The following is a 144,179-nucleotide window of genomic DNA, read 5'->3' on the forward strand; positions in this document are numbered from 1 at the left end:
CAATCTAAATCCCCCATTAAATATTCAATAACCTTAAGTTCTTCTAAATCAAAAAGAGATTTAACTCTAGACAAAAATGAGAAAAGATTTTAGCATGTTTCCTACAATTTCTATGAATATAATGAATACATAAGAAATACTACTTTCTACATACTCCAATCTTGGGGTTATCATTTGACACTTGAGTCAAAAACTAAAATGCCTATGTCTGACGGTGTTTTATTGTGGTATACTAGAAGTTAAGACCCATAGATTAAAAACTTTAATGTTTCTAACAATAAGGGAGTATTGTCTAAAATATCAGGTCATTAAAAAAAATATCCAACTGCTTGCTAAAATACAAATTTCCTGGGCTTCGCCTTGACATACTAATCATTAAGTCTGTTACCGATCTCAGAACTCTAAAATATTAAAAGAAATCCAGGATACTCTTACTTAGACATCCAAGTCTAAGGGGAAAAGATGAATGAATTCAATAAAGATTCAAGTTTGAAGGAATAAATTTGAAGCAGAAGGAGAAATACAGTAATAAAAGTTATAAAGACTATGAAAACTGACAAATTCTTAGTGTATATTTAAGCTTGTAATTAAAACTTCAAAAAAAGAAGGCAGAAGTAAACATTTATAAATATAATTTCTTTCTACTTCTCAGCTTTACTGAGGTATAACTGAAAATTGTAATATATCTAAAATGTGCAACATGACAATTTGTATGCATATACATTGTATGAGGATTCCCACCATTCCATTAATAACATAACCATCACCTCATATATCTACTTTTTTGTTTTGTTTTGTTTTTTGGTGTATTTGAAAGCAAAAAGTTCTAGTGTCTTAAAAAATTTTAATTATACAGTGCAGTATTATCACTACAATCACCATATTAAATATTAAACCCTCAGATATATTTATCTTATAACCAAAAGTCTGTACCATCTATCAATGCTCTCTATACCCCTCTGCCCTGGTACAACCCCTGAAAACCACCTTTTTTTTTTTTTTTAAGATTTTATTTATGTGACAGAGATTACAAGTAGGCAGAGAGGCAGGCAGAGAGAGAGGGAGGAAGCAGGCTCCCTGCTGAGCAGAGAGCCCAATGCAGGGCTTGATCCCAGGACCCTGAGATCATGACCTGAGCTGAAGGCAGAGGCTTTAAACCACTGAGCCGCCCAGGTGCCCCTGGAAAGCACTTTTCTACTGTTTCTGTGCGTTGTTGTTGTTGTTGTTGTTGTTTTTTCCTTTTAATCTCTTTCTTTTCTTTTTTTCCTCCTAAGATTGCACATGTAAATATTTGTCTTTTTCTATCTGGTTTATTTTAAATAATGCCCTCCAGATTCATCCATGTTGTCACAAATGCTTTCTTAAGGCAAGATAATATTCTCCTGTAGATTTTTTTTATCACATTTTCTTTATTCATTTATCCATTGGTGGACACTTAGATTTTTTTCATGTGTTGGCTATTGTGAATAATGCTGCAGTAAATATGGGAGTACAATATTTTTTTGAGTTTCAGCTTCCTATGGATATATATTCCAGAAGTGGGTCATATGGTAGTTTCTGGATCCATATTTCTGGATCATATGGTAGTTCAAGTTTTAATTTTTTGAGAAATTTCTATAATTTTTTTCATAGTGGCTATACCAGTTTGCATTCTCACCAACGGTGTTTAAGAGTTGTGTCTTCTCCGTATCCTTGCCAGAGTTTGTTATCTCTTGCATTTTTGGTAAGACCTTCTGTTAGGTGTGAGGTGATATCTTGTGGTTTTGATTTGCATTTCCCTGATGATTTAGTAATGTTGAGTACCTTTCTATGTACCTGTTGGTGATTTATACATCCTCTTTGAAAAAAATGACAACTCATGTCCTATGCACATTTGTTAATCAAGTTACCTACTTTTTTTTGAAAAAAAAATACTGAGTTGTAGGAGTTTTTTGTATATGTTGTTTATTAACCTCTTATCATATAGGTATTTTGAAATTTTTCCTCTATTCCATAAATTTTCATTTTGTTGGCTGTTTCCTCAGGTGGGAACCTTAAAGACTGAGGGGCTAGACATGCAGTCCAAACCCTTGACTCCTCAGGAATAAAATGGGAATTAGGGTTTGCCTCCTGATTGTATGGCTCTGTGCTAGGGTTAGGGTTTATGGTGAGATTGTGTCTTGCCTTTCTTATACAATCTTATGTGGTATTTTCTCTGTGGTCCCATGTGTAGAAGTCCCCCTTTTAGTTTCTGGACTTCTTTCATAGAAGGTTTTTCTGTGTATGAGTATACTTTTGCCATGTCCGGGGAAAAGGGAAATTCAGGAGCCTCCAATGTCATCATCTTAGCCTTCATCTCTGTCATAAGTACATTTTTTTTTTAATCTCAGTAATGAAAACCTCTAAAATACCTCTCAAATGATAGTTGATTTATCTAGCACTAGAGTCAGTAGACTAGATCAATGCTGATTTTTATTTTTCATATAGGTTTTGATATTTCAACTTCAATCATTTTTTTCTAGCATTTTTTGAGAAATTTGATTTCACTCTACTTATGAGACAAACAGCTATCCTCTCGTTTCATGCCTGGCAAAAGGTATGAGGCTCCCGGGACAAAGACAGAGCACTTTATTAACTTTATAAACACTGGCAAAGCAAGTAGCAGGCACAGCGTATATAGCCACCCCCCTGTATCCCCAATCCTACAAAGGCAACATAACTTGGGCCCAAACAGATGCCTGCATATCCAGTGGTTTATGTTGTAGGAGAGAAATACTAAACTTCAGGACTCTGCTGTTTTATAAAAAGTCTGCTTTTTGTTCTAGAGGTAACTTGACTGATGGAAATAAAACACTGACAGAAGTCCCACAGAATGAACTGTCAGGGGTTTACCATCTTGACATACTAACAAAACATGTGGGGAGTGTGAGAGTCCCATGGAGGACTTATGTCTTCCAAAAGTGTTTACCAGGTTCTATAACAGTGCTACGTAAAGGGGCGCCTGGGTGGCTCAGTTGGTTGAGTGAATGCCTTCAGCTCAGGTCATGGTCCTGGAGTCCTAGATCGAGTCCCACATCCGGCTCCCTGCTCGGCAGGGAGTCTACTTCTCCCACTAACCTCTCTCCTCTCATGCTTGCTCTCTCTCCTTTCTCTCAAATAAATAAATAAAATCTTTAAAAAAATAAATAAACAATGCTAGGTATACCTCTATGTCTTTAGTCTCACACGTTAAAGCAGGTGTAATAACCTAACATCCATCACACAGACACATTTCCACATCCCTGCTCTTTCCACCACCTTATTATTTTAATGACTAGATTAAGAAACTGAGACAGTTGTTCAAACTCAGGCATGCTTAGGGATCATATTCAAACAGGCATATCTGATTCCCAATCCAAACTGCTTTCTAGCATCTTATTCTGTCTTTCTAATACAACATATTACTTATTTTTGGTAATAAAGACATAAAATCAACCAGCGATATTCTCCCGGTTTCAAGTGCTACTAATCAAAGTTTAGAAGGAAGAGAGCTTCACTGAGGATAAATAGTCACTGATGGGAATAAAACAGCCACCAACAACTAAATAAGTGAAAAAAGTGGCATAATGGAGAATAAGGGTTAGAATCTAAAAGTTAATACAGGGAAATTTCATTTGTGATAGAATATAAGAATACAGAAAATAGAATTCGGAAAATGCAAAAAACAAGAAATCATATTACATGCATAAAACATTTTGATTAATTTTACATGTCTCCTTTTGTATAGGGTATCATGTTTGCCCTTTCTGAGTTGCAAGAGACAGCACCTTTCCAAGCACAGGGCCAGAAATGGGAAGGCATTATGACTCCTACTCATCCTGCACACCAGCATATCATTTTTGTAGCCAGTTTACAAAGACCTGCTGGCAAAGTGTTGGCATGCTACTGTGTTACAGAAAAATATCAACAGAGGTTGATATTACTAGTAGCTGTGAATTTCCTAATATTTTATCATATGTTTTCTTTATTTGACATGTTTTCCTCCCCAGACTCTTATAGGTGGACATCATGTAAAGTATGACCATTTGCATTTCTCCTGGAAGGGATATGACACAAAGACCAACTATAATTATCCACATGCAAACTTCTTTTTACATCTATGATGATATATTTTGCATTCCATGATTTATGTGTCAAGTGGGAGGGTGCTTTTGGATGAGATTAACATTTAAACAAGTGAACTCTGAATAAAACAGATTGCTCTCCATTATGTGAGTGGGCCTTATTCAATCAGGTGAAGTTCTGAACAGAACAAAAATATCTTCTGCCCAGAACAAAAGGGAATTCTCTCACAGAATGTCTTCAAACTTCAACTCTGAATATTTACTTTCCTAAATCTCCAGCTGGCTGGTCCATACTGCAGATTTTGGACTTGCCACCATCCATAATCTCTCTATATATATTTATCCAGGCATAGATATATAGATATACAAATATAGATATAGATCTCAGATTGGTTCTGTTTCTCTGGAGAACTTTGACTAATCTAATTCTTCTTTCCAGACCTCTATATGTTTTAGTGAGGAACCATAACTATCTTGCATTGTCAGAGTTCTCACTAATGAGGTTAGAATGAAGATAAACCAGACTGTGACCATTCTGCTCCAAAGAATATGACTCTTTTATGGTAAACGTTTATTATTAAAAACTCTACATTCTTCCATGTAGAGATTATGAATTATAAATACTTTGATTTGGTCCTGGCTAGGAAAACTGTAGATAAGCCTAGAAACTTCATCCTATAATAACAATTTTTAGTGACTAAATATAATCAGATAAAAGAATCTGGACAAAAATGCAGTGGGAAAAGAAAATTGTTTTTTGCATCCATAAAATGGACCTCATAGGGACGCCTGGGTGGCTCAGTTGGTTAAGCGGCTGCCTTCGGCTCAGGTCGTGATCCTAGCATCCTGGGATCGAGTCCCACATCGGGCTCCTTGCTCAGCGGGGAGCCTGCTTCTCCCTCTGCCTCTGCCTCTGCCTACCACTCTGTCTGCCTGTGCTGGCATGCTCTCTTTCTCTCTCTCTCTCTCTGATAAATAAATAAAATATTAAAAAAAAAAAGAAGAAGAAAAGAAAATGGACCTCATAATATATAATTCACAGAGCTGTTGAGTGTATTAATTTACATAAGGAATAGAAATGCACACTGAAACTTCATATATATATTCAAATAGGGCACATGACTTTTATTTTGAATTTTTGGATTTTCTATTATCTGTCTTATTTTATTCTGGAAGTTAAGCAGTGAACAAAACAAAATCCCCATACTAGTTTGCATATATTTACAATGATATCTTTAAAATAATATATAAATATATATAATAAACATATATACAAATACACACGTGTGTGTGTGTGTGCACGTGTATAAATAATTTGTTTTGCATATTATCTGGCACCAAAGAGCGACTCAATAAAAGTTCCTTTTATTTGTATGTAGGGGAGAAAGCAGAATATAAAACCAGCCACATGTATGAAAGATAGATTAACTTTTACAAATTTCCATAAATAATGAAAGATTCTGGTTTAATTTAATTATATTCTACATCCCAGTCATAGGGAAACAAGATATAGTCACCCTCTTTAAAGTATGGATGAAATAAAATAGTCATACATCTTCATCACCAATCTTGATTTTTCTTTAAAAGTTAGGTTTGGGTAACTGCAGAATTAAATTCAAAAGTTATATTTATAGGCTATTAGTTTTGGCATGTAGTATCACCAATGCTGTGATGGTAAATGCTCAACAGCTGTGCTCTGAAGCTGATTAAAGCTGTTTGCCAATTTCTATGGTGTAAATACTCAAATCATGGCCAATTTCAAGTAATAAATGTGACATTGTTGAATGTGGAGTTGTGAAGAGATGCATAAAATTGACTCATGAGAGGCTACATGATCTGGCTCCAGAATACTACTCACTTCTATCTCAAGGACAGCATAAGAATACACACAAACAAAATCACACAAATTTATGTTAAAGTAAGCTGAATCTATTCTTTGCAGTGGATGTATTGTAAGGTTCCTTTTGAGAACTCATTGTTCATCATTATTCTAATCAATTCTCAAACTCCCTACATTCCACATATAAAAATTACTTTTCTCTTATACCAAGAATAGGCATAATCTCAGAATTGGAATGTAAGGGATATTAGAAAAAAAAATACAAATGAGAGATAAGGCCACAGACAAGTATATTTGTCTTTGCAGAATGGAGTCTAAAAATGCTAAGTCTGAAACAAAATGTGTGAACAGATCTGAGCCTGGATATCTTTGGGAAAAATGTCTAAATCCTGTCATTTTTCATTTAATATAAAATACTGCTATGGAAAAAATATATATACATGTATATCTCCAAATCAATAATTTTTCCTAGGAAATACCATCAGTCATATATGCTTTTTTCAGGAAATAATTAGATTATCTTATGAAAGTGGGTAGGAAAGTCATATTTCTGCTACAGTCAGTATTTGCCAATCCCCACATATTATACATGATTATACTGAACTTGGGAGATTTTAAGACAACAGATTATAATTAAGATCTGTAGTTTCAAAGGAGTGAAGAAATAATCACTAATTTGCTAGTTTTATTAGAAGTTCACTTTATAATTCTAAGTTTATTTAAATCTGAAAATCTTCATGCCCTTGAATCAAATTCAGAGGCAAGAAATCTTGCAATCTACAGAGTACAATCTCTCTGGATATAATCCCAGAGGACACACTGTATTCTAATTACCTCTTTTCTGTTGAAATTTAATTTTACTCTGCCTTAGATGACAGCTATAAATGAAAGAACAATTACATTTTTTAAAAGAAGTCATAGAGGCTGACATTTGATTTAGAGTCACTGAAAATTAATAAAACTCACTTTGTGATAATATACCTCCTTTGAAAACTGGAAAATTGACCAATAGCAGGTCCCCAGGGTAATTTGGAGATTCAATTTTATTGACACTCCAGGGGAAACGTTAATAGGCATACAGACATTATAATTGTTAGCTCATAGTATTTTATAACTACAATTTTAATAGAAATAATATAAAGGGAGGCAATATTACTTACAATAACCTTATGGCCTCTCTATTTCCATTTTTTTTCCTCAATGTTTGAATTGTCACAGGATGTCTGGGAATTTGGTATTTTCAAAGACCTGAAGTAGAACTATGCTATCATTAATTTTCACAGTCAAGTTAAGGTAAATGTTTTGTGGGTACTGAAGCTGTTTTAAGAATGGGTAGAAAGAAGGGCGCCTAGGTTGCTCAGTGGGTTAAAACCTCTGCCTTCGTCTCAGGTCATGATCCCAGAGTCCTGGGATCGAGCCCCACATTACGCTTTCTGCTCAGCAGGGAGCCTGCTTCCGCCTCTCTCTCTCTGCCTGCCTCTCTGCCTACTTGTGATCTCTGTCTGTCAAATAAATAAATAAAATATTTAAAAAAAAAAAAAAGAATGGGTAGAAAGAGATTTTGGTGTCTGAAGCTGTACATAAATCAGCCCTGATACCAATAAACTCTCTCTATATGTAGAATCAGTATCTGACTTCTGGACTTCTATCTTTACTTTAACAACTCTTCCATTTACTTTGATCAATTAAATTTGGTTCAATAAAACTTCATTGATCACAATTTTTGTGCTAGGATGCTCAGTAGACACCATATTTGAAGGAGAATAATACAGATGTACATACAGTGGTAAATTTCTTTACACTCAGTAATAATATGAAAGATGCAGAGTAAAGAGAACACAGAAGGTGGGATGATTAAGTGTACGTGTGTGTGGAAGTGTATGTGTGCACACATGTGTTCAGATTCAGAGGTGAAAACTCCACATAAGATTTTGAGTGGGAAAATAATTGCACCAGACAAACTTTGGTAAGGAGGGGTGGAGGAGAGTGCATACATTATTCTATAAAATAACTCATAGAGCCCTTTGCTCTTTTATATATTTCAGGCTTCCCTGTTCTGCAAGATTACCTTGATGTTATTTTACATCTGTTAATTGGGAGTTTGGTGGCTAAAATCATTCCAGCTGCATAATCTCATCAAAAGATTTGGGGCGTGCTTGGGCGGCTCTGTCAGTTAAGCATCAGACTCTTGACTTTGGCTCAGGTCATGATCTCAGGGTCATGAGACTGTGTCCCAAGCCAGGCTATGCACTGGGCATGGAGCCTCCTTAAGATTCTCTCTCTTCCTTTCCCAAGTTTTGAGGATCTCTGGCCCAAATACAAAAACAAATTCATAAATAAAACCTGGCAATCCTCCTCCCCTCAAAACAAAATAAGTAACAACATTTTTTTTTCAGACATATCTGTGCAGGTATTTTTTTTAAATAAAGAATTAGGAGTTTGAGAGATCAAGTCATATGCTATATAAGAGTAGTAGTAGAGATTATAAGTGGACATTTTATTGGTAGGGCATCCATATTTTTCTCCATGAATTAAATATCAAATTATGTGGTGAGAGTTTAGAATGCTTTCATTAGTGACAAATAATCCTACAGAGGAGAATAATAATAGCTAACATTTATCATGAGCTTACCATGTGCTAGGCATTGTTCCAAGCTATTCACATACATTGACTTATTGAAGTCTCATGGCAGCGCTTTGGATATGTATCACAACTATTTTATTTCCCTATTTGTAGAGAAGAAAATAAAACATAGAGAGAGGGTAAGCGATTTGCCCCAGGCTGTACAGGTAATACATAGCAGAGTCCCAAACCCAAACTCACAAGTTACCACTCAGCTATTATATGTTTCATGATCATCTCCACAAGTGTCCTTGCCTTTTCTGCTGCAATTCTGAGAGTGAAAAATTGACTCTAGGAACACAGTTAATGGCTCCACTTCCATACATTTACAAAAATAAAAAGTTGGTTGACCTTTAAATTGTAATCCATACCACATTTTTGGCAAATAGAAATTAAAGCACAACCAGTACAGATGTGTCTCCTTTCTTAACACTTGCATAACCAGGCTTTGCCTGCCATGGAGAAGGTGCTTAGTAAGTATTTTCTGAATAAATGAATGAAACATAGGTCATTCTAGTCAGACATCGATTCATTCATTTACTGGTTATTTTTTTGCAGTGTTTTTGCTGCAGTCAGCTATGTATTGTATTATACGCCAAGGATGCAAAAACTAATGTACTGAGTGACACTTGAGGAATTCAAAATCAAATGCAAGGAGAGACAGATGTTATAAAAGGGGGATAAATAATAAATAATACAGTGGAGTTTAAATACATTCTTACAATACTTCTCAGAGAAGTATGCATCTTCTGTACAAAAATATTGAGGGTTTTGAGTCAATCTTTCGATGTTATGAAGTGTTTTAAATAAGCAAGTGCTTTAAATTGGGAGAAGAGATATACTCCCAGTCAATGGTGGAATTTTGCTAAGACCAAGACTGCATAAAGCAACTGGGTTTTACAGAGAATTATGAATAGTTGAGTCATCTGACTGAATCCTAAACAGCATACCAGAAGTATGAAAAGTTAAACCAACTGCCATAGGTAATAATTTAAATGCAACACTTTGGATTGATATTGACATAATATGGAAAATTTTGTAGTATTGCATTCCCAATTGCCGATCCTTTTGTTTTGAAATAAAGTACAATTTCCCATAAAGGTAAATTAAATTATGAGAATCATTAAAAGCAAAATTGAACAACCTGACCTGCTCAGAAGAAATGTGAACGCATAGGCGGTCCCAGGAAATTTCAAATATGGCATAAAGGAAAGATCCCTTTGCATGTAAGAATACTGACTAAACCTTTTGATCTGGCCTCTGACAGGTAAATAATAAAACACTCGATAACAAACAGGGTGATATTTCTGCAAGAAATAGGATTTTTTTTCCCCCTCAGATCATCTTGTATAAAACCTCCACCCAATATGTATTAATGATACCTCATAAATATGATATACCAGGAGAGAAATGAAAGCACAGCTCCTTGTAGAACAAGTTTGCCTCATCTCTCCTAGCTAGTTAGCTTTTTTCCTCACCATTCATCTTCTCCTGCGATTCTAAAGAGAATAATAAAACGCTGTTCTCTAATTAGGGAAGGATTTGAAAATTTGTTTTGAAATGTGTGAACTGCTGACATTTTCCATTTATATTTAAAGTCTATGGTGGCAATTACTAGGGCTTTGAGTGAGCTCAAAGGTGAACAAATACACCAGAACAAAGCCAGGCAAGTTTTAAAAGTCACAGCCCCCATTTCTCAGTAATAGATCAATTTATATTTTTTCATAAAAACATTTTCTGAAAGTCTGTCACCCTAGTTATTATGCTGGTTTAATTCTATAAAAGCCTATGGGAACTCCTTCAGGCTGTTCACTAGGAGAGAATGACACAAATGCACTTCTACAGTAGGAAGGAGGGGGTTTTGTAGTCAAGGAAAAGGTGGGGTTATTTTCAATCTGTCAGGGCATTTGAGAGTGGACAGAGGTTGGCAGAGAAGGACAGGTTCACCATTTCAACTAAAATTTACTTTAATTCAAGTGAAATCAGAGGTCACATTTCTCAAGCTTAGATAGCACAAGAGAGTAAAATTAACCTCATGGAGATATTAGTCTTGTGTTATGGAAGGTATACTCCTCAGTTCTAGGGGGCCCTAGAAGCTGTTTGATATATGAGACAATTAGGATGACATGAAAACAGATGTTAGAATACATCTGCCAACCCCAGAAGTAGCTGGTATCAGGAGAAGCTCAAAGCGATTGTAAGTTGTTACCTCTTGGGCTAGATGCAACTGTTTATGACTAAAAGGTACTCCAGAAATCACAAACAGGAATTTCCCCTGATACTTGCTGCTAAAATTATGCATCTTTGGGGGCTGAAGACAGACAGGGTGCGGATGTGGAGCACATACTGTCTGACCTAAGGTTCATGGGTATCTTATTCAGTGTTGGGGACAAACTCAGCTTGATTTTTCATTCACTATGTGGTGGGAACACGCACACCAATATAAAAGTGTAATAAATTTAAGGCTCAGGAGGAGAGGGAAGCCTTGGTCTTGAGGGATGTTAGCCCTGCTTATGGCCCTTTTAAAACTACATCTTAAAGCCTAGAAACTTTTTGTCACTCACACTATTAAGAGTCAGATGCTCCGACCTTGGCATCATTCCCAGGAGGAAGAGAAAATGATTTGCCTCTGGGAAAGCTCGTGAGACACAAGGTCAGAGGACAAGATGGGTCCTTAAGCCCGCTGGAGCCTCGGTGCAGAAACTAAAGTCCAAAGAACAAAATTGTGGTGATTGTTATTATGAGGTTATTGATGTTAGCTAAAGAGTAATTTCTGTCTAGCTTATTTTCTCAGAAGTTAGAGGAAAAACACGTTCAGAATCTTGAGCTACATCTTACCTGATCTAATAATGCATTTATTCCAATAACCAATATTAGCAATAGTTTCAAATTTATTCTCAGAATAACATTTTTAGGAAACTGAACTAATTCCTAAAATGTTAAGATCAAGTTGTTCATTAAATTATGTTACAGAGTCTAGTTAAACAAATGTTGTTTTTGTTTTATTATTGAATTGCCAAAAGAATTGCCAAAAGAATTAGCTTTTCAGATTCAATGACCAGTATACGGACTACACTTAAAGGCATTTTTTTACATTTTAAAAATTTTAAATGAAATTTCCTAGAGTTGATCAACACACGCCAACAGATATTCCCCAAACTGAACAGATTTTCAACAGATTCATTCTTTTTTACATATTCTCCTCATCCATGTTTCAAGTTCTCATGGACAATTTTTTTTCACGATCATTGTTGATTTGCCTTTGTGAAACCCTACTAAAAAGATAAATAGGGAAATATTACTATCTATTATCTATCTAAACAGGGCTGTAGTATTTTGTCATTGTTGTTGAGACAACACTATGAAACTCCCAAAATACAATTAAATATTATAATACTTAACAGGACAAAAGAGGACCCATCTACAGAAATCTGCCTAAGAATAGTTGATGATATATGCCAAAATTAGGAAGAGCTGATGGTATGGCTTCAGAACACCATCACACCATGTTGCCCATTGTCTGAAAATCCTTTTGATATCACTGCAGTTAGACCATGTTCTATATGACTTCATTTTTTTCTTCAGCTTGTTGAGATTTATTTTATGACTAAGAATACAGTCCACCTTGGTATATATACCATGCATGGATACTTGTAAAAAATGGTTAGTGGTGTTATTGATTTATTCTATGTGCTTCCTGATTTTTCTTTAGTTATTCTACTTTAAATCCCATCTATCCCACAGTCCTGTGATTTAGGAAAAAAATAGATCTACTCTTTGCAACTCAATTTCTTCATCTCTAAAATGGGTGACAGAATATCTACTTTTCCCGACTCTTCAGAAAAAGCAAATTATTATAAAATATTTGGCATATGACAGACACTTCAGAAAACCATAGCCTTTACTGTTTTAGTCACTGTTCTCTGGTAGAGAAAGCAACTGACTATCTCGCCTGCAAATGGAATTAGTCTGTAACAACTTCTCCCACCTGATATTTGTACACAATTAAGTGTAACCTTGTCCATTTCTTTTAGGAGTTATTTCAAATTCTATAAATGATAACATAATACTGTCTTGGGCAATCTCAGTTTTGTATAGAAACAGAAAATATTAAAAATATCCATAAGCAAGGACCACTCATGATCAAATTGGAACAAATAGTGTGGTAAGAAAACCATAAAAAAGGTAAACTAATTTTTAAGAGTGGAATATTCTTCAAGAAAAATGAGGAGGAATTGCTTTCAGCCTTGATTCAAATAAAAATGGTATCCCACAGAAGCTGGTAATCCAGTTGTCTTTTGAATAGTTGATAAAATGATGAAAAGAAGATACAGGGCTAGAGAGGTATTGCAAATGAAGAGAGTGTAAAGTATGTAAAGAAAATGATCATTTATTTTGGCTGCAAATATGGTAAAATAAAAAGGTAAAATGACTTAAGTTTGAAGAAGTAGTTAGTAAAGCACAGTAATTTTTTCATTTAAGATACTGTGCTAAGAAATCTGGTCCAAATTGTAAAGGAAAAGAAGTTCATAGAAAGCTTGACAGCACGTGACTTACATTGTTAGGATTGTAATGTACTTGCTTGAAAAGTCATGAAAAATGAGACTTAACACTACAAATGTGCATATTTAAAAGAAAAACATATAAAAATAAAATAATTTATGGAGAAATTACTCCAACCTAATGGTATATAAAATTGATTGTATCTTCTTAAAATGTTCTTATTTAGTAATTGTACTTTGAAATCACTAATTAGCTTACCCACTTATACCGTATAAGGTAATCTAATACCATTTTCTTAATTGCACACTTCAACAAAATGAAGAGTTAAGCAAGTCACCTGAAATCATGACTGTTTTGCAGATAAGGAAATGTAAATGAGAATGATTATTTTCACTTTGTGTTTGAATTTCTAAACTCTTCTGCCTAACATAACACAATATATTTTAAGATATTTTATTCTAATGTGACTTTACTTAATGTAGCTAATATTGGCTTGAGTATGAGCATGGTAGGAAAAAAAAAAAACAATCAATGACAGGCCTTCAGGTGCTTCGTGTATGTATAGAAAACTATTTTTTCTTTTTTACATAGTGTAGTAATAGAAGAAAGAAGATAAGAGTTAGGAAAATAAGACTAGAGATAGCAGTTTTGAATCCTGGCAACTTTTAACTCTATTTGGCTTTGGGGAAAGCAAATATTCTCTTTGACCTCATTTTCTTACATTTAAAGTGGTAGAAATTAATAACTGCTCTCAAGGTAACTGGATATCAATAAAGAATGAGTTATAGAGCATACAGTAATATGTATTCATATGCTATATGTATTCATATAGTTATCACTAGTTAATTCTCTAGATTATTTTTGCAAACATTTTCACTATAAATGAATTTCTTCTCTACTACATTCTTAATACAAGTTCTATTTAGGAAAATACATTTTTGTCGTGCCTGCTTCTCAAAGCCTTGTCTAATTGTTGCTTTTGTTACCTTCTAATTTATAATTTTGACATTTCTCATACTTCATTTGACCATCTTTTTTTCTAAAAAATATAACCCATTTTTTATTTTTCTATTTTTTTTAACTTAAATGAGGATCTTTTAAAAACTGACCAACTTGCTCTGACCAATAAATTGATGATCCTCGCCAGCCATTTAAATTATTCTTATTGGAAAACAAGGCATATGATCAGGTGTAAACAACTTCTCTAAGTTTAAGCCAGGAATCAGATTCTCTATAGAGCATTTAAAAATCCAAACTAGAAACCCCTCTTCATCACATGTTGGGAACTATGTAAGAGGAACACTTGGGCAAAACCTCAGTTCTGAAATTAATTTCTCAATTCACCACTCCCATCTGCTATAATCTTTTTTTAATCCTCTTTGCTTTTCTTATGGCTATTTTGATTTTCTATTCTTTCTTTATCCTTTATTCTTGGCTGCATTTCCCAGCAATGAAACTAGCTCAGGTCTACAATGATCTGGATTTCCTTTCCTGCTATTCTTTCTTTTCTTCTTGTCTGCAGCAGACCGCTTTGGATCGCTGTGGTCAGAGAAAATTCATGTCCCAGCAATGCAACTTACACAAAACACTAGTAATGGGCTTATCTTAGCCACATGACCAGTAACTATACAAATACAAAACGATGGTCTCATATACTTTCTCTTTGGTCCATGCATTCAATGTCATGGGCCCAGCACTCTTCCGCTGCGCTACTCTGCTCATGCATTCAATGTCATGATGGTGCTCTCTTGTTTGCTACAATACAAGATACAATTTTTCTTACTTGTTCTTTGGAGACTTAACCTGCCTTACATTTAGAAATCAGGTTCTTTTTCTTTGTAATATACTAGAATATCTCTGATATACGTTCTTAAGTTTGAAGTAATGTAAAATGTACTTGCATCAAAGTCCAATTTTATTATATGGAAGTGGTAAATCTGTTTTACCAGGTTACTGCTTCAATATGATGTGGGTTTGATATTTTATACTTGAGAAACAATGAAGCTCTATGTTTTTGCCTAATATAATAATTCTAAAAAGGCATTGGAGAAAATATGAATTGCATAATAAATTTAGTACTCTTCATTATATTTATTCATTTATCATGATTATCATTTATTACTCTTTCACTTATTGCTGTGCTTTGAAAATCTCAGTAGGATCTTTGAGTGATCTGAGTTATCGGTTAAATAATAACGGTACCTTACATTTATACTGCTTTACAGTCCATAAAACATTTTTAGATACATTATCTCATTTTATTTGATGCTCAGAACAACACTGCCAGAAGAAAGGGCCAATGTATCTATGTTAAATAGAAGAAAACTGAAACTCACAGATAGTAATTTCACCAAACTTACTCAGTTAAATATCATATGCCCCTATTTACTTCATAATATAAGGCAGTTACAGTGAAGCTTCATTTTGATCTCAGTGCCTGGTAAAACAGACATAAGAACATCAGGACTACCAGCATGGGTTTATGCCTCGTATTTCTCAGCATCTGTAAAATCTTCTGGGGCATCAGGGTGGCTGAGATGGTTAAGCATATGCCTTCAGCTCAGGTAATGATATCTGAGTTCTGGGATCAAGCCCCATACAGGACTCCCAGCTCAGCAGAATGTCTGCTTCTTCCTTTCCCTCAGCCTCTACCCCTGCTTGTGCTCTCTCTTTCTCTCTCAAATGAATGAATAAAATCTTTTATAAATAAATAAATAAACCCTAATTCTTCAAGACTTAAAACAAATTCTTTCTCTATGATCACCCTTATTATTTCAGTTTTAATAAATTACCTCTCCGTTGTCTTATTTCCAACCTTAAAATTTTTTTTAAGATTTTATTTATCTATTTATTTATTTGAGCGAGAGAGCCTGAGAAAGCACCAGCAGGGGGAAGGGGAAGGGTTAGGGAAGGGCAGAGGGAGAAGAGGAAGCAGGCTCCCTGCTGAGATGGGAGCCCTCTGTGCAACTTGATCTCAGGACCCCAGGATCATGACCTGACCTTTAGGGAGATGCTTAATCAGCTGAGACATCCAGGAGCCCCAAGTTATAGTACCATTTTAAACTAACTTGTATTACTTATTCCACAGCCTACTTCTTTATTTCTCAATCTCATTCTTTTTTTTTTTAAGTTCTTATTTAAATTCCAGTTCATTAATGTACAACATAGGATTAGTCTCATGTGTATAATATAGTGATTCAACAGTTTCCTACATCACCAGGTGCTCATCACAGCAAGCACCCTCCTTAATCCCCATCACCTGTTTCACCCATTTCCCCCCCCACCTCCCCTCTGGAAACCATCAGTTTGTTCTCAACAGTTAAGAGTCTTTTCCTTGGTTTGCCTCCCCCTCTCTTTTTTCCCCTTTTCTCAATTGCTTTGTTTCTTAAATGCTACATGAGTGAAATCATATGGTATTTGTCTGACTCTGACTGACTTATTTCACTTGGCATAATATTCTTTAGCTCCATCTACGTCCTTGCAAATGGCAAGACTTCATTCTTCTTTTTATTTATTTACCACTTCTTCTTTATCCATTCATAAGTTGATGGACATATGGGCTCTTTCCATAATTTGGTTATTGCTGATGGTGCTGCTATAAACATTGGGGTGCATGTGCCCCCCTGAATTAGCATTTTTGTATCCTTTGAAAAATACCTAGTAGTGCAATTTATGGGTCATAGGATAGTTCTAATTTTAACTTTTCAAGGAACATCCATACTGTTTTCCACAGTGGCTGTACCGGTTTGCATTGCCACCAACCATAGAGTTAAGGGTTCCCTTTACACCATATCCTCACCAACACCTGTAGTTTCTTGTGTCATTAATTTTAGCCATTTGACTGGTGTGAGATGACATCTGAGTGTAGTTCTGATTTGTATTTCCCTGATGATGACTGATGTCAAGCATTTTTTCATGTGTCTGAGATGGGAAAAAGTGGGGAAGAAGAAAAAGATATAAGGTATAGAGGATATCTTGCTAAACTGACACTTATCAAGTGGGCTTGTGTTATCGTAGATTCCAAATGTAAATATTATTTTCCTTATAAAGTATTTTAATGGGTTTCTCAGATATATTTTCTAGGATTCAGTCTTCTGCGTCAATTTACCCCTCCATGGTGCACTTGCCCATACCTGTCCAAATGGAAACATATCTTTGCTCCACTTCTGGTGTAAATACAAGAGCAGCTAAAATATCCCTCTTGCTCTATTCAGCCACCTCAACCACATTTAGCTTCAGATTCTTAATCACAGACTTTTACCAATAAAAATTGGTTACCAGTGCTGGAATCAAGAGCATAGATCCACTTAAGATTTGAGGTGGCTCTGGTGGAGCTTCAGAGGTATGGGGGTGATTGTGTGATGGCAATGGTCCCAGCAGCAGTGTCCTGGGAACACCTCTCTGGCTTAGAAACTTGACTCTAATTCCCACCCTTGGTTTTAGACCAAGACGAGTTTTATGAGCTACTGAATATCTTTTCATAAAAATACTTTTTACTTTAAGCTGACAGTTACTGGTTTTGTTTTCCTTCCTTTCCCACCAAGAAATACAATAAAAATTATTCATGAATACAACAAGAAAACTATATAAACTTCTAATTGCTCTTCATTATTTCTTTTACTTCTCTTACTATTGCAAGGTTACTTGATGACACGTTTGCTGAGCCACCACCATGACTTTATTATTTCTTATCATGAAGATAAGAAAACATAAGAAACTAATATGGTACAATTCAGTTACTCCAATTCAGTAACTGCCCATTTTTTTCTTTCAATTACCACTATTTATGCAAAGAGCGTTGGCCTGTATCTTAATTTTTAAACATAGCAAGAAGTTAAAATAAGCAGTGTAATATTGAACTAAACATTTAGAAACTGAAACCATGTAGAAATTTAGACAGTAAGACACTGTTGCTTAATAAATATAGCATAAAATATATATATAGAATTTATGACTTCATACTCTAACTACATGCTACATAGAAAATGGTCACATGCCATTGTCACAAAAATTGAAATAACTGTATTGCTGGTGAGAACTTGTAAGAGAAAAAAATATTCAGTTTTACAACTGACCTTTATGGCATGTTCATAGCTTAGAAACAAAAGACCTAATTTTACTAAGTTCTAATCCCATGATAGTCATCCTTGCCTAGACAAGTTTGAAAGTGCTATAGCTTATATAATGTCAAGCCATTTGTAGTTTAATCTCATCACAGATAACAAGTTATAATGGACCAAATTATAATGAAAAGGATTTTAAATCTCTACAGAAGAAATTCTAAATGCCAAAAATGTGTTTTAACCACAAAAAGAACTTCTAAAATTCTCCTTTGTATTATATATACCACACACATTAGAATGTCCCCAAATTTCTCCTTCCTTCACAATCTCCTTTTAATTTTCCATCTATATCAGCCTGGGCTGAATTTTAAATTTTCAATCTATTCACCTAAGACTTCTGAATCTCTTCATTTGTTCTCATGCCTATAAATATCCCCTACTTAAATAAATCCATCAAGTGAGCCTTAGAGACTCTCAATTCATGTCTTCAAACATTAAGTTGATTTTGCACATCAAAGGCTCACAAATACAGAAGGCAAAAAATAATTCTCCTTAATCAGCCCAGGAATGAAGAAATGGTGAAAATCCTGCAGTAATACTGGTCTCGCCATATTAGGGACAATACATACTAAGATGAGATAAGGATGTGTATTGTTTTGCCAATAATATAGGGTTTGAACAATGTAGAATAATGTATGTGTACGTTTGTGTGCTATTGTGTGTGGTTGTGAGTGTGCGTGTGTATGTATGTGTGAGAGGCAGAGTTTGCCCTCTGCTCCTGTAATGCCCAAGAGTTATTACAGTGGAGTGGGCAGTACAGCAGTGTCAACCATGCACACTATGCACAGATCTCTACAACTTACTCATCTTGCATCACCGAAACTTCACATTGTCACACAACTTTCCATTTCCTCACCTTCCAGTCCTCCCTGGCAACCAAGTTTGACTATGTTAGAAACCTCATGTAAGTGGGATCATGCAAGATCTGTCCTTCTATAACTGGTTTATTTCACTTAGCATAAGGCCCTACTGGTTCATTCCTGTGGTCAAATATGACGGGCTTTCCTTCCTTTTTTTAAGGCTTTTGTTATTAAAAGAACTAGAGTATTGAAAAGAACACAAATTTTAACACGAAATAATTAAAACATCCTGATATGAATGTATATGGTCCTAAGAATTAAATCCTCACTGAGATTAAATAAAAGTTTATTTTAAAACGTGAAGAATTTACCAACTTGAAGAGGTTTCCACAGAGCTGAAGAAAAGATAGACCTGGAAGAACAGAGAAGTGGACATAAAGAAAGGAGTCAATAAACTGGGAGAACAGAATTAAAGGGCTTGAGATACACGTCTGATAAAATACCCCGAAGAAGGCGACAGAATGAAGTAATATTTGTGAGGATAAGGACTGTGAGTTTTCAGGAATGAAAGTCCTAAGGATCCCAGATTTTAAAAACAATCAACCAAAGTCAAAGAACATATAAAATATACAAATTGATTCACCTGAAAGCAGACTATTAAAGGTAGGAAGGGTATAGTAAGTGTTAATAAAATGAAAAGATAAGAAAGCCCATTATTATAAATGCAGACTTGCCATGTGTAAATCAAATATTCTAGAAGAAAATGAAATTAAAGCTTTGGGTGAAAATAATAACTGAGAATATTAACTTTTGGGGAATAACAGTATTATTTGAATTACATTTACAAAGTCTTATTTGTTTGCCATCAAAATTGAGTGTTTATGGTGAAATGATGTGAATGCTTGTAGCGTCTTTCAAATATTGCAACAAAATGCTTATGTGAAGAACAAATTTTTAAAAAATGCTGTATAGGGCGCCTGGGTGGCTCAGTGGGTTAAACCACTGCCTTCAGCTCAGGTCATGATCTCTTGGGATCTAGTCCCGCATCGGGCTCTCTGCTCAGTAGGGAGCCTGCTTCCCTCTATCTCTTTCTCTCTCTTCCTGCCTCTCCATCTACTTGTGATCTCTCTCTGTCAAATAAATAAAATCTTTAAAAAAAATGCTGTATAGCATCTGGAGGTCACTAATGCTTGGCAACAGTTACCTGGGTGCTCATGTTACTCTTCCTTTGCTTTAGTACATGCTTGAAATTTTCTATAAAGTCGATCAAACTAAAATTGCATACATATTGATTATAAATTCATAACAACAAGGTTCATTTGTGGATCTTTAATAACAAGACTGGACTAAAATAATAACGAGGGTGCAATGGGGGATGGGGACAAACAGATTAATGTTTTTGAGAGATAATATCATTGGACTATGATGAATCATGCATGTCTATTAAAATCCTAAAGGTTTAACTATATAAATAATAGAAAGATAAATTTCAAAACATTGGAGCCATCCGAAGGTAATGAAAAAACCTTGATTAAATTATATAGGAGAAAGGAAAAGAGAAAAGCAAACCATATTATATAGAAAACACAAAATAAGATGAGAGAAATGGATTCAATTATATCTGCTGATGAAATAGTAGAAATATCAAATAACCTCTTCAACACTGAGATTGTAATGCATATGTTTAAAAAATTATGTTATATAATCTAAAAATGATATATAGAAAACCTGATCATGCAGAAAACCTGATATGCACAGAAAAATTGTGCATAAGGGTATAGATTGTATATCAGAAAAACACTAACAAAAAAGCTGCTGATGTAATATTCATAAAAAAATAGATTGTAAAGACAAAAACCAGTAAAATGATTTTTTTAATGATGAAAATGTCTAGATATCTTAATGTCTAGAAAGAAATTATAATGTCAAATTTTTCTGCACCCAAAAATATATACACACAAAATGCTCCAAAGAAGTGCACAAGTAAAGTATTTAAAATGTATTGGCTCAGAATCTTATAGGTCAAAAATGAAACCAAGTATTTAAGATAGAAAGATTTTATACAATAAACATACTACTTAATAAACATTCATAGAATACTGCACAAAAGAAAGGAAGAATACATCTTTTTAAAGTACAGGTGATATATATATGTAGATATATGTATATCTATATAAATATATGAGGGGGAGAATGATTATATTGCCATTTTATATATATATATATATATACAGAGAGAAAGAGAGACAGAGACACCAAGTATTTTGTGTGTGCATGTGTGTATAGACCATAGACCATGTATTAAACCACAAAGGGAATATCAATAATGCAAAATTATCAATAACTTGGTGTCCATGCTCTCTGAACAAAATGCAATGCAATCTGTAACAACTGTATGTCGAAGGCCCCTGAAATGACACAGTAAGGAGCAGAGACAAAAACTCCCCATACCTCTCCCTCCACTCTTTGCCACTAAATTATCTAGATTTTGGAGAGTCATTTAACTTCCTTGTGGTTTATTCTTCTCTGCAAAATAAAAATGTTGCCAAATAAATGAAACACTAAGCCACAAAAATACGTGGGACTTTATGGCTTAACTCAAAGAAAAATCCTATCAGACTGGTGGATATTTATACAACAAAGATGGGTCAAGAAGTAGTCAGCAAATAATGCAAGCTTTAATCACAGCTTTCATGGAAAGTCTTACGTTTATTGTAGTCAAATACAGAACAGGAAATAATGCATCTTGAAAATCACTGTGTTCTCCATTCTTAAAATTGCTTTAATAATTTATAGAGATAGCATGTAAGGTGACAGGAAATTGATACTCAGACAAATATGTCTCCCCAAACTACTGTCAAATGAACTGCCCTCTGGATGTGTCCTGAATGGCATGGCAGCTGACGCAGTCCCTAAAGAAATCAGAGAGATTTAGCAATTTGACAAAATGACTCTGCAGAGCACGCAACCTTTACAAATTATTCTTTGTTTGAATACTAAAGTGAATAATATCATTTTCAAAGAGCATATGGGGATAATGCTGTATATCTTCTACTCCCTCTGGATCAGTGTATCTATTTTATCCATTATTGTGGAGTAAATTCTAATTTACTCAGTTCTTAGAGAAATGTTCCAATAAAAAAGAAAAGTGCTGCTCAGCAACTTTTGGTTCACAAAATGTTACTCTTGCTGCAACTTTTTTAAAAAGCAGTTGTTATTAAGCTCACAGCAAAACTCATCCAAGAAACAAATAGAGGAAAATTTCCAACTGGATTTTTGATTACTCACAGCAAACATTTTCAGTCATTATGAAATTATTTAATTATAGAAATATCTATACTCAAAAAATTCTTTTCTTTTCTTTCTTTTATTTTCATTGTTCTTCCTCTCTGTTCTAATTTTCTTCTGCTCCCGTTTTTCCCTTTCTAATTATAACATCTAAATGTCACACAATGGTACATGGTACAAATTTACAAACCTAAGGTACAAGTTTTCATGGTAGATGGTGGAGAAAAGAGGGTTATATAACAGTGGGATACATTTGCTTTTAAACACACAGTGATGACTTTGGGGGAGCATTTATTAATATTTTCTGTCTTGATTTCTTCATTGTAAAGTTTCTATTAAACTTTTTTGCCACCTTTAGACCAGGTATGATTACTAAGCAAGTTGTGAAAGCATCTAGAAAATTCCAAATTGCTATTCAAATACAGTGTCATATTTTTATAAAATAGCGTTTAAAAAAGGAAAAGAGAAAAAAAATCGTATTATATAGAAAACACAAAATAAGATGAGAGAAATGGGAGGAAAGGAAAGCAAACACTCTACTTTTATGGTCATTCCTGTTCTTAATATGCAGCAGACCATGTGTACTCCATGAATCTGAATTCAAAGACCTAATAAACTTTTTGCTGCATATCTAGATGCAGAGTCATTAAGAAATAACAATTTGTTAAACACCTCTTCATCTGATAAGTAATGCCATGGTAATCAGTTCTTGGATCAGGAAGGTATTTTAAAAGAAGTATTTATTTTAATAATTGCTAATTATAAAGATCCAAAAATTATTGCATGGAAAAACCATACTTCAGTGTGAACAATCAAATTATGTTCAACTTCGTGATGGAAGAGCCTAATAGACTAAAACTAATTATCTCTAATCAAATGACTAGAAGTTTCCTAATAATCAGCATGCCAACCCAGAATCTAAATATATCTAGATACCAAACAACCCTAATGATTAAACTTTTAGCTCTGTAAACTTTGGATGAAATAGATTATTCTAAGTATAGTCATTTTTTTCTATTTTCTTATTAAATTGTGTTTTCTCTTACAAGTATATTTAGACAGAAATCAAAGTGCTAAGACAGGGCGTGTTTTGTATGATTCACTTATCCTGAGCTCCTACAACCCAAAGGTTAGCAAAAATAAGAAAGAAGCAAACACTTGGTTTTTAAACTAATGCCATTTAATCTTTCTGCCAGTTTTAGCCTAAACTTATGTGAATCTATACTTGAACTACTCCTCAGACCAGAGCTTTCCTTCTGGTTAGCAATAACTTGTCAAGAGTGCAACACCTCTGTTTTTAGCAGTCTGCTTGAGCTCTTGACATTTCTTTGTGTCTTGTGCACATTTTGCAGGGGAAGAAAATTTCTACCAATATTCAGGACATTTTAATGACATGATCATAATCTTCCTCTGATAATTATGATGCAACATACTGGCTTTATTTTTTTAATGACAAAAACCAAATTCTTCTTTCTCCAGTCAAGCAACTCTTCTTCCTCCTATCTACACCACCCCCCCCAAAAAAAACCTAGGAAAACAGAAGCAAGAAACAAAAAACAAAACAAAAAAAACACAGACTTGTCCAGACATCTACATCCTAAAGCAAGGCCCTTTCATGATATGATTTTCACAAGTCCTCTCCTTATTCATCACAGCACAACACAAACGATCTTTTGGCGTCCTGCAGAGTATACACAGAGAACCCGACATACTCTGTGACCCTACTTTCATTGTCTCTTTTCTGATCATAACCTAGTGGGCTTTACTGTATCTATAGATATGCTGGTCAATGTTCCAAAAAATGACCCTTACATGTCACATTTGTAGATTTCTATGGTTTCAACATCCCCACCACAGATGAATTCAAGTTGCCAACATAAAGTAGAAAACTTCTGAAAATTTAATATTGCACTCTTGAGAATCATTACAAATTTGCTTTTTCATTTTACTAAAAAGTAGGATACCTAGGACATAAAAATACTGGTTTTAGGTTATTTCGAACCTTGTTCAGAATCCTGCCTCTGGCACTGTGAGAATTTGGGAAAGATTTTTAACCATTCTATACATCAGAACCCTCATTTTATTATGGGGATATAACAAAAATCCATCAGATTTCTCTGAAGAAAGTCAATACTTCAGCTAAAGTCTTTTCCACAATGCTTGGCACATCAGAAAACCTACTATTATTAACTGCTAACATTAGTACTGTAATATGTAACTTGGGTAACATGCTTTCATCGCTATGTAATTATTATAATCATTATGCCACCCCTTTGTGATTCCATCTAAGTCATATATCTAGGATACATCAGAAGCTGCATTACTCTGTTTTTGTTTCACCCATACATACGATACCTATTATCCTAACAGTATAGATTTTTTAAAAATTATTATACTTTGATTATAACACCATGAAATAAGACTGAATTCAAATCTGTTCTCATGACATTTCTTTAACTTTCTTTCTTTCTTTTTTAAGATTTTATTTATTTATTTGACACACAGAGAGAGAGATCACAAGTAGGTACAGAGGCAGGCAGAGAGAGAGGGGGAAGCAGGATCCCTGCTGAGCAGAGAGCCTGATGTGGGGCTCAATCCCAGGACCCTGAGATCATGACCTGAGCTGAAGGCAGAGGTTTAATCCACTGAGCTACCCAGGCGCCCCTTCTTTAACTTTCTTGATTATTATTCTGATTCATAAACTAGATGGTTCCATTGAAACTTCTATATTATGGCCCCAGGTTAATTTTAACGGATACTGAGGATCACTCTGACTCTTCAGCATGACATTCATGGATTTTCACAATAGGACCACACAAATGACATTCATGCCACTTTCGGGGGTCTTCTTATGCTATTTATACTCAATTCCTCTTCACTCTGCTCTTGAACAAGGCCTTCACTTAACCTATTCAGTAGCAGGGCTCAGCTGGGATATCTGACTTGAATGACTCAAGTGCGGTTCCTCTGAACTTCATACACTGTGTCTTTCACCTGGATAACCTTCTCCTTCTCCATATTCACCCAGATTTGCAAACTTGACTTGCTATCTACTATTCCTTCCTCAAGTGTCAGTTCAGAATCAGTTAAAGTTTCTTTGATCCTTTCTCATTGGGGTTTGCCTTGTCATACCTTTCACTTGCCTAGACAGCACACCTACCTCACATTACACTATTTTTTTTTATTAAATCTTTTGCTTTTCCCACAAGTCTCCTAGGCCTTTGTGATGGAAAACTTGCTTGTATCATTCTCTTTTATACTTTCAGCAAATAGTGTGCCAACATTACTGACTGTAAGCATCTACTTATTGAATAATTAAGTGACTAAATATCCTCTTACATGTGCTAATAGTCTCTATTAGAAGGTCATTTATTTTTCAAGTTTAGATGTAAACTAGAACTATATACAGATTATAATCCTGAAAGAAGAAAGAAAACCACCACTTTGTCATCTTATGTCACGCCAGAGAGACTAGTGCAAACTGGGACTGTGGCGCCTACCGCGCATAACTCATTAATTTGGAATAGGATGTCACTTCTTTCATTATAAGATTGCCAAGTTACAAGATATGTGGGATGCAATATCAGCAAACAAAAGTCCTTCACTGGGGGGTTATAACATTGGGGAGAAGATAGTCACAGAGTGAGCAAGAGTTTTATGAATCTGTCAATTGACTGATTGGCAGGTCTCTGTAAAATGAGACTTGCGGGATTTGATACTTGAATTTTAATTAAACCAAAATTATTCATTGTTCAGTTCTGAATCCCTAAAGAGAAATTGAAAATCTTGCAGAGGGACTCCCAACAGTAATTACATGTTCTGCTGAAATTTAATTGACTTGCATTACCCAGATAGACCCGATGAATGGAGAGCTATTCATGGCAAAGATTTTTTACAGGAATTAGGTCAAAGGCAAAAAATCTAAAAAAAAATAAAAAACAATGGCAAAGACTCTGCATTGGATGCTTTAGTACAAGAGAAGAAAAAGAAGGGCCACCTAAATAGGTTTAACAATAACAGAATATTTTGTTTGGCATTCCTCTTTTTCTTCTTCTTTTTCGTCTACTAAACGATATGACTTTTAGCCCAAAACCATCTTGAAAAATATATTAGTATGGACTAATAATAATAATACTAAAAGTACTATATTAACCTTCAAAGTAAGATCTAAAATATCTCTTTTTTTACAAAGTAACAATGGCTTTCAGTTGAATTTCTCTACCAATTTTCATGTATTTATGGATTTATCAACCTTAATAGTATTCTCCAAGTAGAAAGATAACACTGTTGATTAACTATCTGTTTAAATGTTGCTTTAAGTGTTTTCTTCTTGTGGTTGTAGTTAACTGAACACATTAATTCCCTCTCTTGCTTAAGCTTCTCTTGGACCTCTTACTTCTCAGGCCATGTATAAAGTGAAGCTTACTAGTCCCACAGGCACAGAATCTACCCAAGAGTAAAGAGTGGAAGATGGTAGAATTACGGACAATCCTATTTTACTAACTCCACTACCCAGTCCTTCAATAAAGCATCATATCTTCTCTTGTGAATTTTCATACTCCCCATGCCCCTATCCCTATCCATGTCCTGAGAGAGGCCCTTATCTGAGATACAAAAGTGCAAAAGCAGACAAAGTCACATTCTTTGGAGGCAGTTGCAGACAAGTGTATACAAGGACAGCAGGCAAGAGGTTCTCAACAGCTTTCAGGTGAGCTTCTGGAACCCCTTGCGTTGCCGGGGCAGGGGCTGAGATTGTCATTGCTGGCTTCCATGTCCTTCACCCTCAGAGTCTTTTCTTCTAGAGGATGCATGTATTTCAAATACATTTGAGATGGATACAGTGTCTCCATTTTTTCTTATTAAATTCTAATAAAATACAAATTTCTAAAATTTATTTAATAAGGTAAGTAAAACCTGAATAGATTATAGCCATGTGGTAAGCTGAAAAGGTTATCTATGAATGATCCTAAAACAATGGTACATGTCCTGATTTCAATTTTCCCAATGAGATCCTTCAAAGTACAGGCAATTCCCATACAGTTGATTAGAAGCAGGTCTATAGAATAATGAGAAGTTATTCCTTTTCTTATAAATATTGCAAAATGTTTAATAAAAAGAAAAATAACATAAAGTTTTGGTGAAGCATGTGGGGTCCTGCTCCTGACAAAAAACATGTGTGATTTTTCAGGCCCAATCACAGAGATGATTATAAAGGCTCAACTTGGCATGCCCCTCTTCTCCCCTCTGCCCCCAATACCAGACTGGGCGTTCAGCTGGTGCACTGCAGTCTATGAAGGGAGGTGTTGAAGGACTCAGGCCATCTGGTTGGCCATGTTCTTATATATATCGTTATTTCTAGCCCTGGTGCCTCCCACTGGAGGTCTCTTTATGGGGATGAAGAGGTACATCTGGAGAGACCTCCTAAATCAAAAGTGACATCTGAAGACACTTATCTCCATTCTGACTCAGTGGTCAAGGCTTTTCCTCTCCTAATCAATTGTGAAGCCAAATCTATATTTCCAAATAATAGTAATATCCTCAATTATAACTACTTGCTATTATAATGAATTTGACCAATGAACAATTTTCTCATATTTTCTCAGGTGTCTATAACTCATCCTTTCCAATATTTAACAGTATTAATAAAATTAGTTCAATTTGAGAAAATTTCATATGAAGTAAAAGAATTAAGAGAATTGAAATTTAATTTTCCCAGAAAGTAAAAAGAAAAAAGAAAAGTGGATGTATTACTGGAATTTTGAATAAAAATCGATTAAACTTAATACTATGCTTTAGTGAGTGTATACTATAACAGATTCAGTTATAGTCTACGGGGAGATTATAGTCCCTGGTCTCAAAGTGAACATAGGTTTGAAAGTAGAAAATCAACATGTAAATAGATACATGTCATTCTGAAAGCTTGATACTTACAATAAAATGATGACCCAGGTTCAAGTTGAGGAACAGGTGAATAGAAGGGAAATTTCGCCAGAGGCCAGAGCGCAGTTTTTCTTCTTCTTTTTTTATATAGTTATATGCAGACCATTTTACCCTTCATGTCATTACATATTAGCACTGAAGCAATGTCATAAAAATATTCCCAATAAATATGTGCTGGAGGAAAGAGTTCTACAGAAATATTCTGGGAATGTAGTAATTCCTGACTATCGACGAACTACACTACACTTCCCAGATGGTCTGAGTTAGTGCACGGGGTCAGGTGAAAAGCTCTGACCAATAAGATGAACTGTGATGCTCAGTGTAACTCCGGGCTCCCTCTGTTCTTCCTGTAATCATCTCAGAGAACACAGATTGAAACTGCTGCATCAAAAGATGGAAGAAACCAGCCGAATCTTTAATCACCATATGCCGAGAAGAGCTACCATGCAAAATCTCAGAACTTTCACTGTCTTTAGGTGAGTGAGAAACTAAGTTTTGATGTGCTAAGCCACCACGATTGTGTGATAGGGATGGCAGAGTTCACATTCCTTTCTCTAAAGCTCCCTCGCTTGTCCTGTTGACAGGTATAATGCAATTCATTTGCCATATTTATGAATGATTATAAATCCTTTCCTTAGTGTGTAATAACTAAGGGCTTTGTGAGACTCAGTGAAGGCTGATGTGACTATCAAAGGAACATCACTCAGCCTTTAAAAGTTTAGTACTGTAAAGAATATAAAACGCAGCCTTGCTAATGGTTTGCTCCTTCTGTAGCAGCAAACAAAATAGATCATGTCTCTCTTTTTGATGCTATCTTATTTACTCATTTGCTTACCAGGGACTTTTTTCAGACATTCCAAAATTATTACCTTTGCAGAACAGTCTGAAGAAGTTTCTCTTGTTCTTATGAATTTTAATTAAACTTACATGTGTCCCATTTTTATGTTCCTAAAACACACCTTTCCCACATTTGCACATCTGTGAAACTCAGGTGCATGTAACAATCAGTATGTGATCCATAAAACTCTTTTAATCCATAAAATATTGGTGTGTCTTAAAGTTTAAATTCTATTAAATACAAAATACCACAATACCTTTTATGCTGCAGGACCACTAATTCTTAATTTTCTTTTTTTAAGTCATTGTAAATTAACTATTCTAAAATATTTAGGGGAAAACAACCAGTTTAATCGTGGATCAAAGAGTAAATAATTCAATTCTCAAAGGGGTCCCTACATAATTATTGAAAGGCACCACCAAATGAAGGTCACAAGACCCAGAGACAATGCCGAGTTTCATATTAACTAAGAAAGTCCAATCATAATTCCAGCTTCTTTAACATCATTTATATGGCCACATGCCCCTCCCTTCAAAAGCACCAGTGTTATTTCTGTGGGCTGCTTTCCTATTTGATTCACTCATCTGTAAATCATCTAGATTACTCTGTATTCTGTGTACCGGTGTGTCTATGAATTTAGTATCTCTCTTTGAAGTGTAATTTTTATATTTTATATAGTGAATAACCACATAGGCCTATTAGACTTTCCATTTCAAACATTAAATTAGCAAAACTAGTTCTACCAAAATGAAATATACCAAAAGTAGTGAGCACCATTATATAAAAATTAAATAAAATAAATAGGCATTGGAAACAAATCACACTATAGTTAAAGACAAGACCAAAACATCCATTTGTTCTCACTCCAAAGCTGAGTGTGTCAGACTAAACTAAACTAGACTAATGGCTGTTGCCAGCAGTTCATTAGAAGCAAGATTCTGAGCTAATCTGCTCTACTTTGACAGTGTAGGAAATTTTAGGTGGCAAGTATGTTTACTGAAAATAAATGCACTGATCTTAATTCTACACTAAATCATTGTCTTATAGACATATTTCAGATGTAGTCTGTTCACGCGACTCTTTGAATTTCACAAATGTATGTCGACAAAAGGGATGAATTCTTATATTTTTCAACGAGGTATGTGTATCTCAGGAAGGTATTAGTAAGTTTAATACTTTAATCCTTATTTACTATCATTACAACTTAAAATACTAACTATAGTAAACCTTATGACTTATTTCAATTTCCCACATCTGTTTTCCTCTTGTTATACACAGAAAAAGAAACTTGATAGCTATTATCCTTTCATAAATTATCTGGCTACTGGGAAACACAGACTATAATAGAAGGAACACTGTACTGAAATTTGGGAGATCTGGGTTCTGGGGCTGGCTCTTTCCTATAAGTAGGAGTAGATGTTGACCAAATAGCATATTCATTTTACAAATGAGAAGGCTGTTTCAGAACCATATAGCACTCATAGGCCAAACGTATTTTTAATCATAAGATGGCTTATGCTTTGGTGCTCTTCAAATATTAATGCATTTCTGTCCTAACAACTCTACGTGAGATAGAACGGAATTAAGTGGGTTAGACTTGTGAAAAATACGTCAGCTAGTACATGGAAGTGCCCTGAACTACATCAGGAGGCCCTTTGTAGAAATAACCTTCATTTATCATATACATAGGGTGCAGAAAATTCAGGCTTGTTTTCCATAATACTGAAGAAATATACCCAAAGTCTTCCCTGTCCTTTATATACATCAGATCCCAGGATCCAGGGATATCCTAGTTTTCCTTTGCAAAGCTAGTAACATGTATGTATACTTGTGAGAAATAGGATGAGAAATCCAGCTTTCTTTCCCATGATGTGGTCTTTAAAACGAATGATTAGATCTCAAAGACTCGAGTCAACATTTATTTTTCTAGTATTTCCATACAATTTTATTAGATAACAATAAAAGACACTCTAAACTTACGTCTTCTGTGATAGGTCACTTCATGTATGGGACCTGTCATGATTAGACACTAGCCTACCTCTCCAGCTCATCCTTGGCTGGTCAGTCCTGTGCACGCTCATCAAGCTATACTCAACTGGTAAATTCCTTAAACATGCCCTGATGTTAGTTGCCTCTAAGTTTATGCAAATGTCCTTTCCTCCTCCTGGAAAGTTCTTCTTGGTTATTACCAGATAAATCCTTTCACATTTCTGGTTCCCTGAAGTTTTTCCTGACCCTACCTCTGATGCTCTCACGGCACCCTGTACTCTCCTCACACAGTACTTATTACCTTCTTGGGAAATTATCTGTTTCTGTTAGCTTCTCATTTCTTCTCCCCAAAAACCATGTGTTTTCATATCTGCATATCTACATTGCAGACACTGAGAACAGTGAGGTCAAGTCAGTTCTTTGCGTAGAGTAAGACTTGGATAAATATTATTATAAAATAACTGTATAAATGAATATTGTTTATGTCCTGGAAGGTACCACTAATTCCTAATGTCTCTCATAGAATGACACAGTGTTTTGACAGAATGTATCTAGGCTCTAAGAGGCCAAATTTTATTCATTTATATATAAATGAATAAAATTATATATATAATGAATAAATCTATATATAGATAGATATAGATATATAGATAAATAAATATATGTATAATGCATTATAGATCTATATATATATGCATTATAGATCTATAATGCAGATATAGATGCCTTACAGATCTATAGATAAAGTGGATTTTCTAATAGATTCTAATAGATAAAGTGGATTTTAAAAAGTGCAGGTAAACTGTAGTACTATCAGTGAAATGAATAATACTCTGAAAGATAATAATTAAGGGAGGAAAGCAGTTAGAGAAGGCTTTTTGGGGGATTGTGACATTTAATCTGAGAAATAAAGAATGAAAAGTAAATATGAAAAGAGTCAATGGAAGGAAATAAAACACATATAAAGGCTCCAAGATGATGTAGAGAACCAAACACTATACTCTCCAAACTAGAATATTGCAGAATGCTTTAAATTGCTCTTAAAAACAAAATAAAACAAAACACATGTCTTATTATTTCAAAAATAGAGATTAAATGAGTAGAAATTTATGCAGAGTGGAGACATATATTCTAGAACCTAACATTTCAGTTTCAGAATTATAATTTGGCTATTTAAATAAGAATTGAAATTATAGTTTCTAAGGCTAAAATAATCACTTTTCACAAATTAAAAAGCAAAAAGCTTATCAGACAACACAAGTCCTGCATTTATGATACATATTTTCTTAGATAAGAAGATTATATTTGCTTCTGTTGGGCGAAACATAGCTTTCTAAATTAAAGAATTTTGGAAGAGTCTTTGTTTTACTGTCATAAAATGCAATTTGTAGATTTCACTGTTAGGGGATGAATGTAATTCTATGAAATGCACAGAGAATGATGAGAATAAAATTAAAAAAACCCACATAGTTGACTTTATAGATTTTTCTTTATGTGTAGTTGTTACACACTAAGAAGATGGTAAGAGAAGGCTTGAGAAGAATACAGGTCAGGTTTAAAACAAACCCATGACATTGACAAATGATTGCAACAAATAGGTTTTTTCCACAATAAAAATACAGACAGGTATTATTTGATAGCATGGACTTTGTTGAAAATTAGTGGCAGACCATGGTTTTGATGTGAGGTAAGGAAACAATGAGTAGGAGAAGAATGGTGTTTATAGCTGATGATTTCAGAAAATTTCTGATCACATAAGACGGTATAGGGACCCTCAGCAGGAAGATTAGAGAACACTTATTACTCACGCAGTTTATGAATCTGCTGGGCATTTTCTGATATGGGAAGCAAATATATTAGGAGGGTAATGTATTTTGTTAAATTTCTTTTCAATAGGCATCTTTAAAATGGTTCACATGCACTGCTGAAAAGGGGCATCATAAAATTTGTTATAAAACCTGACATCTATACTTAAAATAAAATGAAGAATAAGTGCAAAGTTGCTGCAATTTTCTTGTCACTTGTTCTTTATACATCTCTACAATTGATTGATTTGTTTTTATTTTCCTGATGTTTTATATTCCTACTCGGCACTGAGACTCAGATCATTGTAAACTTTACTGAAACTGGCTCCTAAGGCCGAAGTTATTAACATTACAGAGACTGACAGTCTGACTGATAGCCTAATAGTAATAATTGTTATTTAACTTTTATTTGCTACCTAGACTGTGAGAGCACTAGGTAGTTTTATAATTCTTGTTTCCATGGGAAACCAGGCTAAGCGCAATGATAAGACTGTTATTTATGTGTAGTCCATTAAATTATAGTCCTTTTCATTTTATATTTTTACACATGATTGGTGTCCTCATTGATAGAGTATAATGCTATGCTTCATTATCTGCATTAAATTTTCATAAATATCCATTTTGAGTACAAAATAAGATAATGCAAGTGGTTTTAGAGAGCTGTCAGGATTATTTTCAGGACCTTTTTTATCATTTCAGAGAAAATAATATTAAAATGCAACTGTATAAAAAGCTACCCTGCTTATCTTTAGAAATAAATAAATCTTTAGAATAAAACTCATACAAACGATGATGTATTTTATTATTTGTGATTTCATATATATATATATTTCTCTCCAAATGTGTGTATGTGCATAAAGTATGTATACACATATTTGGGAGGTATGTACACACACACACACATACACACACATTTATATATATAAATATACACACATATATATATAAATGTGTGTGTATATATTTATATATATTTATAAATGTATATATGTATACACATATAAATATATGTAAATATATATATGTATACACACATATATATAAATGTGTGTGTATATATTTTTATATATTTACAAAAGAGAAAGAATGCAAGAATTCTCATTTTATAACATGTGAACAGGACTGGAGGATATGCAAAAATAATTTGATAAAATGAGAGCTAAAAACCCAAAGGCAAAATCTGTAATATCCCAAGAAGAAAGAGACTTTACACATAGAAAACACACACATATGCACAAATATTTAATCTAATTTGTCACACTATACTGTCCCAGACTCCCAGAACATCTTCAAAAGTCAAAAGTAATGATGTAATGAAGTTACATAGAATATATTTAGAACAGATGGAATAGGGAGTATGTGAATTTAACTGAATTAACTATAAACAATAACAATGTGAACTTCCTTCTTAAAGCAGATTACAATATTAGAACAAACAATAATCAATCACCACATTTAAATATGAATTGTGGAATAAACTAATATCTTATTGCCTGAGATAAACACATATTGAGAGTTTTAGAGAAGCATCAATAAGTCCAACTTTTGGAAGGATTAAATCTTTTAAAATGAATTTTTACAAATAGTTCTTTATATGTTACTATGTCAATATGTCAATGGTGAATAGATATAACGAACAGTTATATTTTAATTTTTTTGGCTTTTCCCGTATCTAGTATGTTTTTAGGTGACTTTCTTTTGTTTTGTCTTGTTTTGTTTAGTGAAATGAACTTACTCTAAAGTTTTATATTCTTAACGGTAGCATAATTTATGGTAGCTGTCTCTCAGTTTGGAAGTCAAGGACAGTTTTGTACTTCTTTGTACTTGTATAACTAGATTTCAGACAATGGAATTGAATTTACCCAAGCTAGCAATCTCTAACAGAACTCTGGATCTTTAGCCAAAAATGTAAGGACTGACATGAGGTTAGACATTAACCACTGCAGCTTTAGGGCAACTGAAGCAGTGGTCTCTGCCAAGTACACTGTCCTTACTTTGAGACAGATGCAGTATTTATGCATCCTTTTTCTTGCCCTCAAAAGCTTCTTTGCTTCCTGTCTTTTTCCAGATTGATTACCTGAAGGCCATCTATGCAAACATCTCAATAAAAATTGAACGATTCTTGCTTAATTAAATGTGGTTACCATTTGGAATCATCCATTCATTCAGCTATTCCTCAAATATTTGTTGAATATGTGTGCATATGTGTGTGTATTCAAGACGTATCAATGAAAAAATAAAATATCCTCACCTTTGCAGAGTTTGAAATCTGATATATTTTAGACATATATTGGTGAAACAATTTGGGAAAGCAGTTTGATGATATGCAACAATAGCTTTAAGTGATGTGTGTTTAACAATTTCACTTCCTGAGACTCCATCTTGAGATAATTGGTATAAAAAGTATATGAAAATTTTTTCACGTTTAGTTTAAACATAATGAAGAATTAGATGGCATCAAAAGATTACAGTAGGGGAATCATACAGTAGATTATGGTGAACTCATGTAAAATATATTCTGAAACACTAAAAATAAGGCTTGTAAAACATATCTATGGAAATTTGGATGAGAGTTTTTATAAGGTATATTACATGAGAAAGCAAAATTTAAAAATTGTAGTAAGACTAATGTGTAAAATATGCTGAGAAAAAGACTTAACAATACAAAACAATTAAAACGTATTTATCCTTTAGATGATTGCTTTTTTTACATTTTTCTCTACTTTGCTCATTTTACAAAATGAGAAACTTTACATACACACACACACACACACACATATATATGTATAAAATTTGTCTTGATTGTTGTTTCTGCATCATTTTGTTTGGATGTTCAAATGTCAGGGTATCAGGAATTAAAAGAATTTTGAATGAAGTTTGTTTCACTTTTTTTTTTAAGATGTAGAGTAATTGATCACTCTCTTTTTGGATTGTGTGTGTATATATATATACACACACACACATACATGTATTTACACACATAAACATACACACACGCACATACACCTAGACCAAACTAAGCTACTGTTAATAATAGAAACTATAATCTAGTGGCTTAAAAGTAGTAAGAAAGAAAATCTATTTCTCTGTCATGGTGCAGTGTAAATGAATGCAGTATCCCAAACATGGAGTTTAAACCCAGTACTTAAGTTCTTGATCACTGAATGGCTATTGAAGTTCACAAATCACCGATCATCTAGAACAGACTGATAGCCTCTCTAGGCTGGGTTTTTTTAGCTTGCTATGGATAAAGCAAATAGCCCTCCACTGGAACCCTTTAAGATCTTGAAGTAAGTGAGAAAGAGATGGGGCTTGGAAGCAAGAGATAGGTAGGGGTCCTGGGAATCGGGCTCATAAAATTCAAAAATGCAGGAGATGAAAGGAAACCAGAGATAAGGGAACATAGGAGATCATCCTGTCCTAGGTGTCAGATGTGAGGTCTTATAACAGTTACTTGTGGCCAACAAAGAATTACTGAACCTTAAAAAAGAAGTAAGCCATTGAAGGTATTAGCATTAGTCCTAGCTCAGTGGGGATATTAATAGAAATGTTAAAAAGATTTAAGTTCCCTCATTAGCTTTCTATAAAAGACCATCCCTAAAAGCCCTCAGTGGCAACCCTGTGGGACCCCTCTCACTCTAGAGAGCTCTTTCCTTATCTTCACTTAAACTTCTATCACTTACTCTCCTTTGTCTGTGAGATTCATTCTTAGCCTCCATGAGACATGACCATGAGACATTACCTAGACATCAGTCTAGGTAAAGCAGGAGAGCTAGGTTCCTTTGTCACGGAGTCCAAAGGTTCCTTTGTCACGGAGTCCAAGAATGAATCTCTGGGACAAAGGTGAGTACAGAGATAGAAGTTCATTAAGTGAAGATACACACACACACACACACACACACACACACAAACCCTCAGATGAGGGACTTTAGGGTTGGTCTTTTATAGAAAGCTAACTAGGGACCTTAACATTTCTATTGTTAATCACCATTGACCAAGGACTAATGATAATACCTTCTCTGGCTTACTTCCTTTTTAGGGTCTCCTTATTCCTTGTTGGTCACAGGGGATTACCATAAAGACACCCACCCCCACAAGCCTAGGGCAGGGTGGTCCTCATCCAAGCCTAGGGTAGGGTGGTTCTTTTTGTCCCTTACCTCTGGTTTTCCCACACCTCCACATTTTTGGGATTTCTGTGAGCCTGATCACAGAGCCCCCTTTGCATCTCTCCCTACCCTAGCCCTGCCTGTCCCTTACTTGTGGGGGCGCACAGTTGAGATAGGGCCTCGGTCTGGTCCAGATCGGCTCTCGGCACTTACTGCCTCTTACGTTCAGGCAGTAAAGGATCTCGGTTCTTTTCGGAGATCAACTGGGCAGAGCCTTTGGCAGCAGTTGCCTTTTTGAAGTGGCCAGACATAGAGGGGTCAGGTCTGAAGAGTTTGAGTTTGCTGCCAAAATCCTCCCCTTTTTAAAGGGATTTAATCAGTTTTGGGTATCTGATGACGTCCTATGTCCTATGGTTCAGCTCCTTTTCAGTTCTGGGGTTTCAGCTGACACTGGTCCCGCCATGTCTCCTAGCTGCAGTACCTTAAACTGCTTCCATCATTGCTTGACACAGGTTCCTGCTTGACATTAGAGACTCCATTTTGCTCTCTACGTGATTATTTTGAGCTAGAGGCACTCAAAAAATAGCAAATGCAGGGAGTGGCTTTCTCTGAACTCCCCTTATCTGCCCAAAGAGAGATCCTCCAAAAGGAATTCAATAATTATAAATCCCCTGCCCTAGAGTTTCATCATGGGAAAAGGAAGCTGACCAGGACAGGACAGGACAGGGCAGAAGACAAAGTCTGCACCACAGCCTGACAAATTTTGTCACAAATGTTCATACCTCCCATCTATTCTTCTGTAGGCCCATTTCGTTTTTCCCAAAACTCATTTACTCTCCCCTGAGAAGTCTATTTCCCCCGTGCCTTTCCCTATTAAATAGTATTTAAATCTGTATTATAAGCCATATCAGGGAGTGACTTATTTTTCTTTAGGAATCTCCCATGTATGCACAATGATACCTGTTAATAAACTACTGTTTGTTTTTCTTTTGTTAATCTGTCTTTTATTACAGGACAACTCAGAAGAGTAGAGGGAAACATTATTTTTCCTCCCCTCCTCCTAATGAAGGAGCAGAGGGCAAGCTGAAGACAAAGCACAAGCTGACACCCACAACCCCCTCCTCCCCTGCCCCTCACGTGTGATATGTGCGACATTCCTCAGACATTCCTGCCTCCCTGAAAACTAAGGGAAGGAAAAATAAATGGTTAATTTATAGAGATTATAGCCCCGCAAGACATGAGTCTTCCTCAGTTTACAAATATCTCACAGATTATAAAGAAGAAGCATTCTTATTAATAACCTAACTTCCAGAAGGAAATGTAGATCAAATTAAATGACTTTATAACCTGCAGCCCACGGACAAACACTTGAGGCAAGCTGAGTATATGTTCCTCCAGGAAGCTCCCAAATGTCCTAATACCCTACCAGAGGGGGAAGCAACCTTGACAATGCAAGTCCTCAAGGGTCTTGTAGGTCCTTTTTAACATATGAAAGTTCTTTTGAAAACCTCCCTTTTCATTACGTCCCCCAACTCCAAGTATCTAATCAATTGCTCCTCCTGACCCCAGTGTGGCTCTTTCTGCCCCTGGGTCCTTTCCCCAGGCTTTAATAAAACACAAATTTTCACCAAAGAGGTCTCAAGGTTTCTTTCTTGGCCAGCGGCTCCAAACCCCACCCCATCAAACCTCACCTATATTCCAAAACTACATCACTACAACTGTTATAAGGCAAGGACAATATCAGATTAGGAAAATCCTGACAGCCATTTACCCTTAAACTTTGAATTAGAACCAAGTAGATACTAGATGACTCTTCTTCCTTGACATTGCAAAATTACTGAAGAGCTAGATATTTTAGATCCCTTTGTTCCATATTGGGAATATCTTTATACTACTTTTAGAAGGAAAAAATCTTAAATATTATTAAAATACTGAAACTATGAGGTACTTTATGCATGTTCCTATATTTATAAATATGCTTTATATAACACACAAGATAAAATATATCTGTATTGGTGTATTTATATAATTATTTTTTAAGAACAGTACGACAATTAAAAAATCCATAATGTATGTGTGTATATTAATTTTATGCTTTGTATTCTTTCTCTTCTAAGTATTGAATTTTTGAAGCAATTTAAGGGTTCTGACAAATTTATGCCCACGACTTTGGGGAAAAAAAAAAAAAGATGATACAGGAAATGCCTTGCCATATTATCTCAAAGAGTGGACTTTTTTTCTTCTGATTGTTGTTTTTCTAATACCAAAGAAATGAGCTCCTGGAGAAGAAGAGAGTGTTTTTTTATGAAAACCTTAAATTATTGATCGGCAAGATAAACTCAACTGCTCAAAAGACCTTAAGGCAAAATTTGAGGAGAAAACAAACCAAAAAAGTACCGAGATAAAGCAGCTTTATAAAATACAATGGAGTATAAAATACGGTGTTAATGTAGAAGAAAGAAAAATGATGGAGCTACAGGATAGCTCACAAAAGGAAGTATAGGGATTAGGTAAGATACTTTTAGTATATATAAAAAAATTTAAAATAGAGAGTAATGTGCAATACTGCAATGAATTTATATAATTTATACAACATACATACAAACTATTTCCAACAATACATGGCTGGGTTTAATGAATATACTGTGACTTAGATAGATGAACACTGAAATTACTCTCATTAAAAGAGGCTACTATTGGGCACCTGGGTGGCACAGTCAGTTAAGCATCTACCTTTGGTTCAGATCATGATCCCAGGGGTCCAGGGATCAAGTTCACATGGGCTCCCTGTTCAGCAAGAAGTCTGCTTCTCCCTCTCCTACTACCCCTACTCATGCTTGCTCCTCCTCTCTCTCTCTCTCTAAATAAATGAAAAATCTTTAAAAAAAAAAAAGGTGTTAATTACTTTTATCTTAATTTTAAATTATTTTGTAAATAAATGTAGATGAGCAATGCTATTTGGCAAGGATACATACAATTCTATGGAAATCTATGTACTACTAATACAAACATTCTTGGTAAATCAACTGGTCAGATAGTATTAAGATTATTTTCTAACACTATTTAAAAAATGTGTGCCAAGAAAACATATGTCTATAATTAAATATTCAGCTAAATGGATATATTATTATAAAATCACATCAAAACAAATGTTTAAATTTACTTCCTAACTTACTAGAAGTTAAATGGTACTGAAATGGAGGAAGGCAATACTTCCTCTTTCTCTGGGGGTCAGAAATGACTAGTATTGTTTGCAAATGTATGAGCTTTGGAGGTTACCATGACTGCGAAAGATGAAGGGTGAATGGCAAGTAATGCCCAAAGGCCACAAGTGAAACTGTTCTAGGTACCAAGAAAGTTCTGCACAGTGAGGATGAATCACCAAAACAAAATGCCAATAGTGATCTTATTGATAACAAGTAAAATTAGCAAACAGAACTGCTGATTCTGTAGTCAGTTGGGATCAATGAGAAAATGTTGACAAAATCATATATTTTTAAATCAGGAATATGTGATTATAAATAATAATAATAAACATAAATCATAAAAATAAAAAACAAAAATATATAATATACTAGATTTTAGAAAAAAACATACATTTCAAAAAGTCAGAGAAATACAAGGAATGAAACTCTTTTAGAGGATCTATTGAGTCATAAGATATGTTGGTGAAAACACTAGTAATTCATCAGTATTCCTCAAAAGGAAGACTGTACTTGTATTTTCTCTTCATTGTTTTACCTATTCATATGTTATTCATTTCAGGGCAAATTCCACTTTGTTCTATTTTTCTTTATCTCTCTAGTTCTAACTTAAATGCACTTTTCCCATTAAAAATCACCTTTGATATTTCAAGTGCATTTAGCTCATCTGTCCTAAAATACCTAATAATTTTCATCTATTATCCATTCTACTAAATAAATGTTTATTCATGCAATGAATGGTTTGCTTTTTTGTTTTTTGCCTAAAATGTTCCAGGTGTTTTGCTAGGCACTCAGCATACAGCAGACATGGTCATCATATGGTCCATGTTTTTGCCACATAAAATATCTACTATGCTGTCATGGGGCTTACCCTTTGCTTGGGAAAGGAGACCCTAAACCTATAACTAAAATCAACATTTAGTGAGAATTACAAGAGAGGGCTTACTTACAGGAATTTACAAAGAACTCATCAAAATCAACACCCCCAAAACAAATAAATTCAGTTAAGAAATGAGCAGAAGACATGATCAGACATTTCTCCAAAGAAGACACACAAAGGGCTAACAGACACATGAAAAAATGCTCAATGCCACTCATCATCAAGGAACTAGAAATCAAAACCACAACAAGATACCACCTCACATCTGTCAGAATGCTAAAATTAACAACAGATGTTGGCGAGGATGTAGAGAAAGGGGCATCCTCTTACCCTCTTGGTAGGAAGGCAAACTAGTGCAGCCACTATGGAAAACAGTATGTAGGTTCCTCAAAAAGTTAAAAATAGAATGACTTATGAGCCAGCAATTGCAATACTGGTATTTATCCATAGGTTACAACAATGCTGTTTCAAAGGGGCACCTGCACCCGAATGTTTATAGCAGTATTATCAACAATAGCCAAATTATGGAAAGAGCACAAATGCCCATGAACTGATGAACTGGTCAGAAAGAGGTCTATATACACACAATGGAATATTACTAATGAAATCTTGCCATTTGCAGTGACATGGATGGAACTAGAATATACTATGCTAAGCGGAATAAGTCAGTCAGAGAGAGACAGATATCATGATTTCACTCACATGTGGAATTTAAGAAATAAAACAGATGAACATAGGGGAAGGGAAGGAAAAATAAAATAAGACAGAAACAGAGAGGGAGGCAAACCATAAGACTCTTAACTATAGAGAACAAAAGGAGTTGTTGGAGAGGAGGTGGGTGGGGAGATGGGTAAATGGGGTAATGGGCATTGGCATTACGGAAGGCACTTGTTGGGATGAGCACTGGGTATTATATGTAAGTGATGAATCACTAAATTCTACTCCTGAAACCAATAGTATACCATATGTTAACTAACTTGAATTTAAATTTAAAAAAAAAGAGAGAAGTCCTTGGGAACCTAAAGAAATTCCACTTTATCTATGCAAGGAAGCAAAAAGAATAAGCTGACATTGAAGTGAAAAGTAAAGGATGATGTAGTGATGCAGTGTTAGACAACCAAAGAACAAGGGTGAGTGTGCATGGCCGAGCTGGTCAGCAGAGTGAGGAGGCCCAGAGAGAAGAACATCATGCCCTCTAAAAACCTAAAGAAGCCCCAGTGGTTGGGGTAGAGCAGAGTACGTACGAGATGAAGACTAGAAAGTATTGAGACTGGAACTGAGCTGAGCTGAGGACACGAAGTCCTCTTAATGACCCAAGGAAACTGAATTTTATCCAAGGCCAATGGGAAGACATTAAAGGATTTTATGAAGAAGAATATCATTTTCATATCTGTATTTTATAAATATCATTTTCTTATGGATGAATTTTTTTTGTGGCTTACTCATGAGATTTTGTAGAGTTTTCAACTATCTCAAATGATTCTCTAGAGGAAGAACAGCATCATCCCTATCTTTCTATCCCCAACTCAAACACTTGAGTTCCTGACATTTGGTACATTTTTGCCAGATTGTCTAGCTCCAGATACTTTCATTACCCAAAAAGAAAGACAAAAATTGAACAAATACTCCTCAAGAGGTAGACAAGTGGAAGGAGGGTGATCAGAAATTTCTAATATTATAAAACACAAATTTATTTTCAGGTAAGTGGATCAGATTTATTTTTTAATCAATAAGCTAGAATGTTTCTATTGAAGCAATCTAAAATACTTCGAGCTATGAAAGGAACTAGATTAAGGTTTTAGATAATAGCTGTGTTCAAACATTTTACCAGGTGCTTGTCATCTGTTTATGCTTCAGCTATGCAAATCCAGTGGGCAGAAAAAGAAATAATGATTAGAAACTTCAAAAAGAGATAAATAAGCAGAATATGAGAATTAACAAAACAACTTCTGAAATTTTGATTTTTTAATAATAGGAATTGAACCTTTCAATCAGAATTATACAAGACATGTTAAACTTGGTGGAAACTTGAACAAGATGAACTGATTTTCATTTTCATTGTTAAGCTATTGTTACAGAGTTAATTTACCTATCAAAATAGAAAACTCTAGAGTTAAACATTAAAAACAAAGTCACTAAGACCAAAACTATTGTAGCATATTCCAAATTATCTTCAGCTCAATTTTTTTAATCTGTTACATTCATCTGTAGCTCAGTTAGTCTGTGTCCTGCCAGGAAACATAAACAACATCAAATAGAGGGAATTCGATACCATGGGTTGGTTAAATAGATGATGATGTTGGAAAGCTGAAATAGCAAAAAGGGAAATGGTAGAATAATCCATTATTACCAATGGTAATAATCCATTACCATTCTGATAGCTGAGGAAATAATAAAGGGAGAGATGATTTTACTAGAACAAAAGGGCTCAGCTTTTGCTAATTTTTATTGTGGCAGCCTGCAGAATAGGCGTGGGTATACATTCTAAGGATGTATTTTGAAAGAATACAGACTGTATCATTGGATGGGGCCAGACTTTTATATGGCTACACTTCTCAGAGCTTCTGGATTTAACACATTAAATCTGCTTTAATAATTTGTTTGCTTTGTTGACTGAAATCTAGGCCTAATGATCCCCAACACTCAGTGAGGCTGAAATACCAGTAATTTTCTAACATAATATAAAGGGAAAAAAATCCAAAAGCTTCAGGAAATAGGAATATAGAACTATATGCATCCTGTGCCATCTGCTTTCTGATTATATAGCAAGAGAGGCCTGAGAGGACATTCTTCTCTAAGGCACTGGTAATACATGACTGAATGGAAAGGGAGGGCAGTATCACTGAAATGCACATCTGTATTCCTTTCTATACAGATGAGGAAGATGGCAGAAAAGTCTTCATTGAGATAGGCTTTCTTTTTATGGTAAGGATGAGGGATCCCAGAATGGTAGATGCTTGACAAAACACTTAGACATTAAAGGATGGGCACACACATTCAAAAATGTGCATTAGAAACAAAGAAGTAATAATGTTTTGAACCTCACAGATCTTCAGCAGATTCCAATTAATTGCAGGATTCAGAGATTTCAATAGATCAGCAATCTATTAAAGTATCACTTGATCTATGTGACACAAATTCTGGATAAGGTGGAAACTACTTGAATCATCACAATGGATAGTCGCAGCCTCTCACTCAGTTTTTAGTTTATTTGAAAGGGATGTCAGAGTTTCTTCCGATATATAAATTATAAATCTTCCTTTAAGCTTTCTCCAAAGGGTCTTGTAATCTTTTCTATGTTGTTACTGTATACCACGGAAAAGGATTTGGTAGATTTCTAGACATTGATTCTGATTTTGGCACTAGTACCTATAACTTATAAATGGCATTATGGCCCATTGATTACACTGGGGGTTATGGAAGTCTGTTCAAAAAGGTAGTTTTGACCCCAGTTCATCTCATACTGTGTTTAGTGGGTCTGCATAAATATCTTAGTTATGTAGACAGTTTCTGATAATATAGTTATATTTAGGAACTGAAAAAATACCCAAATTTGGTTCTCATTCTAATGGGGTAAATTATTATGGCAGGAAAAAAAACAAAACAAAACACCCACTACATGAAGCCTCTGAAAATGTCTAGAGAAAGCAATGTCACATCCCAGTGCTGTGGTCAAAGACTTCAGAAATGCAGGGCTAAGGGTTCCTATCACAACTTTATTTAAACTGCTCTTTTGAAAACAACAACAACAACAACAATAAAACAATAAATAAATAGCTCTTTTGCCCATGCTGTAGGTGAACAGATCTTGAGGAATGATCGTGGAGTAGTGTAAACTTTAAATAGAAGTGACATAAATAGTAGCTGCTTTTCCAGCTGAGGCAAGTTTTAGAAACAGGTCAATATAGCCCCTGGAATATACATGTGGTTATTGATCGAGCCTATATTTTTCTGATGAGGAATGTTATGGGTTGAATTGTGACCCCAATTTCATGTGTTGAACTCCTACCCCCCAGTACCTCGGGATGTGACTTTATTTGGAAGTAGGGTTGTTGTGCGTTTTGAGTAGAATGTGAGTAGAGTGCGCCCCTAATCTGAGTGAGATATTTATGAAAAGAGGAAATTTTGGCAAATGCAAGCATACAGGAAGAACAACATATGGGAATTGGAGTTTTGTGGCCACAAACCAAATAAGAATCAGAAACTCAGAGACAGCCTTGATCAGATGCTTCCCTAGCACCTTCAGAAGAGGCACAGCCCATCAGACAAGTGATCTCAAGTTCGAGGCTCCATAATTGTGAGATGATAATTTTCTGTTGTTTAAGTTGCCAAATTTGTGGTCCTTTGTTATAGCAGCCCTAGGAATTTAACACAAGGTATCTTCCTCTTTCTCTCTCTCCATATATATACATATTTATGTGTATATACATACACATGTATATGTATAATAATATTTGTGTGTGTGTGTGTGTGTGTGTGTGTGTGTGTGTGTGTGTGTGAAGGGCCATAAAGTAAATATTTTGGGATTTTATAGGATATTTGGTCTGTAACAAAACTGCTCAATTTTATTATTATAGCACAAAAGCAGTCACAGACAATACATAAATGAATAAGTATGGCAGTGTTCCAATAAAACTTAAGGGGAAAAAAAAAGTAGCTGAGTTGTGGATTTAGTCTGATAGCTCTAATTTGTAGCCTTGTTCTAGACCACTAGACAAGAGCTAGCAAAACATTTGTTCTCACTGGTAGCAGTAAGTATCTGCATAGACTTGCCTCAGGGCTATGTCAACCCTTTACTATATTCTAGTGTCCTTAGATCTTAGGCACCTTGTTATCCCACAGATAGTACTGGTTCACTACATTTCTGATATCATGCTCATTGAATCTAATGAGCAGAGGTAGTAACTGCCTAGATCTCTTAGTACGCTAAAGAGGAAAGGATAAAGCCTATTTCCTCATCCGCACTCCTATAATGATGATGTGTTAGTTAACCTGATGTGGGGAGTTCTTTCACAAGGTATATATACATCAAATCATTACATTGCACTTTAAATATCTTACAGTTTTATCAGTAAAGCTTAAAAAATCCCACATAACAAATTTAAATAAGAAATTTAAATAAGAAAATTCTAAAGAGGGAATCAGTTGTACCATATAGCAAAGCTGGAAAACAAAAATGGAGATGTTTATATAAAACTTATTTTTGAATAAACTTTTTAAAAAAATCTGTATTTATTTATTTTAGAGAGGGGATGGGGAAAGGGGGAGAGAAACTTGAGCATACTCTGAACTGAGCATGGAGCCCAATGTAGGGCTCGATTTCACAACCCTGAGATCATAACCTGGGCAGAAACCAAAAGTCAGACGCTTAACTGACTGCATAATCATGTGTCCTAATAACACAGATATTAATTTTTTTTCATTTTTTTATTTTTAAAAATATTTTATTTATTTGACACAGAGAGAGAAAACACAAGTAGGCCGAGTGGCAGAGGGAGAAGCAGGCTCCCCACTGATCAGGGAGCCCATTCAGGACTCGATCCCAGGACTCTGGGATCACCACCTGAGCCAAAGGCAGATGCTGAACCAACTGAACCAACCAGGTGTCCTGAACACAGATATTATTAATGGAAGAAGCAGTTATTACTTCTAGGCTGACAGAACAACAAAAAAAGGAGGTTAGAGACCATATTGTAGAAACTGACCACAGGAACTGATCATCATGTTATAGACACTGATCATCACAGCTGAGGAACACATCACACAGCCAGCGCTCAGATCTCCAAGAAAATCACAGCACTACTACTGGTTCTTAGACCAAAGCTCTCATACAACAACAGCAAAAGGATATGGTTGGCAGGTGTTAGAACCTCTGAGAGCCATAACCATGACTGTTGCTAACAATGATCAAAGAAATGGAACTTGTGTTCTACAGCTAATATGATGCTTAAACTAGAGATAGGAAGTTTCTTCTCTTCCCATAAATTTTAATACCCAAGTGTCTCCATTGTCAGAATCATAAAATAAGGCATCAGGCAATGTGCAAATTCAACCAGAGAATCACAGAGCAGAGTCTAAAAGAGAGGCCTTAGGGCTCACCAAAAATAGATAAAGGATAAGCATGCTAAATGTAATTGTTCTTTCAAATCTTTTAACTCTCGATTATGATGTATATGGGAGCTTATATGGCATGTCTAAAGAAAATATACCTCTAGATTACTTTTTTGAGTATGCATAAATTCCATGGGAAAGAATAAAACTGTGAAGAACAAATACTAACTTTTTTTGGTTTTGTAGCTGGACAAAACATAAGAAAACAGAAGATATGCACTGTGACTTTTAGCTATAAGTTTGCTTGGTGGACCAGCAAGAAAACATATTGACAGTGCAAAGGCATGGGAACAGTTTCTAATTTATCAGTTTGGAACAGGCACAGGAAAGATATTTTCCATTAAATATGTCATTATTTTTGAGAAAATACAAAAATAAGTTTTGTAGAGTAACAATTCACTATGTTATCTGACATCAAATCAGTTGTATAACTAAAACATCAAAGTATAACTAAAACAACCAAATTGATATTCAGTAAGGAAATAAGAATTTATCTATGTTGAGGGAAACTATCCACAAACTTATAGGTTCTACAGGATTATATAGAACTGTAGTTCAGGATAACTACAAAATAACATCCTACAATTTTATTGTAAATTATAAGTAACACTAACAATAACAAAAACAAAAAAACAGAATGGATAACATGCTGTTTAAAAGGCCATTTTAGAATGGTGTGTAGAAATAAAAGAAAAAAGTTTATTATCAACAATTATATATATTATACACAAACATATATATATATATATATCTTGTACCATCAAATTATATATATATGTACTCATATTAACATAATTCACATAACTGAGAATTACTATATTAGTAAAACAGCCAAAAGAAATAAATATGTGTGAAGGCAGTATTTTGTCAAAAATGCTACTTGCCTAACTCTTTTTATCATACGTATGAGAATCTTGATTTTAAACATGAAGTATATTTTGTCAGTTCATGCATCTATATTTGATATTTGGGGCATAGTTTCTTCAACACAGGATACCCCCAAAAATTATATTGATGAGAACTGAATTCTTGGTGAGGCATGATAACTATATACATCCTATCATATACTTAACTAAATGACAAATATATACATTATGACATACATATAGTTAGAGATACAACTTTTAGTTTCTTACTGATAAGTACCTTGAAATTTTCTGGGCCAGTTGAAACTAGCAATCAATGTTACATTTATCCCAGGCTACTTCTCCTTTTGTGTATCATGTAAGTTCTTTGGATTCTTTCCAATGTGCCCAAAGTTTTTGTTCCACCATATCCTCTTTATTGTGATAGCACCTTCTGTTCTTTGGGCTCTTATTACTTATTCTAAAGAAATGCTATGTGCTTTCTTTGGCACTTGCTCAGTGTTTGACTTTAATAGTGTTTTATTAGCACTTTTAGTTTCCTATATGACAGCCAGCAAAATGCTGGTTCTTGGTTTTATTTGTGATAACTGCACCTTGTGTCCCTGCTATACAACCTTGCTGATCCCTTGGTGCTGTGTCCTCTGCAATCTCTCAAGTTGGAGGTGGGGAACATCTCAGAATCTTTCTTTTTGGAAGTCACATTTGATTAAAATAAGAACTGAACCCCAATTTCATAGAGGACACAGAGCAATTAAATAAATAGGAACATCAAAGAAAAGACAATGGACAACATCCAAGGGCACTGGGCAAACATGAAGAATATACTTATATAGATGTGAAAAATCTTACCTATAAAATAAATCCTTTATTCAATAAGGATAAAAGTATACAAATAGAATTCTTCAGAATAAATTTAGTTCTTTACAAACAGCTACTCTGAATGCAAAACATTCATTCAGAACGGGAAATTCTGGCTCATTTGCCAAAATGAATCAATATGTAGAGGTCACAGTTTTGTGATCTATGGTCAGGATCTGGCCTGCTGACATATTTCGTCTGTCAAAAACAGTATTAAAATATGACTAACATTTAAAATAATTCACACCCCAATCTAGATTTCTGCTATATCATTTAGAATATATTTGGCTTCAACTGATGGAATGATTGACTAATAGTTTACCTGAATATGTTCATCTCTCTCTCTCTCTCTCTCTCACACACACACACACACACACACACACACACACAAACCAGAATTAAGAGATCATTGATGTTGATTCAGTCACTCAGCAATATCAAGTCTAACTGGACCATGATGGGTGCTGCAGGTCTGGCTATCCCCTCCTATTTAAAGAAGGAAGGGGGATAAAGAGAAGATGCCAGCTATGCTGGCATTCTTTTTCAGGAAACAAAACTTTGCCACAGTCCCAGAAGCTAGTACAGTGGATTTACTCTCACTGTTCACGTTGATTTATATGGTTATCTTTAGATGAAAGAACCCAGGAATAGTGACTAGAGTTGAGCACTTGCTGCCCCCCCCCCCCAAATCAAAATTTGAATTGCAAGGAAAAAGAGAAGAGTAGATTTAGGGTAGATGGCATGAAATGACAAACATGCCCATTTACTTCTGAAAGACAAGCAGAATTGGAAACACTGGCTCCATTCCTCCAATGGCATCAACTGACTCTAGCCGGAAGCATATTCTCTGTACCAGATGTCTCATTAATTTTATTGCTTCTGAGGCTCTTTTAGGATTTGTGATTATGGCCCCAGTACTGCAGGAGTAACCAGGGACTTGGCTATTTATTCTACAGCACATAAAATATAATGGTCATATTTAATGAATATGTGTAATTGTTCTTTGGGTGAACATTTTCTTCATTGTTTTCAGTCTCCCTTTACACTTTATTTAGTTCTCCTATAGGTTTACCTTAGTCTTTTCTTTATTTACTTTCTTATACTTTTACCTTCTTTCTTTATTTCTTTTCTCCCCCAATTTTTGCCTTTTGCTTCTGACCAGATCCACTTTGTGCCACGTTTCCTTTTCTTACCTTCTGTATTATCTTTCCATCTACCTGAATCTTAGTCTATTTTCTTCCCCTTTCTCACACATTCTGTGCTACTAACATATGGTTTTATTTTCACTATTAACTTCCAGAGCATTCTCTTTGTTTACACGCTATATTTCATGGTTTTCCTGTTTGATTTTACAGCTTGTCGTTTGTTTCCTTGTTTTTATAGCTGATTATTTTTCTTTATCATTTCAAGGTGAGAGGCTTTGTTTGGGTTTCTCGTAATTTTCTTTACTCAATTGCTGTTTTTATCTCTAGTCAAAATTGACATAAACTTTATGTGTGAAGTGAGAATTTCAAATACTTAAATGCATTCTTTTACTAATAGGAGAATAACCAAATCGCCTGTAACTGTGTAAATATTCAATGTAAGTAAACTGAAGTTGAACACATCCATAATGAAAAATGTGATCTCAACAGTGTATTTTTCATATACATGTAGACTCCTCATAGAAAGTAAGCTGAGGACGATCATGGCAAGATAAAGACACTGAGAAAAGACGTAGATGGATGGTAGAATGATTAATGCTGTATCTACACAGTACAGGTGTTTGGTACTTGAGCAACTGGTCAGAAAACAAATTGAACATTTATTCTTCCTGACAAAGGGATTAAAAAATGTTGTTGATTATACCTTTATAAATGAAGCTTTGAGTAAACTGCTGTCTTGATTGATTTCTTTGGTATTTGCTAACACTGCAACTGCATATTCTGTTGGGAATTCTTTTATTTGTGTTTGTTTTCTGAAGATCTGAATTAACTCAAAGTTAATGGGATTAATAAAGACATTATGAAACAGCTGTGATAGTTTTATTAATAACTACACTGGAGGCTAACTAAACACAAAATATTTTAGAGACAATGATGGTGTTTGCATAAAACTTTCTCAATATTAAAATGCCAGAGCTTAAAACAAAATTTCACTAGAACTTGATGGGTAAAAAGTATCTTACAGTGGGATCTAATTCTTCATCTTCCACAATGCAACTCTATTGCTTATTTGAAAGTAAAGAGCTAGGTTTATTCATTTAGATTTATTCAAACTAGATTTCATCATGCAATAGGCACTTCTTGAGTGTCTTCTACATACTAGGCATGATAGGGATACAAAGTTGAATAAAACATAGACAGTTAATACACTGAAAGATCTGGCAATAGAGTATTAGAAGCAGTGGTGCAGATTCTAGAGGGAGCCAACAGGATGCTCTCATAGAGAATTACATGAATGGTGGGAGCTTTTTTGGAACACACTGATCATAGAAAACCACTGTGAAAAGGTACTACTTAGGATGAAATCTGAAAAGTGACAAGAGGTCAGTGGCACAAGGAACAGAAATAAGAATGTTACCAAAGAGTTCTAAGTATGGCAAATTATCTCAGGAAGAAAGAACTTGGCTTTTGCATTAACCTAAAAGAATTACCCATACAATGGGATCAAAATGAGTCAGAGGGACTGTGGTAAGTCAGGCAGGGGCTAGATCAGTTCGAAGGTTGGAATTTTATTCTAAGTGTAGTAGGAAGAGGACCAACAATGTGTATTTCAGATCTACAGTTTACAGTAATAGATGTATTTGTTTTGACCCTTTAAAACAAAATAATTCATTATTAAAACCTTCAAATATATTTTTTAAAAGTTTAATAATCTCTTGTACATCTGCCACTCATATTGAACTATTAATGTTGCTATGAAAACTTGTTCTTAGCCATTTGATTGAACGTTCAATAGACTATCACATATCATTTTTATGTACCTTTTTATTGGAAAGAAGTATGTGTCTTTAGTTTAATAAATACTTCTTGAGAGGCTATAGTGAATGGTATGCTCATTTTTTGGTAAATGTAGCTATATAATAAGGGGGGCTTTTTCTATTGCATCACCAATAATGTACGGTAAATATACAATGACTTTAAATATCTCAGATTCCAAAAATAAAAATAAGAAAGAAAAGAAAAAAGAAAAAGAAAAGGAAAACCTGAAAATAATCTGGGAAGACACCTTTTCCAGGACTTTAAAAGTCCTCCAAGACAGTGAATTTATATCTGCTTCTCCAGGCTTCATATATAATAGCTTGAGGCAAGAGAAGCAATCATTGCTCATAAGCCATCAGTAGTAGGTTTGAGTATTTCTCCCCATATATAACAAGCAAATAAAATAAAGAGTAGGGATAGGGAGAGCTTCAAGTAAACATTTTAGAGATTGAGAAACCTGCTGAGGAGTGCCTGGGTGGCTCAATCAGTTAAGCAGCTGCCTTTAGCTCAGGTCATGATCTCAAGGTCCTGGGATGGAGCTGGGCATCGGGCTCTCTACTCAGCAGCGAGCCTGCTTCTCCTTCTCCCTCTGCCTGCCCCTATGCCTACTTGTGCTCTCTTTCTGTCAAATAAATAAATAAAATCTTAAGAAAGAAAGAAAGAAAGAAAAGAAAAGTAACCTCCTGGGTGAGAATCACACCAACAAGAGGGTTTGGGGTGACCAGTTGAGCTGATGTTGGCTGTTAGAACTGCAGCCAGCATTGGGGAACTTGGGTGGCTCAGTGGGTTAAAGCCTCTACCTTTGGCTCAGGTCATGATCCCAGGGTCCTGGGATCCTGGGATCAAGCCCTGAATCAGGCTCTCTGATCAGCAGGGAGTCAGCTTCCCTTCCTCTCTCTCTGCCTGCCTCTATACCTATCTCTGTCTGTCAAATAAATTTTAAAAATCCTAAAAAAAAAAAAAAAAAAAAAAGAATTGCAGCCAGGGTAGATCTCTTTCCACCTTTGTACTACCAGAACCAGTATACGGTGGCACCTGCAGCAGTCAGTTGATGTAGGGAAACAGTCAACCCAAGAGTAAGCTATGATGGCAAAGGAGAATACCTATTCTTTTTCTTTACCCTCATCCCTACCTAACAGGTTTAAAGAGAAAAGAGTTGGAGTTAAATTGAATAACAAAGACTATTCCAATGTATAAAACTAGTCAGAAAGTTGTGGGATCTTCTGCCAAGTTATTTTAATCAGTTAGATCCTAAGAGAAAAATGATGACACACTCATTTGGTATAATTTCTGGAGAATTTAATAAGATAATTAACAAGAGCATGGACAGGTTGTTTAAAAAAAAAAGACACCAGGAGAGTATAGTAGTCTGGATTAATAACAGCAAAATTGTTACTAACGTGAACGTTAAGGGTAGAGGAAAGTCATGGTCACTAGAACTCACAGGAGAATCTTACGGCGAGGCCACTTTATTTTTTTATTTTTTTTTCCCAATTTATTTATTTTCAGAAAAACAGTATTCATTATTTTTTCACCACACCCAGTGCTCCATGCAAGCTGTGCCCTCTATAATACCCACCACCTGGTACCCCAACCTCCCACCCCCCTGCCACCCACTTTAAGAGCAATGTGACCTTCAGTCAAAGGTGAGCTGGAAAACAAGTACATGAACCTTACTCTTATTCTCCTACTTCTGCTCTCCTACTTAGCTTCCCAATATCCAGCCATACTGGAAGCCAGAGGTCAAGAAAGATCACTCTTAAGTCTAAATAAGTCAATTCTCTGAGAAGAGATCAGTAAGGCAAAGGTGGAGAATGGATGGAGAGATAGGAAGAACATACCTGGTAAACTATTAAAGAAAGGAAACTGAATGTTCAGTAGAGCATAGGTGAAGTAAGTGATTACAGGGGGAAAAAAAATCTTGTCTCTAACTCACCAAGTTCAAACTAACACCTAGCTTTACCGGAATCATGGACTCTGAAACCTTATTACCTGGAGTTTAAAATAATTAGTTTCCAGAATGTCTTTCTTGTTTTAGATCCGATTTATAAGAGGAACAATTATTGTTAGGTTAAGAATAAATGATATAATTTAGCCAAATAAAGAAAAAATCTAAACTATCTGTAAGACACATATTCCAATAGAATTTTTAGAAAAGTAGTAAGCAACATGTAATAATAGTAGAAACAAAATTGCCTTTGTCATCAAAGAGAATTGGGTTTGATTCTTGGCTGTGTAATTTAATAGCTTGGCATCATCAAAGACACTTGTCCTTTTGGAGCCTCAATTTCTCCATTCATTAAATATTATTATTCATCTACAGGTTTTCTGTGTGGATTCAATGAGACGTGATAACAATGAGTATATTATCATTTTGACCGACCTATAGTTCAGTTTTTAATATTCATATAAAGAATTCATATAAATAAGTTAAATAATTTTTAGAAAGATAGAAAATAAAGTTGGTATATGGAGGTAATACTGAACACACCATAATTGAGTACTTTGATTTGTCTTGTGTCTTTAAAAAAGTTGACCTTTCTGATTCTGGTCTGAAAGGATAAATGAATCATTATCTTCAGATACACACAGATATTTCAAGAAGGGATTTAATGTTCTAGAAATTATGTTTTAACAAAACTATCTGTGACCAATTAAGGTCATCATTTTCTAAGATCTCTGCACATTCTGTCCTTTAGAAGGAATAAGCTGATTAAAATATATATATATATATATCCTGAATGACAAAGTGAAAATCTTAGGCACTGGCAAGGGTGGCTCCAAACAAGATGTAGTTTCAGGGATTCGCAATGAGTTTCCTGGAGTAAAGGTAAGTACAAAGCACTGGTGGCAATTCTTGAAGTAAGTGCAGCTGAGGACCCTTGAAGAAGTATTATGTTGTGCTCATTCATATATGCCCTACCCTTAAAGCATGCAAAAATAATTGTCGTTCCCTGAATCTACCATGTTCTTTCTCACTTCCATCTTTTCAACTTCTTCCCATGTTAGAATGTCATACTTTGGGGCGCCTGGGTGGCTCAGTGGGTTAAAGCCTGTGCCTTCAGCTCAGGTCATGATCCCAGGGTCCTGGGATCAAGCCCCACATCGGGCTCTCTGCTCGGCAGGGAGCCTGCTTCCTCCTCTCTCTCTCTGCCTGCCTCTCTGCCTACTTGTGATCTGTCAAATAAATAAATAAATAAAATCTTAAAAAAAAAAAAAAAAGAATGTCATATTTTTTCTGTCAGCTCCCCATCTGCTTGGATTAGTTCCTGTTTTTCAGTCATGATATAGTCCATGACTTGGCTTAGATAAGCCTCCATCGAATAAAACATGGCCAGTCCTTATCAGCACATTGCCCTGTGTGTCTACCTTTTATAACTCTTACCACACTATGATATTATTATTAGATTGCCAATTAGACAGGGAAAGAGAGATGAAGAGTGAGTTATGTCTGTTTACTATCAGATTTTAGTCATTTGCTTGTCCCAGAATATGTTTTTCCTAAATAAATGCCTGGATCGCTAAAAAAAAAAAAAAAATTATGAATATTAGAAGCTTGGTAGTACACCTGTCATTAATGAAGAAATTGATAGATTCCAGTAAATCATAGATAGCTTGACATGACCTCCTAAAAATGTGACTAAAGTTATTTCAAGCTGCTTAGTATAGCCCATATTTTCTTTACTCTGTGTTCTTTTCTATATTGGTATAATACACTTTAATTATTGTTTTAAAAATATGGATTATACTTAAATTTTTGAACGAATCTAGAAGAATTTCATACTTTTGACTGTAGAAGAGAAATATTAACTCATTTAGCAGGCTTTATGGTTTAGTCATCCCTGTATGGCTTACACCACATCTAGAACATGTTAAAAATAAATGTTTAGACATTAATGAGTAAGTTGATGCTGACTCAGATTCTTTCTCTTCTGTGTAAGTTATTAGACACATTTATACAGGTATAATACTAGGTCAGACTTGAGATTCTAATGTTATTTGGGAAAAAACAAGAAAGTTTGTATTTTATATTATTCATTGAATTATTTATATAAGATACAAATAGAAGAGATTTGTTCACATAAAAATGATAAAGTGTGTGTTTAGGTTTTTTATTTAGTTATGTATTATTGTAATTACTACCTTTTAAGATGTGTAAAATGGAACTATATTGCTTATATTCTGGATACACATTTTAACAGTATATAGAACATTTTATTTTGTATAAGGTACTATTTGTATATTACGGTTCAAAAAATGATGCCTTCCCCACCAATAAAAGAAATCATTTATATGGAAAAGATTTGGGGTATTTCATAAATCACTCTATAATAATGGTTTCAGTGTTTGAGGGGTGGATATAAGAATAGAGATGAAACTTGGTAACTCTCGCCCTGTCTGCATTTAAATGTTATTGCTGATGCATAAAAATAACACATTACAAAATGAGGAGAAAATAGAAGGAAACATCCATAAACCACTACTATAAAAAGAAAACAGAAAATGAGAATCCAAACTATTTCATTAATGAAAATCCTCCCAACTGTGAAGCAAAAGAAAATAACACCCTTATTCAAATTATATACCATTAAACAAAAAATCAGTTATATAACATCTCCTCAGATCACAATTAAAATGGGTAGATATGGGGGAAAAAAAGAAAGAAAAGAAAAGAAAGGATACTTAGGAATGTTAAAGAGTTTATGCAGTGAAGCAGTCATTGAATTTACTCAGAAGAATTTTACTTGCTTGAAGAATTTTTATATTCATGCTAGCCAAAGAAAGCATGAGAGACTGAGGCTGACATTAACATTTAAGCCATGATGCCTTACCAACTTTTGTTTCCTTCAGCACCCAGTGAATGATTACAATTTTTAAAATATTTCCTCATGATTTTTTTAAATCAACTTTGCTCATATATCAGAATAAAATTACCATTTCCTTAAGATTAGCAAAAAAAAAAAAAAAAGGTACAATGAGAAAGAGTTATTAAAAATGTTACTCTCTTGGGGCACCTGGGTGGCTCAGTGGGTTATGCCTCTGCCTTCAGCTCAGGTCATGATCTCAGGGTCCTGGGATGGAGCCCTACATTGGGATCTCTGCTGAGCAGAGAGCGTGCTTTCCCCGCTCTCTCCCTGCCTTCTGCACTGCCTACTTGTGATCTCTCTATCTCTGTCAAATAAATAAATAAAATCTTTTAAAAAGAAAATGCTACTGTTTTTAGGCTTAAAGGACAGATAGAAACAAATATCCTGATATTACATCATTTAAGACACACATGGATTAATTTATAAAAATAATATTTTAGTCTTTCCCAGAGACATGATAGAGCATTCCCCAAATAATTTTTTTCTTACGTAACATTACAAATCACTGACAAGAACTGGTTATAAGAGTTTCTTCTACTTTATTAATATCCTATAATAAGCTTTTGACTTCAAATATGAAAAAGCACCATGAAAACACACTATATCTTATCACATATATGCTCAATCACATTTATGTCAATATATCAAGAGTTTGGATAGATTTTCCAATAATCAAAATTCTAGAGTATAAGTGATTGTGATAATCCTTTAGATCAGGGTATCTGGATGGCTCAGTTGGTGAAACAGTTGCCTTCAGCTCAGGTCATGATCCCAGGGTCCTGCTCAGTGGGGAGCTTGTTTCTCCTTCTCCCTCTCCCTCTGCCCTCCTGCTCCTGATCGCTCGCTCTCTCTCAAATAAATAAATAAATAATCTTTTTAAAAAATCCTTTAGATCGACAGCATACCTTGAGAAAGTGCTGAGTCTGATACTCTTCCTTGGGGACTGGACTTGCTGATAAGACCCAGGGTAAATTCAAGGTAACAGCTGTTCCTGAAAAGAAAGTGAAAGCGTATCAAGACTCAGAACACCACAGGGGCACGTGGGTGGCTCAGCTGGTTAAGTGTCCTACTCCTGATTTCAGCTCAGTTCATGATCTCAGGGTTGTGGGATCAAGGCCCAATTTGGGACCCATGCTCACCTGGGAATCTGCTTGAAGTTCTTTCTCCCTCTTCCTCTGCACTCTCCTCCTTCCCCCCACCCCACAGTCCCCCGGTCCTCTGCCCCCTGCCCCACTGGCATGCACACACTCTCTCTCTCAAATAAATAATCTTTTTTTTTTTAAAGGTTTTATTTATTTATTTGACAGACAGAGATCACAAGTAGGCAGAGAGGTAGGCAGTGGGGGTGGGGAAGCAGGCTCCTTGTTGAGCAGAGAGCCCAATGTGGGGCTTGATCCCAGGACCCTGGGATCATGACCTGAGCTGAAGGCAGAGGCTTTAACCCACTGAGAGACTCAGGCGCCCTCAAATAAATAATCTTAAAAAAACAAACCAAAAAAAAAACCCCTTTGAACACCACAGATAAAACTCAAAATATTGTAACTCAGAAAATAGTCTCATGATACGACTGACTTCCAAATGAACAATTTTGGAGACAATAATCTTTCGAGAATGATTAAAGAAATGGTGTCACCAAATTGGAGGCAAAGTGAGGTAAAAGGAAGAGTAAAATAGAGAATAAGATAGTACCGGTTTTTACTTATTTTTCAAGATAAATCAAACAAGAAACAAGCTTAAAATATAATGATTAGGTAATATAATTTCCACTGTAAGAATATTAAAATATTATTTTAAATATTAATATTAAATATAATAAATATTAAAGAATAATATTAAAAATATTCTGGATCTTTTGTCCATCACTACAGAGGGCTGGTTACATTCTTTGAGGCATTTACTAAAAACTGCATGACATGTCCTCAAGTGGCTGGGGGGGAGTCAGAATTCCACCAACTTCCTACCTTCTGAAGAAAATAAAATGAAAATGTTCAAATGTTTTTTTAATCTGTGTGGGCATAGTTCATGAGTTTTCTTACAGATTAGAATATCCTTCACAGCTATAACAATGCTTTCTATTTTGAATGATTCTCTTTCTTTTAATAAGATGCTGTCAACTCTGAATATCTGTATTCTATTATTAGTTTATACCTTTAATACTGTTTCCAATACCCTTAATTCTTTTTCAGATAAATGAGGTCTATATTAAAAGAACTGATGTGTTGACTTTGTAATATTTTGTACTATCTGCACTTTTTTTAATTCATTCACCTTTTAGCTTAGTGGTTGTTTAAGAAAAGTAAAAGCCAAATATCATCCTATAAACAGGCAAAATCATTCTTGACTTGAAAAGCAGTCCAAAGCTTTTAGCACGCACTCTGTAATTAATTCAGCTTATTCAATGTTTAAATAAACATGACACTTAATCTTGTCTAATTTATAAGCATAAAAACAAATTTTATGCATGTTTAAACTTCTTAACAATAATATTTGTTCCTTTTCTAATTTTAGACAACATGATTAATACAGGATTTAAGAAAGCAAAAATAATGTTTAATACATATTTTATCATCATAGTTCTCTCAAGATTAGGATTTGGGCAAATTTATTAATCTGTGAGCCATTATTAAAAATGTGTCCTTATTTCTGAAGAATAAATTCATCGAAAAGGGAACACGTGAATGTCAGATTTCTTTGTTTCACTTGATCAAGGTTTTCTAATGATTTATTTGTGTAAGAAGTATCAATGTTTATATATTTCTACTTAAGTGTTGGACTGAAACAGACATTTAAAAACTACTAAGAACCTTAGATTATGCTTGTCCAATTATGGTACAGTGATAAAACATTATCTTTGTGAGCAAGATTATAATTAGTCTGTTTATTCCTAAATTGCTACAATATTAAAAATTTGCCATTATTCAGTTTAATATTTTTCATCTCCTGAAAACTCATGAATTTCCTGTCTTATAAAATTACTACTTTAAAAGTTTGAATTGCTTTTTTTTAAAAGATTTTATTTATTTATTTGACAGAGAGACAGTGAGAGAGGGAATGCAAGCAGGGGGAGGGGCAGAGGGAGAGGAAGAAGCAGGCTCCCCGCTGAGCTGGGTGCCCTAGGTAAAACTGGATCCCAGGGTCCTGGGATCATGAGCTGAGCCAAAGGCAGATACTTAATTGACTGAGCCACCCAGGCACCCCAAATTTCTTTTTACATTGTAATTGTGTGGTTTAACAGTTTATCATTTCTTTTGAATTTGTCTATATTATAATGACCTGAAAAACATTTAAAAAGTAAATAAAGTCAAATACATATATTTTTGGTAGAGTACCATGCATTTTACAACAAAACAAATGTATCTAACTATTTTTGGTTTCAAATGTTACCTAAAATTTTACCATCCTATATTTACCAGTAAATAGCAAAATTAAGACAACCAAAATCCAGGCAAGACATTAATAATTATTCTATCATAGATAGATATAATTAGGGCACATAGATATATAAAAATATATAAAATGTGTATATGTATACAAACATAAAGATATCTACACATGTACACAAAATACATGTATATACATATTATACACACACACATAAATACACATACATATTTAAGTAAATGCATATATATAGTCATAGTCATCCAAAGGAATATGAGGAAATTAAAAATTTAAACAAAGTAAAAGACAAGGTAATATAGAAACAATATGCAAATATGGGATAATGGATAAAAGCTTTCAAGAACTTCTGTTTACTTGACTAAACCACAAAATTCAGTTAAATATATTTAGTTTCACTATTTCTAGAGTTAGAGAAACATGTTAATATTTTGTCTTATTTTTTTTCTGGAGTCATCCTCTGTAATAACAATTCAGCAAGTGTTCTTATCTCAATTATTGTTATTATTAACAATAATAATAAATGTTATAATTTATTATAGGTTATAATAAATGATCATCTTGATAAATGATTATTATATGAGCCTCAAGAAAACTTCTGAGTATGTATCTCAAGTTATGAAGGGAATATAGGTAGCAGGTTTAACAGAGCCTTTTTCTGTTATTTTGTTATTTTATCTCTTGCACCTAGCACTGGTCCTGGCTTAGGTTGAGGGTAGGAGAATGAGTAAATCAGTAAACTTGCCAGACTGGACAGTAGAAGCTCTGCTTTGAGGACCTGGCTCGTGGTATAAGTAAGAAATGTTATTAAATATAAAATGAAATAATAAATATTTTCATAAAATGTATTTTATGAAATGAGTGAGTTGGAGAGGTTTCTCATTGGCTGAAAGCAGTGCACTGCCATTAGAGCACGAGATAATTCTTTTCTTTTTCTTGAAAGCAGGAAATAAAATTCTTACCTGGAAAATGTCCTGTCTTTTCTAGGTAATAATTACCTTTCCAGCTTGTGAGGCAGACTGCAAGGAGTGGAATGTGTTTGAGAGCGCCCACTTCAGGCCTTTCCAACTCCTTTTTTTTTTTTTTTTTTAATAAAATATTTTATTTATTTATTTAACAGACAGAGATCACAGGTAGGCAGAGAAGCAGTCAGAAAGAGAGGAAGGGAAGCAGGTTCCCTGCTGAGCAGAGAGCCCAATGCTGTGAAGTATTCACTACATTCCAGAAACAGCTTATATCACTAAGGATATATTAGTGAAAAATCCAATAAAACTTACTTCATATTCTTTACACTCTACTGAAATGTTTCCTGTTTATAAACTAAATTTCCTATTGCAAAAATAAAATGAACTAATTTAGGGTCACCTGGATGGTTCAGTTGGTTAAGCATCTGTCTTCAGCTCAGGTCATGATCTCCAGGCCCTAGGACTGGGCCCTGGATGGGCCAGTGTTGGGCTCCCTGCTTGGTGGGCAGTCTGCTTCTCCCTCTCCCTCTGTCCCTGCCCCCCACCCCACCCTGCTCATGCTCTCTCTCTCTCAAATAAATAAATAAAATCTTTGAAAAAATGAATGAATTTAAAATAATTTCAATTTTGTCTTCATAGATACAGAAAATAAGACAGTATTCCTTAATAGATTCTGTGTGTCAGTATCTATATATTTATCTTATATAATCCTAAGAACAACCTTTTATACCAAGTACTATTTTTATTTTCATTTGGCTAGTTACAAAACTGAGGCATGAAGAGGTTTAGTAAGCTTGCCAAAGTCAGAAAATAAGTACTGAGGCTCAGATTAAAGCTCAGGGAGCCTGACATAATAATTGATAATTCCTCAAATAACTTGCTATAGAAATAGCCTCTCAGAGAACAAGATATGGTATTTATATACTTACCTGTTAATATGTTGCATGGATATTTGTAACAGTAAAACAGGGGACAATTATGGGGATATAAACACTTAGACATAAAAAGAGACTGAAGGAGGGAAGCAATTTCATAGCTCATAGATGATAGAGGTATAATTAGTACCAAACACCCAATGAAAACACACTATAAGTTACTGGCTGGGGAGTAGGATGAATTTGCTTACTTTGAAGTAAAATATCTGCTTTATCGGTTTTCTATTGATGTTGTAACAATCTACCACAGGTTTAGTGGCCTAAAACAACACAGCTTATTCTCTTATAATTTTGAAAATCAGAAATCTAAGCTTGATCAGGGTTCTGGAGACCACAGAGATGAATTCATTTCCTTGTCTTTCCCAGGTTTTAATGTCTGATACATTCCTTAGCTCATAGCCTTCTACCTCCAGTAATTAAAGCTACACACGCTGACCTTCCAACCTTCTGCTCTGTCTTCATAACAACAACAACAACAACAAGTCCAGGACCATCTACCTTCATTGGTGAATTTCACCAAATGAAGAGGAATTAATACCAATTCTTCTCTGATCTGAAAAACAGAAGAGGGGCAAATACTTCCAAATTCATTCTGAGTTCAGGATTACCCTTATACTAAAGCCAGACAAAAATGCAATAAAATAAAACTATGGACCAATATCCCTTATGAGTTTGGATATAAAAATCCTCAAAAAAGCATTAGTAAACCAAACTCTGCAGCACACTAAAAGATAATACCCAGAGGGATGCCTGGGTTGTTCAGTTGGTTAAGCAGATGCCTTCTGCTCAAGTCATGGTCCCAGGGTCCTGGGATTAAGCACCCCCCACCCCAGACCCAGCATTGAGTTCCCTCAAGTAGGGAGTCTGCTCCTGCTCCTTCCTCTCTATTTGTCCCTCCACCCCCATGCTCCTTCTTGCTCTCTATTTCTTTCAAATAAATAAAATCTTTAAAAAAGACAGAAATAACACACAATGGACATGTGGTGTGTTTGTTTTGTTTTGTTTTGTTTTACCCTAGAAATGCAAAGGAGGTTTAACAGGAAAATCAATGAATGTAAAACAACACATTTATAGTGTGAAGGAAAAAAAAATGATCATCTCAGTCGAACTAGACATTTGTGAATGAACATATATTACAGAATAAACATTTGAAAATCTAACACCACCCACGATAAAAATGCTCAACAAATTAGGAATAGATGACTACAAAACACAGGTGAAAGTATTAAATAATACACAAATAAATAGGAAGGTATCTTGTGTTTATTTATTTGAACACTTATTATCATTAAAATGACAATATTCCTCAAAGTCATCTACATATTGAATGTAAGCTCTACCAAAATCCCAGTGGCTATTTTGCAGAAATGGAAAAGCTTATTTTCAAATCCACACAGGATTGTCAAAACAATCTCAAAAGAAAGGAACAGAGTTAAAAGACTCACACTTTTCAAAATTTTAAAATTTACCACACAGTTGCAGTAATCAAAACATAAGGGTAGACATTGAGCGTCTAGTACTAAATCCATACATCTATAGTCAATTGATTCTCAACAGGGTGTCATGACCTTTCAATGGGGAAAGAAGAGTTTCTTTAACAAATGATGCTGGGACAACTGATATTCACAAGTGAAAGATTGAAGTTGAACTCTGTGTTACACCATATACAAAATTTTACTCAAAAAGAATGAAAGACTTGAAAGGTGTTTAAACAAAAACTTGTAAATAAATGTTCATAGCAGCCCTAGTTACAATAGCTAAGTGGTGGAAACTGAGTGTCTAGCAAATGATAAATGGATAAAGAAAATGTGGTACATCCATACAGTGGAATATTATTTACCCATAAAAGGGTGAAGATTAATACACGTTATACCATGAATAAACTTTGAAAATATCTTAAGTGAAAGAAGCCTGACACAAAATGCTACATACTTACTGCATGATTTATTTTAAACAAAATATTCAGAGTAGGAAAACCCAAAGGCCTAGAAAGCAGATTAATGTTTGCCTGGAATGTGGGGGTTGGGCAGGTGGTGGGAGAGAATAGAGAGAGACTGCTTAATGGGTGTAGTTTCCTTTTGGGGTAATAAAACATTTCTGGAATTAGACAGCAATGACAATTGTACAACTGAATTTCACACTTTAAAATGGTTAAAGTGGGAAATTTGTGTGTTTTACGGTTAAAAAAAAATAATCACACACACTGAAAATCGACATCAGTGAAATTCACTCATACACCCATCCAACGAAAGTAACCTCCTCCAAATATTAAATATTTTTAAAACTCATTCACCAAATCAACAGCTTACTAACCACTAGCATGCCCCATTTTAATGAAATTCTATTTATAATCCTCTTATCCACTAACCTCTTTGATATTTTTAGATGAGGACCATCATTATCAGTCCATTAATACCTTTTTCTTTGGACAAAAAGTTAAACAATTAAGCATTTGAAACATAACAAAAACATTATATTCAGAATATTACCACCTCAACAAAAAGAATATTTTCAGATATAATTTTGTCCCTACCTCATTTTCTTAACCTACTTACATTAATTCCTTGATTCCATTATTTTATTAATTAAAATATATATGGATTTTATTTCTTTTCTCCTTAATCAGTTTGCCTCTGCCATAGGGAAGGCTCTTTATCTCATGCCAGGATGACCACATTATTTTCTTGTTCTCTCGAAGTCCTTTCCACTTCAATCTACTTGATACAGTTCTGCTAAATTAATCATCCCAAACTGGGTTTTCACAGATCTTTTCTCTGCTTTAAATTCTCTAATGACCCTTTGTGCCCTCATAATCAAGTCTAAATTTAATTGTGTGATATTTCATGTAATTTGTTAAATTGCTGTTTTTACTTACACAACCTGTATTTTCTTGATCTTTTTTCATGAATTCTCACTTCATGATGGCTAGTCTAAACATAAGACTATGCACAGCATGGTTAATTTCTGGAGTCCGAAGAAATATAACTGAGTTCACTTTTAGGACTTACTATTTAGAAATCGGAATCACAAATTAACAGAATCAGTTTCCACACCTATAAAATAGAAATTAAAAAAAAAAAAGTCTCCTTCCTATTTCCTACTGTTGTTGTGAAACAGCAGTGTATTACTGTATGCTAAACACAGTAAAAATATGAGTTGATATTAGTTTGTATTCATTGCTATGGTACTCAACCCTCAGCATAACATCAACTTTCCACCAAATCTTTTAAGGATAATTATGGCTCTGTTCTTTGTCTTTTTCTTTTCCTATCATGGTACATGCTTTGATTAAAGAATGGAATATTTATGAAAATGGACTTGATGTGAATGTTCCTCGGGTCAGTGGAGAAGGAACATTATTTTAATTCCTGACCATTAGCGTAATCATAGTCTGGTCTTCATATAGCCAATACAAAAGATAAATAATGTCAAAGCTCAGAAACAGCTCCTACAAAAATAGAATTATACTCTAAACACTTTCAGTACTTTTCATTAGATAAGCTGAATAGTAATTTATTCTAAACTATAGCATGTAGAAAATCTAACTTGTTGGCTGGCATTTTTGGGGGGGAAGCATTGATAATACCCTGATATAAAAAAATCAGTCTAGTTAATTAACTGAATGTGGGAACAGGCCTACATCTATAATCTGGAAAAGACAACCTTACAATTTACTTATCCTGAAATTCTGCTCACATGCAACAGTCAGGTTGGGTTGGTAACTGTTTAGCTTAATATCACAATATTTTTTCTTTGTTTTATATTAGATTTAGTCTCCTTTCAGTGAATTGGAGCTATGTTCATTATGTCAGTCACCTCATCTTTAATGATGAGGAAGTAAAAATAAGGAGTTAGCCTTCTACATCTGTAATACATAGTTTGCCAGTTACAGAGATGGAAACAAAAACACTCTATTATTGACTTGCTGTTTATTTTCTTTGTTGCTCGTACACACAAGAAATGTCTGTCCATGGCCTGAATACAACTGAAATTGGAATCCTCTTCTGTTTAAAACTTTTTCATTCTGGGTAAAATCACCAAAATGATGGAGAAGCAGGAAAAACATTTTCTTTATGCTTGTGATAAATGTGACGCTGTAGAAAAAAAAGGAGGCAGACACTGAGTTCTTGAATGTGACGCTGCCTTGACTCAGGCCCAACTGTTTTGCTGCTTCTCCCAGTTTAAGGGGACTATTTCCAAGGGATATGAAATGAAACAGCAGATACGGAATTGAACTGAAAAGGAATTTGGCATTAGAAAAGACCTGTCTTAAGTATGGATGGGAAAGGTTGGTTCACACAGAGATCATCAGGAAATCTGAGACCCAGAAATTTCCCATTCTGATGGGGTAAACAACAACAGCAAATAGCCTGATGTTGCTTTCGAGTTCCAATTCGTGCATGTTCTATTCTGTGCATTCTATTGGAAGCGGCTACTCTAATCTTTCTTCTTTTCCCAGTTAGGTATCAGGTGCATAAGCATGAGCTAATCACATTCCTCAATGATACACATTTTTGCCAACAGTCCAAGCCTCTTTTATTCATTTATTTGTATATTTCCTTCCATCCACATTTTTCACTGTTTAGTGAAAATACTTGCATTTGTATATGTTTTTGTAGAAAATATGTTACTGTTTTGCATGTGTATTTTAAATTCACAAACATGTTGTGATTTTTGTAGATTACGTTCTCTTTCTATTACATATTTTAGATCTATGAGCACTTCCATGTGTACCTCCTGCATGATATTCCGTGACATCCGCCCATCCCTTTCTACATGCCCACTCTCTCAGGGATAGATATTTAGGTTGTTTCAACTCTCTATCAACGAAACAAGTAAGCACAAGCTATCCTTGTGAATGTCCCCCAAAGGGCATGTTGAACATCGCTATGGGGTATACACTAAGGAAAAGCACTGCATGACCTAGGGTATACATAAATCATATTCAATTGTGTGAACTACTGCCAAATAATTCTGTCACTTGGATTTACCAGTGTCCACTCCTTCCATCGAGCATGTGGGTCCTATTAGTCTCAGATCCTTCTCATCACTTGTCTAGTTTTTGTCACTCTAACAGTTACACAGTGATATTCTATAGGTATAACTGGAAACACTCTGATTTCTTATGTGCGCAACCATCTCTTCACCGATCTTCTCACCTGTTACATTTCCTATTCTGAATAAAGCCTGTTAATACATTTTGTCCATGTTTCTATGACATTAATCAATTAACATGTGTATGCGCATGTGAATGCTTGAGAGAGGGAAAAAAATAGAGAGAGGAATTATGGGATGTTATTTATATTCACTGTAAACTACCAGCACCACATTATGCTTGGTGTTAGGAGTAATTCAAATGAGGAAAGGCCTGAATCCTGTCTGAGCAAGACTATTATTGTGTTTCGAGTACAAAATTTTCAGACCCACACAATTTGTAATTCAAAGGTAGTATGCAGTAGCATGCTATACAAGTGGATGAACAGGATGGACAGAGACATGGATTCCTCCCAGGTTGGCCAAGAAAGACCCTGAACCAAGTCCACGCCTAAGTCGGCATACATTGAGCCACTGAAGAGTTTAATGTATTCCTGTGCAAAAGCCAAAACAGAAAATAGCATGCTTACCCTCTACCTTCCCTTCCTTACTTCTACCCAAGCTCTTCTTCCCAATATTTTTGCATTCGTATTCCACTTTTTACAGTGACGTGTTTAAATTTATAAGCTTCTAAATGTATTTTTAGCAGCAGAACACTTGCCCAAAGAAAATATGTATGTAGAATTAAATTATATCTCTATCTATATACACACACACACCTATAAACACACAAACACATATCTACAGACTTTTCAGATCAAAGCAGTTTCACTCTGATTGTGTGGGAGCAGGGCAGGTAAATGAATGATTACACCGATGCAGGCTTCTCACTCTCCTTAGGGGCATCCTGGGAACCTCCTAGGAAAACTAGTGTCCAGCCCAAAAATATTTTAAAAGCTTGAAGTGGATTTTTATAGATTTTAGGGAAAATAATGTACTTGACTCTTTAATCATATTCTAATATGATTTGCATTCCAAAGCATCTGAGTTAATAAGCAGTATAAGGCAACAGAGTTTTATAAACTTGTCAGAACTCTGTGATTACATAGCCAACAATCTCTTCTCTGCTTTTATCAATAGAACACATTTTATTGGGGGTTCTTTAAAGGCAGTGTGGGGTCAATAGGAACCACTCTTTGATACTGCCACAGACCAAATCAGATGTTTTACTGCACTAAGAATGAGCACAAATTTTCCTATGCTCAGTATGGACATTAGCTATTGATAGTTTTAGAGCTGCTAAGAATGTATTTCTCAGAATGAAGGATACATTTATGGTTGCTGTGTAAAAGCCAAACAAAATTTCATCCTGAATTGTACTTTCCCTTTTTCAAGCTGATAATCTCCTCCATTTTTCTTGCCTCCTCCTTTTCAAATTCAACACCTCCTTCAAATGTCCCCCTACTCCATAGACATACGTTTATTCATATCTTAAAATATGTGTGGCAACTACCCTGAGCCAACTCCTTTGTTAGTTAACTGCTTGTCTATATATTATGTTCTTTCAGTCCTCAAGCTTCAAGCCAGGAACTTTCTTCTGCTTTTCCTGTTGTCTAACTTTTAAATGCCCTGATTGTGTTCAATCTGCCTAACTTTTTTTTTTTTAAAAGATTTTCACTTATTTATTTGACAGACAGAGATCACAAGACAGAGAGGCACTGCCTAACATTTTTGAGAACAAAATGCATTTGGTGTATATGTGCAGAGCATTGATTAACTAAACATTTGAACTTTTGATATATATATTTATATATATTATCTATTTATATAATAATTTAAATCACTGTATGATTTTGCCTAGTAATAGGTTCTCTTCTCTGCTCTAATAATGAATGAAAGTGCCTCTAAGTGTGAAATTTCCATTAACTTATAATAGTGTTGATTCTTTTTTATTGCTTAGCTTAAATGACAGAATCTATGTTTAGGAATACCTTCATGAGGTCACAGCTGTCAGGTATGTCTATAAACCGGACACCTCCAGCCCTTAACCACCACGCTATTGTGACAAACAAAACCAGTAGATGGCACTATCACTTAGCAAAAACTGAGTTTTTTAGGCCTTTCGCACAATAATCAAACTATCCTTAAAATTCCCTAACAGTATGAGCTGACAAAGACCTTGCTTAGCCACAATCAATCTTTATTCACTGGTAGATTAAAATGGTTAGATATACTTGATTGCATCAAGCTCAGGATAAAACTTTGACATAATTTTGTATTTGTCGAACATTTGTACTTTTAGCGTATTGCTGCCTTTTATGTCCATTTTTCAAATACATAATTCTAGAATCACACTTAAATTTGTTTTGAAACTTCTCATTTGATAATGTAAATTATTATCCTTAAAGTAGTGTTCCCAAATTTAGAAAAAGTAGAGACCGTTTTATATAATTATAAATGTTACACAATGTTCGAGACCCTCACAAAGCATCTGGGTTCTGACAGATTTCTGCTTGTGTCGTAGAAGTTCTCAAGCTTTTTTTTTTTTTTTCCCATTAACTTGTTTTGTTCAGATCATAACAATGGGCCTAGTTTTGTGCATCTGTGTTTACTGGCACTGCAATGCCCCTTATGTTAGAGTTTACCTTGCCAGGTTAAGTAGCAAATTTAAGTAGAGAGGAAATGCTAAAAATAACAGATGTTACTTTATAATAGGCATTATAGATGACCTTAAGGCTATGTTTCAGGTTTTGCCTATCAACATTCTTTAATTCTTGCCATAGAATACTTTAGAATGATTGAACATAAAAAATATGACATATTCGGAATGGAATGTAGAAGGGCCTGTAAGAAGTGAATTAGTTTGTGGTGGTGGTTGTGTTTTTATCACACTTGTTCTGTTTTCTCCAAAATTCTTGAGGTGACACTGAATGCATAGTAGCTAATTATTCTTTTGTTTAATATCTTGCCCCTTTTAATGAAGTACAAACAAGAGTAACACTTGTGTGAATACAAGTCCTGGGGTAGAAGCAATATATGTAGTATGTATACTTAGGATTATAAATGTGATAAAAACGATCTACTTAGCTCTAATAAATCCAACTAGTGAGTTGGATGCTTAATGGAAATGAGTTGAATTGAAGAAAGCTCCAAGTGTATCCACTGGAATAAATCAATGTTCTAAATTCTGTAGAAAACAACTGGAGTGTGTCACACAAGCATCCAAAGAAAACAGGTGGTGATTTCAGATTTCCCAGGTGAGGATTACAATCAAGTTGCAATTGTGGATCTCTCCTGTGTAAGAGCAAATACGGATTGTTCTTTATCGTCATGCTCTGCTGATGTTCTGTTTGCTGCAGACGTGGGCTTTTCAAGCGACATCTCCTTTACAGGCAGATAAATTCATCTTTTTGCCAAAGACATTCATAATTGTCAGAGCCCTTAATGGATTTTTTTTTTTTGACGGGGGTAAATCAGTTGTTTAACTAAACTGTGAGAAAATGCTCACACATTTCTTCTTTCTTCCACTAGCTGTAGCTGAATTTCATGCTTTATGAAATGCCCCCTGCTAATCCAAGCCAAACGGTGCATAATGGACTTTTCTGAAAGCTGAAATGTATTTATCCTAAGTATGAAGCATTTGAGCAGTCTGTGATTTAATCTTTGCTATTTGTTTTCCCTTATCAAGTGATTGACAGGATGAGGCAGGCACAATCCATTTTTCTGATTAATATACTGTCATGCACTTTGATTTCCTCCGTATGAAGGTTACAAAGACTAGGTGGTGCCACCAAGGAAAAGACACGTTCTCATAAAGGAAAATGCCAAATGCATTCTGTTTTGTAGAAGATAGCTGAGCCTGTCAAGTTTAATGGAAGAATCAGGGACTTGGGAACCAGAGAAGCCTGGGAACAGGCTTCAGATGGCCAACTCAGAAGGTGAGACTGGTGCCCCGGCACATGAGATCTTTCTAGAAGGTACTTCATCCCCCCCACCCATCCTACCAATGGTAATATTGTTAAACCAGTATCAGCTTCCTGGAAAATCTTAAAATTATATTTGGCAGCATTTCTGTTTCTTGTGGAAATAAGATGATAAGTATCTTCTAGTGAATGATGTTAGTTTTAGATTCATTCAAATAAGGTAGCCCTTACGACCTTCTGTTTCATCACTGGAAAATAAGTTTATTAGTTCTTCCCTGAAGGGGTTGTAGTGAGCACTGACTGTGATGACACAGGTAAAGTGCCTGATACATAACAGGTGTTCATTTAACATTAATTATGATCTTCTGTCCTTTTTCAAGTGTAATCAATGCAAAGGTCGTGAACTAGCAAATTATTTCAAGAAGGAATTTTTCTTTCTTTTCTTTTTTTTTTTTTAAAGATTTTATTTATTTATTTGACAGACAGAGATTACAAGTAGGCAGAGAGGCAGGCAGAGAGAGAGGAAGAAGCAGGCTCCCCGCTGAGCAAAGAGCCCGATGTGGGGATGCAGGGCTCCATCCCAGGACTCTGAGATCATGACCTGAGCCGAAGGCAGAGGCTTTAACCCACTGAGCCACCCAGGCGTCCCAAGAAGGAATTTTTCTATACAAATGAAGACAAACTATTTCATGAGATTAATGTAAACTAATATTCAATATTTCCTTTGGAACTAGGAATTCTGAAGTGACTCCATCTGAGGAAAGGTCCCAACTCTGTTTTCCTGTAAGGCTCCATTTACACTGGTCTTCCATATTTTCCTCTGAATAAGCCAAAGAAGCTACGTTGCCATTTCAAGGAGAAAGCAAGAAAGTTAATTGTCCTCTGAGTTTTGTGCTAGGCCAGAAGAACCAGATCCCAAATATGTTCCAGAACAGTAGCTTCAAATAAACCACTGCTGATGTTGGCATCAGTACCCCCTACCTTCAGTAATTTATAGAATAACACCCATTGTTCACCTGACAATCAATTTGGATTGGACCCTACCGGGGATTCCTGAAGAAACATGCACCATTGAACTTTTTCCAATAAAAACCCCGAGGCCCAAGCAACGATGAGACTTATTTTCCTTTCCATTCTGAGTCTCCCAGCAACTCCACCTGCTACTCTCTGTCCCTCATGCTATTAAATAAGCTGTGTTTTCACTTTCTCTGGCTCGGTTTGGTTTCTATCCTTCATGAAGCCAAGGACCCTCTTGGCTGGTCACGTGGGACCCTCCCCTGGGTTCTCAGACCCAGCCTGCCTGCATCACCTTCTCCTCTTAAATTGCTCTTTGACACATTTAAAGAAGGGATATTTCGTTAATTTCCCATTTAGTTTTTCCTATGTAAGTAAGTGATTATAGGATTTCCAGAGCATAATACAATCAGACAATTATCATTCTATAACTCATTGCTCAGACATCATAAAATGATATTACTTACTATATTTCCTAAAGGCACATCACCATTAGTAAATTATTCAAGCAATAGACAAAATAGTGCTCATTGGACTCTACTCATTATTCTACTCCTGAATTGATATTGACACAATGGTCAAGCAATTTAACATTCTATACCCCTGTGACACACTTAAAATGGGAAGAGTGACTTATTTAATATGATTTTGATACGGGAATTAATGGCTAAAATGTATCATTCAAAACCTGAAAATATTTTACAGTGCCAATGTAGAACATTATTAAGGTGGAATGGTTAGGCATTACTCTGAAATTTGAGGTAAGGATGATCGTATTTTGCATTTATTAGAATACTTGCAATTCATATTCAGTGAAATTCCAAAGATTATTTCCAACACTGCTCATGTTTTACTTATGCCTAATCTCAAAAACAATTAACCCCTTGAATGAGGTGAGCCGATTAGGGAGCTTTGGGGTTATGCATGGATAAAATAATCACTTCTATGATAAATGATTTGTCCATCTTATTAATTTTACTTTTTACTTTTTTTTTTCAATTTGAAAGTAGACATTTATTAACTTACCAGATTACAAAAATAATCATGGTAGATACTTTAGTTCATTGTTCTAATAAGCCTATTGATCTGTCTTCCCTGATGCCAGCATCTCCACCTTCTACAAAAGTAAATTTTATTCACATGCCTATTATTGATGGTGACTGACAGGACTTCAGGTACCAGGTACTGCATCTCAGACTGATTACCATCCCTACAATGTGAGTAAATTTTGTATGAGGAAATGGTTATGTCCCGACGGGTAAATCAATGTGTAGAGAATATGTAACTCAGAACAAACTGATAAGATGAATTTCTTTTTTTTTTCATTCTGAAAATACTGGGTCTGAAAGAGTACTAATAATGCTTAAAATGCATTAAAGAGTTATCAGTTACTTGTCAGAAAGAAGTTTGCTTATGTAGCAAAACTGTAACTTGATAATTTTATTCCTAGATATAAACCCTAGAGAAATCCTTGCTCTTATGCAACAAGAGCCAGGCATAATATTGTTCCAAGCATCAAAGTAGATAATATAATAAAACTAGGGGCGCCTGTGTGGCTCAGTGGGTTAAAGCCTCTGCCTTCAGCTCAGGTCATGGTCCCAGGGTCATGGGATCAAGCCCCGCATCAGGCTGTCTGCTCAGCAGGGAGCCTGCTTGCTCTCTCTCTGCCTGCCTCTCTGCCTACTTCTGATCTCTGTCAAATAAATAAATAAAATCTTAAAAAAGAAAAAATAAAACTAGGAAAATACCACTTAGAAAATCATGGATAAATTGTAGAATATTACCAGAACAGAATATTATGCATCAATCAAAATGAGTGAGCATAGCTACATGAATTAAGAAACATAATACTGAGTTCCCCAAATAAATAATAGAATAATATAATATAAACCCTTAATATACATATAAATACTAATGAAAAATATAAAAATATACTGAGATATATATTTCTATTTAGGTGTGTAGCTATACATGTATACACTACATATGGCAAAAATGGAAATAAATGGAAAGAAATGATGAGCAAGAAATTAAAGACCTTTAGAGAGCAAAACATGGAATACCTTGTGGATTTCAAAAATAAGTTCAATGTTCAAAGCATGAAGAAGTCACTGAAAACTGAGACTCTTCCTAACAGTATTATTTTTAGTTGCCATATGTATTTCATATATTTTGCATGTATAAAATGTGAAAAATATTTAAAAATATAAATTAAGTGGAAGTAAAAGCAGCATAAACCCTTTTAAAATATATATATTAGTGAAAGTATTGATTTGATGTTTATGGATGTAGGAGTTGGAATAATTTCTTCAAAAACAATTTGCAGCATGGATCAGAGCATTTTAAAAATTTTTTAATTTAAATTCAATTTAATTAACATATAGAATAATACTAGTTTCAGAGGTAGAATTGAGAAATTCATCAGTTGCATATAACACCCAGTGCTCATTCCTTCAACTGCCCTCCTTAATGCCCGTCATGCAGTTACCCCATCCTCCACCCACCTCCCTTCCAGAAACCCTCAATTTGTTTTCTATAGTTAAGAGTCTCTTATGGCTTTTTTCTCCCACTCTGTTACTCTTATTTTTCTTTCCCCTATGTTCATTCCCTATGTTCATCACTTTTGTTTCTTAAATTCCACATATGAGTAAATCATATAAAATTTGTCTTTCTCTAACTTATTTCGCTTAGCCTAATACCCTCTAGTTCCATCCATGTCATTGCAAATGGCAAGATTTCATTCTTTTTGATGGCTGACTAATATTCCATCGAATATATCTACCTCATCTTCTTTACCCATTCATTTGTCCATGGACATCTGGACTCTTTCCACTGTTTGGCTATTGTGAACATTGCTTATATAAACACTGGGGTGCAGGTGCCCGTTGGGATTAATACACTTGTATCTTTAGGGTAAATACCTTACTAGTGCAATTGCTGGGTTGTAGGGTAGCTCCACTTTTAACTTCTTAAGGAACTTCCATACTGTTTTCCAGAGTAGCTGAACCAGTTTGCATTCCTACCAAGGGTGTAAAAGGGTCCCCCTTTCTCTGCATCCTCGCCAATATCCGTTGTTTCATGAGTTCTTAATTTTAGCCATTCCGACTGGTGTGAAGTGGTATCTCACTGTGGTTTTAATTTGTATTTCCCTGATGATGAACATTTCATCATCTGTGTCTGTTGGCCAACTGTATGTCTTTGGATATACCTGTATATCTGTATACCTGTATAACTGTATATTCTTTGGATAAGTGTTCATGTCTTCTGCCCATTTTTTGACTTGATTATTTGTTTTTTTGTATGTTGAGTTTGATAAGTTCTTTATAGATTTTAGATAATAGCCCTTTAGCTGATAAGACATTTGCAAATATCTTCTATTCTGTAGGTTGCCTTTTAGTTTTATCGATTGTTTCCTTTGTTGTACAAAGGCTTTTTATCCTTATAAAGTCCTAATAGTTCATTTCTGCTCTTGTTTCCCTTGCCTCCAGAGCCGTGTCTAGCAAGAAGTTGCGGCAGCTGAGGACACTGAGGTTGCTGCCTGTGTTCTCCTCTAGGACTCTGATAGATTCCTGTCTCACATTTAAGTCTTTCATCCATTTTGAATTTATTTTGTGTACAGTGTAAGAAAGTGGTCCAGTATCATTCTTCTGCATGTGGCTGTCCAATTTTCCCAACCATTTGTTGAAGAGACTTTTTTCCACTGGATATTCTTTCCTCCTTTGTCAAAGATCAGTTGAACACAGAGTTGAGGGTCCATTTCTGGATTCTCTAGTCTGTTCCAATGGTCTATGCATCTCTTTTTGTGCCAGTACCATACTGTCTTGATGATACCAGCTTCAAAATACAGCTTGAAGTCTTGAACTGTGACGCCTCTAGCTTTGGATTCTTTTTCACCTTCTTCTGGCTATTCAGGGTTTTTTCTGATTACATACAAATTTTAGGATTGTTTGCTCCAGCTCTGTGAAAAATGTTAATGGTGTTTTGATAGGAATTTCATTGAATGTGTAGATTTCTCTTGGTAGTATAGACATTTTAACAGTATGTTCTTCTAATCCATAAGCATGGAATGTTTTTCCATTTCTTCTTGTCTTTTATTTGTGTATTTAGTCCATTTATACTTATGGTTATGTTTAGCCCACCAATTCCAACCACAGAAAAGTGCTCCATGCTGTGCCCTTACTACATTTTGCCTGTGATCTTTCCAGACATGAACATGTCAATTTCAACTCCTTAATGCCATATAACATAAAACCTTTTACACATTCCCTGTTAGAACTGTGCAGAAATTTCTCTGGTAATATATCCAGTTGTCTGTGGTTAGAATTGGTGGACTAAACATAACCATAAGTATAAATGGTTTAAATACACAAATAAAAACTGAATGAGTCTGTAAACTGCTATAACTGATCTGACAATATACTACTTTAGAAAAAACAGACATTTATTTTTCTCTCTTGTATAATATACCAAAGGTTACCTTAGCCATCTTACTCTTTGCCAACCTACTTTTGTATAATCTGTGTATATGCTCACAGGTTTTTAAATTTTTAAATGATTAATAGAGGAAGTAGGAGAAGAAGCAAGAGGAGGAGGAAGAAGAGGAAGAACAGAAGCGGGGACAGGAAAAGAACAAGAAAAGCCTAAAATATTTACTACCTGAAACTTTGCAGACAATGATTTGCTGGCCTTTTCTCTAAACTCATTCAAAGACTCAGGTCCTTCCTATGGTACTGCTTTGTGGTTCTCAAACTGCAACATGCATCACAATTGCCTTTAGGGTTTGTTTAAACACAGATTGCTAATCCTCTCCCCAAGTTTCTGACGTGCAGCCCTGGTTTGGGCTTGAAAATTTGCAATACTCACAATTACTAGCAATTTTCAAGGTGACTGATATATCTGGGAAGAATAATTTGAGAACCAATGCCCTGGAGTATTGGTGTTAGTTGCTTAATTGAAACTGTAGCACTTTCACATCTGCCTACCAGAGAGGAGAAAGTGAGAAAATGCAAACACCTAATATTTAAAGGCTCAGACCTAGAAGTGTTTTGGATTACTTGTTTTTACTATCACACATGCACACATCAAACTATAGAGAAATGTAGTGTATAATTCCATTCAATTGAATAAGGGCATAATGAATTTTCGTAGAAAATCATTAATCTCTGCCACTACACTATGTAAATGAAAAATACATAAATACAAAGTAAAAATACCCATATGGGAAAAACATTAAATCATTAAACTGGCCACTTCGGGAGGGAAGGGAAATTAATGTATATATTATAACTTATTTATCTATCTAACTTATATATCTCACATATATATATGTGTGTACATATATCTTTCACAAACCATTTATATAATGTCAACTGAGTAAAATAATTCATTTAATTCTTTGTACCTGAGTTTTATTTTAAGATTTTATTTATTTGAGAGAGAGAGTGTGTATGCACAAGGGGATGTGGGGACAGAGGGAGAAGGAGAAGCACAGTCTCTGTTGAGCAGGGAGCCCAATGTAGGGCTCTATTCCGGGACCTGAGATCATGACCTGAACCTAAGGCAGGCGCTTAACTGACTGAGCCACCCAGGTGCCCCTGTACCTGAGGTTTAAAATAAAAAATCAGTCACCCTACAAATAAGCATAGATTTACTTCGAGAAATATATACAAATTTGTCTTGAAAATTAATTTCTTTTATTGTTTATTATAAAATTTAAGTACTTAAGGTTTTGAGTAATTATAACACTTAATTCCTATAAAATTTGAAAATTTCCACCTTGAGCAAAATTGTCAAAGACTGAATTACAGACAGACTTATGGTTTAGATAGGCTTACTGTTCGCTGAAATGTTAAAACTAAAATGTTTTGATAATGCTGCATTTCATGGTAGAAAAAACACAAATCTGTATTATGAGATTTGATTCAAAGCCTAGATCTGACACCTAAAAAGCCATGGGAGATTTGACACTTTTTCATTAATGAAAAATAAAACAATGAGGAAAATAGCTAGCATTTCTTGAAAAAGCTAATAATATACCAAACATGCTGATACTGAGTTTAGCACACATTTACACTTTAATCATTGAAATTACCCACTAGGATAGGTACTATTACAATCGTCATTTTATTTATCAAGAAACAGAGGCACACATAATAAAATAAATTCCACAAGATCACTAGTTCTTAAAAGACCCAGGTTTCAAATTTATGTGGGCCTGCTTTCTAAGCCTCCATTTTTCAGCCACTGTGTGAAAAAAATGAGTACTGTTTTGCTGTGTTGTTATCAGAGAAAAGAAGGATAAAGTCCTGGTCACAGAATGAATAAGAATACATTTTATAGTACCCAGAGTCTTAAGATAAACTGTACTATTCTGTGATGTACTTAAGTAGAGAATGGTTGCTTAAAACCAGTATGGTAAATTTTACTTAAATAATGGTATCTGTGTAAGTCAGAGGAGGCTGAATGGCTTCTTTGAATATAAAACCCTGAAAATGAAGTTAAATTTATCAGGGATGAATTACCAAGTACTACAGGCTTCTATTTTTTCCCCCCATATTTTGAAGAACACAGAAAGTTCCTGTTTGGCCAACTCAGGAAGAAGAGGAAGCTAATTATTCCATCCAGGGTTAGCAAACTTTTGCCCCCTGACCAAACCCATCTACTGCCTATTTATGGGAAGAAGGTTTTAGTGGACTGCAAACACACCCAGTATTTAGTAACTGTCTGCGGTTGATTTCCTGCTACTGTGGCATAGCTGAACAGAAGATAGAGCCCTGCATCAGTATTCATTATATGGCTCTTTAACTCTTCTTTTAATCCAACATAAGCTATTTGCCATGGTGATTTATTTCAGTAATCCAGGTTTAATCCAATAAATGCTCAGTGACACTCTCTTGGTCAAATGGATTGAGTTGAGAATGAGCATGTGACCCAAGTTAGACAATGAGGCAAGAGGGGAAGTCGGCTGAAGGTATAGGAGGAAAATAGCCCTTCAGCAGCATGCAGTCAGTTGAACAGTGTCACTGCAAAATTATTGTCCTCCTAGCACCTCACAATGTCACCTTATTTAGAAACAGTGTCTTTGCAAATATATTTAGTCAAAGATCTCTAGAAGTCTCCTAATGGCGTTAAGGTGGGCTTTAGATCTAGTAATTTGTGTCCTTACAAGAAAAGAAAAGGACAAAGAGGCATTCAGAAGACACAAAGTAGCAAAGCAAAGATTGCACTAGTAGCAGTTAAATAGTCAAGAAAAATTTTATAACAGTGCATTGGAACAGGGGAAAGAGGCCAAAACTCAGTCTGGCAAGAGAGCTGAGGTGGGGTGAGGGTGACGGCCATTACACAAAGGAAAAGTCAACTTTGTCACCTCTACTTGACAAGAGGTAGTTTTACAATCTGGAGCCAGGTGCTCACTGAAGTTAGATTCCTAAATGCTTACAGAGTCTAGGAATTAGGGACTCTATATTCCTTGATTATTGAATTTCATAGCACTGGCTCCCGGGTCCTAGAGGAAGGTAGTACTGGGTTATAAAACTGTCAAGAGGCTGTGAAACAGATGTATATTTCAAAGGAGCAGAGAAACAATTTGCAATTACAAGTTTTCTAAAGTAAATGCTCTAAGAGAAAGGAGAGAAGGGACTTTTGTAGTTATGTCCTCTGGATTTTATAAGGGCCAAGATAGGAGGAAAGTCAGGGGGCTAGAGGCAGGAAGAAGCTTGTCTAAAATTTAAGTCAGCCAGAGGGAAACCTGAAAGCTGATTTGGTCAAAGGCCCGGTGAAAACAGGCAAAGACTGGAGCTGTGCTGTCACAAACTAAGGAATGCCAGGAGCTAACAGAAGCAGGCAGATAAAGGAAGAACACTTCCCTAGAACCTTGGGAGGCACCGCAGCCCTGCTGACAACTTGACTTGGACTTCTGCCTGTCTAAACCGGAAGAGAATGAATTTCAGCAATTTTCAGGTACCCAGTTAGTTGTGATTTGTTATGGCAATCCTAGAAAATGAATATGCCTGAGGACATGAGCCTTATTTCTCTGTGTAGGTGGATGTAGTCCTAGAAGTTCTTGGTAGCAATCTTACACTGAAATTAATTTGATCCACTGTGGAAGTCCAAGAACAGAGGAAACAGGATCTTAATGGTGTCCATGAAATGCTGAATCAAATCAATACAATCAATTCTGACCTCTCCATATCCTTCCTATTCCATCACACAATAAATTCCATTTATATTGGTGTAATTTTGAGAAGAAATTCAATTACAAACAAAACATCTAATTGATACTGTGTACTGCACAATTAAAGAGAGTACCCCCACACAGAACACAGCATGAACTATACATGTCCTGGAGTTGTTCAAAGTTCCAACTCTGCTTATTTCTTTATAATCACTTTATGTTTTTCAGCATTAAACCCAGCAAAGATGTTTGAAGGCTCGGTAGACCCTAGGGTTACCAGCAGTATCTCCTTGAGACACATAGAGTGTCTCTACATGCTATGATATAGCATATATGTATTATTTTATAAGTCATATAATGTCTCCCAAACTTTATTTAATTTATAAAATGTATAAAATGATTTGTACATGGTCATGAAGATTAAATAAGAAAGGAAAACTATAATCACACATTAAAAAGTAATAGATTTACTAAGAATCAACATTTTGCTGGAATTGTTACTATGATGATGATTACAGTGGTCCTTCCCCCAAGTCTTACTGCAATTATACAATTACTGCAGGTGCTATAAGCAAAAGGCACTAGAGTTGTGCGGAAGGAGAATGCTAAAGCCGTAACACTTTATTCACTTTGAAGTAGTTATCACTTCATATACTGTGATCATCAAGTCTGAGTACAATTAATAAAGAACACTAACCAATTTTTGGATGAAAAGACACTGGGGTAAAAAGGCTAATATGCTCTACTATGTAATAAGTAGACAAATGATTTTGAGAAAGTAATAAACTAATACAAATACAATCAATATAAGTAATAAATTAATACAAATATAATCATAGTTAACAGGTACAAATGGAGAATTTTACTTTTACAAAGATACAATGTTGGAAGAATTACATTACCTGATTTCTAGACATACTAGAAACTATAAAAATCTAGAAAGTAGAATAAATTGTCATAAAAATGGGCAAATGAACCTAATAAAGTAAATACAGAGCCTAGAATGGACCCATATGTATATAATTATATGAATTTAACAAATGAGCCAATGTAATCCAATGAGGAAAGGATGGTTTTCAGCCAACAGTGCTAGTTATCTCAATATCCATATGGAAAACAAAAACAAAAGCAAAAACTCTCCCTATCTCGCTTTTTATGCCATATGTAGTTCAAAATGAAGAACAGACCCAAATGCAAAGCTAAGCCCATCAAACTTTACAGGGAAACACAACAGAATATCTTATCATCACGAGAGTGGGCAAAGAATTTTTAGCTTGGTTACAGAAAGTAACATTCAAAAAAGAACAGATAAATTAAGCCTCATTAAAATTAAAACATCTGTTCATTATAAGACCCAATTGGGAAAAAGAATGATCAAAGCACAAACTGGGATAAAATATTCACAGAACATGTATCTGACAAAGAACTGAATATCCACTTATATATATATAAAATTTAATTCAATGATTTAAAAAAAAAGCCCAATATAGAAGAGCTAATGATTTTAAAAGAAACTTTATACAAGAAGGTATGTGGAAGGTCAATAAGCACGTGAAAAAGTTTTGAGTCTCTTTAGTTATCAATGAAATACAAAACAACAACAACAAAACCCACAATTAAATATTTGCAGATACTCATCAGAACAAAATTAAAAAGACCATAAATGATGGTAATATTATGGAGCAACTGAAATCTCTTTGCTCTTTCTGGAATAATGCAAAAAAAGAAAGAAAAAAGTAGTAGAAATAGAAAATGTTACAGCCTTTTTGGGAGAAAGTTATATCAATTTCTTTTAAAACTAATTACATTCTAGAAATTCTACTCCTAGGTACCCAATAGAAATGAAAACATATTTTCACAAAAAGATTTTGTACAACATATTCAAAGCAACTGTATTCAAGGGAGTCTAAAACTGGAAACATCCCAGTACCAATCACAGAAGAATGGAAAATACAGTGGATTAAGCTATGGATAGAAGGACAAATAGGCAGGCAACAAAGCATTTATAGTAAAACAATAACATTAGTATCTTGATGGTAGTTACATGGGTTTACATTATAAAATTTCTTAATTTTTGCTGTACTTTTGTAAGTTTCCATAATAAAAGATTAGGGAGAAAAGTGCTCAACAGAGGAACAGATTGCTTCTCAAAGCACCACATGTCAGGTGCCCAATCTTTCAGAACATTCCAAAGGGTGTCCCTGTGTGTTGGAAGGATGAAGTGAGGGGAAGAGCTCTCTGCTAAACAGGACCAAAGGCTTCAAAAAACATCCATAGTGAAGCCCATAAAGGCAGTTTACAGAGTGATGAGTACCTTACATAAATGAAAGAGGTCAATAAAAATAACTGAGATTCAGATCAACCAATAAAATAAAGTGGAGTTCAGAGAGTCCAAAGGTTACAGAGAACATGTGGAGGATGGAATGGATTAAATAGTAATCAAGTGAGGCATAAAGAACAACAAATATAATTATTAACCTAATAAACACTAGACAAAGTAGTTATATTCATGTTCGGTGTGAGAATAAAATAGGTTGTTCTTTTCTTCCCTCAAATTTTAAGATTCCTTGGGTGGCCTACTTGCCACCTGGACATTTGCTTTCACAATGGCATGTTGAATGCTCCGATGAATTGGAAGAAGTTTAGATAGACTGTATGAATTTTTATTAGAAAGATTATCTTATCTCCTCAAAATCCACCAATTGGGGATGCCTGGGTGGCTCAGTTGGTTAAGCAGCTGCCTTCGGCTCAGGTCATGATCCCAGTGTCCTGGGATCGAGTACCACATTGGGCTCCTTGCTCAGCAGGGAGCCTGCTTCTCCCTCTGCCTCTGCCTGCCATTCTGTCTGCCTGTGCTCGCTCTCTCTCCCTCTCTCTCTCTGACAAATAAATAAAATCTTTAAAAAAAAAAATCCACCAATTGCTTCTAATTTCACTCAGATGTAAGTGAGGATACTCAGCCTGGCTTCCCTCCTTGTCTCACCTCATTATCTACTACTTTTGCTCTTTTACATTGCATTAAAAAGACAGCCTTTCCATAGTTTGGCTATTGTGGAGGGTTGCTGGGGGGAAGGGGGTTGGGAGAAGGGGGGTGGGGTTATGGACATTGGGGAGGGTATGTGCTTTGGTGAGTGCTGTGAAGTGTGTAAACCTGGCGATTCACAGACCTGTACCCCTGGGGATGAAAATATATGTTTATAAGAAATAAAAAATTAAAAATAAAATAAACACAAAAAAAATAAAGAGCATTTCTCAACAACAACAACAACAAAAAAGACAGCCTTTTCATTGTTTCTGGAAAAACATAAGGCCTACAGTTCAGTTGATGACAAAATATAAAATCCTTTTAAAGTCTCATATTATTCAAGCTACTTCAGGTATCTACTGTTTTATACCAAGTGCAAGTATGAATCTGTGTTAATTTCAGAGTATTAGTGTAAAGTTAAAATCAGAACCAAAGACTTTAACAGACACCTCACCAATGAAAATATATAGATGGCAAATCAGCATATGAAAAAATGTTTTATATCCTATGTCATCAGGGAAATGCAAATTAAAATAACTAGTGCAAACCACTGCATGCCTTCGAAATGGCCAAAATCCAGAACACTGACAACACCAAATACTGAAGATGTGGAGCAACAGAAACTCTCATTCTTTGCTGGGACAAATGCTAAACGTTACAGTCATTGGAAGACAGTTTGGTGGCTTCTTGTAAAACTAAACATAGCCATATGATCCATCAATTATACTCCTTGGTAATGACCAAATGAGCTGAAAACTTATGTTTATACAAAAACCTGTGCATGAATGCTTACAGCAATTTTATTCGTAATTGGCAAAACCTGGAAGCAACCAAGATGTCCTTTAGTAAATGAATGGATAAATGCATTGTGATACATCTAGCAAATAGAATATGACTCAGTGCTAAAAAGAAATGAGCTATCAAGCCATGAAAGATATGAATAATCTTAAATGCCTATTACTAAATGAAACAAGTCAGTTTCAAAAGGCTACATGCTGTGTATTTCAACTATATGACAAACTGGAATAGGTAAAACTATGGAAATGATTAAAAAAAAAAAAATCAGTGGTTTCCAGGGGTTAGGAAGGAAAAAGGGATGAACAGGCAGAGCACAGAAGAATTTTAGGGCTGTGAAACCACTTTGTATGGTACATACACATACCCCAAAATTGTCCCAACCCATAGAATGCACAACACAAAAAGAGAACCCTAATGCAAATTACGAACTTTGATCGATAGTGATATTCATTGTAGGTTTATTAATTTTAGCAAATTAACTACTCTGGTTAGAATGTTGATGACAAGGGAAGCTATGCATGGATAGTAGTAGGGAATATATAGGAAATCTTGAACCTTCTGTTCAATTTTGCTGTGAACCTAAAATTGCTCTAAAAAGTAAAGTCTATTTTAGAAAATGTAAAATTTTGAACTGCCTTCTCAAAGCTATCTTCTCCCATAAAGATATGAAATGAAATACTGATCACACTTTGCTCTTAAATATTTACGAGTTGGTGTTAAACATGAAAAACTCATGCATTAGTTAAGATCTTCAGAGTCCTAAATAATTTTGTCTTAAAATACCAGTAAACTAAATTAACAATGGATAAAGAGTATTATTATGACAAATGCAATTATAACTATTTGGCACTATTTCTGTTTCTTCTTTTAGGATTAAAAGAGTAGAGCTGGATTTTTCAACAAGTCCTTTTTTTTTTTTAATTCTCTTTCTCTGGATGCATTCACTGTATTCGAGTAAATAAGACTAAAGCTTCAAAACTTTCATTTTACTTTGATTTCTAAGATTCAAACTTCATTTCCACAGAGGCAGAAATTGCAAGGTTGGCTGGTAGCTAGTAACCAGGTGTTAGCTATTCACTTTTTTGTTCCTGCCAAAAAGCTGGAAGCAATAAAATGAAATGTCTGTTTTTAGGGGAGAGTACCTACAAATTTCATCACAGGGAGAAACTATAAAATTGATAGTCTATTTTTAAAAACTCAAATATCTTTGGGAATATTTTGGTAATATAACTTTCTGTTTGTACAGATCAGGAATATTCATATTTGCTATCCTATGATTGTTAGATTATGAAATAGATAGAACCCACATAATGGCTGTCTTTAAAAAATTAAGTATGAAAAGTCATTTTTAAAAAATAGTGTATTTGGAAAAAATTTATGCAGTGAATGAAAATTATATGCTTTCTTAAACACCTGCAAACATTTACTGTTATATTTCAAACATTAGTTACTCTTAAGGTATCATTATTGGAGATCAGAGAATGTTTTTGTAGACACAGCAGGATTTCTTGCAACAAATCAATTTTTAGACACAATTTAAATCACATTATGTTGAACTCTCACCTTTGTCCTTACAGACTTTAAATTCCAAGCACAACCAACAATGACTATCTTATAATAATAACTCTTCTTACTATAATGCCCTATTCTTAAATGATTATAACTATGTGAGGTTAGGAAATAGAATGAGTTACAGACATTACATATTTGATATTTTGGCTAATCACTCATTGAAATTAGATATATAGATGACCTAATTTATTATCACAAATAATTATTTATCATTATTATATCAATTATTGGAGGTAAAATTAGTGTAGTCTATAGGACTCACCATTTGGACCATACTCTCAAGTCATTCTCAACTGCAAACAGTACTTGATAACTGGAATATAATTGTCTCCTTTCTCATCAAACCATTCTCATTTAAGTGACTTTATCTGTCTTCTGTAAAATTCACTTCTTCGTGAAGAAATGAAGACTTGATCAAAGAGTAACAATCTCTTCCCTTGACTCTCTATTTTTGGATACTTGTATAATATCATCATTGACATCAACTAACCATTAACGAGTAAAGAATAAACATGCCTCTTAATCACCAGAAAGAATAAAGCCAACTGATGACTAAAATGGACTTCATTATAGCTGAAATTGATGAGAAAATGAGGAAATTGCATCTTTCTAGAAGGAAAGCTAGAGCTGAGTCAAGAGCCTGCATTAACTTAGATCCATTACGTAAGTACTCACTGGAAGGCTGCATAGGACTTTGGTATTTTAACTACAGCTTTTCTCCAGCTGATAAAAAAAATTATCATTTCCTTCCCTGGCTTGAATGAGAACACAAAAATATTATAAAGTATCACGCTTATACATCTAGTCCTGAATCATTCCCATGTTCCAGACCTAAATTTTGCTCAACCAACTAGACCATTCAATTTGATATTCTAACACAATGTTGAAAGTGACATGTATAAAATTGAATTTCTTTTATTATTTATTCTCCCCAAATATTTCTCCTTTTGAATTTCCTTCCCTTCTGGTACTAACATTATTATTCCTGTCACACAATTTTGAAACATCCAAGTAATATCAGCCTGCCTTTTCCCAAGTTCTCCATAGCCACTTATTCTCCATAGCCACTTCTGTTACCTCATGCTTACATTATCTTAATATGCATAACAACCATTTCCAAATTATATAGAATGCTACAGAGTGTAGTGAACTGAGTCATTATTCCTCACTTGCACCTGGAATTAAAATGGCTCTGGGAAACGTCAACAGAGGGGGGGGGGGGAAAGACACTTACTCTGGCAACTTTATTCTACATTTTCATTCCCACCTTCTCCTGCAGCAGAACACACACAGACATACATACCACACAACACCACACACACACACACACACACACAAACAGGGTTCACTATCCAAAAAAGAACTCAGCTGAATGTCCTATATTCATATATTCAACAAATATGAATACCTCTTATGTGCCAGGCATTATGCTAACACTAGGAATATGAACTTTTAATAAAACAAAATTGATTCTACCATCACAAAGATGATTTATTTCATGATCTAATAAGAAAAAAAATCAAAAGGCAAAAAATGATAAGAGTTCGATTTGTAACACGTTCTTTGAATAAAACACACAATGGGTGGATATAGATAATGATGTAGAGGAAGAGGAAGGATGGCTACTGGGGTCCTTGGAAGAGGTGATCATTAAGATGAGACCTGAAAGGTGAAATCATATAAGAGAAGATGTGAAGGAAGAATTCTATGCAAAACGATGATTATGCCCAAAACTCCTATTATAGCAATGTGCTTAACATGTTCCAAAAAAAAAAAAAAAAAGAGCTGAAATAAAACTAGTATTGCTGGGAGCTTGATGATTGTCCACAGCGGTGTTGTGGGTATGTGTGTATGTCTCTGGAAGGTGTGTATGTCTGTGTGTGTGTGTGTGTGTTCAGGGAAGACTAGTCAGTGTGCATACGTGTATACATATATACAAGTATGTATCGGTTTGCTAGGGCAGCTGTTAACAAATATCACAGACTGGGTGGCTTAAATAACCAAAATTTATTCCTTCATGATTCTGGAAGCTAGAAGTCCACAATCAAAATGTTGGCAGTGTTGATTTTACTCTCAGGCCTCTCTCCTTGACTTTCAGATGTCCGTTCTCTCCCTGGGTCTTCACATGGTCTTCCCTCTGTTTGTGCTGGTCTCTTAAGTACATCAGTCCTGTTGTATTAGGACCCATCCATAAGACCTCATTTTACAGTAATCACCTCTTTGAGACCCTATTATCAGGTGCAGACACATTCTTAGACACTGGGAGTTAGGACATCAACACATACTTTTTTGGGGGTAGACACAATTCAGCCTAAATAGTATGTGTGGGTAAGCATATAATATGTACTGTGTGTGTATAGAGGAGGGAACAGGTGTATTGGTGTATGTGTGCACATGTGAGTGTTTATGTAGATATCCAGACGTAAGACTGCATGGGTAGGTATGCCTGTGTGGGTGTGTGCGTGTGTATGCATATGCCACACTGGAATGGCAAAAGGTGTGACTGAAGAGCCTCTGGTGATATCATCCAGGAATCTATATTTATAAAGCATGCTCTCAAGTGATTTTTATATGCACTAATTTGGGAAGCACTAAAATTTTAGAGTTCAAGTTAGAGGGAATATGGGTTGAGAAACTTTCTCCAAAGAAGGGAAGGCAAGAGAAAATAGATAAAAGGGTACATAGGATTTTGAGTTTGATGGTGGCAAGGTTGAAGATGTCCCCATATGCTGCCTTCCATTTTCTAAGTGAATTATGTAGCGCTGTCATCAACCATGGGAGAAAAGGAAGTGTGTGAGAGAGGGGGTTAGAGTGGATGATAAAATGGGAGATACTGTTTGTGGGAGTTGTGGAACTGAGTATAACTGAAAAAATATACTCATGAGACTTGCTATGAAATATCTGATGTCAAATTCAGATCATAAATTTGTAAATGAAACCAAGAGACACACATAAACATTCCTTTCTCCAGCAAATTTCAGGAAAGGAGACTGTGAGTTCATCAAGATTGAGGTTTTGTGAATAAAGTGAAAGGAAAGAGAAACACAGTAGTGAGGGTATTTACAAAGCAGTAATAATAATAATGGGCTCTGGGATTTCTGCCAGAAAAGAAAACAACTGGAGCCAAGGTGATTTAGGAATTAACTTTGCAATCTCTTTCTCCACATCCGTAGTCTTTGCTACTGATTTTCCAAAATTATGTTAGTTGACTGATTGTCTGCTCATATGCCTCTAGCTTCTCTTTCCCAAGTTTAGCCAAGATTTACTTATCTTTATCTCATTACAAAATACCCCCCGGTTTTACTTCACAGTGCTTTATTTTGGAAAATGCTATATGGCACTATAATTTTTTTTTCCAAAGAAGTACACACACATGTGTGTGCATGCATTAAACCAATCTTCTTTATTATAAATAATTTAACTAAAAGAAAATATAAGAAGTAGAAAATAAGATAGCAAAAGAAAAGTAAACACATATTCAAAGTATTAAGATAATAACATGTACTTAACATTAGATCCATTATTACTACATTCTTGGCACTGTATAAAACAGTTCTATAAATTTGGTAAGTAATATTTTTATCCCTACTTTGTTTTCAGATAAGGACATGAGGTATTAGTTCAATTAATTTGTGAAAGGTTCTATATGCAGCAAATCACAGCTGGAATTTGAATTTAGCCTATCTACTTTAAAAATCTAGATTTTCTACTACTTCCCCATACCCACCTATATATACATATACCCTAAAAAATATAAATACCCACCTCTATCTTTACATGGTGCTATTTCACCATCCATACTTGCTTTTGTTGAGTATTTAGAACTCTCATATTATGTTCTGTACACATAAATTGTGTTTTACTCCCAGAAATAAACCATTCCAAAAAAGCCATAAAAGTTAATATTTCCCTGGCTTGCTTCCTCTGAACACAAGAATCAAGTAAGTTCTGCCTTGTTCGTATATGTGCTCAGAGCCATTTATTTTGGGGTTCTCTGAGAAATATATGACTGGAAACCAAAGGGATTGTTTTAGAATGATAATATCCCACGGGATGGGAATTATGTGCAATCCATGATATGGGTAATCATTTTATTGAATGCAAGTGACGTATGGTGGGGCCTCTGCATGGTGTTTTGATTCTCTGTACAAAAAAGCTTTTGAGGCTCCTCATTTTGATCTATGTGCTTATTCAGTCTAGAGTGTTCCATTTGGTATTTTCTATGTGTCATACGCATCATTTTCCCTCAAGTCATTTATTATATTGTAATTTTCAGTACACTTTCCAAAATTCTTCTTATTTCTGCTCAGGGGAAATAAATCAGGGACACTGTTTAAAATTCACACTAAATCCTAAGTCTTAAATAATGATACTTGAAGATGGCATCCTTTTTATAGAGCATCTGAAGAGTCTTCATTGGTTTTCAATCACAGAATTACTTCTCTCTCTCTCTCTTTTAAGATTCTATTTATTTATTTGAGAGAGAGAAAGAGAGAGAGCATGAGAGGAGAGAGGTCAGTGGGAGAAGCAGACTCCCTGCCAAGCAGGGAGCCCGATGCAGGACTCCATCCCAGGACTCCAGGATCATGACCTGGGACGAAGGCAGTTGCTCCACCAACTGAGTCACCCAGGAGCCCCGTCTCTCTCTCTTTTTTAATTGGCTGTATATTTTCATTTTTTTAAACTTGGGAGAATTTCCCCGTCAGGTTAAATCAAGGATGGCACAATGCTTTCCTGGTACCAAAATTCACTCTTCCTTCTCCTCTGCCTCCACTTCCCTTTCCTCCTCTTCTCCTCCCTGCCTTCCTCCTGCTCCTCCATCCTCCCCATCCTGCTGATACTGCTGCTTCTAGCTCACCTGCTCCTTCTAAATCATGCTGTATGCACTCTCTGATGGCTTCATAATTATTGTATCTAGAGTTTCAGTCAGAGTTCAATCTGAGAAAGAGTCACAGCATCATTAGAAATGAACACTGATGGGCACCTGGGTGGCTCAGTGGATTAAGGCCCCTGCCTTCGGCTCACATCATGGTCCCGGGGTCCTGGGATCCAGTCCCGCATCAGGCTCTCTGCTCTGCAGGGAGCCTGATTCCTCCCCTCTCTTTCTCTGCCTGCCTCTCTGCCTACTTGTGACCTCTGTCTGTCAAATAGATAAAATCTTAAAAAAAAATGTACACTGGTATTTATATTGGCATTTATTACAAGTACTTCCCTCATACAACTGTGGGTGTTGACCAAGCAACTCCAAAGTTCTTAGGATGGGCAGTGAGGAGAGGAAGTTCACATGAAGGGTGGTTCCACGCAATGGCTACTGGAAGTCTTTACTTAGTGAAGGCCTAAAGCCCTTTTAAATTGGCCTTTTTACTGGCTACATCAGCCCCCTTGAGTATAACCACCCTTTTGATTAACTTAAAGTCCATGATTAAGAACTCTAATCATATCTGCAAAATCACCTTGAGCAGCACCTAGATTAGTATTTTTTGAACAACTGAAAGGGATATGGATAATATATAAAATGATTGCCACTCCCTTCTGTCCTTCAATTATCCTAAAGAATGTTCCTTGTGGCCTGACCTAAAAGAAATCATACTAAATAGGGTATTCTGGGGACTGTAGTTCAGTCTGGCCAAACTGATATATCAAAACTATTATACCAAGAGTTTAAAGTCCTAAAATCATTGGAATTGGAATGATACACTAGTTCAAAAAACTAGAAGTGGTTTTCATTAATATTTACTTAAGAAACACAAAGGAGCACTGGCAGATTTTTAATTAATTAATTAATTTGTTTGTTTGTTTGACAGAGAGAGAGAGACAAGTGAGAGAGGGAACACAAGCAGGGGGAGTGGGAGACGGAGAGGCAGGCTTTCTTCTGAGCAGGGAGCCTGATGCTGGGCTCAATCCCAATCAGGACCTGAGCTGAAGGCAGATGCTTAATGACTGAGCCACTCAGGCACCCCAACTGTCAGATTTTTTTAGCTGTATATATAGTGTCCTCTCTCCTTTCCAATGACTGCCTTGTTCCTCCCTTTCCTGCACTACCTTGCATATAGAAACTGCCATATGACTTAACCTGGGTCAATAAGAAGTAAGAAAAAGAATTTGGAACAGTTCCTAAGAATAGTATTCCTTTGCTTGTTTTACTTAAAACTGGCTTTCTAGGTACCTTCTTTAAACATAGCATGAAAACAGGAGTTGTAAAGAGCTTTTATGTGTCCATCATGGAAAGTTTGTAAGAGTTACAGAAATTCCAGCTCTGGCATTTTTGATGTCGTAAATCCCCTTCTTATCTAAGAATAATGAATCACATTTAAAATCCTGTATAGTCGGGTTTTCTGTTATGTGCAGATGAAAACATATTTATCTGTAGTATACACATCCTCTTTTATCTATAAATCTGCCTCTTGGCATTACTTATGAGAATTGGCTGGACAATTATACACATAAACATATCTGCACAAGGCTGTTTATTATAAAATTTATAGCTTATAATACCAAATGTGGAAACCCTATACTTCCTAATATATTGGGATTGGTCAAATAAATTAAGTGACATTCAAAATATGTAAGCATGTTTCCATTAGGTGAAGAAAAGTTAAGTAATGCACACTGTGTAATAACTTGTGAATAACTGAGATAGGAGTCAACCCAAGCAGCTTAACTTTGGATTCCATGCTTTTAGCATCCATACTAATTTCTCTATATTCATGAATATAGAAATATTTTATGATAAATTACTCCCTATAAAAGCAGATTATAAGATAGTATTATTTGCACACTTATCTACACAAACTATATATGTAGGTACTATTAAAAATAAGTGCATTTTTATGCATAGAATGAAAATTTATGTATATATTTTATTTATTTAAAATCTATGCATAAATTTTGAAATTCTATTGAAGTATTATATTTTATTTTGAAAATTAATATGATTGTGTCACATGTTTCTTTAATCATTTGTACTTGCACAAACTTGCAAGAAGGAATATGTTCCAATACTGTTTTAATAAGAGCATATGCAGTTTTTTTGTTTATTTATTTTTATAAACATGTAATGTATTTTTATCCCCGGGGGTACAGATCTGTGAATCACCAGGTTTACACACTTCACAGCACTCACCATAGCACATACCCTCCCCAATGTCCATAACCCCACCCCCCTCTCCCAAACCCCCTCCCCCCAGCAACCCTCAGTTTGTTTTGTGAGATTAAGAGTCACTTATGGTTTATCTCCCTCCCAATGCCATCTTGTTTCATTCATTCTTCTCCTACCCCCTTAACCCCCCATGTTGCATCTCCACTTCCTCATATCAGGGAGATCATATGATTGACTTATTTAGTTAAGCATGATACCCTCTAGTTCCATCCACGTCATCACAAATAGCAAGATTTCATTTCTTTTGAATGCTGCATAGTATTCCATTGTGTATATATACCACATCTTTATCCATTCATCTGTTGATGGACATCTAGGTTCTTTCCATAGTTTGGCTATTGGAGACATTGTTGCTATAAACATTCGGGTGCACGTGCCCCTTTGGATCACTACATTTGTATCTTTAGGGTAAATAACCAGTAGTGTAATTGCTGGGTCATAGGGTAGCTCTGTTTTCAACATTTTGAGGAACCTCCATGTTGTTTTCCAGAGTGGTTGCACCAGCTTGCATTCCCACCAACAGTGTAGGAGGGTTCCCCTTTCTCCACATCCTCGCCAGCATCTGTCATTTCCTGACTTGTTAATTTTAGCCATTCTGACTGGTGTTAGGTGATATCTCATTGTGGTTTTGATTTGTATTTCTCTGATGCCGAGTGATGTGGAGCACTTTTTCATGTGTCTGTTGGCCATCTGGATGTCTTCTTTGCAGAAATGTCTGTTCATGTCTTCTGTCCATTTCTTGATTGGATTATTTGTTCTTTGGGTGTTGAGTTTGCTAAGTTCTTTATAGATTTTGGACATTAGCTAGCCCTTTATCTGATATGTCGTTTGCAAATATCTTCTCCCATTCTGTCAGTTGTCTTTTGGTTTTAACTGTTTCCTTTGCTGTGCAAAGGCTTTTGATCTTGATGAAATCCCAATAGTTCATTTTTGCCCTTGCTTTCCTTGCCTTTGTCGATGTTCCTAGGAAGAAGTTGCTGCGGCTGAGGTTGAAGAGGTTGCTACCTCTGTTTTCCTCAAGGATTTGGATGGATTCCTTTCTCACATTGAGGTCCTTCATCCATTTTGAGTCTATTTTCATGTGTAGTGTAAGGAAATGGTCCAATTTCATTTTTTCGCATGAGGCTGTCCAATTTTCCCAACACCATTTATTGAAGAGGCTGTCTTTTTTCCATTGGACATTCTTTCCTGCTTTGTCAAATATTAGTTGACCATAGAGTTGAGGGTCTATTTCTGGGCTCTCTATTCTGTTCCATTGATCTATTTGTCTGTTTTTGTGCCAGTACCATGCTGTCTTGATGATGACAGCTTTGTAATAGAGCTTGAAGTCCAGAATTGTGATGCCACCAACTTTGGCTTTCTTTTTCAATATTCCTTTGGCTATTTGAGGTCTTTTCTGGTTCCACATAAATTTTAGGGTTATATGTTTCATTCCTTTGGGAAAAAAAATGGATGGTATTTTGATAGGAATTGCATTAAATATGTAGATTGCTTTAGGTAGCATAGACATTTTCACAATATTTGCTCTTCCAATCCAGGAGCATGGAACATTTTTCCATTTCTTTGTGTCTTCCTCAATTTCTTTCATGAGTACTTTATACTTTTCTGAGTATAGATTCTGTGCCTCTTTGGTTAGTTTTATTCTTAGGTATCTTATAGTTTTGGGTGCAACTGTAAATGGGATTGACTCCTTAATTTCTCTTTCTTCTGTCTTGTTGTTGGTGTAGAGAAATGCAACTGATTTCTGTGCATTGATTTTATATCCTGACACTTTACTGAATTCCTGTACAAGTTCTAGCAGCTTTGGAGTGGAGTCTTTTGGGTTTTCCACATAGAGTATCATATCATCTGCAAAGAGTGGTAATTTGACTTCTTTTTTGCCGATTTGGATGCCTTTAATTTCCTTTTGTTGTCTGATTGCTGAGGCTAGGACTTCTAGTACTATGTTGAATAGCAGTGGTGAAAATGGACATCCCTGCCGTGTTCCTGACCTTAGCGGAAAAGCTTTCAGTTTTTCTCCATTGAGAATGATATTTGCGGTGGGTTTTTCATAGATGGCTTTGACAAAATTGAGGTATGTGCCCTCTATCCCTACACTTTGAAGAGTTTTGGTCAGGAAGGGATGCTGCACTTTGTCAAATGCTTTTTCAGCATCTATTGAGAGTATCATATGGTTCTTGTTCTTTCTTTTATTGATGTATTGTATCACATTGATTGATTTGCGGATGTTGAACCAACCTTGCAGCCCTGGAATAAATCCCACTTGGTCGTGGTGAATAATCCTTTTAATGTACTGCTTATTGGCTAGTATTTTGGTGAGAATTTTCGCATCTGTGTTCATCAAGGATATTGGTCTGTAGTTCTCTTTTTTGATAGGATCCTTGTCTGGTTTTGGGATCAAGGTGATGCTGGCCTCATAAAATGAGTTTGGAAGCTTTCCTTTCATTTCTATTTTTTGGAACAGTTTCAGGAGAGTAGGAATTATTTCTTCCTTAAATGTTTGGTAGAATTCCCCTGGGAAGCCGTCTGGCCCTGGGCTTTTGTTTGTTGGGAGATTTTTGATGACTGTTTCCATATCCTTACTGCTTATGGGCCTATTCAGGTTTTCTATTTCTTCCTGGTTCAGTTGTGGTAGTTTATATGTCTCTAGAATCCATTTCTTCCAGATTGTCAAATTCATTTGCGTAGAATTGCTCATAGTATGTTTTTATAATTGTTTGTATTTCTTTGGTGTTAGTTGTAATCGCTCCTCTTTCATTCATGATTTTATTTATTTGGGTCCTTTCTCTTTTCTTTTTGATAATGGGCCAGGGGTTTATCAATCTTATTAATACTTTCAAAAAACAGCTCCTAGTTTCATTGATTTGTTCTATTGTTTTTTTGGTTTCTATTTCTTTGATTTCTGTTCTGATCTTTATGATTTCTCTTCTCCTGCTGGGTTTAGGATTTCTTTCTTGTTCTTTCTCCAGCTCCTTTAGGTGTAGGGTTAGGTTGTGTAGTTGAGACCTTTCTTGTTTCTTGAGAAAGGCTTGTATCGCTATATATTTTCCTCTCAGGACTGCTTTTGCTGTGTCCCACAGATTTTGAACCGTTGTGTTTTCATTATCATTTGTTTCCATGAATTTTTTCAATTCTTCTTTAATTTCCTGGTTGATGCATTCATTCTTTAGAAGGATGCTGTATAGTCTCCATATATTTGGGTTCTTTTCAAATTTCGTCTTGTGATTGAGTTCTAGCTTCAGAAAATTGTGGTCTGAAAATATGCAGGGAATGATCCCAATCTTTTGATACCGGTTGAGACCTGATTTATGACCCAGGATGTGATCTATTCTGGAGAATGTTCCATGTGCACTAGAGAAGAATGTATATTCTGTTGATTTGGGATGAAATGTTCTGAATATATATGCGATGTCCATCTGGTCCAGTGGGTCATTTAAGGCCTTTATTTCCTTGTTGATCTTTTGCTTGGATGATCTGTCCATTTCAGTGAGGGGAGTGTTAAAGTCCCCTACTATTATTGTATTATTGTCGAAGTGTTTCTTTGATTTTGTTATTAATTGGTTTATATAGTTGGCTGCTCCCATGTTAGGGGCATAGATATTTAAAATTGTTAGATCTTCTTGTTGGACAGATCTTTTGAGTATGATATAGTGTCCTTCCTCATCTCTTATTATAGTCTTTGGCTTAAAATCTAATTGATCTGATATAAGGATTGCCACCCCAACTTTCTTCTGATGTCCATTAGCATGGTAAATTGTTTTCCAACCCCTCACTTTAAATCTGGAGGTGTCTTCAAGTCTGAAATGAGTTTCTAGTAGGCAACATATAGATGGGTTTTGTTTTTTTATCCATTCTGATACCCTTTGTCTTTTGATTGGGGCATTTAGCCCATTAATATTCAGGATAACTATTGAGAGATATGAATTTAATGCCATTGTATTGCCTGTAAGGTGACTGTTAATGTATGTTGTCTCTGTTCCTTTCTGATCTACTACTTTTAGGCTTTCTCTTTGCTTAGAGGACCCCTTTCAATATTTCCTGTAGAGCTGGTTTGGTGTTTGCAAATTCTTTCATTTTTTGTTTTTCCTGGAAGTTTTTAATCTCTCCTTCTGTTTTCAATGATAGCCTAGCTGGATATAGTATTCTTGGCTGCATGTTTTTCTCGTTTAGTGCTCTGAATATATCATGCCAGTTCTTTCTGGCCTGCCAGGTCTCTGTGGATAAGTCTGCTGCCAATCTAATATTTTTACCATTGTATGTTATAGATTTCTTTTCCCGGGTTGCTTTCAGGATTTTCTCTTTGTCCCTAAGACTTGTAAATTTTACTATTAGGTGACGGGGTGTGGACCTATTCTTTTTGATTTTGAGGGCGGTTCTCTGCACCTCCTGGATTTTGATCCTTGTTCCCTTTGCCATATTATGGAAATTCTCTATAATAATTCTTTCCAATATACCTTCTGCTCCCCTCTCTCTTTCTTCTTCTTCTGAAATTCCAATTATTCTAATGTTGTTTTGTCTTATGGTGTCACTTATCTCTCGAATTCTCACCTCATGGCCCAGCAGCTGTTTGTCCCTCTTTTGCTCAGCTTCTTTATTCTCTGTCATTTCGTCTTCTATATCACTAATTCTTTCTTTGGCCTCATTTATCCTAGCAGTGAGAGCCTCCATTTTTTATTGCACCTCATTAATAGTTTTTTTTTATTTCAACTTGGTTAGGTTTTAGTTCTTTTATTTGTCCAGAAAGGGCTTTTATATCTCCCTAGAGGGTTTCTCTAATATCTTCCGTGTCTTTTTCGAGCCCGGCTAGAACCTTGAGAATTGTCCTTCTGAACTCTAGATCTGACATATTACCAATGTCTGTATTGATTATGTCTTTAGCCTTTGGTACTGCCTCTTGTTCTTTGTTTTGTGGTGAGTTTTTCTGCCTTGTCATTTTGTCCAGATAAAAGTATATGAAGGAGCAAGTAAAATACTAAAGGGTGGCAAAGACCCCAGGAAAATACGCTTTAACCAAATCAGAAGAGACCCCAAATCATGGGGGGCAGAAAAGGGATAAAAAGCGGTTTAGAAAAAAAAAAAAAAGAATCAATTAAAAAAAGATGAATAAAGAAAAAATTAAAATATATATATATATATTAGATAAACTAGTTAAAAAACATTAAAAAAGAAAAGCGTAAAAGTTAAAACAATTTAGCAGATGAAAAAAATTGAAGAAAAAAAAATTGAAACAATGGAATACTATGCAGCCATCAAAAGAAATGAAATCTTGCCATTTGCGATGACGTGGATGGAATTAGGGGGTATCATGCTTAGCAAAATAAGTCAAGCAGAGAAAGACAACTATCATATGATCTCCCTGAATATGAGGAAGTGGAGATGCAACATGGGGGGTTAAGGGGGTAGGAGAAGAATGAATGAAACAAGATGGGATTGGGAGGGAGACAAACCATAAGTGACTCTTAATCTCACAAAACAAACTGAGGGTTGCTGGGGGGAGGCGGGTGGGAAGAAGGGGGGTGGGGTTATGGACATTGGGGGAGGGTATGTGCTATGGTGAGTGCTGTGAAGTGTGTAAACCTGGCGATTCACAGACCTGTACCCCTGGGGATAAAAAATATATGTTTATTTAAAAAAATTAAAAATTATAATTAAAAAAATTGAAACAAACAACAAAAAAACAAATTAAATTAACTGCAAGACTAATGAATCATGGGGAGAAAGCCATGAGTTCAGTGATTTCCTTTCTCCTCCTCTGGAATTTCCCTGCTCTCCTTGGTATTGAACCTGCATTCCTTGGTATGTGGACTTGGTCCTGGCTGGATTTCTTGTTGATCTTCTGGGGGAGGGGCCTGTTGTAGTGATTCTCAAGTGTCTTTGCCCCAGGTGGAATCACATTGCCCTTACCAGGGGCCAGGCTGAGTAATCCGCTTGGGTTCGCTTTCAGGAGCCTTTATTCCCTGAACAATTTCTGTAGAGTTCTGGAGGACAGGAATGAAAATGGCAGCCTCCCAGTCTCCGGCCCAGAGAAGCCGAGAGCCCGGGGCCCCACTCCTCAGTGCGCCCTCAGAGAACAGCACCCAATAACTCCCATCTCCCTGGCCTCCAGCCGTGCTCCGAGCTCACCGAGCCTGCGACCGGTTCAACCCCGTGCTGAGAGCTCACTTCTCAGCTCTGTCTCTGTAGCCAGCTTCCCTGTTCTAATACCTGCAAACTCTGCGACACTCAGACCCCCCCGATCCTTCTGTGACCCTGCAGAACCTGGGGCCACACTGACCCTGCGTGGGCTTCAACCCAGTTTAGCCTCCGGAGTGATGCCCCTCAGCGGAACAGACTTTTAAAAGTCCCAATTCTGTGCTCTGTTGCTCCGCTACTCGCCGGGAGCCGGCTCTTCCTCCCATGGTCTATCTTCCCATCGCTTTGGATTCACTCTTCCTTCTATCCTACTTTTCAGAAAGTGGCCAATTTTCTGTTTCTAGAATTGCTGTTCTTCCTCTCTTCGATGTTGGATTTGTAGGTGTTTGCAATGTTTAGATAAGCTATCTAGCTGATCCCCTGCTACCTGATGTAGCCTCAGCCTGCTACTTCTCCGCCATCTTGACCCCTCCCCTGGTTCTGCTCCATATGCAGTTTTTTTGACTGAGTTATTTTATAAAAGCATCAGTAACATTATCATAATTTGTATAATTATAAGAAAATTGGTTAGCTCAGCTTCCCAAGAAGCACAGTTCAAGTTAACAAACACCATTTTTGAGAAACATTTTAGAAATAAAAATGATAGTCTCGAGTTTACAAGTGAATAATATTTGAGATAATTATTAAAAGTAATCTTGAGTATTTACATGAAGTTACTTTATCTTATAAGAAGCCCATTTAACAAAATTTACTTTAACAGGTTACTATGAGATAGAATAACTACAAAACTTGTGGTTAACTGGTATTTAAGTATTCTCAAAATATATCCCATCTCTTTCTAAATGAAGGATGATACCTAACATTGTATATTATAGTCTCAAAGAAGTTGTATCAATAATTCCTTTGCTGAAAGCTTCTCTTTAAAGAAATTTGTAAGTAAAGAGGCTCCTGTGTAGCTCAGTTGGCCAAGCATCTGCCTTCAGCTCAGGTCAAGATCCCAGGGTTCTGGGATTGAACCCCTCATTGGGTTCCCTGCTCAGCAGGAACTCTGCTTTTCCCTCTTCCTCTGCCTCTGCCTGCTGCTCTGCCTACTGGTGCTCTCTCTCACTCTGTCAAATAAACAAATGAAATCTTTTTAAAAAATAAGAAAGAAAGAAATTTGTAAGTAAAATACTAATACTATCATTTTTAAAAATGTTTTAAAAATATTAGTCTCACCAAGCTCTCTTCAACAGTTTTTGGTGTGATGTAGCTTTCTTTTAGTTTCCTCTTTATATATTTTAGACCTAATTTGCTAACATTTCTCAGAATAGCTGACATACAGAATGTAACATAGTGCTATAAAGTTCTTTTTGTATATTTCCATAAAATCTTGCTATAAAACTGTAGTATTTAAATGTTTACAGGTCGACCTTCCGCATGAGAATGACAACCTGACAAACAAGTGCTTTGCTCTGGTCCTCATTGTGGAAGAAACTTAGCGCACAGTTTATAAATATTTTATAAACTAATCATGAAATAAATGACACATTTAACTATTAGTCATTACTTTGTTCCTGTGTGTTATTTTTCAATAGATTGGAAAAACAGTAGGTCTTTCAGCCAGAAAATGTGAGATGTGTTCTGACATTATTTATGATACGCCTCCTTTATTCCTCACCAAAATATCTGAAACCATTTTCTTCTTACCTGAGTTCTTATTTTATCACATAGGCAAGTTTTCATTATCACACACTGTCGCCTATTTACCGCCTGAAGATTACACACATTATTTTGAAAAATGTCCTTTTTGTAATCACTATTCTCAATCTGTAACATTTCAATGATACCCATTTAATCAGAATCATTTTCCTATGTTAGAATTTCTGGAACACTTTGTTTCTTAATTTGAAACAGTGCTATATAAATCATCTTGGGCAAAACAACAAACAGAAGCAAAAGCATTCCTCTGATCTGTGCCAACATTCCCATGGTATCACTTCTGAGAAAAACCTTCTTGCTTATTTTTATTTAGTTGCCTTCCTACTTACCTGTTTTGTAATTGGAGCATTAGTCCCCTTTCTTTTAAAATATAAATTTGATTAAGTTGGCGATTTTACTGACATATATTTGATTTGGTTTTCTTATGAGGTGAAATTTTTTGGTAAGAAAACAATAAAATTCTAGTTTCTGATATCTAGCTGTTCAATTCCCATGTTTTATATCTCTGCCAAAGAGCAAAATGGTTCAGCTATTGGGGAAAAAATGTAAATATTATCCCAAGTAATTATTTTCCTGTCTTAAATTTCAGAATCACTGAAGATATATTTATATAAGTCTTACAGAATTTCCACTATGTTTGATGGTTCCTTTGACAAGACAATTTTCTACATAGAACACTTTTACCTGGTATAACAGTGACTCTTCAAGCTCTATTATGATTTTCTTTTTATTGATCTAGCAATGGCATTCTTTCCATATGATAATACTATTGGTTCTTTGTAGAATTTTTTAAAAAGTGGATATATTAAGGAAGCAAACAGAATAAACCTCAAAAATGAAAATAAATGGTTTCTTATTCATTTGCTAATATTAGCTAGTTTTTAGATCTCAGGTCTAGCAACTAACAGGGAGACTGTGTCCCTTGAGAACATGTTCTGTGATGTTCTAAAAGAATATGAAATAAACATTCTTTCCAGTGTTTTCTCTAAGTAGACCTACAACCATTTACCAACATAAATATACAATGGGGAAAATCATGAGGGCTCCTTGGATACTGGTGCAATCTGAAACTGGTGATGGGCAATGTGAAATGCCATCATGGTCTCTTAGTCAGAGTAGAGTTATAAAGTACCCCTGCTCAATGAAATCTTGACTCAGGTCCATCTCACAGTCATTACAGTGAGTGCACAGACATAACTGTGATATTGGAACTTGTTTTCAAAATTATTGTAAGATTTTATTTATTTATTTATAGTGTCCATGCATTAGTGGGGGGGAGGAGCAAAGGGGGAAGGAGAGAGAATCTCAAGCAGACGCCACCTAGTGCGGAGCCCAAGCTGAGGCTCAATTTTACAACCCTGAGATCATGACCCGAGTTGAAATCAAGAGTCTGATGCTTAACTGACTGAGCCAGCCAGCCTTCCTCTGATATTGTGATTTATAGTAAGAAATATATATGTGGTCTTCTTTCCTATTTCTGGCTCCTTAAAAGCCTTGGAATTTCCTAGGGAATGAGAGCCATAAAGGGGTCTTTTTTAATGTTAATGAAGCAACTTTTGGATAAACATCTAGGATGGCAGCTCATCAACAGAGGATGAACTTTCAAACTTTCAGTCCCACCCCCTGACCTCCAGAGAAGGAAGAGGGGCTACAGTTTTAGCTCAATCACTACTGGCCATTTAGTCAAGCATACCTATATAATGAAACCTCTATAAAAACCCCAAAGGACTGAAGACCTCTGGGATGGTGAATGTGTGGCGATTTGGGAAGACTGGTGCTCAGAAAGGGGATGGAAGCTTTGTGCCCTTTCCCTATATCTCACCCTATGTATTTCCTCATCTGGCTGTTGATTTTTAAGTATTCTTTAATATCCTTTGTAAATCAGTAATCTAGTGAGTCAATAGGTTTCCTAAGCTCTATAAGGTGGTCTAGAAAATTAATTGAACCCAAGAAGGGCATCATGGGAACCATCAATCTGTAAGTGGTTGTTGGTCAGAAGCACAGGGAACAAATGGGCCTTCCAACTCGCATCTCAAGTTGGGTGTGTGTGTGTTGCACGGGCGAGGGGAGGGAAACAGTCTCATAAGACTTAACCCTGGGTCTTTGGAATCTGATGCTGTTCCCAAGTAGACAATGTCAAAAGTAAGTTGAATTGTAGGACATTCAGCTAGTGTCCAGAGCTTTGCTTGTTGTTTGGGAGAAATCCCAAGCCCACCAAAACAGAATCTTGTCATCACAACCACTTCCACTACTCTTAGGTTATTCCTTGTATTTGATAACAAAATCAGAATAATTATATCAAACAATTGGCTGAAAACTTGCACAGTGCCCCTAATTTGTAGTAGAAAGGAATAAGGGACAAGTCTTGAAAATCCCTCTCATTCCTACCCATCCATTTCAGCCAAGGCACTAAACCAGAAGTCATGCTATGTATACTTGGTGAAATGGCAGAGATTATGAAACCCCCAAATACTTAAAGAAGATACAATTTCCTGTCCTATTATATATGCCTTTGTTCATTTTTCTGTTCTCCCCCTTTTTGCCAGGGGAGGTGGAGTATGATAGATTATTCTATATCGAGACCGCTTTTAGGCAACCAACTTGAGCAATGGAAACCCGAGTCAGGTAGAAGAGCGTACAGAGACCCCCAACCCTCTGGCTGAATATGAACAGGACCATTAGGCAACCCACCTCAAAATATCCATAAGCCCTAGCTGACCTGTGGGTTATACCTGGATACAGGTACCAAAAAGGGCCAATTCCATTCATTCCTATACATCCTCAGCTTCTCCCTTAACAACAGCTCCCTTGCACTGTCTGTGGCAATCAGTTGTTCCCCTCCTGTCCTGCATGCTGCTCCCTTGAAAAGTATCCAATAAACTTCTATCTCATTTGTTCAGCCTTGGGTGAAATTTTTCATGGCTTGCTCCTCCACCCTCTACCTGATCGGGTCACCCCACATTTGGTGCCCACCCTTCCTCTGATCAGAAGACTGCCACATAATACATTATCTTAAATTTAACCAAGTGGAAGGCTCAATTCCATTTGTTTTGCCAGATGTGGCATCTTTATTGGAACAGATCCACACAGCCCCTGGCAATTGTTATGCAGCTATTAATCTAGTGAATGCATTCTTTTCAAACCCCATTAGTAAAAAGGATCAAAATCAATTTGCTTTTATGTGGGGTGGACAGTAGTGCTTTATCAATTTCTTATCCTTAGGCTTTGGCAATGCTTCTTCAGATCATTGTTAACCTTGATCATCTTGACATGAAAATCATCATGCTGATACTATATACTCTGTCACCCAGATACAGCTACACAGAATATTGGAACGGCCTATGAAAGGCCAAGCTAAACTGTTACTTTAGGGATGGAATGATGCAGAACTGAGGCACCCACTGTCCACCAGGATCTAGTATTTGCTTTGACCAAATGGCCAATACACGTTACAATGTTCCTAATATCTGGAATAGCCAAGTCTGGAAACACAGAGGTAAAAGCAGGATTGGCCACTTTCATTTACTGCCAGTAACCCACTTGCCAATTTTGTGCTTTATTTCCTTGCTTTATTGGGTCTTATCTTACTAGAGATTTTAATTCTTGAATTTGGAGTAAGGCGTCACATTACAAGGAACACAGAATAATTCCAAAAACTGAACTAATTAACTATTACCTAGACACTTTTGACTTCTTACCCTGGTGGGTCATAAGGATCCACCAGGGAAAGACGTTATTATGCTGATAACTGACAACTAAGAAGGGAAAATTCACACTAATCATCATGAGAGGCTAAGGATATTGAAACACAATGGGGTTAAGGAGGAGTATGCCTAAAATCTATGGAGTTTACTGAGTGAAGACTTGGTTTTCCATCCCATTAATAACTACAAATGGGCAACTGCAGAAAATGGGATCTAAGAAAGATAAGACAGTTAAAGGTCTGATTTTCTCCCATCAGGCAAATAATCCAGACCAACTGAAGGATGGAACAAGAGAAAAAACGAGCTAGAATGGATGATTGAAGAAGAAAATGATGGAGGACCAATTATGGACTTGGGACTGGCTATAGCAGTGGGAACCAAAGCTCACTGATCGAGACTGAGACAAATGGATTTGTATTTTGCCTCTCAGGAAGGTAGTGAAAATATGTGGTTTTTTTCACCAAAAGAGATCCATATTATAGAGTGGGTGCTAGGTATTAGAAGGCACGAAGGTTGATTCCTGTTGCCAGTGCAGACTATATAAGCAATTTTTATGAACCACCACAGATCCTCTTGGAACTGGAACACTTGACAAACTGTGTGATCCTAGCTGTCGTGGAGAATGACCTCCTGTGCATAATCATCAGTACCATGTCTCTTGCCCATGTTACATATACTTATGTTGCAATACTGGGTTTTCTCTTTGACACAGTCATAAGATACCATTGGACTTACACTGTGCTCATGCATTTACAACCAGAATTGCAGAAAAGTTATCTCAGAGAGAAAAATATTTGATCAGTGCAACACTGGAGTCACAAGGTAAATTATTTCTCTCTTCCTTCACATGGAAATAATTTCCAGAAATTAACATGACTCCCCAGATAAAGTTTCTGAGATGTTTAGTTATAAGTTACACAGATTAAAAAGTGGTAGTCAGCTCCATATGTACCTCCAAAACTGTTCCCCTTCTTTCTCAGTTTTACTACCTCTTTCAATCAGTCAAAACTGCATTCTTGGGCTCCATACCTCTTTACATAGTATTAACTTACATAAGATTCTCCTCAGACTATATTTTCAAGGGCACCCATTCTAAGACAAACATCCATCAATGCACCAGTTCTCTTTCTGAGTAAATATCCATCTCGTACACATTTTTCAGATTTTGTAGTTCCTTCCTCTGTGCCTCCACTTCCCCCTTTTAGTCAATTCAAAGTGCCTTGAACTCTATCTTGTTTGTCATAATTCTGTCTATTCTTGGAGGCCTTAAATGAGTCCTTTTGTGATCTCTTACATTATTCTTTCAAAATACTTTTCAGAACATATTTTAAAAATTTTATAAATTGCCTTGATATCCTATTTTTCTATCTATATTTTGAGTTTATCAAATCTTAGGATTATATCTATTTCTCCTTTCTGGTATTCATCACACCTATTAACAGTCTCATAAAAGTATAGTTTGAATGTTTATTTTGATTCTAATTTGTTTTCTTCTATCTAATCCCCCTCAACACTTTCTACCCCATACCAGCATGGTAGCAAGTCCTCTGATCCTCTTGTATCTCACAGAATATTAATTAGTGTTTAAAAAGTTTTAAAGCTTTCCTTTCCTGCCCTTTTCCCATTTAATTCTCATTTTGTGGGACATTACCTACAAAATAAGAGAGTTTTATTTTTTTCCTTAGAACATCTTTTAAAATAGGAAGAAAGATGCTATATTTCTATTTTATCTCTTTTTTTTTTTTGAAAGATTATTGAGATCAGATAGGCTTGTGATATCATTGACTCAGGCTCTATTTTATATTCACCTGCTAAGGAGGTAGCAAGGCCTCAGAGGGGATGGCGCAGAATACATCCAGTTAGATTGTACATTAAGCTTCAGGGGTAATAGGATCAGTCTAAAATTTTGTGCATAATAGTCCCACTGAAGCAATACTTTCCAAATTATTGCATAGGCCCCAGGGAGGACAAAGGAGTTCTAATAGTAACACTGTGTTTTCCAGCAAGCATGCAAGATTATAGTTCAACGTGAAGTTTATGAGATTAAATAAAAAATTAGAATTTGACATTTATTTTGTCCCCCAGCTTACAGAGTAAGTCTTGCCCATAAGACTCAAGAGGCAATGAACTGATTGGTCATACATCCCAGGTATCATCTTCAACAGTCATTCTCCCTTTGTCTCCTCCCCACCGGCCAGTCTTTTTACCAGCTTCAACAAGTTATTTGTTTGCTGTAAGGCTCTGAATAATGTGGAATCTTTTCAGACGGCCTCTTTAAAGCAGAGTACCTTTTTTCCCCTTAAAATGTGCATTTACTTTTACCCTTTCATTTTCTATTATCTTTTTATCTAGATAGGTGATATAAGTCCATTACTATAGTTTGAAATCAAAATTTGATTCATAAGACCACTTTCCATCCTTCATATCCCCTGTTACTAGCACTTTACAAATCAATTAAATGTCATAATGTGTTTTTCCCATATTTATAATTTCTCTTTATCAGCTATTTAATTCTACAAGTCTCTTATTTTCACACAGCTTCTTACAGCACACGAAGCCATATGGCTAATGTAGACACAGGGAGTACTTTCTTTCCAACAGCATTTGCAATATTTCTTCCAAAAAACACATCTAACTATCTTTAGTTATTTAGTTATTTTAATAAATTATTTGGAATTAGGCAGATTTTTTTTAAAGGCAGGATATATAATTATGTCTGGAATTTATACAAGTATTTAATGTTCAAAATTTGAAGTTGTAGGAAGCAAAAAAAAAAAAAAAAAAGAGAGAGACTTTTCCTGAGATTGAAAATTTGAAGTCTATAAAATTTTAAGTTTGTAGTATGTATATGGGAACAATATCATGCCAAAGTCCTGACACTTGTATTTCTCAGCAATTCTAATTCTTTTTAAAATTATAAAGTATTATTTTGAGATCTCTTATGGGTTTGGTTAATCTGAATCTATTCATGTTGAATATATTTTCAAGTTGTTGTGAACTCAGGATGTAAGAATAAAGGCAAGTGTCTGGAGCTGTAATATTTTTAGATGTCATCACTGGGAAAAATTAAAACTAGCATCGTATAAACAATTTGTATTAGATATCTATTTCTGAATAATTACCTTAAAACTTAGAGATAAAAGCAATGAGCATTTGTTATATCATAGTTTCTGTGTATCAGGGATCTGGACAAAGCTTAGCAAAGTGTCTCTGGCTCAAATTCTCATGTACTTGTGCTCAAAGTGACAGCCAGGGACATAGTCTCAACTGAGGGCAGGTCTGGAAGAGGCTAACTAACTCCAGGGCTCAGTCACATGGCTATTCGCAGTATTTATTCCTTGTGAGCTGTTAGACTGAGGGCCCCTTCCTCTGGTCCTTGCCCTATGGGCCTATCAATAAGGCAAAATAGGGCAGCTGGCTTTCCTTAGAGAAAGTGTGTGTGTAAGAGAGACAGCAGTAACTAAGACTTACTGTATAGTCTTTGTGTAACTCAATATTAGTAGGGACATCCAAACTTTTGCTATCTTCCATTCATTAGAAGTATTAATAAATCCAACACATACTCAAAGGGAAAGGATTACCCAGGGCTGGATAAATATGATGAGGCAAGATCATTGGAGGCCATCTTAGAGATGCCTACCATACAACTGTTAAAATTGTCTTTTGCTCAACTATTATAGATACAAAGCAAAACCACAAATAATAATATCTTAAAGCAGGAAAGGTACATAGATTATAATGTTACTGTTTAATGTCCAAAAAAAATCATTTTTTCCTCAAATACAGATTCTTGACATCTTTTGGGAATTTGGGGGTTGGGGGAATACTAGTGATGGAAATTAAGTGTTGGAAATAGAGAAATTTATAAAAAATTCTGAAATAAAATGTGGTTTGAAGTGGCGGGGGGGTGGGAGGTTGGGGTACCAGGTGGTGGGTATTATAGAGGGCACGGCTTGCATGGAGCACTGGGTGTGGTGAAAAAATAATGAATACTGTTTTTCTGAAAATAAATAAATTGGAAAAAAAAATGTGTGAGTTGTGGAAAGTAAGTCGTAATTCTATTTTACTCAACCATTTTTACTGAGACTAAATTAATACTTATTACTGCCATATTGCTTATGATATGCAGACTCTAGTGAAAGAATACTTTTATTCTATCATTCTTTTTACCTATGGGAAAAATGTTTATTCTCTGCTAATTAATCAGTGAAATATAGCTGCTTAAAGACTACACAGGATTTGGGGAACATTCTTAGTTTTGCCAAATTTTGTTGAGTGAGTTACAAAGGAATGCTCGATTATTAGTATGGCCTTCCAATATTTCAATATATCATAATACAACTTTTCACATAAAACAACTGTTACAAGCTTGTTTTTTTTTTCATATGATCAGATGCAGTCATATTCAGGTTTTGAAAAAAAAATTTATCATCTTCTTGTAGTCACACAGTTATTTATTCTGTGGAAAACTTGGGACTGGAGCCTGATTGTGCATGATAATTTGAACATAAAATTGCCTAAATAAATGTATTTTTTTCTGAACCATGACTCAGCTGCCAACTATTTTAAATGAATGTTTATAAATTTAGAATCTAACAAACATATTTTTAAATTATTATTACACTCATTGTATTATAAGAACGTAACTGGCATGTAGGCAAGAATACTGCATCCAAATCATCTCTGGACTGAAGTGTTTGGTGCCTGTCTAATGCTAATGGGTATTTGTTCTGTGCCCAGGATCTCCACGTTCTGTAATTTTCTGTGCAAATGAGCCATGGTGAATTGCACAGTTTCAGTGCTTTGGTAGCCCCTTATTTGTCTGCAGTCATAGAGGCATAAGAAGTGCCTTAAAATATGCTTGGAAAAATATGCTAGGCTATCTTCACTGAGGGCCAAAAAATATGTGTTCTTGCATTTACTTTCATGTTGATAGAATGGAATTTTAACAAACATTTACAATATTGGAGCTTTTGGAGATTTGAGTCTAATGTTTTTGCCATAAAGAGTTTATTTTATTTATTTAAATACTACACAACTTATTTAGGACTAACATAAATTTGTAAGAGAAGATAATGGGATATTTAATATGCAATAATAAACTATAATATGTTTGTTGACAGGAAACATTTTTCAATAATCTTCATATTGCCTAATCAAGGAGATAATCATTTTTATCACATGCTGCCATCATTTGGTTTATGGAGAAAGAAGTATTGAGGACCCAGGTGTTGTCTTCAAGTTAACTTCAAGTTATGATGTAAACACTACTTTGTTTTTCACACTCATTGTCCAACCATTCATGATTTCTTGCCACAATCTACCTTCAAGCCCATTTATGTTCAGGATTTCACATGTCACTTGAGTTTCAAAGTGTCAACTTTCAGCGAACTCTTCATATATTTAATGAGAGAAGTGAGAAACGTGACCCATTTTTGTAAAATTTCAAAACAGCAGAAATATAGAACAATTCAAGGACAAACAAATTGCTGCTAATGTTCTCTGAAATAAAGACAAAATATTCTCTGGTCGCCTGTCAGGCTAAAAGGTCAAAACATCTCAGTTTTTACTTTTTAATGCGTGTTACCTACCAGAATATTTGCATTTCAAGATGCAATATTAAGTGATATTGAGAAGATATCTCTATAGAGGCGCCTGGATGGTTGAGTCAGTTAACTGTCTGCCTTCAGCTCAGGTTATGATTCCAGGGTCTTGGGATCAAGCCCCTTCTCAGGCTCCCTGCTCAGTGGGGAACCTTCTTCTCCTGCTCCCTCCCCCTCTGCTACTCCCCCTACTTGTTTGCTCTCTCTCTCAAATAAATAAATAAAATCTTTAAAAAAATGAAAAAAGAAAAGAAAAGATCTTTACAAAAAAGAACTCTGTCTTCTAATGGTAGACATTCAAAATTATGAGACATGGCTTGGGAGAGGTACCACTCAAATTATATTACAAACCACTACTATAATAATGACCACTACTCTATTCCTTATTTCTAAAATGCCTATTTTACATGCATATAAGGAGAATGAAGTAATTTAACAAAACAGGTAAGGCTTTGAAGTTGTTTTAATTTTTGTATTTAATTTTTAAAATATTATTATTATTTTTAGAGAGGGAAAGAGAGGAGGGTGAGGAAGGGCAGAGGGAAAGGGAAAGACAGAATCACAAGCAGGTTCCATGCCCAGCATGGAGCCCGACACAGGGCTCAATCTCACATATATGAGATCATGACCTGTGCTGAAATCAAGAGTCAGATGCTTAACTGGCTGAGCCACCCAAGCACTCCTGAAGTAACTTTTAAAGCATTTCTAAAAACTAATCTGTATTCTGATAATTCAAAATTCAATTTTGGGGTTATAATTCAGCTTCATCCATTATTAGTAAGAACCTAGTTTCTGGGTTTGGATTTTGCCCTGCAGTTTGCTATTCTCAAAGCTTGGGCAGGCTGCCTTTGGTTCCTTCCATTGCTACCAACTAGACTCCACTTCTGTTTCTTTTCCCCCAGAGAGAAACATAAACTTCCTTGCTAAGACTCCTGTTCTATCTTAGCTTTCCCAAGAGTAAGAGTCTACTCCTGGTTTATACTTTTGTTTTTTTTTTTAATGATTTTATTTATTTATTTGAGAGCAAGCGAGAGAGAGAGAAAATAGATTCCCTGATAAGCAGATAGCCCAATGCAGAACTTGACCCCATGATCCAAGATCATGACCTGAGCCAAAGGTAGATGCTTAACCCACTGAGCCACCCAGGCATCCCTGGCTTATATTTTTGAATGACATTTCAGTGATACCCATTTGTCTACCAGCTATCCCTTAAGATTCCTCTTGAAATGTTATAGTTGGGGAGACGTGTGCTAAAGGATTACTGTATTTTACTGCTGGGGAAGTTCATCCTAGTCTTCTCCCCTAAGTATCATTAGAAAGAGATGGCAGTTACCCATGCAAAAGCTGTGGACACCCAAGTCAGTCCTCTCTGGATCACACATAACTATATATTATCTTACAAACTTTCTCCTTAACACATATGGTCATCAACAAGTACTTTCTGGCTTTGGATCTGCATGTTAGAATCTATTTGAGGCCATGTGCTATGCATGTCTTTTTTTTTTGAAACAGACAATCCACCTAGCGCCTTAGCATCTGATATTTTACTAGATCATGCCAAAATTCTACATAGTAAGATAAATATATATTTATTTTTAGATATTTTACATTTTTAAATATTATAATTTTTAAATTTTCAGTTAGCAGAAAAGTATGTGATAAATAACTGATGTCCTCCCAAAAAGATGGGAAGTGGTAGAGTAGTGAAAAGGCAGGCTTTTTGAAGTCAGACAGAATTTGTAAAATGCAGCTCACTTTGGACCAGTTATTTAAATCACTGAGTTTTATAAATCAGCATAATTATTCCTTACTTATAGAGTTATTAAAGAAGCTGATGCATGTAAAAAATAAGTAGAGTTGAGTCGTCTTTTTAGAGACCAAAATGTTTATCCATTTTTACTTTCACTTTCCCTAGATTATTTCCACGGTAATTTCATTGGTTAGGCTGATTGACCATGCGTAGGTAGGGTGCACTGTTTTAATCATTAGTAAACACATTTCAGAAGATAGCATTCAGAAGGGATGATCCGCTAGCCAGATACTTTACACTTTAGCTCTTATTTTCCTGGAGAAGATTTCGCTTCCTCCCCCTCCCTCTCTCTCCCACTGGGTTAAATAGAAAACCCCCAAAATTGTTTTCATTTTAGGTTTCCTCTTTCACGTCTTAAGCAATAACTCCTATTCTACCCCACATCAAACACTGACATTTGGATGCTGAAACCATTACCGGTCACTCTTTTACTTCTTCCCACACATTCCGAAACTGTCCAGATCCATTTACTTGTAAGTAACAGATGCTTCCTAGATCCTCCCCCTGAGTCTCTCCCCTCCTGCCTTTTATATGATCTCTTCTTCTCTGAGGAAGTAAGCAGAACTTCTACACAGACCATGGAAAATTTCTGCTCATCTGTTTCTGCCTCTTGCAAAAATTCTGGTATATAGGCCTCATTTTAGTTATTGACATCTTCACATGTATAAAAATATAGATGTAAATTTCATTTACATTACATTACATTAAAAATATAGATGTAAATTTCCAGAAGACCTATTTCTCAAACATGAAAGGTATCTCCTATTGACCTAAAAATACCTGTCCCTGCTTAGGTGACACTGCACTAAATCTTACATGTAAGAAACTTATTCTCATAATTTTACTTCAGAAACATGTTTCCCACAATTAAAATATCCCAGATCACTTGTGTTTAATTCCTCAGAGAGTTTGGGTTAACATTCTTTTATTATAAACAAAACACAAACACAAAAACTTAGCTTAGGTTTAAAGGAAGACCAACCCAGTTCAATTTCTTTTCACATCTGATTTTTGGTAATTTAATTGTCTTTATAAAAATTTAAGGAATAACAAATATTCATCACTATTACTGATCTGTATTGACTTACAGATTTACATAGACGTAACATTTTAAAGCACTTCTTGAATTAACTATCTTAATTTAAAATAGCAAGGCAAGAAAGAATGTCTGATAGTCCTGAACACCTATTTGGAAAGTGCCGTCAGTGTCATTATAAATGCTCTGTACACTTCTTTAGTATTTTCTAAGCATGAAATACATTTAATGTTTCCTATTCTGTAAAGTTAACTAGAAAACACTTAAAAAGGATAATCTGCTGTGTAGTGAAATGAATGATACGGGAGACATATACAAAGTTTGACATGGAGATCTTACATCTCACTTTAGCAGTTAACAGTATTTGTGAATTTACTGCGAGCAAAATTCATCCTAACTCATGCGTCCCTTTGTTGGTAATAAAGTTTTTGTGTTACATGACTACTGTATATGTCAAACTTGTAAATCTGATGTATCAGCATGGAAATGTCTTTGCATTTACTAAATCTGGGGGAATAAGATTGTGATTCATAAAGTACCGCTTCATCAAGAGGACATTTGCTTTCCCTCAAAGGCAAGACTACTATAGTACTACCTGTTAGGAAAGAATTCAGATATTCTATAGGAAACAGTTGGCTTTTTAATATTTTTTCTGACCTCTTTTAAATTATTAAATAAGACACTTTTGACTTATACAGAATTATAATTAAGGGTTCAGACATAAGCTCTGACATGCTTTTTGGAGATAGGTTTTTTTAGCACACTTTCTATAATTCATGATTTTTTTTTTTTTTTTTTTGAGAGACAGAGAGTGAGTGCAAGCATTGGCAGGTGGGCAAGGTGGAGAGGCAGAGGGACAGGGAGAGAATCTCAAGCAGACACCCCACTGAGCATGGAGACCAACGTGGGGCTCAATCTCACAACCTTGAGATCATGACCTGAGCCAAAACCAAGAGTCAGACACTCAACTGACTGAGCCACCCAGGAATCTCAACACATGACAGTTTTTAAGAGGGTCATATTCTAGTAGAATATGCTGATAAATACAATACACTTATATTGAGCAAATTTAATTAAAATGAAAATACAAATAATTCTTTGTAGCCTAAAAGAAAACCGGTACATGTAGTATCTCCATTATATTATCAGCAAATTTCTAGTTTCCTACTAGCAGTAAGTCATTGTGTTCTATTAAGAAAATAAATGTCTTAGTCTGCCTTAGTTGTTCAAGAAAACATTCTGGAAGGATGGATAGATGAATGAGTCATTGCATGAATGGATCACTGGATGGATGGACTAGTCAACAGAAAGATGAGAGGGTAGCACCTGGGTGGCTCAGTCAGTAAAGTGTCTGAGTCTTGATCTGAGCTCAGGTATTGAACTCAGGGTCATGAGTTCAAGCCCCATGTTGGACTCCATGCTGGCCATGCAGCCTACTAAGAAAAGAAAAGAAAAGAGAAAAGAAAAGAAAAGCAAGTGGCACAGTAACTTATTGGGTTTTAGTAAAAACCTAATGAAAGAAATACTCAAAGTTTGCTTTTTTAAAGTCTAGGAATCCAGAAGACAATTGTTCCTAAAAATGTGTGAATTTCTACTGTTAGGGTAAAGTTAGTCAAGGATATTTGCTATCCCACAAAATTTTCACTTGTATAGTTAATGGCTCTATCACAAACAAAAACACTTGTGCAAGAAACAGGTTCTGATGACAAATCTCAATCTATCTAGCCTTTCTGTTTGCTCATCCTAAAAACTGGTCTGACTAAATTTGAATTCTCTCAAAATTAGTTTTGAGATAAGTATTTCCATACAAGGGGTTTCTTTGGAATGTGATCCCAGAAAATGTCAGGAAAAAGGATAAGGAAAAGGGAACATTTAATGTTGCCTAAAGGGCAGTGTTCCACCAAGTTCTCTCTCTGGACAACTGGAGTTTAATCTTTCTGTGAATCTTGCTACCAGTATCAAGAATACAATTTTCAAAAATAGACCACCAAAGAGCAGAGCAGCTTACAATACAAATCAACCCACCAACCCAGTCATATGTCTATTGAGCGCTCTTTCTACTAGGGAACATTCCCTCCCTAGCATGTTAGGTTTTCCACCTTTGGGGACTAGACACAGTGGCCAGAGAAAACCTTCATGCATTTGGGAGTTCTCTGAGTTACAATATTTACTGGAATGCACAGAAATACTACATGCTGTGGGGATCTTAGCAAGGCATCTGAAAGTAAAATAGTGACCAGGAACAGATATGGTTTCTGCCCTCACTGGATTTACAGTCTAGTGGGCAAGATGAACAAAAACAGAATTTCCTAAGTACTATTTTATAACTGTGCTAAGTGCTAGGAAGAAGTACATGGCATTATGAGAACATATGTGTTTCTAATAACTGAAAATTTGTGCTAGTGTTGATTAACCATCACATAAATAAAATATTACACAAAACAGTACAATGTTGTGAAGTATCAAGACCATCCATTGATTTCTCAAGCTTTTTCCTCCATAGCAAATAATTTTATTATCTTGTTTCTTGATTCTGTTAGGAAATAATTCTTTCCTTATTCTAATGAAGACATATTTATCTACATATTTATGGCTGGTTATGAAGCCTTACACATGGAGGTGACACAAGAAGCCCTGTCAGAAAGTAAAAGGCTAGACATAGTTTTCACTTGCCAGAATTTGAATTAATTCCCTAAACCATATAGCCATCCATTAGGAAAAAGTGGAAGAATTATTCACTGAAGATGTTTCCGACAAACTACTGACCAACCATTTGGTTATTTCCAAGCGATGATAAGCCAGGTACAACTCCTAGTGTTAGAAATGATTCTAGCCTTAAAAATACAAGAAAATAAAAACAAAACAAAACAAAAAAACACCAGAGAAAGAGAGAGACAAATCAAGGGTTGCATTTTTTGGTATAGATATATACCACAAAATTAGGCCAGGCAAACCACTAAACAACAAAAAGCAACAACAACAATATTTGTGATGGGGAATCTGTGTTCAGAGTTGCTAGAATATAACATTGAAAATGTCCATTTTTCAACTAGCAATTACAAAATATGCAAAGAAATAAGAAGGCATAACTCATGAGAAAGCAGTCAATAGACACTTCCTCTGCATGGACTATAAGGTTGATCTTAGCAGAAAAAGCCTTCAATGTAGCTATTGTATATGTGTTCAAAGATCTAAAGAAAACCATATTTAAAAATTAGCCAGGGGGCGCCTGGGTGGCTCAGTGGGTTAAAGCCTCTGCCTTCGGCTCAGGTCATGATCCCAGGGTCCTGGGATAGAGCCCCCCATCGGGCTTTCTGCTTAGCAGGGAGCCTGCTTCCTCCTCTGTCTCTGCCTGCCTCTCTGCCTACTTGGGATCTCTGTCTGTCAAATAAATAAATAAAATCTTTAAAAAAAAAATTAGCCAGAAGGTAGATCAATAAAAATCAATCAAGTAAAGAAGAAAGGACACAAGAATTTTTTTTAAAGAGTGTTGGAAAAGGGGGGACATTCTATAATTACCCTGTATATGTCAACAAATCAAGAAGATAAAACTAGTATTAACCTATCACATCTAACAACAGATCCACAAAATAAATGAAGCAAAAACAAAATTTAAGCAAGAAACAGACAACATTCATTGTTGGCAATTTGCATACATCTTACTCAGTTTATACAGCTGAAAAGATTACTAGTTAGCAAGGATATAGTAGATTCAAACTCCATCAATCTGACCTAACTGAAGTCACAGCAACCCTCTACCTAACAGTAAAACAATACATTGGATTTTCAGCTGGGCATATACATTCTCCAAGATAGACCTGTGTATTCAAACACACTGTAATATGTTTAAAAGAACTGAAGTCCTTTAAGATGTTTTAAAAATGAGAAGAATTTAGAAATTAAGAACAAATAAATATGGGAAATCCATTTATGTGGGGAATAAACAAACACATGTTGACCAAATAAGAAATCACAAGAGAAGTCAGAATATATTTTGAACTAAATAAAAGAATAAGAGACATATCCAAATTTATGGAATGTAATATAAACTATAAAATATAACAGAATATAAACCATATTCACAAACGTTTATCTAGTCTGACCAAAAAATAAAAGAGAAGACACAAATTACAAAAAGGAAGCCTGGAAGAGGCTCCACTATTCACAGTATCACTCTTGACAGTACAGAAAGTAAAAGGATTATGGTGCATTCCTTTGAATAGCTTTATGGCAACAAACTATACAAATTGTATTAAATGGAAAAAAAAACCAAATTATATAAAATGGGAAAATGCTTATAAGACAAAATTTACCAAAGCTTCAAGAATAAATATAAAATCCACCGAGCCACCCAGGCGCCCCTGGGATCGAGCCCCGCATCGGGCTCTCTGCTTAGCAGGGAGCCTGCTTCCTCCTCTCTCTCTGCCTGCCTCTCTGCCTACCTGTGATCTTTGTCTGTCAAATAAATAAATAAAGTCTTAAAAAAAAAAGAATAAATATAAAATATTAATAGACCTATTACCAATAAGGAAATATAATTAATGAATAAGAAACTTCTTACAAGGGAAAGAAAGCCCAGACTCAAAGGGCCATACTAATTCATACCACCAACCATTTAAAGGAAACAAAACATTTTTTCACAAACTACTAGAACAGAGATGAGCAAACACTTCCAAACTCCCTCTGTGAAGCCAGTATTACCCTAGTAACATATATATATATTATATATAATGTTATTATATATAATATATAAATAATAACATATATACTATATGTTACTATATATACATATATGTTACATATATATGTTACTATATATACTAATATATATTATATATATTATATATTATATAAGCATATACACATAAACATATATAAACACATATATACATATATATAATCTCTACCAAACATTAACAATATAAATACAACAAAATATTTTTTAAAAGTCAACATCCACGACCAATTGGGATTTACTCCAGCAATAAAATGGTTATGTAACATTTGAAAATCAGCCAGTATCAGGTCCTGTACTAGAGCGAGCTGAGTGCAGAGGATGCTGATTTTAAAGAAGTACCCAAACTTGCATGACCCTGGAGCAATCTCAAAGTTTGAGCCCAAGTGCTTCATCTAATTCACCCCAGCCCAAGCTCTAATCATTATTTTATACTTTATTATTAGAATAAAAGACAAAGCCAAATAATAATCCTGACAGATGTGAGAGAAGGACCAGAGAAAATCCAACACCACGTGAAGAAAAAAAAAAAAATTGTCAGCAGTCTAAGAATAGAAGGAAACTTCCTCAACAATCCAACCTGAAAAGGGGCATCTATAAAAAGCCACAGCTAAAACCATACAGAAACATTCTGCCAGAATTGTAATTCAGTTTAGCAAGGGTACAGATCACAAGACCAATATATAAAAAGCAATCATAATTTTTAATACTGTCAACAACCAGAAATTAAAATTCAAAATACCATTTACAAGAGCATTGCAAATACTTAATGTCTGAGGTGAATCTGAAAGATAACCAAGAACCTGTACACTAAAGCTACGAAACATTCTTGAGAGAGAATTTAAATGATTAATATGGTTAAAGTGTCAATTTTCCTCAAAATTACCCAAGATTCAATGCATTAGAAACAAAAGCATCGTGTTTTTTCGTTGCTGTTGTTAATAGGCTGATTAAAAAATTCATATGGAAATGCAAAAGAACTACAGTAGACAACATAATTTATAAAAGCACAAAGTCAGATGACTAGCAGTATTTGATTTCCATTTTAATCTCCTAGCTTGGAATATCAACTATATTTCTTTATATAATTTTTTTAGTGATCGCCCTAGAATATTCAACATATATTTATAACTAACCAATATCCACTTTCAAATAATACTATGCCATATCATGAGTAATGCAGACTCCTTATAATAGAGTATTCTCAATTCCTCCTTTCCATTCTTTAGAACATTGCCATCATTAATTTCATTATGGGCCACAATCACCTAATGTATTTGTACCATTACTTGAAAAGTTATCTATTACATTAAAAATAGGAAAAATAAAAGATTTTATTTGCCCTCATTTACTCCTTCTGTGACACTCTTCCTTTTCTTATATGGATCTGGGTTTCTGACCTATGTACTTTTTCCTTCTCCCTAAGAAACTTTTAACGTTTACTGCAGAATAGGTCTGATAGTGATGAATTCCTTTAGATTTTGGTTGTCTGCTTTATTTCCCCTTCACAGTTTTTAAAAATTTAAGTTCAGTTAGCCAACACATAGTATCTATTAGTCTCAGATGTAGTGCTCAACAATTTATCAGTTGGATGTAACACCCGGTGCCCATCACATCACATGCCCTCCTTAATGTCCATCACCCAGTTACCCCATTCTGCCACCTGCCTCCCCTCCAGCAACCCTGTTTGTTTCCTATAGCTAAGAGTCTCTCATGGTTTTCCTCCCTCTTTGATGACTTCCCATCCCTTCACTTTTACAGAATAACTTTGATATAGGAAGAATTTTAAGTTGGTGGGGTTTTTGATGTTTGGGGTTTTCTTGTTTTTAATTCCGTATTTAAATATTTTACTTCACGCTCTCCTTGTTTGTATGGTTTCTGATAAAAAAATTTATTGCAATTCTTATCCATTTCCTCTATTAAGGAATGGTATTTTTTTAATCTGGTTTCTTTCAAGATTTTCTTTGTAGTCACTGTTTTCTGTAGTTTGAATATAATGTATTGCCTATCTATATATTTTTTGGATATTTATCCTGCTTAGTGTTCCCTGAGCTTCTTGGATCTAAGGTTTGAATCTGCTATTTATTTTGGAATATTCTCTGACATTATTATTCAAATATTTCTTCTGCATATTTTTAACTTTCTTCCTCTTCTGATATGCCAATTATGTATGCTACACCTTAGAAATTATCCCACAGTTCTTGAATAGACTTTTCTGCTTTACAGTCTTTTTCTTCCTCTTTGCATTTCAGAGGGGGTGGTTCTACGGACATATTTTAAAGTTCACTGATTCTTCCCATGGCCATTTCAAGTCTACTGAGGAGCCCATCAAAGACCTTTTTTTGTGTGAAAGCGTTTTTGGCTTCTTGTGCTTCATTTTAGCTCGTTTTTTGGAGTTTTCATCTCCTCTTACAGTACCCATCTGCCTTGCTTGCTGTTTTTAATTACTATTATAGCATATTAAGTCATAGTACTTTTAATGTCCCTGTCTAGCAATTACAAGATCTGCAGTATAGCTGCGTCTGGTTTGATGCTTGTTTTGTCTACTAAAACTGTATTTTTTCTTGCCTGTTAAACATGCCTTATAAATTATTGTTGAAAACTGGACATATGAATTGACAAAGAGCAAAATAAATACAATTTCAGTGTGAGATTCATGTTAATCTGGCAAGGAGTTGGGCTATGTTTAATATTTGCCATAGTGAGAACTGCGAAAGCTTCAGATTTCTGTAGTGTCCTTCTTTTTGTCTCGCCCATGGTCTTTAGGTTTTTCTAAAAGCAACTCCCTAAATATACCCTGTACCTTGCAGCTCTTTTAGCTATAATTCAATGTTATCATGCTGGAACAGTAGGTAATGGGTAGCAATCTGTAATCTTATTAAATCTCAGCGTTTTAGTAGAACTTGGTTCCTGGTTTGACCTTCACAAGTGTTTCTCCAAGCCTTCCACCTCCCTTCCCCTTATTTGAAAGTTTGGCTAAGTAGGCCTGCAGCTGTAAAATTGTTCTCCCTCCAGGTGGGATAAGGCTCTGATAAAATCTTCCCCCACTCCTGCACACCCCCGCACCCCCCCCCCCGCAGAGTAGGCCTTTGTTTTGTGGAATTATCTACATGCATTTCAAATGGTTACATTTCTCCTGCCCAGCCAGGAATAAGGATTTTTCTTGTTTCTTCACTATTAAAATTTAGTGGGCTCCTAAGGGTAAAATCTACAAAATTATGAAGGCCCATCTACTACTGCAGCCTTCACCAGTTTGCCCAGCTCGTGCTAATCCGCCCTCAGCCTCCAGTGAGTCACCAAAGTGACTATGGAAGTTGTCCTACCAGTTTATGGTTTCTGTACCTTTTACTCTAGGTAAGCCTATCTCTGATGGGATTCTCTATACTTGCAGTCTCTCTAGAATTTGGAGTGTTCATGTGCCATGGTTATCACAAATTTCCAATGAGTCTAAGAAAATCACCAAATTTCAATTTAACTTCTTTTCTTGGTGTAAGCTCAGGAGTGCTAATATCCAAGTTCTTTTCATACTGTAGCTGAAACCTGAAGTCACAGATGGATTTTTCTTCTTCAAAATTAAATCAGTGTTTTATTTTTCAACTTCTTAAAAAAATTTAATATGGAATGCTTCACAAATTTGTATGTTATACTTACGCAAGGAGCCATGTTTATCTTATCTGTGTTGTTCCCATTGTAGTATATGGGCTGCTGTGGCAAGCACGTGCTCTTTGTTTTATACAATTATGCTGTTTGGGTGAGCGGAGTTTAACAATTCACTTATAGTTGGCTTTGTTTGATGAACAGATGAGAGATCAGAGGAGAAGAGTATTCTGTGTTGCCAAAAGTAGAGAAAAGAAGAAGGAAGGCTCATCAGATGAATGATTGGTGGAGCCCGACTAGGCTGCTGCTGAATTTACTTCTCTAAGGAGAAACACTGAGGATGCAATTGGAGATGCTCAGATTCGAAGTCAATAATGTGCAAAAAAAGAGAAAATGAGAGGGTGATCTTCCTAATTCTTTTTTTTTTTTTTTTTTAAGATTGTATTTATTTATTTGACAGACAGAGATCACAAGTAGGCAGAGAGGCAGGGAAGCAGGCTCCCTGCTGAGCAGACAGCCTGATGCAGGGGCTCAATCCCACCACCCTTGGATCATACATGACCTGAGCCAAAGGCAGAGGCTTTAACACAATGAGCCATGCAGGCACCCCTTTCTACTTCTTTTAGTCCTGTAGAGTCTTTCATCAATGATTATACCTTCTGCATTGATTCCATTTTCACCATAAGCATCAGAATCTCTGATGGAAGCAAAGTGCATTTATGTAGCATCTGTATTGGAATTCATCAATAATACATTCATAAAGGGGAGGAGAAAATGGCTACAGCAAAGTGTGATTATTGCCAGATCTGGAGGGTTTTAGCACACATGTAACATTGACTGGAGATTAACATAAATAGATGACTCAGCATGGGGCTGATTTCCTGTAACAGTAAATGAGACGAGAGACAATAAAATTTGTGCTGTAACTACTACTCGAAAATACTCACAGGCTGGCATGACTTGGAAAAATTTAAATTACGTATTTAAAATCTTTTTCAAGTGAACTTCTAAATAGAATCCAGTTTTACTTTGATATGTAAATGTTAGAGCATGAGTTAAAAGAAAATGAAGGACATTAAATTATTCTTCAATGAAGCATCTGCATATGATACTGTTTTTAATTTCTTTGGCTGAATTTTCCAATATATACTCATAGGTTCAAACTAAATGAAATTTTAATAATAGAAAATAGCTACACTTTTTTTTAAATAATCAAAATATGACTTCTCATGACATGTTGATTTTATATTTGAGAGATAAATGACATTTTTATCCTACAGTTTCTAATTTTAAGAAAGGAAGCAAATTAAGAATGAATATAGCATAATAAAGCTGGCGGCATCACCTTACCTGATTTCAAGCTTTATTACAAAGCTGTGATCACCAAGACAGCATGGTACTGGCATAAAAACAGACACATAGACCAGTGGAACAGAGTAGAGAGCCCAGATACGGACCCTCAACTCTATGGTCAATTAATCTTCGACAAAACAGGAAAAAATATACAGTGGAAAAAAGACAGTCTCTTCAATAAATGGTGCTGGGAAAACTGGACAGCTATATGTAGAAGAATGAAACTCGACCATTCTCTTACACCGTACACAAAGATCAACTCAAAATGGATAAAAGACCTCAACGTGAGACAGGAATCTATCAGAATCTTAGAGGAGAACATAGGCAGTAATCTCTTTGATATCAGCCACAGCAACTTCTTTCAAGATACATCTCCAAAGGCAAAGGAAACAAAAGCGAAAATAAACTTCTGGGACTTCATCAAAATCAAAAGCTTCTGCACAGCAAAGGAAACAGTCAAAAAAACAAAGAGGCAACCCACGGAATGGGAGAAGATATTTGCAAATGACAGTACAGACAAAAGGTTGATATCCGGGATCTATAATGAACTCCTCATACTCAACCCACACGAAACAAACACATCAAAAAATGGGCAGAAGATATGAACAGACACTTCTCCAATCAAGAAATACAAATGGCTATCAGACACATGAAAAAATGCTCATCATCATTAGCCCTCAGGGAGATTCAAATTAAAACCACATTGAGATATCACCTTACACCAGTTAGAATGGCCAAAATTAACAAAACAGGAAACAACATGTGTTGGAGAGGATGTGGAGAAAGGGGAACCCTCTTACACTGTTGGTGGGAATGCAAGTTGGTGCAGCCTCTTTGGAGAACAGTGTGGAGATTCCTCAAGAAATTAAAAATAGAGCTTCCCTACGACCCTGCAATTGCACTCCTGGGTATTTACCCCAAAGATACAGATGTCGTGAAAAGAAGAGCCATCTGTACCCCAATGTTTATAGCAGCAATGGCCACAGTCGCCAAACAATGGAAAGAACCAAGATGCCCTTCAACGGATGAATGGATAAGGAAGATGTGGTCCATATACACTATGGAGTATTATGCCTCCATCAGAAAGGACGAATATCCAACTTTTGTAGCAACATGGACGGGACTGGAAGAGATTATGCTGAGTGAAATCAGTCAAGCAGAGAGAGTCAATTATCATATGGTTTCACTCATTTGTGGAGCATAACCAATAGCATGGAGGACAAGGGGCGTTAGAGAGGAGTAGGGAATTTGGGTAAATTGGAAGGGGAGGTGAACCATGAGAGACTATGGACTCTGAAAAACAGTCTGAGGGGTTTGAAGTGGCGGGGGGGTGGGAGGTTAGGGTACCAGGTGGTGGGTATTATAGAGGGCACGGCTTGCATGGAGCACTGGGTGTGGAGAAAAAATAATGAATACTGTTTTTCTAAAAATAAATAAATTGGGAAAAAAAAAAGAATGAATATAGATACATAATTGTGTTTGCCATTCTCATAGGACAATTAGGAAAATGCCAGGAATTTTTTTTTTTTCTGCTTGGTATTAATCACAAAACTTTAATTAAATAATATCCTGATAATTCTAATAACAGATGACTTTGTCCTTTAGAAGCCGCAGATGGGCGAATACTGGTATAAATTAGAATTACAAAGTTAAGTAAAAGATATGAAGACACATTATTATCATAAAAATGAAGTGTCAAAACACCTCTTAAACATTATTTTTCATCTATTTTCTCATTCTTTCCATTCTATCTCAGATATTTGCCCTTTGCCTTCATGAAATGTTTTATGAAATATGTAAGAATGTCTCAAATGTTTTGCTATTAGAAGATTAAGGGTAAAATCCAATTAATTTTGTTTCTTAAAGAAAATAATTAAATTTTTCACGGCTTAACTCTGAATTTTTATTGCAGAATTAAATACCAAATTTATTAAATTTTCTGTTGCCAGTTTGAAGAAAATCAAGAGAAAGAAATATTGCCTTATGTATGTGTATATTCATTCTCAGAAGGAATTTTGCCTCTATTGAGTAAGAGCAATGACAGAGCTTAATATCCTTCTGTTTCTTTACACAAGATTTACTGTTCACTAAACAGAGTAATTACCACAGCAATTGTTAAAACACAAATATACCCAACACACATTAATGAAGCACACAGAAAGGCAAAGGTATTGCTATTTATCTTTATTAAGCTTTTCCAATTTAAAAATATTCAATTCTCATAATTTAGAGAAAATATGCCATTAGTGAACTTGTGTTTACCTTTGACAATCTAATTAACAGTGAAAGCATGTAGGGGGATAAGAGTCACTGAACTTTATGTTAGATACCTGCTTATACTTCAAATAAAATTAAATCACTTATTGAGGCTTGGAAGGAGCTGCACTGAGTTTTAGATTTGAACTTCATTCCCAATTATACAACCATTGTTAGGTCTTTGCACTCACTCCTTTTACTGCAAAATGACTAATAATGTAAAATTAGTCACTGATGGGAACTAACAATATGATAAGTGGCCTCTTTAAATTAGCTCTTAGAAAGAAACATTAATGGATTTCAATGCTTCATTGGATTTTTTTTTCAATTCTTTACATGGGTTGAGAGGTTTTGAAGACTTAAAATGTGTTCATTCTGAGGGGCAAAAACTGCATAACTGGATTCTTACAGTTGCAAAGTTAAATGAATATAATTTTTATGTCCTTTCTGTAAAACAATGACTCCCATATGTTAATTCATAAAAATTCTGTCATTTGTAGTTTTTCTCATTGTGTTTCAATCCAGAAATATCAAACTGCATAAGTACTCATAATTTCTTAAAAGGCCCAATTTAAAATATCCTTAAGGGATTAAGGGATTAAGAGTAGACAATAATACTAATTCATGAACTATAGAGAGTTGCAATATACCATCTTTCTAAATCTTTCTAAATTTGTACAACGAAAGGTAAACAAACCCTTAGAATTCCAGCTCTTAATATAAGGCACTGCATAGTCCATGTACCAATGCAAGTAGGTAGATATGTAGCTAATACAATGGCATTTGACTTTGAATTGCAATTTTGAACATCATGTGTGGTTTTGAAAAATACACAGCATAGAAATAATAAATTTAACTCCTTTACTTAACTTGAGGAAAACTAGATATGCATTTGTCCAGCTATCATACCTGGTCAGATATTATTACTTGTTCTTCATTTCACACTAATGTTGAACAGTATTTACCTCATGGGAGAAAGTAGGAAATATGCTCCTTACTTTGTATCTTTCTTGAAAGGTGTCATCTACGAATTCATTCATGTATTCAAATTACTATCCCTGGGATATGTTTCTCTGCAAAGCAGACTACATATGGATCTCTACAGGAATATACTCCCCCACAAGATAATTCTCATTTTCTAAAAATTTCCTTTTCCTGATAGGGTACACTGAAGAAGAAAAGAAAATGAGGTAATTTTGTTTTGTTTTGCTTTAAACTGAGCATGTACCTCACAAGATAATCTTGAAAAAGCCTTATTATTTCCAATTTACAAATAACACAACTGAAAGAGAAGCTAAGACATACCTTAAGCATCTCGGAGATTAAAATTAATTAAAATACAATTCTATTAGATCAGAAATCTCTCTTAACCATGCTGTTTTTATTTTATTTTAGCATAGGTAGATAGACTCCATAAACTCTAAATGCCTACATGATTTGAATTTATTTATAAGTCAAAACCAGCTTTATTTTTATGACCTAGAAATGAATTTATGAACTGGTCATTGACATTTCTATATAGTACAAATGTTGTGTCTTAAGTGGATATATTTTATGTCCCTTTGTAAGAATTTGAGATTTGAATTAGAACATCAATCCACCTTGAAACTCAAATGCTTTCCTACTACTTTTCTTACTATTGAAATGTCTTTTATAAAAATTACTATAAAGCTGGATTTTCTTTAGTCCAGAATAATTCATTAGTCTGAAAAGTTTTACATAATTGTAATGCAATTATAGAGATCTGAGGGTATATGAATGTTTCATTAATCCTAGGATCTTGGCTTGAGATCCTAACTCAAACTGAAAACATAAATGAAAACTAAATGAAAAGCTAACCCAGTAGGAGAAAGGAAACTTCTCCTAGTCTTAATCTATGAATTAATATCCAGAAATTATTATTTCCCCAGTAAATTTATATCTTCCTATATTTTGTAGTAGTTTGCACTGTTTTTTTCAAAATATTTATTGCCCTCCCCTGCCCCAAACACACACATCAAAACTTTCAAAAGGAAAACGGTCTTCTCCACACACTGATTTCAAGCTTGTTATGGGACTTGCTTTGTCCAATGTGCTTTGTCCAATGAGAGGTAAATTTGAAAAGGTATCATAGAGTTTCCTGTTGCTACTTTCCCTTTGACTTCAAAATGCCAAGGGTCCTAGATGATAGTTGCTTCTTTAGCATTTAAGTTCTGGAGTGAAGAGAACATGGAGCTTATGCTGAATAAAAAGCACACTTAGCAACAGGAATTAAACTTTCATTGTTATAAAACCACTAAAATGTAGTATTCTTTTTTAAAATAGTTGTATAACTTAGCTTAAGCACGGTGATAAAATACCAAATTTATCTGTATCGGACAGCACTTATTTGCATTCTTTTGCATAGTTTATTGACATGAAGTAAAAACTGAATGTCCTCGATTGGAAAGCAAGATGTATATATTTTCTTAACATCATATACACATAAATAATTAAAAGCTAAAATACACTTACATATTTGATGACAAATCTGGTTATACTTAGCCTCCTCTTACTTTACTTTGTTGGAATACCTTATGATAAGAAAGAATTGATCACAAACTACATTATTCCCAATATGCCACTGAATCTCAGAGAATTAGTAGCTCTCCTTGATTTATGGTTCCAGTCTAATTTCACAGAGCTCTATCAGCAAACTCATTTTGACACTCTTGAACTACAACCATAGCAATTCATTTACAACATTCCCCAAACAAATTTCAACTTCACTAACAGATTGTGCTTGGCTGAAGCTGTTGGTGATTTAAAATAGCTGGAATCCTAATGTAAGTTTATAATGAAATGTCTGACAAGACTCTAACATGGGAGTCTCCTAATGATTTTGTAATGTTTTGACAATCTTGAAAATATGTTTTAAAAAAAGCTAGCAAATGTAAGTTTTCCCTAAGCAAAATATCCCATCTGTTCAAAAAAAATCTTTCAAAATACCAAAAGCACTAACCACAGTGCAGGAAGAAGGGTTGTGTGATTTCATTTCTTTAAATAAATGATCCTTTGATGAGATAAATAATGGGAATTGTAGAAACCTTTAAAAACTTGAATTTATAATGCAACTGCCTCGTAACCTTTAAAGGTAAGTGACTGAGGGAATTGTTAAAGATCCCTCAACTGTGGCAAAATGTGTCCTGAATTCTCCGATTAGAGGAGCTGAAAGGGGTATTTAAAACCTTATTAGTTTGAAGCACAAAGGAAAAAGTGAGTTTTATACTAAATAGGTTACTGAATGGGCTCCCCTTACACAGTTATCATGAACATTCATCATTTCTCGCTCCAGTTGAGGGAATTTTGACAATTCCCCTTACAAGTCACCTTTAAAGGTATTCTACCAAGCTGATGAGGCCCCAATATTGATTTGCATTGTCCACAGGTTAGCTCAGATGATTGCAAATCACTTTGAGTTCCGTGGTCTATTCTGAACTACCCATCTGTATTAACTAGAGAAGGTGAAAATTAACACCTTCTTTTCGTACACAGAGATTTTTCCAGTTATCTCACATACACTCAATTCCATATAACAAATATGTAGCCCTTAGCTTCTCTGTTTCAAATGTAACAAAACAGGCCCTGGGAACTTAATAAACCAGATAGTCAACTGTGTGAGATTTTTTGAATGCCAGTTCATTAAAGTGCTCTCTCACCCTCCCACTTTCCTCCTTTCTACAGAAATAACTGAAGATTTTTTTCCTTATAATCTTGCTCTTTTTTTATTTTTATTTTTATTTTTTTTTTTATTTAACAGACAGAGATCACAAGTAGGCAGAGAGGCAGGCAGAGAGAGAGGGGGAAGCAGGCTCCCTGCCCAGCAGAGAGCCCGATGTGGGACTCGATCCCAGGACCCCAGGACCATGACCTGAGCCGAAGGCAGAGGCTTAACCCACTGAGCCACCCAGGCGCTCCTATAATCTTGCTCTTAAAAAGCTGAAGAGACTAAAATGGTTCCTACTGTCATAAATTATTAAAAGGAATATATAATATTGTTAATTTAAATTTATCTATTTTTAGCAATTAAGAAAAAATTTGTGTGCACTTCATTTAAATTAGACATACTTACTAAAATTCCGAATAAATACTTCTCTTATTTCTTCATTTCAGCCAACACATTTCAGACAGCTATGATTTTTTTGCTTATGTTACATGTTCAGAAAAAAATCACCTATGGATATTCTAGTCTATCTGGCCATGTTAGCAATTCTACCTTAAGAAACTTAAATAGAAGCAAATACCAAATTTCCATTGGTGAGTTTATAGATTGTTGGGTTTTTTTTTGTGTGTGTGTTTGTAGGTTTTTATTGTTGATTCAGAGAGCAGCACTTTAAGTTCAAAGCTAGATTTAATGAACTGAATGCATCTTAAGCTATAGTACCTCCCACTTATCAAGGCCCCTTCTAAATTAAGTCATTTTCATACCTAATCTTATAATTATGTGTTATTTTATTCTTAAAGAGATTCCCCAAATTATAATAAAATTTAGGTTCCAAAGTGTAGATAATCCATTACTTACTTATGCAGAAGTAGCATATATATTAGTACAAATTAAAAAGCTCCCAATAACCTTTACATATGTGCCCCATTAACTCTTAAAATTGTCATCAGTATTAAGACAGATTAAAGAGATTATTTCTAAAGGTTAGTAAAAAAAGGGGTGATCTTAAAATTTACAATCCAAACCAGGTTACTTTTCAGAGATAATATAAACCATATATATATGGTTTATAAGCAAGAATTGGTTTATAACCAAGAATTGGTTTATAACCAATCTTGGTTTATAACCAAGAATATATAATTTCTGGCAATAAAGGAGAATGTGGATTTTCTGAAACCGTGGATCTCTAAGTTTCCTGCTTCTTTGCACACAAGTATAGACAAGTGCATAAAAATTCACCATTTAGTGGTATAAACTAAGAAAAGAAAAGATTCAGGAGGACCTGCCCAATGTTTTCTAATTGTTGAGGTTATGTGAATTAAAGGTGCACTTGTCCTGTGTCTCTCATGGTTATGGAACTAGAATAAATAAGTCAAGAACTGAATTTGAATTCAGTATAAGGAAGAATTGTTCCTCCCTTTTCAGAACTGATACTACCCATCAACAGAAAAGTCTTCCTTGTGAAACTGTATGTGCTTTGTTACAGGTGATCTTTTTTTTTAAAGATTTATTTATTTGACAGACAGAGATCACAAGTAGGCAGAGGGGCAGGCGGGGGGTGGGGGAAGCACACTCCCTGCTGAGCAGAGAGCCCGATATGGGGCTTGATCCAAGGACCCTGAGATCATGACCTGAGCTGAAGACAGAGGCTTTAACCCACTGAGCCACCCAGGCGCCCCCACAGGTGATATTTTAATGGAAAAAAGATGTCCCATTAAAAGATAAAAAATGTGAAAAAAAATATGTCCCCTGGGAAAAGTCATGTAAGTTCTATGATTTGAAGTACATCACATTGTGTCTAACAGGTTTGGATCCACGGTCAGACATACTAGATTTGGATTTTAGTTTTTCTCTATCAAGTCGAGTATTTCTAAAAGGAAATACAAGTTAATGCCTAGAGAATACTTAGATCTTATTTGTATTATTGCTAAGATATTACTTGGAGCTAATTAGAGCACAACACTTATATACTTTAGAAATGATAACTTTTTATCTAAGAAGCAAAACTTTTGAAGGTGTATCCTTTAGTTTGACTTGTGCTGCCACACAAGTCACATATGTGTATGTGCACACGCAAACACACACACACACACACACACACACACACACACAAAAATCAACTGGCTTAAGAAAATAAGAAAATATCTCACCTCATATGCAAAGAAATTTAAAGTAAGGGATGGATCCAGAGAAATGAACTAATTTTGGATTCATAATCTCTTCCAGAAAGTCATGTACTTCTGTATCGGGTATTATAGTCTCCAGGCACCATCTGTTAGATGTTTGATCATGATGTCAGCTTACAGTGGGAAGGAATACCCATCAACCATTAGTCTGTAGCATCAGTAGTTACAAGCACCTGGTGCAGCTCTTCCCATTAAGGCAGGAAAGGATGTCATGGAAATGGAATACAACTTCAAGTCTCCAAGGTTCTTCACATTGCTCAAAGGTGTTTTAATTTTGGAAGTGAAATCTTACTCATACGTGGAATTTAAAGAACAAAACAAACAAGCATGGGCAGGGGAGAGGGTGGGAAATGAGAGAAGCACACCAGAAAACAGGCTCTTAACTATAGAAAACAAAACTCATGTTACCAGGAAGGAGGTCGGTGGGGGGATGGGTTAAATAGGTGATGGGGATCAGGAATGCACTTATTGTGATGAGCACTGGGCATTATATGGCAGTGTCGAATCACTATTTTTTACACCTGAAACTAACATCACACTGCATGCTAACCGGAATTTAAATAAAAACTTAAAAAAAAACCTGAGAGTCAAATCTTAGATAACATTGCAGCCCTCCTATAAACAAACATGAATGTGCTTCTACAATCCTGAAAACAAAACAATCACCAAAATGCATTCATATAATAACAATAACCTAAGGTAGTTTGAGCTTTACATTTTGATTTTATAGCATTCCACCTACTGTGAAGTTAATAAATATGACAGATCTTACCAGATTCTTTTGCTAGCAACCACTCCTCTCGTATCCTTATGCACTTTTTTTTTCCTGCCAGTTTTGGGGTATAATGGACAAATAAAAATTGTACATATTTAAATGGTACAACTTGATGACTTGATGATTTTATATATATATATAAAATCAAGTCATATGTGTATATATATGTGTGTGTGTACCTATCTATATAGAGAGATATATATAGTGAAATGATTATCACAATTGAGCTAATAAACACATCCATTACCTCACATAGTTGCCATGTGTGATGAGAACACTTAAGATTTATTCCCTTAGCAAATTTCAAGTAACCACATTCATCATGCTGCATGTTAGATCCCCAGAAAATTCATCTATAACTGAAAATTTGTACTCTTTTACCAACATTCTCCCATTTCTCCCATCCCCAAGCCCTGGTAACTAACATTCTATTCTCTGGTTCTATGAGTTTGACTCTTTTAGATTCCACATATAAGTGGTATCATACCTTTTATGATTGACTTATTTCATATAGCAAAACATTCTCCAGGTTCATCCACATTGTCACAGATGACAATTTCTTATGGCTGGATAATATTCCATTGTGTATGTATATCACATCTTTTCCATTCATCTGTGGACAAGTATTTTTGTTGTTTTTGTATTTTGGGTATTGGGTATTGGGAATAATGCTACAATGACCATGGGAGTACAGGTGCCTCTTGGAAAAGAAACTCATTTCATTTCCTTTGGATATATATGCAGAAGTTGCATATATATTATACAGAAGTTTTGTTTTTAATTTCTTAAAGAACGGCATACTGCTTTCCATATTGGCTGCACCAATTTACACTCCAGCCAATAGTGCACAAGGATTTACTTTTATGCACATTCTTGTCAGCATTTGACATCTCTTCTATTTTTAATAATAGCTATCCCAACAGGTGTGAGGTGAAATCTCATTGTGAGTTTCATTTGCATTTTCCTGATGGTTAGTGATTTTGAGTACCTTTTCATATACCTGTTGGCTATCTGTATGCTTTTTTATTTTTTTTAAAACATCTATATAGGTCCACTGCCTATTTTTCATGAGGTTATGATTTGCTACAGTTGTATTCATTCCTTACATATTTTGGATACTAACCTCTTACTATATGTATGGTTTGTAAATATTTTTTGTATGGTTTGTAAATATTTTTTTCCTGTTCTATAGGTTGTCTTTTCATTTTTTTATTGTTTACTTGCTGTGCAATAGCTAAAAATCTAAAAAAAAGTTTGATGTAGTCCTACTTGTTTATTTTTGCTTTTGTTGCCTGTGCTTTCGATGTCAAAGCCAAAAAATCATTTCCGAGATCAACGTCAAGAAGTTTTCCCCGATGTTTTCTTCTAGCAGTTTTATGATTTCTGGTATTACATCTGGTATTACACTGAGAGGTGGGGAAACTGTATTTGGTGCCAGGTAGCAGCTATGTGGGCAACACCAAAGTTAATATTGGCATAAGCAATACCTTGTAACTTGTATTATTTTGAATGTAAAACTTAAGCATGATTATCAGATAATACAACATGTTTTCAAAAAGACAATGGACTATTTAAATTGTCCTTTTTCTATGTATTTACTTACGTATGCATTGGTACATGCATTGGTATGTTTATGTATATAAAAGAACACGCATCAACAAACTGGGGAAATCTTCACTTCTCTAGAACCGAGGCATCCTCACTGTGACTTTTTGTATTTGCTTATTTTTACAATTGTCTACAGTTCCAAAACATTTCAAAGTTTTACAAAAGCATGAAAACAAATAGACCCCCTTGAGAATACAAATTCAAATAAGACAGATAAAATTTGCTCTCTAGGTAAAATATGTAAATAATATAATTAATTGTTTTATGACTACTGAAACTTGAGAACAAACTGTATTGTTTCTAATTTACATCATCAGTTCTTGCTTTTCAATTTTATGTAAGTGTCTTATGAAAAAAAAATTCTTGACATAGCTCAATGAGTATTTATGTTAAATAGTGTGGTTATTTATCATCATTATCATTCTTCAATATAATGATAAATAACTATATTAAAGATTTAAAATTTACTTTTAGGATTTATTACACAATATTTTTACATTGATTTTAAACTTGTAATTAAATAATTTTTAAAAAGCAACAATTGTGTATATAAACAATTTTTAGAAAGTTATGTTCAATAGTCTATACTTTCTGAATATTTTTTCTTCTGTTTTAATCCCACTGAGAAGGAAATAATTATTAACTTTTAGTGTCAGATTCTCTAATAAAGAGGAAACATTTTAAAATTTGTATTTTTTTAATTTGCTTTCTGCATACTATTATTATTTTATTTTATTGTAGCATTTCATCGATAAGTAGGATAGGCATAAAAAATATTACCCTTCCAAGGTTTTAATAATGATTTCCCATAGAAGACTATTTGATAAAGATCAAACCTGCATTCTTCCACAACTCCTTTCTTTTATATTTTTTTTAAAGATTTTCTTTATTTATTTGAAAGAAAGAGCACAAGCAGGGGAGGAGCAGAGAGAGAGGAAGCAGATTCTCCACAAAGCAGGGAGCCTTGGGGCTCCATCACAGGACCCTGGGATCATGATCTGAGCCAAAGACAGATCCTTAACCCACTGAGTCATCCAGGCACCCCACTCCATAACTCCTTTCTGTTATAGATCCTGTGTGTCTATGATCTACTTATCAAGGCTGTAAGAGATCTAATTTGATTTTTATCTTCACTTGTTTTCTCCTTTGAATTGAGAGCATCTTATATAAAATACATACACATGTTAATTAATTTATTAGTTATTCAATTATTTGGGAAGACATGGGAGATTTTTATAGATATTTCAGGAACAGTAAGACAATTCAGAAGAGTTCCTCAGGCAACATCCATAACCATTAAGGAGTAGTAGGAGGATAAATGTTGTGGGTACTCTCATGCTTGACTGATATTAGAGACTGAGGGAAAACCTGAATAGAGGTCCAAGATATATTAATTCGTGTTTCCCACATGTGGTTATGGAACATTAAGAATATAAAGAAGCAAGCAATATTTTATTCTTTATTATATTTGATTGTTCTTCCTTTCTTCGGGCACCAGTATATAAAATTTAAGGACTCACTGGGGCACCTGGGTGGCTCAATGGGCTAACGCCTCTGCCTTCGGCTCAGGTCATGATCCCAGGGTCCTGGGATAGAGCCCCACATCGGGCTCTCTGCTCGGTAGGGAGCCTGCTTCCTCCTGTCTCTCTGCCTGCCTCTCTACCTACTTGTGATCTGTCTGTCAAATAAATAAATAAAATCTTAAAAAAAAAAATAAAATTTAAGAACTCACTACATGTGTCATGCCCCAGAATTTTAGAACTATTAGGCATTTTAATTATTATTATCTATAGAATTATTTCATTTATAAAGTGAGTGAGCTAAACCTACAAAGCTTTCTACCATCAGACAATATTCTTAGCAAAGATCTTCAGCATGAATCTTGATTTTTTGTTTTTTGTCTTTCTAAAGATTTTATTTGACAGAGAGAGATGGGGGAAGGAGAGAGAGGCAAAGAGAGAGAGGGAGGGAGAGAGAAAGAGGGCACACAGCCAGGGAAGGCAGCAAGCAGAGGGAGAGGGAGAAGCAGATACTGCACTTAATAAGGAGCCATATGTGGGACTTGATCCCAGGACTCTGGGATCATGCCCTGACCAGAAGGCAAAGGCTAAACCGCTTAACTGACTGACACCCCAACACCCTTCAGCATGGCTCTTGTATCCACTTTTCTCTGTTGTTTTTAAATAGATTTTTCTATTCATTCAAGTGAAATGATAGCTAATTGATTGCCACTATATTGTTCCATTCACTATTAAGAGAAGTGGATACTTCTAGCCCACCTTGTAAATAAAACAACTATACTCATAGAACCTCAGGGTGATTAACAGTAGCTCTCCTTTGAGTAGAAAACCAGAAGGTTCATATGATATTTGTCTTTCATGGAGCACTGGGTGTGGTGAAAAAATAATGAATACTGTTTTTCTGAAAATAAATAAAATGGGGGAAAAAAAAAAAAAGAAAACCAGAGGGTTTTAAATATGGAAATCTTGTTCCTTTTTTGTTGGTTAAAATAATTAATGAATCAGAGGCACCTGGGTGACTCAGTGGGTTGAAGCCTCTGCCTTCGGCTCAGGTCATGATCCCAGGGTTTTGGGATCGAGCCCCACATCTGGCCCTCTGCTCAGCTCTGCTCTGCCTGCCTTTCTGCCTATTTGCGATCTCTATCTGTCAAATAAATAAATAAAATCTTTAAAAAAAAAAGACTTAAAAAAAAGTAATTAATGAATCAGACTCCAAAATTTTATTTTAATAGTTATTTTTATCCAGATTAAGCTTTTAATAAATGTCAGTTAATTTAATTTTAAGGAAAAATTTTTCCTTGTTTAAATATAAGCAAGTATGCCAAATGCATTTCCAAATACCGCAAAAAAACCCATAAAATTTACCGTTATCAATGCTTAGCTTGCCTATAACTGTTTCTAATTAACCTTTCTTGTGTCAGCCCACTCTAATCCTGTTTAAGTGCATCTGCAGTGTCTCTATGTTTACATTTCTACTTCAGAATTTTTCTTGGAGTTTTTTATCAGATATTTTGGTTCTAAAAGCAATCAGCCTCCATTGTTTCCTGCTCTTGTTGGTGAGCACTAGGCTTCTTATATAAGGCTTTGCAAAGGTGTTCAATTATTACATTTATAGCACAACGCTGCATTCTCCTTTTTTTTGTGACCACTCTCCTATGCCTCTCTGTTTTCATTGGAATTATGTTACTTTTACTTAGACACTTCTCTGATTTTGGTAATCAGGTCTGTGATGCCAAGTTATGTGCTCCAGAAATTTCTCATTATGCTCAATCCACATACCTCTTCTTAAAGGTTTTGCCGTAAGCCATCAACCTTAAATTTTATTTATTTATTTTTAAAGATTGTATTCATTTATTTGACAGGCAGAGATCACAAGGAGACAGAGAGGCAGGCATAGAGAGGGGGAAGCAGGCTCCCTGCTGAGCAGAGAGCCCAATGAGGGGCTCGATCCTAGGACCCTGGGTCTTGACCTGAGCCGAAGGCAGACGCTTTAACCCATTGAGCCACCCAGGTGCCCCTATCAACCTCAAAATTTAAAGTAAAGTCCTAATGCTTAGAAATACAACCAGCATACGAAACGTTATCACATGCTATAAATTATTTTAGATATAAAGGACTTCCTCATCTTTGTAGCATGGTAATATGCACCAGGCCTGAAATGAAGTTAATATTTAGTAATGCGTGTTAGAAGAAGGATGAACTATAAATCATTCAGTATTCTTTATATGAAGATCGTAATTCAGAATTCTCAAGTAGATATTTTTTACTTTCAGATTCTTAAATTTTTCTTTAAACTCTATCCTTAGAGTTATGATTAAGTGAAGCCTCAGAGTAAAGATATTCATATTAGCTCCCATAATTTATAGACTTGTCTGCCATAGATATTTAGGAACTAGATACATGAAATGACATTTAGTGTTATTTCATCCTTATATATTTCATTTATCTGTAGACAGAATGATAAAAATACTTTACCTTTGTAAAACAGCTTTGTAAAATCATCTATATTTATTATTTCACATTTTTTGTTCCATTACTCTAGGGGTTCAAGATGCTTTATCAAGTTTTGTTTTGTTCTTCTTCTTTTTTTTTTTAATCTTAATGGTAAGCCACATAGAACCCCTCTGACACAGATAACTATGCATAAGTCATGCTAAAGTCTGCTTTCGCTCTTATAAATTTAATGTGCCTAAGGAAAAAAAAAAGCACTGAATCTCTTAAAAGCCCAAGAGAAAACCATTCAATATATCATATATTGCCCTTAAGAAAGTAAATACCAAAGGGTATTTCTTCAGGGCTTACACTAGCAGTAATTAGGCTCTTCATGGTTCTTTGACTTGATGGATTTACCTGAAGTTGGGGTGGGGATGTCTAATTCAATTTCATAGTGATGAATTTGTCTAAATTCTAATCAGTTTTTACTTCAAAAAAGCAGCATATATTTAGAGGTCATAAAGTCCAATCTTTCAAAATATCATGTGCAAAAATAATTTTAGGAATAAAGTTATGCATGATTTTTATTCATTATCATATATACTAAGTGATATTCTATGGTCCTACATAAACACTAATTAAACAAAAGTAATTTTTCTACCAATAATGTTAGTTATAAAAGGTTATAGTACAGATAAAAACTCTGAGTTTATGGGATAATGGGAATTTTTATACATTACTAGAGAAAAGCAATAAGGAAATTAAAGAATCCTAAGAGTTTTGACAACTTTTCCTCCCATCCCTACATTTCTTACTCCTTGGTTAAGGAAAATATAAAATGAGGAAAACGAATAGACATTTAGAAAATTTTATAAAGATGAAAAACCAGAGATAAACTGGTCGGCAGCAGAGAATGGATTAACAAACTATAGTATAGGGTAACCACTTAATAAAGTAGCGTATAAGCTATTACAGTAATAACAATAAACTCAAGAATGTTTAGAATATATATATTATAAGCAGAAAAAAGTAAATTACAGAATCTTATTACACTATTATTGAAATAGTGTAGAGATTTTATAGGCCCACTGACAAAACTTGAAAGAAATTACTCTATTTCCCAATCTGAATAATTACCTTTTCCTTCAGCTTCCACAACTATTTGGCTACCGCTCTGTATCAATCTGCTCCCTTAAAATTATCTCTCCAATTTAATACATTCCCTCTGCTTTTGTTATAGTTTTATAGATTTTAAATTCCATAGCTAAGAAGGAAGGCCCTCCATTAGCTGGTAATATCTACCTCTTTATCCTAATCTTTTTCCTCACCAACAAAACACATCATACTCTAATATATATTATGAATAATTTGGAATTTCAGGAAAGGATTGAGCAGTGCCATCATTCTGGGATATTGGACACATTATAACTTCTCTTTGCAGTTATATTGTTTTCTGTTGTTCATTTAGCTAATTTATATTAATCTTAGTACTCTTTATACGTGTTCATCTCCTCTTGGCAGCTTCCCTGCCCTATAATTTCTGCCACTCTAATCATACTGAATTTCCCACTTTGAGCTAAATTGGCTACCTGGAAAATTGTTAATATCATATTTTTTTTAATATTCTGAACTTCCAGGATAGAAGCAACATGTAGCAAACCACCAACACATTTTTTTGTCATAATCAAGTGAAATAGAGACAAAGAGATAGCCTTATGTTTTCATGCAGCACAGTATTACTAAGACATATTTAAATATACCTGTTTTTATAAAATTTGAAACTTAATAAAACTTTAGTGACTTATACATGGAATTTTAACTCTAAAAATCAAAGCAAGCAGGACAGAAGTTCAATATAAAAAGAAAAATAATAAGATCTATATATTCAAATTGAATAGGAAATTTAAAAATTAAGAAAGTATCATTTGTGTTTTTATAATTAATTTATTTGAAAGAGAGAGCGTGCATGTGCATGCACGCACAGGTGTTGGGGGGCTACAGAGGGAGAGACTCTTCAGGCAGAACCCCACTGGGTGTGGAGCCAGACGTGGGGCTCATCCCACAACCCATGAGATCATGACCTGAACTGAAACCAAGAGTAGGATACTCAACTGACAGAGCCACCAGAAAGTACTGTTTGTATTTCCAAAGATACATCAAAAACACAAAATCATTAGGTGTGCATTCAATCAAATATATGCACAATATATTTAAATAACTATAAAATATTGATGAAAGAAATCAAAGATGGCCTAAATAAATAGATAGCCTGTGCTCATAGATTGTAAGTCTCAATACTTTTAAGCTATAAATACTCCCCAAACTGATCAACAGATTAAATACAATCATAATTAAAATCCAACAAAGAATTTTGGTGAAATCTGTTAAGTTGAATTTAAAACTCATCTGGAAGGGTAAAAGATCAAGAAAAACAAAAATGTTGTGACACATACTACCTGATGTCAGCATATCTTATAAAGCCACAGTAATCAGTGGACTGTGGTTGTGTCCTAAGAATTGACAAATAGATCAACAGTACATAATACGCCCACATATATGTGGTCAATTGATTTTTGACAGGGTTGCTGTTATGCAGCATAACAGCTGTAACAGAATACCGTAATAGAGATGGTTTGGACTACCATAACAGAATACCACAGACTGGGTGATTTAAACAACAGAAATCCTCCTCCCTCCCCAGCCACACACACAATTCTAGAAGTCGCATCAAGTTGCCAGCAGGACTCGTTTCTGATGAAGACTTTCTTTGTGTTTAGAGAAGGCTGCCTTGTTGTGTCTTCACATGGACCTTCTGTGGTACAAATGCTGGGAGAGGTCCCTGGTATCTCTTTTTCTTCCTTTAAATATACCAGTTCTAGCAGATTAGGGCCTCACCCTTATGACCTTATGACCTTGATTTTACCTACTTCAAGGGCCTATCTCCAAATTGGGTTATATTGGCAATTAAGGCTTAGACATACGAGTTTTGGAGGAACACAATTCAGTTTCTAATAGGTGCTAAGTGGAGAAAGGACAGGGTTTTGAAAAGATGTAAGAACAAGTGGATATCTATATGAAAGAAAGAGGAGTGAGAGGAGAAGGTGAGAGAGAGGAACTGGTCATATTGGTTATTAGTCCATATGTAAATATACATACCTATATGCATATGTAAAATTAGTGCAGTGTGTGTTTTAGACCTCAATTTAACCCCCCCAAAACAAGACAGAACTAGAAAAAAAGATAATGGAAAATCTTTGTTACTTTGAGTAAGGTAGAATTAATAATAACCAAAAATAATAATAAAAGAAGTTGTACTCCATCAAAAATGAAAAGCAAATCACTGAAATAGAGGAGTTAAGGAAAACAAATCATTGTAACTGCAGTAATATCTGCAAATCTGGAAATACTTTATACCTTCCCTAAATAAACATAAATTTCCTATTTATTTTACCACCATTCTTAAGTTCTTCTCCCATAGTATACAACCAATGATATGTGATTATATTTTAATATATTTAAAAACTGTTTATATTAAGCAGAAATTACTAGGTCAGAGTTAAGGATAAAAATTAGCAGTCACCGATATTTTTCCTTAATGACCCAGACAGTAAATAGTTTAGGCTTTGCAGGCCCTACAACTCTGCTTCAGCTAAACCTCATCATTAGACTCCACAGCAGCCATAAGTAGATAAATGAATGGACATTGCCGAGTGCCAACAAATTTTATTTAAGAAAATAAGTGCTAGCCTAGGTTTATAGTTTGTTCAAAATTGCTACAAGATCAAAGATAGCTATGAAAAATCTCTTCTTGGTTACTATCAAGTAACATAAATTCAGGAAAAGGACTCACCACTTTAAATATTGAAGTTTTTTGTGAATACTCTTGAGTTTTTTTATTGTTTTGTTTACTTTTATTCTTCTTGTATTATAGTGAAAAAGTGCTAAGCTAAAAGAGTTTCACATTCTGCTTTTTCTACTTACTAAGTTTGCTTTGAATCAATTAAATTTTCTGAATGTTAGTTTCTTCTCCAAGTGGAAAATTGTGATAACAAACATAAGGATTACAGAACTCAAATATCACTTGTAATCTAAAAAGCATTACACGTATAACTTGGCATTGTTTAATTTTGGCCTCCTCTTCAACCCACTCTCCTGACTGCCTCACTTATAACTGACTAACCTCCACTAAACATACTGACTGACCAATGGTGTTACCTTGCATTCTACCTCGTCTTCACAGGGCAATTCTCTCTTCACTGATACAACTGCTACCTAAATCCCAATGTTATTTAAATCAATGTCTTTAATCTGGTTCAAGCAATTCTGCCCATCCATACTACCAAAATTATCTTCCTCAAACTCATGACTTATCTGCTTAAAAAAATAAAAAGTTTTATTACTGTCAAGGATAAAGCCCTCTCGTCATAACATCCAGAAGAATCCTACCTGGCTCCTCAGCCAGCCCCAGCTTAACCTCTGCCATTCCATGCTCCTGGGAACTCAGTGCTACTGGGGTCCCAGCTGGTGCAGAGTCACATAACTTGCCTCTAACCAACTTTCCCGCCTCGCAGGGGGCAGGCAGGCACAGCTGCTGAGTCCCTGCCCTTGGGTGTGTCTGCCTGCACTTTGTAGGTATCACACCAAAAGCCAACTATTCATCTCCCTTTTTGGAAGCAATTTGTGGCCATATGTATGTGGATAAAGTTTTGTATGGGTGTACAAAATAAATTCTATTTATTGCTATTGTTTCCAGGGCAGACAAAGTTCTTTAACATTTTTATTTCAAAAAAAAAAAAAAAAAAAGAAAGGCATTATCAAGGTTTTCAGGTTAAAAAACAAACTCCTTGTGGCATACAGAATTTTGTCCTAAATTAACTTAAAAATCTCATCCCATGCCATTCTCTCCTTGATATATGTCATATAATCTAGCCACTCCAATATACTCCTTATTCTTTAAATAAATAACAGATATTAAGTATTATACACTTAATGCTTTTCCCTCTGCCCTTCCGATACCTACTTATCCATTATGATGATATTTCTTTTTTTTTCTAAGATTTATTTATTTTTGAGAACACGAGTAGGGGAGGGGCAGAGGAGGAGGGAGAGAGAGAATCTCAAGCAGACTCCCTGCTGAGTGTAGAGCCCCAAATGGGGCTGGATCGTATAACCCTTGATATCACAGGTCAGGATCTGACCTGACTAAAACCAGAGCTGGACACTCAACTGACTGAGCCACTCAGAACTCTGGATGCTATTTCTTCTGTAAGTCTTATTTGTATGTCTCCTACAGTGAAAACGGAGTATTTTCTCTTTGTGCAACACTTTGTGTTTACCTCTACAGGAGGACTTTCCTTCCATTATACTCTCAATCTCACAATCCTATATCAACTACAAATCTATTTTTTCCTAGGTTGGCCCTGAATATTCTTTTTAAATTTCCCTCCATTTTCTAGGTCAGAACCTGGAATAGATGTTCAAAAGTATCTGTTAAATATGAAGTTAAGTCATCAAAAAAGACATGACTTTGGCTCACTGAACACACACAAAAAATCTATTTTGGCATTTCCAGTTTAGTACCCTCCTTATACTTTCTTGATGTATGAGAAATGATTGCTGATAACTCTGTCATAACTTGAGATAACTGTATATATTCTATGCCTTGAAATCACTGGGGCTAGGAATTTAAATATACCTGAATAGTTTAAGTGACCCATTGTTCACATTTTCTTTATTTTTCTCTGAAATTTTGCTTCCTTATCTCTTATATATCGTATTTGGGTTTTCTGATATGAGCTGACAGTTTAGGTAATGACAGAAGAAAAAGAAAATTAAAAGTTACTGCCTATGTAGTACCATCTGCTATTATATTTCTCTTTCCTCATTACCCAAGGAAGCAAGCTTTTTAAATTTTACTTTTGGCAATGTTTTTATATGCTTTTTCAGCACCCTTTCCCTTCCTTTTTTTTATATGCTGTAAGTCTCTAATTTGGCTTCTCTGTTATATTGCTACATTTCCTTCTATGATTAAAAGTTTAAGATACCTCTTAACGCAGTTACTTGTCAACTATGATAGGTCTAGACCTGGACTGGGTAAGTATTAGAATTAGTCTGGAAATGTCAGGGCAAATGAGATTCCTCCGCTTTCTGTAACCTTTCTGGCATGTTGGTTTCTGAAGATTTAAAACACAAGGAAGTTATAGTAAGTATTAGTGGGACCATCTTTTCCCCAGAATCCTTTTATCTTTCATTTTGGGTAACTTAGGTATATTATCAAAAATGCCCTGATTTTCCCAAAGTGAGTTTTCCAAAGTAAGTGCCCTCTTCCCGAAAGAGCACTGTAACCCTAAGAACAATGGCTATAAATCTAATAAGACTATTTTACAATTATGGGTCCCATCTCTATTTTGGATGACTTAATCTACTAAAAAGAAAAAAGTAAAAGGTATATACATGCTAAAATATTCACTGCAGAATCTTTCTTGTTTGTTTTTACATTTCCTAATCTTCCCTAAGTTATAAACTACACAGACACACACATACACACACACACACACACACACACACACACACATTGTACTATAGTTTTCCTCATGGTTTGTCTGGCTAAATATATTTTAAATACATGTCTATGGCAGTTCCATAGTTGCCACATCCATCTTTCCCCCAATGAAATCATAAGTCCTGGAGACCAAAGAGGACTCCCTAAAGAAGAAATTGGCATGGGAATGGAAGGGATTAGGAAAGAGTCAATTTGCAGATAAGTTTGAATGCCAGTTTTGGAAGTTAAAACATAGCCATTAAAACAGTGGGAACAGTATTAAATATTTTTCTCAGGAAAATGATTCAGGAAAATCAGTTTGTTGTGAATATAAGAGGAGTTGGAAGACAGACAAAAGTGTGGAAATATCAGATAGTTACCTTGGGGGGTCACTGAGGGAAGAGGTATACAAGTTATACTGGCTGTTATAAGAATTGTAACTGGAATGCTGACAGGTAACAAAAATAAAAAAAGAAAAGAAAAGAAAGAAAAAGGAAAGCAAAGGACATGTAAAAGAATTTGAAGATTGATTCACCATGACAGGTAAGAGGAAAGAAGTGTTTAAAGATGACCCCTTGAAAATATGAGGGAGTTATTTTTCAGACTCATGACAAGCCCTACACTGTAAAAAAAAAAAAAAAAAAAAAGAGAGCGAGAGAGAGAGATTTCAAAGCCATGTTCCAAGATCAACTTTATTAAAACAAAAGCTCACTGGAATTCTTGATCTACACAGAAATACTGGGAAAAAAGATGATTAGAATAATGCAAGTTTGTGCAATATACAGAGGATGACATAAGAGAGGGTATGAAATGGTTAAAATTTT

At 35.2% G+C, this 144,179-nt stretch overlaps 1 non-coding gene across 1 annotated transcript; it reads right to left on the reverse strand.

Annotated features, from left to right (window-relative positions):
• Positions 1-121,014: 121,014 nt before the first annotated feature.
• LOC122908084 lies at positions 121,015-121,122 on the reverse strand. Its single transcript, XR_006384875.1, has one exon. It is a non-coding gene; the product is annotated as a U6 spliceosomal RNA (small nuclear RNA).
• Positions 121,123-144,179: the final 23,057 nt, after the last annotated feature.

Source organism: Neovison vison, chromosome 5 (genome assembly GCF_020171115.1).
Source record: "Neovison vison isolate M4711 chromosome 5, ASM_NN_V1, whole genome shotgun sequence".
Classification (NCBI taxonomy): Eukaryota; Metazoa; Chordata; class Mammalia; order Carnivora; family Mustelidae; genus Neogale; species Neogale vison.